The sequence below is a fragment of the Eupeodes corollae genome, chromosome 1 (assembly GCF_945859685.1).
Source record: "Eupeodes corollae chromosome 1, idEupCoro1.1, whole genome shotgun sequence".
Lineage (NCBI taxonomy): Eukaryota > Metazoa > Arthropoda > Insecta > Diptera > Syrphidae > Eupeodes > Eupeodes corollae.
This window is the reverse complement of record NC_079147.1, coordinates 242,741,543-242,885,721: the sequence shown is the minus strand read 5'-3', so window position 1 is coordinate 242,885,721 and position 144,179 is coordinate 242,741,543. Positions and strand designations below refer to the sequence as shown.

At 33.9% G+C, this 144,179-nt stretch overlaps 10 protein-coding genes across 14 annotated transcripts; 4 read left to right on the top strand and 6 right to left on the bottom strand.

The window, feature by feature from the left end:
* Positions 1-32,307: 32,307 nt before the first annotated feature.
* Positions 32,308-39,186, bottom strand: LOC129939073 (uncharacterized). Its single transcript, XM_056046939.1, has 6 exons — positions 38,559-39,186; positions 38,318-38,380; positions 38,094-38,251; positions 37,642-38,020; positions 32,932-33,084; positions 32,308-32,865 (listed from the first exon to the last, which is right to left on the bottom strand). The coding sequence occupies exons 1-6, from the start codon at positions 38,790-38,792 to the stop codon at positions 32,395-32,397; spliced, it is 1,458 nt and encodes a 485-aa protein (XP_055902914.1). The 5' UTR covers positions 38,793-39,186; the 3' UTR covers positions 32,308-32,394.
* Positions 39,187-51,898: 12,712 nt separating this feature from the next.
* LOC129939049 (PRADC1-like protein) lies at positions 51,899-53,011 on the bottom strand. Its single transcript, XM_056046915.1, has 3 exons — positions 52,791-53,011; positions 52,468-52,711; positions 51,899-52,406 (listed from the first exon to the last, which is right to left on the bottom strand). Exons 1-3 carry the CDS (start codon positions 52,906-52,908, stop codon positions 52,112-52,114), a joined length of 657 nt encoding a protein of 218 aa, XP_055902890.1. The 5' UTR covers positions 52,909-53,011; the 3' UTR covers positions 51,899-52,111.
* Positions 53,012-55,684: 2,673 nt separating this feature from the next.
* LOC129953965 (alpha-L-iduronidase) lies at positions 55,685-58,161 on the top strand. Its single transcript, XM_056067533.1, has 5 exons — positions 55,685-56,229; positions 56,300-56,395; positions 56,563-56,866; positions 56,926-57,836; positions 57,895-58,161. Exons 1-5 carry the CDS (start codon positions 55,764-55,766, stop codon positions 57,966-57,968), a joined length of 1,851 nt encoding a protein of 616 aa, XP_055923508.1. The 5' UTR covers positions 55,685-55,763; the 3' UTR covers positions 57,969-58,161.
* LOC129953964 (coiled-coil and C2 domain-containing protein 1-like) lies at positions 57,982-70,035 on the bottom strand. Of its 2 annotated transcripts, none has more exons than XM_056067531.1 (7): positions 69,863-70,035; positions 68,123-69,724; positions 67,819-68,072; positions 67,581-67,758; positions 67,369-67,520; positions 58,365-58,497; positions 57,982-58,288 (listed from the first exon to the last, which is right to left on the bottom strand). In XM_056067531.1, exons 1-7 carry the CDS (start codon positions 69,917-69,919, stop codon positions 58,169-58,171), a joined length of 2,496 nt encoding a protein of 831 aa, XP_055923506.1. In that variant the 5' UTR covers positions 69,920-70,035; the 3' UTR covers positions 57,982-58,168. The 2 variants fall into 2 exon arrangements, with proteins under 2 accessions (XP_055923506.1, XP_055923507.1); XM_056067532.1 differs by having other exon boundaries at positions 58,365-58,455.
* Positions 70,036-70,936: 901 nt separating this feature from the next.
* On the top strand, positions 70,937-72,381 carry LOC129939392 (ubiquinone biosynthesis O-methyltransferase, mitochondrial). Its single transcript, XM_056047388.1, has 5 exons — positions 70,937-71,180; positions 71,241-71,423; positions 71,485-71,857; positions 71,912-72,071; positions 72,141-72,381. The coding sequence occupies exons 1-5, from the start codon at positions 71,131-71,133 to the stop codon at positions 72,260-72,262; spliced, it is 888 nt and encodes a 295-aa protein (XP_055903363.1). The 5' UTR covers positions 70,937-71,130; the 3' UTR covers positions 72,263-72,381.
* Positions 72,382-72,833: 452 nt separating this feature from the next.
* Positions 72,834-73,524, bottom strand: LOC129939721 (M-phase phosphoprotein 6). The gene has a single exon (XM_056047837.1). It carries the CDS (start codon positions 73,379-73,381, stop codon positions 72,929-72,931), a length of 453 nt encoding a protein of 150 aa, XP_055903812.1. The 5' UTR covers positions 73,382-73,524; the 3' UTR covers positions 72,834-72,928.
* A 2,062-nt stretch (positions 73,525-75,586) lies between these two features.
* On the top strand, positions 75,587-76,302 carry LOC129940192 (NADH dehydrogenase [ubiquinone] 1 alpha subcomplex assembly factor 2). The gene is made up of 2 exons (XM_056048454.1): positions 75,587-75,940; positions 76,026-76,302. The coding sequence occupies exons 1-2, from the start codon at positions 75,699-75,701 to the stop codon at positions 76,222-76,224; spliced, it is 441 nt and encodes a 146-aa protein (XP_055904429.1). The 5' UTR covers positions 75,587-75,698; the 3' UTR covers positions 76,225-76,302.
* Positions 76,245-78,697, bottom strand: LOC129940191 (nucleolar complex protein 2 homolog). The gene is made up of 2 exons (XM_056048453.1): positions 76,897-78,697; positions 76,245-76,835 (listed from the first exon to the last, which is right to left on the bottom strand). Exons 1-2 carry the CDS (start codon positions 78,622-78,624, stop codon positions 76,296-76,298), a joined length of 2,268 nt encoding a protein of 755 aa, XP_055904428.1. The 5' UTR covers positions 78,625-78,697; the 3' UTR covers positions 76,245-76,295.
* A 1,984-nt stretch (positions 78,698-80,681) lies between these two features.
* LOC129942623 (serine/threonine-protein kinase 10) lies at positions 80,682-143,038 on the top strand. Of its 4 annotated transcripts, XR_008781069.1 has the most exons (12): positions 80,682-81,275; positions 120,621-121,867; positions 123,032-123,230; positions 123,480-123,790; positions 123,858-124,001; positions 124,727-124,808; positions 124,867-125,312; positions 128,901-131,261; positions 131,330-131,436; positions 131,616-131,748; positions 132,114-133,967; positions 141,631-141,767. XR_008781069.1 is itself a non-coding variant. In XM_056051635.1 (11 exons), the coding sequence occupies exons 2-11, from the start codon at positions 121,544-121,546 to the stop codon at positions 133,098-133,100; spliced, it is 5,088 nt and encodes a 1,695-aa protein (XP_055907610.1). In that variant the 5' UTR covers positions 80,682-81,275; positions 120,621-121,543; the 3' UTR covers positions 133,101-133,967. The 4 variants fall into 4 exon arrangements, 3 of the variants coding, with proteins under 3 accessions (XP_055907610.1, XP_055907612.1, XP_055907611.1); XM_056051635.1 differs by lacking the exon at positions 141,631-141,767 and having other exon boundaries at positions 124,727-124,802; XM_056051637.1 differs by lacking the exon at positions 132,114-133,967 and having other exon boundaries at positions 80,683-81,275; positions 124,727-124,802; positions 141,631-143,038.
* Positions 103,673-104,092, bottom strand: LOC129949492 (protein GVQW3-like). The gene has a single exon (XM_056060994.1). It carries the CDS (start codon positions 104,090-104,092, stop codon positions 103,673-103,675), a length of 420 nt encoding a protein of 139 aa, XP_055916969.1.
* Positions 143,039-144,179: the final 1,141 nt, after the last annotated feature.

The window sequence follows — 144,179 nt, the reverse complement described above, 5'->3', positions numbered from 1 at the left end:
TTTATTTAAAAAAAACTTTATTAAAGTTTGACAAAATTTAAACACCAATCAAAAGTCAGGTTCTATTTCAAGACATCGTATTGAAAATAAATTGTTTTCGAAATTCATTAAATAACAATTTTGTTCATTTCAAAAACATAATAAATAAAGATATAAGATCTCAGTGTTGGTCGCATCCAAAAGATTCTTTTTTTTTTTGGAATGGTCACCTGATGTTCGTAGTAATATTAACATCCAAAACTGGAACACACTTTGTGGTAAAACTGTGACAGTAGAGTGGCTTCCTGTTGGACCACATTTCCGTGTAGGAGGGATTGAAGGATCGGGGAAAAGTGTTATCATAATATTCCTACCTGGAGTACAGTGGGTATAGTTGTTCTTGTTAAACCAGAATGTAAATGAAGCCATTTGGGAGAAGAAGGTGTTAAGGATGCCGCGTATGAGGATAGAGGGTTGGAATATATAAGCAGGCGATGATTTCAGACGAACGTATGAATGACGTTCATTTTGTATACTGACAATCAGCACCTACATACACGTATAGATACATATAAGAATGGTATCGACATCGCATCTCTCTATTTTTGGGACTTTCATCTCTGTTACCAAATCATTTGCATTAATTATGCAAATACCAGGTGACACGTTTAATGCGCGACTGTCCAGGGTTTCAAAAGTAGATGATGACGCTCTTGACAGGTATCTATAAGTATGTATATAGAACAACTAACAAAAAGAACCTACATTACCTACCTTACAGGCATAAATACCTATAGGTACATAAATGATGTGGCTTTTTGTGAATTGGGGCTAACTGAAAGTATAATAATTGTTTGTAATTGAATTTTTCGTAAAATTTCAATTCAGGGTTTCATCGTCGCGGAATTGAGCTTTGACTATACGTACATCTATAAACCTACCTACTTACAAAACGAGATAAAAGTAATGAGCAGTAATGTCGGCGGAATGACAAACTAATTATGTGTAAACAGTATTACATTGATATCCATGCATATCTCCATACACGGTCCGCTTAACCGTGACGATCGACATCGAGCGATGACGTTGGAAATTTAATTTCATGTTGGATAGGTATACGAATTAAAAGCACATTCTCTTTGAATCCTTTCGATTAAATTAATTTGTAGATGAAACTTTTGTTGGTAAATACATCATATACCCTTTATGTGAAACCAATTCGTGTATTACTTGAGTTGTAATTTCATGGAATTAAAATTGTGAGCTTCGATATATTGATATTAGATATGTACACATGTTCGTGTAGTGTTATTATTTTTCCAACAGTAAATTTCTATAGATAAATTACAATTTAGGGCGTTTTTGTTTTTACTTCATGACCTTCTTGAACTATACAGAAATCATAACAGCTAAGAGCTTCTATTTGTAGATTAATAGACAAAAGGCTTTTAAAAGAATACAATCTTTTATGAACGAAATCTTTTGCGAATGCAATCTTTTGGGAATGCAATCTTTTGCGAATGCAATCTTTAATGAATCCAATCATTTGACCTGTAATTACTTGAAGTCCTTGCATTTAAATGTAGCCTGTGCATACTTTTGCAGTCTTCCTATTCGTTTGTACGATTTGCAATCATTATATGCACATGATTTCTAATAACTGTAGAATTCAAAGATGCAAAACTCCAAATGAATGGAAAAGGAAACTTATTAAGTCTCAACGATTGCAATCAATTGATTGTATTCAACTAATTCGAAAAAAAGAGTGCAATCTTTTTAAGGTTAAATGATTGATGAATGCAAATATAATCTCCAAGTTGAATTCAATATATGATTTATAATGAGTGAATATAGAAAAGTCTGCATTCATTTACAAGACTTATAAAAGAGAATGATTAATTCGTCCTCTGGTTAATTGACTCAAAAACTTTTTATCGTACGTAGTTTATGGTAAAAGAACTTTCGTTAAAATTCCAAGGAGAATTCAATTTCTTGCGTCTTCTTGATCCCCATTTTTTAGTAATTTATTCTTACCAATTAGAATTTTATGAAAAAGTTTAAAACACAAGTCTTGACATATAATTATTATGTTCTTTTTTTGTAATTTAATGGAAAATCTGCCAGAAACATTGTCAACACTAAAACTTAAAAGAAACAAAGCTGTTAAGACTAAAGCAACTTTTAATAACTCAATAACACCATCATCAATATTAAAACCAAGAAAGACTAAAAAAACAGCTAAAACTTAAAGTAAGAAAGTGTCCCTGACAGTGACCATTTATGTTCATGGATGCTGTTCTTTTAACACAGAAAATGATTGATGATATAAACGATAATTTAAAGCTTTGAGCTCTATATTTGTTTTTTTTTTTCTTTTTTAGCAAATTCAGTATCGTTAGGCGTTAGGCTTTAGGTATAGAGGTACTGGTATAGAGTACTTGGTATAATATAGCCAAGCCTATTGTATTGTCTTTTATATTTTTTCTTTAAACAACAAGGACATCGTTTTCCCTTGACGTATGATATGATGCCAGTGACAAGACTAAATGCAAAACAGTTTTAGTAGAAGAAACTAAATAATCTTTTTACACTGACACTAAACTACCTTCTTCTATGAATTTTAAAAGACTTACCTAGAGGTTGTGTGTACTTGCTTGAAGACCTGTCATGCTGCTTTTCTTTCATACAGTGTGTCAGTTTCATATTCGTACAACTTCAATAAAAATTTTGAATGTTGTCCTCATCCAAAATGGCTTCAAATACAAAAGTAATAACAAAGTGCAAATTAAGTAAGTTCATGGTTGATATTTTTATAGAATTTCTATATTTAGTACAATTCATTTTCCTTGAAAAATTTAAAGAAAAGAAAAAACTACAGCAGTACTGGATCAATTTCGTATTCGTACCCAGTTTTAATCAGTCAAAAAATTTGGCATTAATATTTTTTGGTATAACCTTTGGAAGTAATTACAATCGTCTAGGCATTGACCTTAACAATTTTCCAGTTTTTTTTTTAAGTTATTTGTGTCTATTCATAGAGAATTTTCTTATCAAGGTCTATTTTGTTCTTAATGGTTCATTTTGTGGATTCTGCCGTCCAGTTCGTCCCATAAATTCTCTATCTCTATCTAATGTCTGGTGATTGTGGGGGGTTCCAAAACCTTACTGCAATGAAATAGAAGCCACATTCAGGTTGCATTCGCCTTATGCGTTGGATCGTTATCCTGATAAAAAGTAAAGCTGTTTTCTAGACCCATTTGTGCAGAATTATCTTTTAAATTCGTCTTCAGGACATCGATGTAGATCTAATTCCTTCAATTATGTGCAGTTTCCCACTCCAGCTACTGAAAAAGAAAAACAACATTACCGACCCACCACCATGTTTAACGGTTCCTCGAGTGTTTTGCGGAAGGTATTCAGTATTGGTCTTACCCAAACACTGAATACTGAACTTTGACTTATCTGTGCAAATAACCGTTTTCCAGAATTTAAAGTGTTTTGCTTGGTATTCTTTGGCGAATACAGCCGTTTAAGTCTGTTGAAATGACTAATAATTTTAAGCCATGTTCCCGTATACAATTCCGCAACGTTTCAGTGAAAAATTGTTTTTCAAGGGATTGGTGAAGATTCTGTGCCAATTTTTTTCCTTGACAAACCGGTTAGCAATACTTTAAACCGCTGATTTAGGTCGATCAACTAAAGATGGAATCTGTTTATATGATTTACGTCCTTGGTGATATTTTACGATGATTTATCGAAGTTTCACTTGCTTTTCTTCCCGTTGTTGTTAAATTCTGAGACAAATTGTATAAGGTCCGCTTTTAAAATGTTTAAATAACTTCAGAATACTTTAAATAATAGCACATGAATTGTGAAAAACACAAACACAGGAATACGAAATTGATCTTGTTTTGCAGTAGTTTTTGTCACTTTAACATTTCCTTAGTAAATAATTTTTACCAACTAAGAAAATTTGATAAAATATATCAACCATAAATACACACTTAACACGCATGTAGTATTAATTTCATACATCAAGTCATTTAGGATCAGGAGAACATTCAAAGTTTTGATAGAAGAGGTAGGTACGAATATGAAATTGATACATAACAAGATACAATGTCAGCTAATTGTTCTTCACAGTAAACGCCTCGAAATCAAAAAGAACGATGGAAAAGCTGGAAATTTAGTGGGTAGTGCATAGGACTGTCATGCCAAAGGTCTTGGGTTTTTCACAGGTGCTGTCTCTTTCGAGGAATTGACAAATCCTCCAAGAGCAATTCTTGTTATAAAAAAAATTTTCTCAAATTATTCATTCCGACTCGGTTTAAAATTATAGGTCCCTTCCAACATTACTCGAACACATTTAATGGTTGAGAGTTGTAGGTCACTAGGCTTTTATTTTTACGGACTATTGCGCCACCTAAAAAAATTTTGTTCAAAATCCCACAAAAGAAGTTCTAACGGAGTCCAAGCGTGTGATTTTGGAATTCTGTTTACATCACCTCCAAATAAGATACCATGATTTTGAATCATTTTCGAGGAATTTAGAAAAACAATGGCCTCAGCTAGGTACGCCACCGCTGTCCTATTAAAATGACATTTCTTTTCTGTCCTTATCATTCAATTCAGTTCAAAAGAATTGATTATCGACTTATAACACTCAAATTAATATATAAACCGTAGCAGCTGCCCTCCCTAAATTGACATTACTGACTTTGTGGGGAAGCCTCGTGATCCTTCTCGACACTCGATTGTGAAAGAAACCAAGGGTAAGTTTTTAACTGCTCTAACTTTAAAGTTCATTGATATAAACCTATAAAACAAAAAAAGATCACTTTCTACTTTATTGTAATTCTTCGATACCTATTTACAATTATCCAAAATTGCTTAAGTACACAACCGTTTTATTGCAATACAAGCAAAATAACGGAAATATCATTCCCAGCTACGGTAATTTTTTTGTATAGTTTTCACATATTAAAGAGATTGCCTTATAGTCCAAAAGGCACGGTTGTGCCCAGTCAAGTTCTGATACTAACACTTAAATACAGAAACAATGTCAACCGATATGAGGTCCCCCTCTTACCACAGAACCAATTAAGCCAGGAACTTCAAATTTACAACGATTACTAAGTTGATTTCTACACCGTACCAAATTTAAGCACAGTAGCTAGACAAGCTTTTTGAGATACAACACTTCTATAATGGCAAAAATCCGTAACAGACTGGCTGACTGATTGACCGAAATTACGAAGAATATGAAGGTATGGGCTGCTAGTCGACGTGTTTTCCCATGACAAAGCACCCTTGAAAGTTATTTCCCGTTAAGACTTGTAGGTTCGGTTGAAATAATTAAAATGTATTTCTTTTCAAATTTCCAAGAAACTAAGGACAACTATTATTATAAACTTTGACAAAAAGTTTCTCCATATTTCCGTTGAATCTACAAAAGGAATAGTACTGTTGAGGAATAAATGGCACCGTTGCGAAGCTGGTTACAAGCAGTCCACATCTAGTAGGCCAACTTTGTAGAATAATGAAATTCAGTAGTAGATTTAAACTAACTTACTAAAGGTGGTGCTACATTCCGGGGCAGACCAGGGCCTCAACCAACATGCGTCTCCAGCCAGCTCGGTCCTTAGCTAGCTGTCTCCAGTTTCGCACACCAAGTTTGTTGAAGATTTCACCCACCTGCGTGCACCGCCTGAGCCGCGATCTTCTTCTACTATGGAATCGAAGACCTTTCGGGCTGGAACGTTGATGTCCATCCGCTCTACATGACCTAGCCACCTAAGCCGTTGGACTTTAAATCACCCGAAGAATTTTTCTTTCGGAGCATACTTAGACCGTGTCATCATTCTTTGAAAATTTCCAGGCCTTATTTCCAGGTCTTATAGATGGTGGTCTTAGATGTTTGAGAGAGGACTTCACTAGTCAATTGCCTTCTAAGTCCAAAGAAGCAGCGATTTTCAAGAGTTATTCTTCGCTTGATTTCAGCGCTTCTGTCGTTGTCTGTATTAATAGCGGTGGCTAGGTAGACAAAAACCTTAACTGCCTCAAAGTTAAAAGTTAAAGGCGTCCATGGTGACGTTTCGTCCAGCGCGTCGTTGTTCAATGTCCTTTTTTGATGACAGCAGATACTTGGTCTTGTCTCATTGACCACTAAACCCATCTTCTTCGCTTCCGTCGCAATGCTTAAAAAAGCTCTACTGACACCACGCTTTGATTTTCCAACTATGTCAATATCATCTGCGTATCCGAGTAATTGGATGGACCTTTTTAAGATTGTGCCTCTAGTGTTGACGTTTAAGTTTTACACAATTCTTTCCAGAACGAAGTTGAAGAAGTCGCATGACAGTGCATCACCTTGTCTAAAACCTTTTTCGAGCCGTACCTTGGCTACAATGAGGTAGTGGTTTGAGTCCCTGTTGGACCCTCTTAATGTTCGGATATCCTCTATACTGGAGAAGTGTTGTGCGTCGATTGCAATGTCGTCAATCTGGTTGACAGTTTTCAGAGATTTCCATGTCTCTTTGTAGATATTGAAATGTGTTAACTGCGTACTAGCTACCAGAACGTCTCGTCCCGCAGCGAAATGGATGAGCCTGTATCCGTTGTCGGAGGTGGTGTCGTGCAGGCTATATCTCACGATTGTGCCACTAAAGATGTCTTGTCTTCCTAACTTGGCGTTAAGATCTCCTAAGATAATTTTAATGTCATAGCCAGGGCATTGCTCATAAGTCTTGTCCAAGAGCTCGAAGAATATGTCTTTGGTGTCTTCATCTTTCTCCTCTGTTGGGGCATGCGGGCATTATAGGCTTATGTTTAGGGCTTCCGGTAATTGTTCGGCTACACGTGGTCTGTTAAGGAACCTAACATTCCACAGATCCGAAGTTCGTTAGCCTTATTTCGTTTTCTTGGGTTGTCAACAGTAAATCCGTCCGTATTCGAGGCTTGTTGGTGCTTCGCAACTATGGTATTTTTTACGTGGACAGGAAGTTACCCCAACGGCACAACTCCCAACCTGGAGAACCAGATCCTTAGTATAACTCCAAGAACGGTGAGCCGCATAAACCACTCCTTGTGGGCCTTGTCTCCGAATAAGCCCTATAGGATGTTCACTAGTAGTAGTTAGTGGAACTATAGACGCCACCGTTGATTCCATCTCGAGAATTCGTCTGCTGCCGTCTGGATAAGCAGAGGTGCCCCCTCTCTCGTTTGCTGCCCCAACAACTTTCCAATGGGATTGGAGGTACTAGACACCCGATATTCACCATTGGGAGGTGAGAGTAGGAGTTGATAAAAAGTTTCTAAAATTTTCACTGAACCTAGAAAAGGGATAATACTCTTGAGGAATAGATAAAGATGAAATTTAGTAGACTGATTGGTGAGCATATAAAAATCCAAAAATTATACATACTCAGAGGGCGTGTTATCCACCCACTTTCTTAAACGTGATGTAAATTAAAATTACAATATATTTGGAGATATGTGATCATTTCATAAGAAGCCATCTGTGATACACACATCGAGTACTGAAAGTTGATTGGTTTCCTTATCTTTAGCTCATAAGTCGGTTGAATTATTGGCCCAAGTTACGAATTCGCCAAGTTTTTTATTCGCAAATATAAGTGAGTCCATTTGTAAATAGCGCTTTGGATTCCTTAGATTCGAGTATGCTCGTCAAATGATTTATGCAGGTATGCATAATTAAGGACATCGTTCTGGACAAATGCTGTCAATTTCATCTAATTGCACTTAATCAAACTGAAAGGTATTACTAACAAAACAGAAATAGAATCAATTTACGGAAAATCATCGATCATGTCTACATACATAGGCATATAAAATTTGTACACAAAATTTCAGTAAAAGAAAAACTACATTCAGTGTGTATTAACCTTAATTTGATAGCAACAAAAAAGAACAACAAATTTCGTAAAGGAGGCTTATTTGCAAAATTCTCACGTACACAATTGCTTCCGCCATATCGTTGGTTTCGGTCCGTCGTCGTCGTCATCGTCATCGTAGTCGTCGTACTTGGGATTCTGGCATACCTTCCGTGCAAAATGGCAAAGGAATTTTCCAACGAACCTATTGTAAGGCTTTTGTAAATGTACATTCACACATATATGCGTTTATTTTGGTATTTTCAAGAGAATTACTCTCACATACAAATGTGCAGTAGCAGTTTTGTTGGGTGAATAATATGGTATGAAGCCCGGGAGTAGGTACTTCGGACAATGAATAGTTGGTAAGGCTATACCTATAATGTTCGTAGCTTGAGTATTACACTTTTGATGATACATATTTCATCGTCCTTTCAACTGTACACACTCCTTTTTAAACCGTACACCAACTATAAATAAAACCTACAAAACTGTACAGTCCTGTTGTGTACTTAGATACTTAAATGAAATGATGAATAGACTGAAAAATAGCATATACAAGCTCGTATGTTTATGGGAATACTCTTAAGCATTTGCTCTTTTATTTTCGGGTACACTACTTATGCATATACAATACACACACTCATTCACCATTCATAACAAAAATTATAAATAACATTCAAAATGAGAACTTTTAAACGACCTTAACTTACCTTACCTTATATAAATGCCTCAAAAGTTAAGTGTTGTTGTTGTTAAAAAATAATATATGTGAACTTGGACTCTCTATTCAAGGCTATGTTTATTGTGTATAAGTTAATGTTGACTCAATTTATGCAAAAACGGAAGTAGGACAAGAAGCTTGGAATTATTATGCGATTAAAGCTCACACACATAGAATAAGTGAATTAAATGTTTCCTTTTGAAAACAATTACATTATACGTAAATATTGGAATATCATGAAAACAATAAATATATATAAATATTTTAAGTGTTCACACGTTACATTTAGTATAATTGTGTCCTTTAAAGAGATACATATGAATAGGTTTGAAAAATTAGAATCTAAACAATGGGAGAACAATTTAAACTTAAAGACTTCCTCTTCCTGAAATATGTAACTCGCATTTGAAAAATAATTTAACTTTTAATATTTGAAGGTTTTTTTGGAGTTAGACTTATAAATAAATCCATCTTAAAAAGTATTGAGTGATTTTAAGCCTAAAATATAAATGAACATTATTTGTTTCGAAAAAAAGAAACAAGAATCACTTCAAAGAAAGCCGAGTTGAGTTTTAAAAATGGAGGAAGTTAAATCTCCTGACCTAGCAAAAATATTGGTTATGGATATAATCAAATCATTACATAATTTTTGTTTGCTCTTAAATATCTAAGCCTGTTTCGTTCGCACAACTATTTTAATGTCAACAAAAAGGATCGTACGTCTATAGATTCTAATATCGATCACTTTTTTGTAAACAACCCGACTTATAGCATCGTTGCACGTCATGCTAAGCTTGATCTAGTAGATCACAATGTTATTAAAGGGTGATTAAGGGTTGACATTTCATCATGAATAGACTTTCTAACGAGCAACGCTTGCAAATCATTGAATTTTATTACCAAAATCAGTGTTCGGTTCGAAATGTGTTTCGCGATTTACGTCCGATTTATGGTCTACATAATCGACCAAGTGAGCAAACAATTAATGCGATTGTGACCAAGTTTCGCACTCAGTTTACTTTATTGGACATTAAACCAACCACACGAATGCGTACAGTGCGTACCGAAGAGAATATTGCGTCTGTTTCTGAGAGTGTTGCTGAAGACCGTGAAATGTCGATTCGTCGCCGTTCGCAGCAATTGGGTTTGTGTTATTCTACCACATGGAAAATTTTACGCAAAGATCTTGGTGTAAAACCGTATAAAATACAGCTAGTGCAAGAACTGAAGACGAACGATCTGCCACAACGTCGAATTTTCAGTGAATGGGCCTTAGAAAAGTTGGCAGAAAATCGGCTTTTTTATCGACAAACTTTGTTCAGCGATGAGGCTCATTTCTGGTTGAATGGCTACGTAAATAAGCAAAATTGCCGCATTTGGAGTGAAGAGCAACCAGAAGCCGTTCAAGAACTGCCCATGCATCCCGAAAAATGCACTGTTTGGTGTGGTTTGTACGCTGGTGGAATCATTGGACCGTATTTTTTCAAAGATGCTGTTGGACGCAACGTTACGGTGAATGGCGATCGCTATCGTTCAATGCTAACAAACTTTTTGTTGCCAAAAATGGAAGAACTGAACTTGGTTGACATGTGGTTTCAACAAGATGGCGCTACATGCCACACAGCTCGCGATTCTATGGCCATTTTGAGGGAAAACTTCGGAGAACAATTCATCTCAAGGAATGGACCGGTAAGTTGGCCACCAAGATCATGCGATTTGACGCCTTTAGACTATTTTTTGTGGGGCTACGTCAAATCTAAAGTCTACACAAATAAGCCAGCAACTATTCCAGCTTTGGAAGACAACATTTCCGAAGAAATTCGGGCTATTCCGGCCGAAATGCTCGAAAAAGTTACCCAAAATTGGACTTTCCGAATGGACCACCTAAGACGCAGCCGCGGTCAACATTTAAATGAAATTATCTTCAAAAAGTAAATGTCATGGACCAATCTAACGTTTCAAATAAAGAATCGATGAAATTTTGCAAATTTTATGCGTTTTTTTTTTAAAAAAAGTTCTCAAGCTCTTAAAAAATCACCGTTTATTATTGACCTAGAAATTACCAGGTCTCAAAGAAAGTCTTGTACTTCACATTTAAATCAAAAATACTATCATGTAACCGATCCTAATAAACTAAAGCAGAAAGTTAAGGATAATCCAATAATATTGTGAAGACATGATGTACACAAACTTAATAAAGAAAAAAAAAACCAAGGTCTGACTGCAGCATTGAATATGAATAGATAAGCAACGAATTGTTATCCTTGATTAAAGAGAAAGGCAAATGGTTTAGCAAATTGTGTAAAGATCCAAATAATATTTATATTGAGCGAAAGTACAAATATCTCAGAAATCAAGTGACAATTCGGAAACGAAGAAAGATTATTTTGGGAATCCATTTGAAAAATCCTTGACTGACAACAGGAAAACCTGGGAGAGTAAAAATAGTTTATTATATAATAAATCCAAAAAGAATACAGATTGTCCATTGCTTTAAAATTGCTCAGGGAAAGAAAAACTTGATAAAATTAATGAACTAAACAAATTCTTTTCTAGAATAGGCAAAACAATCATCTCAAAATGTACATATGAAAATATAGTCTTTCCAATTCAAAGACAGCTAGAAAGTTTTGTAATCGAAACGACATCACCTTGTGAAATTAAACATGTCATTTTTGGATTGAAGCCATCAAAAAATGAGGACATTGATAAATCTCTCTACCAAATTAATTAAGAAGCGCAAAGAAGAGTTGTGCGTTCCGATTATCAACAACTTATCAACAAATCCTTCAAAGTTGGCTACGTTCCAAGTATGATTGAAACAGCCCGGGTTATCCCTGTCTTTAAGAATGGCGATGTTAAAGACTACAACAATTATCAGCCCATCTTAATTTTACCAATCTTATCGATGATAATCGAAAAAGTTATTAACAACCAATTACTCAAATATATGGAGCGAAATAAACTGTCAAGCACTACACAATATGGTTTCCGGAACAAATTAGACACAAAAACAACACTGGTGGACATGATATTACAACTTCAAAGGAAAAAAGACAATCGCAAGCTTGCCAGCGTGCTTTTTATAGACTTGTCAAACGCATTCAACACCGTCGACCATAAAATCCTGCTACGAAAGCTTTTTGCTCTAGGAGTAAGAGGCTTATCATTTAATTGGTTCAAATCTTACCTTGAAAATCGATATCAGTGCATAAGTTTAGACGGATGTACAAGCCTACAAGGTAGTGTACTTGGACCAACACTTTTTTGTCTATATATCCAAGATCTTACAAACTTGATTCCAATAGGACATCTAGTATTATTTGCAGATAACATCAGTCTTATTTATTCTGCAGGAACTGCTACAAAATCGAAGAACAGATGAATAATTACTTGTTAACGCCAAAAAAAAAATATATATCGTCTTCAGCAAATCGAATACACCTCTTAACATTATCTACCAAGGCTCAACTGTTTACAAAGTCAGTCAGTTTAAATATCTTGGACATTGGGTGGACTCATCACTGAACTGGAAATAACACATATCAAAACTTTCGAAAACACTTTCATCCCTAGCTGGTGTTTTCGGTCTATTTCGTAGTAACGAACCTGAAGGTCTAAAAACACAAATCTACTTTGCACTTTTTCGTAGCCATCTAACGTATTGAATCAATGTATATGGTACAGCAGTTCACAGCTTGATTCAAAGTTGACAAGTTGCACAAAATTAAGCATTAAAAAATGTTTTCGGATTTGGATGGTGGATGGAACACTTGTTGGATTCATAAACATCTCTGCATGCATTGGTAGCTCATGCAATGCTCCTGGCTGATATTTACTCTAAAATCGACAATTCTGCTTATTTACGCTAAATACAATTTTTCGGTAAAAAAGTGAATCTTCGGCCAAATTTCCAAGAGCCCTTTTACCAATAATTTTACGTTGCAATAGGTCGTTCGGATTTAATTCTTGCACCAGATGTATTTTGAAAGTTGTTGTTGAGTAACAATTGCTGCGAACGGGCGGCGATAATTGATGGTCATCATTAACACTGGCCGATACAGCTGCGATATTTTCTTCAGATCGCTGTCTACGTAAGTCTGTTGGTGGTTTCAAGTCCAACAATGTAAATTTGGTGCAAAAATTTAGTTACAATAGTCCGAATAGACGATTCAGTGGGTCGATTAAAATGATCATAAAATGGAAGAATCGAGCGATAAACTTTCTTAATAGAGAACACATTTTGATAATAAAATTCAATATTTTGCAAGCGTTCTTCGTTTGTATACGATTTCTGGTTAAATTATAGACCAAACTAAAGATGTTTTACAGTGAAACAAAACATGAAACCTGCGTCAACTAGTGTTGCCAAAAAACCACCCTTTATTTATATTGAATACTAGCTGACCCAGTGAACTTCGTATCACTTACATTTTTTCTTAAAACATTTGATTTATAATGACTAGTTGTACATATGTTTGAAATATTTAGTTATTTACAAATTATTTCAAACATGATAATTTTATCAAATCGACAAAATAAATTCATTTAAAAAACTTTGATACAAAAAATTTTGATTGGTAAACTTTATATTTAGTTCCATTCTTTGGAGCATGAATAAATAGAGACGATGGTTTTCCGCAACGTGTACACCCCACATACAGCTGATCATGCTAAAAATACGAATATTCTTAACTAATTCTGATTCTGTGAATTGTTTATGTCATATCGAAGGCCAAGCGCATCAAAAACTGTAGTCGCTTGAAATAAAACGGCAAGTCTTTTAAAATCATCGAGACCCGTAAAATTAAAACATTTTCTCAGGCCCGACCTCGTTCCATTGCCTTATCGAGGTTGATTAATGTTATGCAACATGATAATAATCAGAACCAATTATTAGTTCTAAATTACGTAATTCCAGCGAATCATAGGATAATTAACCACGTGATCTTTATTGACAACAATCTCAACTGACTTAAAATAAAACAACTGTCCAAGGAAACAATTTTAATCTTTCACTCAACCAGTTGTGGTTGTTGAAATGCTGTGCTACGTCAGGAAATACACGCTCAGTAAGGCCGTTTTTCGTTTCTGTAACTTGACAGAAATCGTTAGAAATTATAGTAAATCCAGTCAAGATATCAACTGCAGCTTTTCCATCACCAATATTTAAGAATTGTTTTAAAAACACCACTTCCACTTTGCATCTTGTTTTAAAAGCTGTCAATCAATAAGTGTATTTTACATATCGCTACAAATTAGATTATATCAAATACGCGTTTAGTTGCAAATGATCGTGGAACAACCGAAAAAGTCTGACGAAATTCACGGAAAAAAAATCATTGCTCCAACAAAAATATTTCAATTATCACGAAGATCTTTTAAAGTTCAATCTAGCGCTCGCCTCGGTTAGCAAAACAGTTTTTCTATTCCCTCCGGGAGCATCTAAGAAATAAATTCTACCGTTCCATTGCTCACAACTTTTATCAAAGAGTCGTGAATAATCTTCTGTTGTTCATTCTGTTTTGTTTTATTATTCGTACTAACTACTTATCTTATAACACGCTTTATGATAAGTTTCATTAACAGTTGTAAGATGTTAAAATGACAGCGGCAGACCACGAAATTTACCAAAAGTAATCAAAGGTATTTGAACAAACTAATCGAACGGACAAACTATTTCCTTAAGTTAGCTTTTGGGTATTTCATATTTTTGTGACGAGTTCTTCGTTCGTTATGAGTGGTCTTAGGATGAGCTAAACCAGGGAATTTACTGTGAGGAATTTTTTTCCAGTCCGTCTAAGTCCATATCTCAAAGCACCTTGTAGTGGAAAGAAAAATTCACCCCAAAAAAAATGTTACACTGATAATCGAACAGTGTTACAACATAAACCTTTAATTCATTTTTAACTTTGAAACAAAATGTGTTTGCGGGAGTTTCCGAACGGGTACGCTAGTTTTGTATCTTAGCTTAGCAAAATTCGAACACTCCAGGAGCGTGAATCCGTAATTAAGTGTGATTAATAGCTACATGTTCTTTTTAATTGCTCTAGCACTATATTTTGGTTGGCACAATCTTTCGTAAGCTTAGAAATTTACGAAATCTATTAAAGAACTTAAAAAAGTTATTACGCAATTAAAAATTGAAGTACTTTAGTACCCGTAGTAGTATTCGTGGCATGATGGTTAGTGCGCTGGACTTTAATGCGAGAGGTCTTGAGTTCGATCCCTGCCTATGCCATCTAAAGTATTTTTCACGGGTACTGCCTCTTGCGAGGAATTGACGAATTCTCCAAGTAATTCTTGTCATGAAAAGTGATTTCTCAAATTTGCCGTTCGGATTCGGCTTAAATCTTCCATCCCTGACAACAGTACTCGCACACAGGAATGGTTGAGAGTTGTCAGTCACTAGGCCCTAGTTCTCAAACGGACTGTTGCGCCACCCAATTTAATTTTTAATTAATTTGAAACTTTTAACCAATTATTGCATTGTTCTTCTTTTTCTAGATATTTGAAACTTTTAACCAATCAATACATTGTTCTTCTTTTTTTTTAAGTGAGCAACAGTCCGTAGTAAACTAGGGTTTAGTGACTTACAACTATCAACAATTCCTACATATGAACGAGTCATTGCAGGGATAAAGGGGACCTACAGTCTTTATGCCAAATCCGAAAGCCAAATTTGAGAAAACACTTTTCGTGGCAAGATTTACTCTAAGAGGATTTGTCAAATTCTTACAAGAGGAAGTACCTGTGAAAAAACTTAAGTGGCACAGGCGGGATTGAACAAAACACCTTTGGCGCTAACCATGACGCCATGGGTACTAATAAATAAGAAATTAACAAGTTCAATACAAATGTATCTTTAAAATACTTTTGAAACGCTAAATTATAGAATACTTTATTATAATGTTTGTGGTTTAGTTAATAAGGCAATTTAAATGGATTTTTATAATACTATCAATCAATTAGAATGAATTTGTTTGTATGAAACAATTATTGTTACTGAAACTAAATTAATAATTATAAAACAAATTTCAAGAAAATTCTAAAATATAAATATTGTAAAAAAGAAGTATGTATATGAAAGCGTTACGTATGTTAAACTAAAAATTAATGGAAAGATTTATCGCATCTTTCCCACAGCAGTGAGATATCAAGCAAGGCTTGAAAAAGAAATTTTGATCTATCCAAGCTGGATAAAATAATCAAGGAGTCGTATCTAACTGCCCGAGAGAACTTCATAGAGCCCTGGCTTGATTTAGACTGCAGAAATTCACGGAAATTATCGTTTAGCTGCCTAAGAGCATACAGATATTCGAATGATGGCTACTTCAAAAATCAATATGTGTTGGATAATACATCTTTCAAGGCAATATGTAAGCTAAAGACGGCAGCATTCTTCGAAGCTGAATCCAATAGATTAGCGTCTTGTAAAAGCGGAAAGAAGTTTTGGAACCTGGCAAAGCCTGGATATGAATAAAAAGCAGCTGAATGGAAAAAAGTTTTCAATCCATTTAAGTATAGGTTCTGATCAGCTGGCAGCTCACATGTTTGTTGAATCCAGGTTTTAAAAATGAAACTCTTGATGCTGCAATAAGACACCAAGAAGTGATTTCGGCAGCATTTTATAAGTATGGCACAGCAGAGCTAATCAACCTACTGACAACTAAATATATATATAAGAATGACATGAAAACGGGATTGATACCACGAGAATTCAAGCTCCCGAGGTTTCTAATTATAGAGGAATATCCTTCCTAAATGCTTCATATAAAATATTCACGCTGGTTTTGCAAAAACGTTTCAATAAATGGATAGAAGACAACAAGATCTTAAAGGAGTTTCAAGCAGGCTTTAGGGCAAGTTATTCGAAGGTTGACCACATTTTTACCCTTAAAAGTATAGCACAAACATTACAAAATAAAGCCAAAAAGCTATATACGTTTTTCGTTGACTTTAAATCTGCGTTTGATGTGATCGATAGACATGCGCTTATCTACAAACTGTATAGTAACGGAATGTCATGGAAGTTTGGAAGAGTTATTCAGAATCTATATGCAGATACAATTGCTAAGGTATGGAAACGAGAAGAGTTGTCGAGAGGGTTTAAAACACAATCGGGAGTCAGACAGGGCTGTACATTCAGTCCGAGTCTGTTCGCCTTATCTTACAGACTTCTTACCAGGTGGCATAGATTTCGCTGGACAAATAATAAAAGTATTGTTGTATACGGGAGACATTTTTCTTTTGGAATCATTGCAGTTAATAATAAACCACCTGTTTCAATATTGTCCAATGTTTTGATTTTTAAACGAGGAGGAAGCCGCAATTAAGCAAAAGAAAAATAGTTCTATAATGGAGAGGTCATTAAAGTTGTCACGAAATTTAAATACCTTGCAGTACACTTAAGGAAAATTTGAGCATGGAAATTCATCTAAGAGAGAAGCTAGTCAAGGCTAAATTTGCAATTAGTGCAAATTAGCAAAGATGTTTTTCTAACAAAAGTATAGCACATAGCAGAAAGTTCAAAATATTTGAAGCGATATCTGAGTCTGTCATGTTTTACGCGCCACAAATTTGGGGAACGAAACAATACGAACAAATTAAGAAACTTCTCCGATACTTTATTAAGCGAATTTTTAGACTGCCATCAAATACACCCAACTATTGTATTATGTAGGAATCAGGATTATCAGCAATGTTCATACGAACCCTTAAAATGCAAGTCGATTATATCATGAGAGTTATGAAGATGAGCAATAACAGGCTTCCTAAGATACCAGCGCTTCAGGTAATACAAACCAAAACAAGTTAGTGTGGTGATTGGATTTAGCAAGAGAATGTGGAATAGAACTTAACCTTTTGTGTTATAATCAGGATGATTTAAAAGCTTCTTTATACCAGCTCATTTCCGCAGTGGACATAAAAAGAAACTAAATCACAATTTGGAAGAGAGGAATTATTTTAGAAACGATAATAGAATTGTCGAAATTGCAATGATGGTTAAATTGAGAGGTGAAGTTATGCAGCTCAATTTTATACCTCAGAGATATGACTTACCAATTATATGCTCATGGTGCAATTTAAAGGAAAGGGAAGATGTTTTTCACTTTGTTGGAAGATGTCCAGTTCTTAAAGAAATAAGAAGGAATACTTTTGGTAGCGAAATACTGACGCAAAATCAAGTTATACTCTTGCTTAAAAATATAGAAGTTAAAAAATTATATCAATTCTGCAGGCTAGCTCTTCTCTGTAGAAGTAGAATTATAAATGAAAGTTTTAAAATATATTATTGAGCTTTTTTATTTTTATATGATTTGTCAACTAGGCAGACTGCAGTAAAGCCGTGCTTTTTGTTGGTAAATTTTTTATCCATCAAAATAAAAACCAATCTAATCTAATCTAAATCTATATATATAGCTTTAAAAATAGGGTTCACCTAAAATGACAAAGTGACGGCTTAGAGTTAGACCGTACATCTACATCGGATTTATTTGTCCTTGCTGCAACAAAGTTGTTGCTTCATTTTTCTGACTTATCCTCATTAACAAGTTGCAAGACTATCTTAGGAGTTTTGCGACTGCTTTGAAGAATGTCAGATCTGTGAGTAAAAGTACTAAATGTCTTCCATTCATGGTATCCTACATTCTAAGGCTACGTTTAGATGTTTAGATACCTTTACTGATCACTCACCGCTGAAGTTGTTTGTCTTGTCATATATAAATCCTCAGAGCAAACTCAAATTTAAATCGTATTTTTATCTGACAGTTAAATGAAGCCTCTATGACAAAATCTTAAATAACAGTTTATTGTATTCCTAGACCTCTGACAGAGCTAACAATCGTTTAAGCTCAGCTTTAATGAATGTCAGCTGTTAGGAAGTACTTTCCAACAAAAATGGTTGTAAATTCATGTCTTGCAGAAGAAAATCACATTATGAACTAACTGAAGACTACGTGATTTTTAAAAGTTCTTCTTGTGAGTATTAAACGTAGATTTTTTCACCATACTCCCATAAAGAAATTTATACGTGATCCACAAAATTCTCAAGGTGACAACTTTTATGACATCATTCTCATACCTATGAACGCATATACCCATACATAACATCTTCTATTTTTAAATTCCTAGATGTTCATAGGTTTAAAAAATAAAAAATGAAATTGTATCCTATTTTGAAACAGAAACAGAAACACAGACTTCACACATTCATTTTGATGAACATACCTATAATATTTTTGAAGTTTCTCCTATACGAAACATTAAACAACTCACAAGATTGTTTTGAGTATATAAACACTTCCGACACATCATTTCCAAATGCAAGACATCCGGGTTTGTAGTCTTGGATCTTGGAATATTTTGCCCAAAAGGCACTTTAGCGAATTACAACCTCTCTTTTTCTCTCTCTTTCTCGCTCTAAAACTTGAGCTACTCGTACTTGTGTTTTCTTTAACTCAAGAAAAGTGAAATCGTAAAAAGAATTAAGCATCGCAATAAAATGCAAGAGAAACTCGCCTTCACTGCGATGATGATGTTAAAAGCATTTTTACTATCAAAATGCATCAAAATGTAAGTCCTGCACCTACATTACCTATAAAAATGTACATATGTATGTATATTCTAGTGAAATGAGAAAAACAGACGGTAAAGGACGAAAAATAAAACATAGAAAAATGATGTGATTGCAGGAATGGAAATTAAAACAATCCATTCCATTCGGTTATGCATTTTTACACTACTTTCCGTATAAAGGTAATTTTGTTCTACAAAAATCCTTCACTATTTTAGGATTTTATAAAAATTAGATTCTTTTTTGTAGCATATGTCGCATCGTAGCTTATGACGTTGTCCTAGTCTCGCTATGTTTGTTCTAGTTCGAAAAAATAATGATACCTGCTATCATCAAATATGCTGCTTTATCGTTTATTTCCAACACCTTTCCTTCAGTTATATTTAGGAGTATAATACCTAGATCCAGACAGGAGGAATATTATACTCCACTTTTAGACTTTTTACTTCGAATTGGGCTTCGTAAAGGCCATGTTGTGGAAGCGGAAAAACGTTGACAGGCTGGCTGGAGGCATTGACTTTATCCTAGTATTAACTTTCTATAGGAAGTTATTGTAATTGTTCCGATTTGTCGAATGGAAAATTTTGAAATTTTGTGAAGCTTCCTTGAATAAAAATCAAAGGTCTTAGAGAGACGTCTGTGTGCAAATGTGTACGTTCGATGGGGGCACCTTTTTTCGGCGGATATACAAGAACTGTCAGAGATATTGCTATCACATTAATTATGTTCAACAAATAATCTTTTTTTGTTCTCCTAATACTTGAGTTGAAAACAATTTCCTGTCAGTTTTTTCTTGTTTTTGTAAGTTTTCATGTTTTGTGAATTAAGTTGTCAAATGGATTTTTCTAAAAAAAAAATACTTTAATTTAACAAAAAATATTTTGCATATGATAAAATAAGTTTGGTTTCAATATCAGGTTTTATTCCCGCGATTTTTAACTAACTATCAATTTTTTCCAATTTTAGTATCATTATTTAAAAGTTTTTATCTTTATCTTAATATATACATTACATATCACGTTGTTTGTCCGCGATGGACTCCTTAACTACTAAACCGATATTCCACAAATTTGTACGGTAAAATAGAACTGCAACCAAATACGCAATGCATTTGTTGCAAATTTTTCCTCCTCTATACCACCCCAACGGACTGAATATTATAATTAATATTATTTTTGAACAATATTAGGTTTTCGATTCCAATATTGTCGAAGATCGAACGCGAATTAAATTCCTTTTTTTTTTAAATTAGTTTCGATTAGGTGAATATTTTATTAATCAAGGTGATTAATAGAATTGAAATAAAATTGATATCAAAACGATATCGAAATACGACGAGGTGAATTTCTCTAAGTCGTAATGATTATGGTGGGCGCCAGGAAACTTTTTACTGGAAGTTTACCAAAACCAGCAGCTGAAAAATTAGTCTTCAAAACAACTTACGAAATAAAAGAAAGGTTTTATTTTCCACAAAGGAAATTTAAATAATGTTTTATTGCCTGGAAAACCTTGGCCGAAGCAAGAATTAAAAACCAGGATCTTTTATAAAAAAAAAGATACAAATTAAATTATTGAGATTGACGGAAGGTCAATCCTCGATAAATGTTTTGCAAAAGAAAATGATGGATATAATGATAAAAACCGATAAAAGAAATCACTCCAAGAAAATTATTTAGATAAGAAAAAAAAACAAAAAGCGGTAAACGCGTCCGTAATATCGTGAAATTAATACTTCGACTCGAAGGTCAAAAGGACAAATTTGAAACAAATGAAGAACACCAGAAAAAAGCAATATTCTTAGGAACAACAGAAAACACTATACTAAGCTTCTTTTTGACAGCTATCGTCCTTCCTCAACAACTTTTCTCCACGGCGAAACAAAACAAAATCTTTATCTCAATAAAAACTTAAAGAAAAACTATCGTATGAAACAAAATTACTTTATGTAGGTCTTTTCAAAAAAAATTCCTTCGCACAATTTCGCTTTCGTCAAAAGGCTTTGGGAGCAATTCGAAAATTGGCCATCATCATGGCGAGCTTGACCCTTCCGGCTACTTGCCCTCAGGCAATCCTCTCGGACCTTTTGCGTGGTGATCGATCTGTCTCGTTCTCGCAAATTCCTCCATCCATAAGATTGGGGTGTGCGACCGAGAAGCCAGGTATCTTTCAACGTACGCGATCTCTTTTAAGAGGTGATGCGATCACCCAGTAGCTCAATGAGTGAGTTCAGCTCTTCAGTTTCGAACCCATTCCAGCCAACACTTTCTGGAAAAATCGTGTGGAATTCCTCGCATTACCGAGTACCTACACTCGCTAGATTTTGGTTGAGGAAAAACTACTTATTTCGTGTTGAAAGAAGTCGGTAGCCAAGCCTATAATTAAAAAAAAAGATATTTTTGGAGTTATTTTTCTATCGTTAATACTTTATGATGGGTCCTCGGCCATACTAAGTTAAAGTTCGTGTGACTTTTCTACACACATTGTTGAGCTGGGTATCGTCTTCATGCATTGATGACCTTGTTTAACCAATATGTGGGTCAACCGTTGCACAGTTCGTTGGTGTGGAATCCTTTCGCACATTTTGGTGATACCTGTTAAACTTGCTTTCCCAAAATGCTAGGAGAGCAGGCTGATGGTCCAGGTTTCTACTTAACTCTTCTAGAATTTTGGGGCCGCAGTAAGAATTCGTTAAGTGTGGTTAGCAAAAAGGGAGGTGAAACTTGTTGTGGTAAAATTTACTGCATTAAACTACCAGACAATTTCTGCACTGTTCGTCAGGAACAATGATTTGATGTCTTTTAAATCAATCGGTATTGTTGTTAATCAAAACGATAGTGTAAATATTGCAGTTGAATTTTTTAATTCACTAGATCTACCTAGAATGCCACCACATAATTTTCGATCAAAGATTGGTTCATCTATTGTTCTCCTGCGTAATTTGAACCCACCTCAATTATGCAACGGTACAGGTTTGATCATCAAAAAGATCACCGGAAATATTCTTGAAGCAACCATTTTAATTGGAAAGTTAAAACTAAAAGTGGTAATCTTATCAAGTATTCTTCGCCTTATTCCGCATTTAACGTACGCTAATAAGATCAACGCGTGCTTAAAATCATCGCCACTGCGGCGTAATGTTGAAAAAGTGCGGAAAAGTTATTACAGATGAAACTGGATGCATAAAATTACCGGTCGATTTCTGCACGATTATTGATTCACAAGATGCTCTCATTGACCATATATTTCCCGATGCACATAGATAATATAAAAATTATGAGTGGTTAGCAGAAAGAGCAATTTTTGCAGCAACAAATGTGGATGTCAACGAATTAAATCTCAAAATACAACATTTAATACCACTAGACTTGGTGTCATACAAATCTATTGATACAGTTTGTGATGCTACCGAAGCTGTAAATTATCTAACTGAGTTTTTGAACTCATTGGATTTACCAGGCATGCCACCGCATAATTTACAACTGAAGGTTGGTTCTTCGGTAATTTTGTGCAGCGGCACTTTATTAGTAAGTAAAAAATTGATGAAAAATGGTATCGAAATTTTAAATGGCAAATTCCGAGGTGAAAATATATTACTACGTGAATCCCTATATTGTTCCCAAGGATGTGCCAATTCAATTCAAACGCCTTCAATTTCCAATTAGATTGGCATTTGCAATGACTATCAATAAGTCTCAAGGCCAAACGATGTCTGTCTTCGGCGCTTCAAGTTTTTCACTCGAGTAGGAAAACCACCCACTTTGTTTGTATTGGGGAAAGATGGGATCACAAAAAATATTGTACACTCTGTTGCATTAAGGAAAATGTTAATAAGTAAAAAAAAAATGTTGGTGATTTTGTCACCGTTTACAGTGCTCTATACTTTTCCCACTTATATAACACATCCTTACACACTTATAATAAGTTATTTATTTATTAAAATATTCTCTTGAAATTATGTAAACGACAAAAAAGCGTTTGTTGGGTCAGCTAGTAATAATAATAAATTTTAAACTTAAATCTTTGTATTGATTTTTGGCTTACTTACTGTACGAACATTTTGATCAATTGTGTTCAAAGTCCTTATTCTTTAAATCCCAAACAGTGAAGTTTCCGTTTTCGTTAGTAAATAATAATTCCATTGTTATATAGGCTAACGGTAGTAAATCGCCGTGTATTTTTACAAATGGCATTTATCTATGTACAAAAGAATGGTGGTTCCATGTCTGATGTTCTCCTACCGTTCCCTTTAAATAGTTTACAACAATGTTATATGACAAAAAACGTTAGCCACAGCAACGCGTGACCGGGTCAGCTAGTTTCTTATAAGAAAAAGCACATATTTCTTTTTTCGGAGTACATTGTCTTACGAAAACAGCAAAATTTAGCACAGAATGAAGTTAAAACCAGAGCTCATCACATCATTGAACATGGAGCAATAAAGTTGACAATTGACGATAGCATTCCATGAACCAAACCATATATAGATGTGATTCTATTAAACACCGAATTATTATCTAGTCTTCCAATATAATATTTGCTGAAAATACAAATCAAAATTGAAACTTCTAGATCCAATTCTAGCAAAAGTTAAATTTTGCTGAAATTTAATTTTTTCAAAAAAAAAAAAAAGTTAAGCTGCTGAAAACGATGACGAATCATTCATCAATTTAGCTTATATAAACTTTTTACAACGTGCTACCAGTTGAGTATTGTCAATAGTGGTTTCAATATGCGCCCTGTAAGTTTCTCGAATAGCACGAAATTTTCGTAATACAGCTCAACAATTTATACTGTGGGGTGAGATTTTCAATAATGACTTGTCAAACGATACTTAAAAATAACGACAAAGGTAGTTTGTTTTGTCAAAAAAGCCATTTGGAAATCAAACCTCACAATGTCCCGTTATTATCTTAATATTTTGAGAGCTTTCTTCACTCTTTTTAAATTTGTCTCTAAGTCTAAGTTATTGTTGAAATCAAATTTAAAGTTGAAAGTCAAGACAAAGATTAATTGTAATCACTTGCGTATAGCTTAGGAGTTAAAATTTTAAATTTTAAATTTTTTTTAGGCTTATCGACCTCTTCCAGACGGAACAAGATATCACATTGCAAAAGAAAATATCAAACTGCAAAAGAATGGTAAGGAGACTGGGAAATGAGCTGGGACGAAATGACAGATTTGACTGCAGAAGTATTTACAACGCTCGGGCCTTCCTTGACAGAAAGTACTCTGGAAATGGCTACCTCATGTCGACGAGGAACATAAAGGAAGAATCTGGTGAGACAGAGCTAGAATGCAAACGACTGCACAACGCTCTTGCCTCCCTTGAAGAAGAGTGCACTAGAAGAAGACACTGATTTTCAGTATCCGGTCAAGAAGGGGTGATAACCCATCAATGATTGGTGCACCAACGGACAAAGTCAACGAACTGATCTTCGGAACCTTGCACTCGACCACCAAACCAAGCTTGGGGCCTATTGTTTCACCTTGCATGGGTGGAAGTGCATTGCAATGATATTGGGCAGGTTCAGGCAACATAAGGGACTTCTTTTGCAGTCAACTTCATTCTTTGAACGTAAATTTTTACCAAGGCAACTAGTTAGTTTTCCAAGTGTCATGAACTTCAAATTTAGAACTTTACTTCACAAACGTCTACATTAGGTTCATAGTACAAGAACTATCAATCACATTATTGTCTACAAAACACTCCCCAGACAAGCTACAAGTCCATTACGATTTGTCTTTTGTATTGTAGAGAAATATTACTTATTTCTTTTTTAAATTGACAAGGAGCCTTTTTACAGGAAGCATTAAATAGAATTGTGTAGAAAATAAATAAATTATAAAGTAGTAAAGCTCAGCTTTCACTTGAATAAAAAACAGGATCAGTTGTCATAAGTTGACTTGACTTGATAGTTAGGGAGATTTTTCTTGACTTAATTTTTCCATAATTGGAAGGCATTTTTTTTGCAGCTGGCCAATCAGATGCTAGAAACTTGCTTTCAAGTCCGTTATGTCGCCTGAACCTGCCCATGGTTGGGAAAATTTGTGTCAAAGAAATTGTTTCTAAGTGAAGAAACAAACAAAAGATCTTGTAGAAAATCTAAAAACAAGTATTCAACTTTCTCTTTTTTTGGAATTGCAGAACATCTAAAGATAATAAGCTCGAGCCGAAAATGACAAATTCAAGTGAAGGAAAATAAAATAAAGAGTTACGAAAGAAAATCATCAAGTTGATTCTAACTTTAAATGAAGAAGAAGCCTCTAAGTTTAGGACCTTATATTCTTTTAAAGTCAATTAACTTACCAAGTAAGCTTGAAATGTCTATAACCTTTTTTTGATCAAACAAAATTGTGTGCTCTTCCGTGTTGTTTTACCTTTAAAGTCTTAAATGGAAAGGACTTTTTTCGAAACCAACTCCTGTCATGATTTTATAAAAATGCAAACAACTAGACATGCAGACAAGCAAGTATATTCGACACAGTTGCAAATGTTTAACACATACAAAACAAATTATGCATCAGCTAGCGATGCATAGAATGATGCCAAGAGCACCCACTCAAGCGTGTTTAATATTAATTGCATGCAGTCCATCAGCGGAATAAGCTAAAATTGTTATAATTTTGTTCAAAACCTCCTAACTATACAAAATACATGTGTTTTTATGTTGAAGCTACATAAATGGAAGTACAACATTCTATCCATACAGACATAGAACATGCGATGAATTACTTATTTTATTTTATTTTTGAATATAAAAGTGAACTCAGTGAAAAGAGTGAGGTGTCCAGACAGTGTAGTTACCATTTTATTAAAGTAGATATACCAGTGCCTATATGCGGACATGAACTTTCCATAGAACATCGTTATGGAAGCAAAATATATAAAAGATACTATGACTGAATTAATTTGCCATAATATTGCAACACACAAAGCTACACATACAAATGTTACACAGGCTAGAGCAAAAGGATATCCTTTATTTCATATGGTGGGTGTTTGCCTTTGAGAGCCAACGAATCAGAGCATAACATATGAATTTGTTTCCGTTGATAAATTGACCGGAAGTCTTATTAATGCAGTGATGACCATAATCATCATCATCATCATCAGTTATATGTAGAACACACGGAATTTACATCCGGTTCATCGACACAGTTTTTATGGATCATTTAGTTTGTGTTCTAATGGGAATTGGAGAGAATTATACATACTTTGTATCTAGTGGCTTTGCATTCATAGTTGTATCTTGTATGTAGGTCAATATCAGTGATAATCAGGGCAGCTTAAGAGGCCATTATTTGTGTGCTGTTTTAAACTACATTCTTTCTTATTTCCTCTTATTTTTTCGACTTTGATTTCCGTTTAACTCTTTTCTATAATATTGTAGCAAAACAAGATGTGCAACACGCAATGATTTAAGTTTAAAAAAAAATTGGCCATCGAAATTAGCTGGCTCTAAAAACTGTTTTTAATTTTAAAAACGTTTGGAATTCTCTTGGAAGTAACCCCCGGAACTTTTTGTACATATAAATTTAACTTTCAGTGACTTTCTGGGAATCAGTAAAATTCCTTTACTTATTTCAGCCTTAAGCCGCCTTTGATTATATATTTACTCATTTAAGGTGAGGCTACACTTTACACTTGTGCCTGACAACTGATCGCCTTCCACTAGTGCGCTGTCATGTGGACGTGAACTCGAAGACTTTCAGAACGTGCTTTTCCATGCAACCCGTTGGTGTACAGCCCACATAGCTCGTCGTTCTATCTTTTCCTCCGCCGACCTTCTATGCATACGTGAACGTGACGCCGAGAACTTTTCTCTCACGCTTTAGTCAAAGTCGATGCTTCTGCACGGTATAGCAGGATGGGTATGATAATCGTCATATACGACACTTTGGTTGCTCGAGCTAGAGCTTTACGAGTACTTCTAAATTGTTTTCTTAGCCCAAAGAAAAATCCCTTAGCAAGAGAAATTCTTGGTTTTACATTAGTATTGGTATTGTTTTCTACGTTCAGAGCGGAGCCTAAATAGACGAAGTCCTTAACTACCTCAAAGTTATGTATGTCGATGGTGATTTTTTGACCGAGAAGTTGGTGTTGTAGGTCCTTTCTTGATGACAGCATGTACTTTGTTTAACACCCATTAACCGCTAAACCTGAGTTTGCCACCTCGCTCTGTGACAAAACTCATAAAAGCCTCATTGAAATCACGCTGAGTTCTTTTGATTATGTCAATAGCATCAGCATATTCCAGGAATTGCACAGACTTTTCAAAGATAGTGGCTCTAGCGCTAATGAGGAAGGTCTGCATTATTCCTTCAAGGACGATGTTAAACACCTATGTACATACATGACAGCACATCACCTTGTATAAAGCCTTTTTTGGTGTCAAAAGACGGATGATAGAGGGACTAATTTGGCAGAGATGCCAAAACAAGACATGTCTGTGTATAGTTCGTCCTCGTAGATGCTCTGACATGAGTCCTATCGATGAAAAGATGGTGGATGTCAATTTGATGTTCTTTGGTTTTTTTTCCAAGAGGCTAAAAGCACAATGAAAAAAGCGCATCGAGTTCTTGAAGATGGGCTCTAGAAACTGATTCTTCTATAATTGGTGCAGTTTAGAGGGTCTCATTTTTTCAGTAACCGAGAAACAATACTGAGGTTCCATTCATCGGGCATGCTTTCTTTCGGTCATATCTAACAGAAAAGTTGGTGCATCTTCCTAACCAAATTATCTTCACCTGCTTTGAAAAACTCGCAGCATTTAATCCATCTGCTCCAACGGCTTTATAAGAATTCAGCTTAGGGTCGTTTCACACTACACGGTTTTGACCGTACGGCAAAAAACCGGAAGGGGACATTTTGTTAGAGGCGCGTAGAAGAGCATATACATACGCGTTCATATTATACAGTCACTGCAAAATGCCAGTGCCGCGGAGTGTAGCAACCGTCTACACTCTACTGCCACTACAGTATACGGCAGCCGGACGGCGCGATAAGCTTAGTGGCGTACGTGACGAAATGCATGTTTCTACATCATACGATTTTATTCGTGCGGTAGAGTTCGAACTAAACCTGTGAAAAAGTATACTAAGCACAGGAACCTTGCATATATCGTGTAATTAGACATTGATCCGATTTATGCCGTCCGGTTTTTTGCCGTACGGTCAAAACCGTGAAGTGTGAAACGAGCCTTAGATAGAGAAATCTTCACTTCTTCTGAGTCGGGAAGACCGTATTTTGGATTTCGTCGTCTATATGGAATGGATCATCCTGCATGACAGCAAAATGCTGTTCATCGTCGCCTTTATTCAGTCTGCAAAAATGGTCTTTATCCTCAGCATTTACTGCGGTTTTTTTATGATGTTTCCACTTTTGTCTTTGCACCATTTAGTTCGAGGTTGCATGCACTTTAGAATGCCTTTTACCCATCCCAAAACACTTTCGATCTTAATTTCTGCTTCCAAACCTCTCAACATCTACTACAACAAGCTTCTTATTCCCTCTTTTTCCTTCTGAGAAGTTATATGCAGGAGAGATTTGCGTACCTGTTGTCTGGCTGCATTAGCCTGTTGACAATCCCCATCGAACCAACAGCGGTTTCTTGTTGGTGGCTGTTTGAAACCTAGCACGTCGCAGGCTGCTTCTATGATTCCATATTGGCAATGGTGCCACTAATTCTCGATACTTTATGATGTCCGCAGAGAACTTAGAAGGAAGTTTTTAGTGACTCATTCGGAGAAGGATTTTACGATCTCTTGAGATTGTATCTTCTCGGAACTTCTCCCGGCTTTGCCTCAGGTCTAGAAACCCAAGAGCTACATTGGCAACGATTTAATGATGTCGATGTTAGCTCCTCAGAAAGTTCTGACATTCATGTCTAGCGTCAATCGCAAAAGCTGGTTGACGTTAAAGATTGATCTTATTCCTATCAAGATTTTAAATTGTATTTTTTAACTTCCCATAGGAAGTTATTGTAATAGGTCCGGTTTGTCAAATTGAAAATTTTGACATTTCTCGACGTTTCAAGGTCCCTAGAGTCGAAATACACATAATAAGGCAGAAACAAGCAGAAAGGGCTCTCAAGAAAATTGCGTGGGTGGTTTTTGTACCATTGCAGTTTGAAAAAAAGGTGAACATTTTGGTTAACCTTAAATATCTTACGAACCAAAAACGCTGGAGACTTGAATTAAATTTTATATAATATATTGTAACGTGATACCAAACAGGTATATTTTTTGAAAAAAATCAATATAACGGTTTTTTTTATAAATCAATAAAACTGAAAAAAAAAATTTGTCACCTCCAAAATTTTACGACTTAAATATGAATTCATCTCTAAAACAATTTTGTGCAACGAAAAATAATGTTTTTGACATCTGATAAAATTTTGAGAAAAATCTAATTGACAGTTTTTTTTATACAAAATAAAAATCTAAAAAAAACATTACTCAAAGTTCGTAAAAATTGTATATCGATTCAAATATCTTTTCAAAAACTTGAAATTTAGGCTTCAAACTTATTTTATCTTATAAAAAATATTGTTTTCAACATTTTGAAAAAAGTTGAGAAAGATCGAATTGACAGTTTTTTTAGAAAAAATAAAAACCTAAAAAAATGTATAAAAGTTGGTAAAAATTGATTTTCGACTCAAATATCTTTTCAAAACTTTGAGATATTGGCTTTAATTTACTTTTATCTTTCAAAAAATCTTGTTGTCATTCAGTTAAAGTTTGAAAAAAATCGAATTGACAGTTTTTTAAAAAAAAAATTAAAAACCGAAAAAAAAATTAACAAAAGTTGGTAAAAAATGATTTTCGACTCAAATATCTTTTAAAAACTTTGAGATATTAGCTTCTAACTATTTTTTCTTATATGAAATATTGTTTTCAACATTCTGAAAAATGTTGAGAAAAATCGAATTGACCGTTTTTTTACAAAAAATAAAAACCTAAAAAAAATGTATAAAAATTGGTAAATATTGATTTTCGACTCAAATATCTCTATAAAAATTTTAAATATTGGCGTGAAACTAATTTTATCTTATAAGAAATATTGTTTTCAACATTCAGTAAAATTTTGAAAAAAATCAAATTGACAGTTTTTTTACAAAAAATAAAACTAAAAAAAAAACAATACTAAAACTTGGTAAAAATTTACTTACGACTCAAATAGCTTTTCAAAAATTACAAATATTGTCTTCAAACTTCTTTTATTTCACAGAAAATATTGTTTCTTATATTTTTATATAAAAATCCAACAGTCCGTTTTTTCATAGAAATAAAATCTACAAAAAATAGTACGTTAATTTGGTAAAAATTAATACGAGTACATGACAAATTTTTAAGCTAGACAAATCGACAGACGGGATGGGAAGTTATCGGTGTGGGTCGCATCCCAGCCTCTTTTATTTATAAGGTCCGCCATCTAACGTTTTTTTCTTCAACTAGTTAGTTTTATCCTTCCTCTGAATGAATATGGTCGTGTACCAACTCTTAGAAAAGATGCCGGTTTTGCCAAAAAAAATCATCATATTTTCAGATGAAGCTCAGTTTGATCTTTGTGAGTATGTAAACAAGAAAATTGTCGCATTTGGGGCACAGAAAACCCGCATGCATACATTGAAAACCCAAAACGAGTTACTGTTTGGTGCGGATTTCGGTCCAGAGGCATAATTGGGCATTTTTTCTTCGAAAATGAGCAAGTATTGGCCGTTACAATCAATGGCGATCATTGGGCCTGTTGAACGAATTTTGTTCACAAAAATTGAGGAGGAGGATATTGGCAACGTTTGGTTTCAACAGGATGGCGCTTACGTGCCACACAGACGAAATTACACTCGATGTTTTTATAGCATTTTCAAAAAAAAGTTAGTTATGTTCGTAGTTCATAGTCAAGAAAATTACGTATCAGTACTGAGCAATAGTTGTTAACATTTCCAAAATCTTATTTTCATTTTATTATGAATGCATTTATTTTAAAATATGTTTATTTTATAAGCATCAATCGACATCACACTTATTTCAAAACAAAGACAGACGATTTTAGCATCCATTTAATTTAACAGATTTTAGTTTCTGAACTCAACAAGGTTTGGGTTCCTTCCTCCAGATATCGTTGATTTCAATTAATAACCAACCCATAATATACGGTACCCTATAGTGCAATAATGAAACTCAAACAGTCATTGTCCCCTTTTATCCCCAAGGAAATCTTGTTAATTCTAATCCACATAGAATACCATTTCATTTTAAAGTGTTATTTCGCTTTTTTATTTTTTACTATTTTTGTTCTCATGCTGTACACAATTAAATCGTTAAACTGTACAATATGACTGGAAATTTTCAAAGCTTCCCCGAAACCATCATCAAGACCCACATTGTCCAGGTCCACCTACAGTGGTATAAATGGCATAACAAGAGGATGATCCTAGAGGAGGGTATATCATTAAATTCTCGGTTAAACGACATCGCCAAAACCCAGTTCCATTGCGAAGCCAATTTTAATGAAATTAAATGACAAGTGCTTACAATCTAACGACCAAAAGACGAAACACTGTCTCCACTGGTGGCGTCGGAGGCGGAGACGAGGTGGTGGTGATGGTGGTGATTCTAGTAGTGGGTGGTTATGGAGTAAGGAAAAAAACCTTCTCAATTCTTTTTCCGCACAAGGACGAAATTTTGATATTGTTTTGGATATTTCTGCACAATATTATGTATAATATACAAAAACATATGTACTGTTATGTGAGTCTTTCTTCCTTTAAAATAATATGTGGAACATCTTATGGGAGCATTGTAGAACACAAACAGAAAAAAACATAATAATTTATGATTGCCGTCAGGAAAGGAAGTCATCCTAGATGCACCCCACTGGTATAAACGATGCTGATGTGATGATCTTTATATCCCTTTTGTAAAATCCTTTTTTTCCAGTGTCATTTTAAACAAACTCCCCCTGGGGATATGGTTGACACTTGTCTAATAGAATACAGCTTAGGGATAGCAAGTTTTCATGTTGAGATTTTATTGTACTGTGCTTGCTTGCTGTTTGCTTTTTCCTATTAAATGAAAGGATAAAAAGGAATTTCTATAGATATAAACGTAGATACTATTTATAGAAGAATATATACAGGAAAAAAAATACAAGGGGATTTTATTAATACACCGTATAAATAACATACACTATACAACATAACAGCACTTTGACGACATTTTTAGAATATTTCCATGGAAAAGTTCAGGCACATCCCCAGTGTAAGGGTTACAATGGATATTATTAAGATGGCGAAACAAAGATAGTTTTGCTGAATTGGCATGCGGAACAACTTTGCGGACATATCCAATGATGATGCAAACAGTAGTGTCGAGTTGAGATCATCAGCTGAAGTATTGCGATAGACAAATGGTCGAATTCGGATGTGATGGCCGTTAGCTTGGGCCAATTGACAAACACGTGTCACAGATGAGGCTGTGAAGAATGGCAGGAGACCCATCAGAAGCCATAGAAGGACATTTGCGATATTCAATATGATCACCTTCAATTCGGTGTATTGGATGTCGAAGTCCTTGAAGAGGTATACCATCCCGGCTAGGGCATAGGAGAGATTCATTACAGTGAAGAAACACACTGGAAGTGATAATTTGTTGTTGAGGTGATCTAAAAGTTTTCGAAATTCCAAAACTTCCTGAAAATAAAGATTAGCTTGGGTAAATAAAAGATTACAAATACTATATGAAATTTTTTTACATACCTTCATCCAATCCAAGCTCTCTATGGAATGCATAATAAGTTTTTGGGAAAGTGTTTGTAAATGGACCATTAGCAAATAACACTCGATGCTGTAACTTGTCAGGATGACTATTTCCACTAGGTCCTGAGTGAAAATGGTACAAAGAAGAGCAATCTGAAAGAGAAGTTGTTAGATTAACCAAAACTTGTTGTGATAGGTACCGAGCTATATAAGAGTATGTAAGTTTAATAATTCCTTGAAGTGTATTTATAAGCCCTTACCCCTAAAAAGTCTTTGTACTTTATAGCATAGCAGGAAACTAATAGGGTAAAAGGGGTCAATAGCACTTACCTAGGTTTTCTTGGAAACGTAAGTTGTTAGTAAGTAAAATAATTATAGCCTAACACACGCACAAAACACAAAACTTAATTAACATCTAACATGAATTATTTGAGAACAAAAATTAAAATTAAGGCGTTTACGATAGTGGAGCATTGATCCTAAACAATTCATCGTTTGATGAATACTTGAGGTTTGACTTAGATTTTCATTCTTTTCATAGTTAGTTCTATGAAAGTCAATATGTACATGAATCAAATGTACGCAAGTGATGAGCTTCGCCTCGGTAATTCAAATGTATAAAAGAGAGGTACATCAATTTTATCAATAAAGAGCTGATGGAGAAATATTAAGTTATTATCATCACGCCTTTAGCGTGAAAATTGCATTTGAAGAAGCTGAATACGATGTTCATAGGAAGTCAAATCATACGGGTCATCCCGAGGAGAACCCTTAAGGGCAAGGCAAATGAAATTATGTTTAACTAATTCAATATGATTTCTATGAATTTCGTAAAAGAGAGTCCATAGTGTATCCACATATGTGCCGCCACTGCCCATTCAATAAATGAGTAACAAAAAATGTGAAATGCAAATCATGTATGTCACTCAATAGTAATAAGATCCTTATTAATATAATTTAACTAATAGAAAAATAAGACAATAGTATTTAAGGAATGAATACAATGAAAATAAAACAGAATCAAACAAATATTCATATTGATCTTTTACTTTCAACCTTACGGCGAGGTAACTCGCCCTAAAATTGGGCAGGTTCAGACGACATAAGGGACTTGAAAGTAAGGCAAGATTCAAGTATCTGATTGGCCATCTGCCAAAAAATGTCCTTCTCTTTCTGTAAAAGGGTTAATTGTCAATGTGAAAAAGAAATAACTAATATATATTTACAATACAATATACAAAATGGTGAAGGACTTGTAGCTTGCCTGTGAAGTATTTTATAGACAATAATTTTGTTGGTACTTTTTGTACTATGAATTTAAAGTAAAGGTTTGCGAAGTAAAGTTCTGAATTTGAAGTTTATGACACTTGAAAATCTAACTAGTTGTTTTGGTCAAAATGTACGTTCAAAGAATGAAGTTGACTGCAAATAAAGTCCCTTATGTGTCCTGAACTTGCCCATTTTAGCGTGATTCGCTTACACCAACAATAGGGCAATAGCTTTTAACACACTTTACCAAGGCAACTAGTTAGCTATTTAAGTGTCATAAACTTCAAATTCGGAACTTTACTTCACTAACCTCTACCTCCAGTGCCAACACTACCAAAAATACAATTGGCTACAAAAGGCTCCTCAGGTAAGCTACAATTCCCTCTAGACTTATAATTTAAATTTTAAAGAAATATTACTTCTTCCTTTTCCAATTGAAAGGAATCCTTTTACATAAAAAAAAACTGAATTTTGAAAATTTGACATACGTGGAATCGACTAGATAGTTAGGGAGATTCTTAATAAAGTAAACTTTGACGACCGCTGTAGCCAGATTTTGTATTTAATTGGTACAACTGAAAGAAAATCTGTCAGAATAATAATTTAAAAAAAAAAATACACAAATAGAAGAAAGTTTTGTGAAAATCAAATGTTAAAATTAACTAAGCAAAAAAAAGTACCTAAAATTAATAAAATGGACAATTTTCAAGAAGAAATGGTAAGAAAACACCTGGAAATTGAGATTCTATAAGAAAAAGTTAATTTAACAATTGCAGCATTGACATAAAATAAAAACTTTAAGAAGGGTATTGAAGCTCGTCTCAATTTTATGTAACTGAATCGAATTGAAATGTGCTTGATTTACCCGATTCCGGTCGGAGATCGGAATTTATTCAAAATTTGTGAAGAAAAACCTGTGTGGAGGAGATGGATTTACAGATAATGCGTTAAGGTCTGTTTATTTGCAAGTTTGTGTACAAAAAATAGAGCTTTGTTTTAAGAAGAAAAAAATAAAACAAAAAAATTCACATGGAGTAAGTAGCGTATTCTTTATGTTGCTGAACTATTCAATTCTTCATTGTTTAACACGAATCAAACTATCTCACTTGCATTTCATAGGAAACATCGAAACACCATTTACATTTTAGAATGTGCTTTTAAACTTAACATTTTTAAATCTTTTTGTGTGGTAGAAACACCAAAAAGACGTATTTAATCTTAACTGAGATAAACCTTTAGTGGAAACAAAGCAAAACTTAATTACATTTTCTATTCTTGTAAAATAAGCCCAGTTAGTCCATTTTTATTAATAAAACTTAATAACATCAACAGTAACAGATTAATTTTTTTTCGCCAGTGGAAAACACATCATTCCAGATGCACAACTACTCAACGAACATAGCCATCGAGATACAAATGCAATATCAATCGTACCAACATTTGAGAACGAAATCACATAAGATCCATACGAGACTCGAATAAATGTTAAAAATCCATCCATAGTAAGATTCTACTCTAACTTTTATCTGTGTTATTTATACTATGGATATTGTTTTTGTTATTCGTGTAAAATCCTTCTATACTATGGATAGATTTTCCAACAAAACACTGGTATTGTTTAGGATAAACTAAAAAGGGCCAAGATACCTTCCCTGGGGAACACCATATTGAGGAACAAAACGTTCTAAATGACAATTCCTAAATTTCACCTCATAGGATCTATTTTTAAGGAATTTATCCAAGCTAAGAAAAATGTTAAAAACTAAGGGCTTTAAGTTTGAACAAAATAATTCCGTAGATAATCTTGTCAAAAGCTTTAGAAAATTCAGTACACAGTCAACTTCATAACCTTGCAACGTTTAATCTCTTTACGAATACGTGTAACTGTTTGCAAACAAGATTTGTATTCCAAAATTCTACACTTTCACAAAAAAGTTTGCAATAGATCCGAAGTTTTTATAAGAAGGTGAAAGGAATGACTTCTTTATTGTAATTCAAAATTTGTCTGTTTTTGGGAAAAGTTTGAATGTGAATGTAACGGGTTCAACATAGGCATTTCTACACTTTTTTAATAATTGATATTAGTTTTTTTCAAATTTTCTAATAAATACAAAATAAATAAAATTTAAAAGAAGTAAACTAGATCTTAGGACCGAAAGGCATTAGTTTTAAGTGTTATAGTTTAACTTAGAGTGTCCGTATGGGACCATACGTACATACGACCATAAGTTATGGATAATTAGGCTAGTTTTATGAATTTTTGTCTAGCTTTAAAATAGGTTTAAGAATGAATTAATAAAATTGAATTAAAAAAAAAAAAACACTTTTTTAATACATCAGTACCAGCAGCGGTGCAATCATCATAATCAATGACCGTACTCTGTAGCACAGGGATATGACTTTGCTTTAAACGATTCGAAGCCCAGTCAGCGACCAAACGGAGGTAATGAACTTTGAGCTCATGGGTCTTGTACGGGTGTAGGCCCAGGGCCCGATGCAAAATTCACCAAGTTAAAAACTGCGAAAGGCTGAGATCTTGTGCACGGCGAGGAATAGACTGCTTTGGTTTCTGCTGTACATTTTTACGGACCGCAGCGATGTTCTCGGCTGATCATGCGTTCCTTAAACGTACGTTGACGGATTATTTACTGTGCCGGTCCTCTCAAATTTGGCCACCAAACGTTGAAGAGGCCACCACGTCTACCGTAAAATGGGCACAATCCGCGCAACATCAAAGTTTTATCATTTTAATAATCGTGTAACTTGCCATGATGATATGACATAAACAGCTGAATAATAAACAAAAGATTTGACAGATGTCACCAGAACAAAATGGTGGCCACGGTTTTCCAAAATCAACCCGTGCCAATTGAAAAATCCTTTATTTCTCTGCACAAGTTTTTTGTCGGATTTTTTGTATAGCAGTAATTGTATTTACAAGTACACTTAATATAAGACTTAAAATTCAAATTTTGTCTGTAGATTGAAAGAATGTTTGTCAAACCGAAATTCTAGAGGTTTGGCTTGCTTGCTCACATTTAGACGCAGCCAAACCTCATACAAAATTTCCCTTACGGAAAGGTTTACCTTTATTTCCAATCTTTTGATAATTTTTTTTTTAATTTTGCTCTAACCCTTCTAATACATCAAACGTGTTTATACAATTCTTAACAAATGAATTCGAAAAATTCTTCTAAGAACAAGCAAAGTTTCAAAAATACGTTAACTTTCTTCTTTAGAAAAAAATAAGACTTTTTTATAAAAGCCATCAAAATAACATAATTAGCGGGAAAGGGGTAAAAGGAGCAATTCTTGTCCTATCTATAACCTCTCGGAATATACGATACCATACACGTCCTTTAGATAGTGTTAGATCACCAACGAAAAACTATCTCTTAGTACAGTTTTCATACAATATTGAATAAGCATAAACAAATTTACCTTAATCGGTGTTTCATATGCCTCCAAGTCCATTGGCATCCAAGCAACTTGTACAATCTGCAACTGCATCAGCACCGAAGGTATGACATATGCCAAAAGAAGTGTCAAAAATCCCAATCCCAGTCCAACATACAACCAAAGTATCGTACAAAGTCGCTTGGGCTTCATCGACATCAAAAATACCCGCTCAATTAGATTTTGCAGCTGTTCATTATCGATGACTTTACAAACAAAAATTGCCGTCACAAATCCCAAAAGATGAAGTACATTCGGTATTATATAACCGAAAATAATTTCACCCCAATTATGAAGGGTCATCTGACGGAAGCTTGTTAGATTTGATGCTTCCTTTCTATCATTGCAGAAACCTCTGTCTCCCCTAAAAAAAAGAAAACACATTTGGTTTTTGAATGTCAACTTTTATACATAACTGACGTCTTCTACATATATACCTATAAGCTGTTAGAAATTGAAGAAAATATCCAAGACATATGATGACCATGATAATCATAGCTTGCAAATAGCTCAAGCAGGCTTTTAATTGCGTTGTTTCGGTTGAGATCGGATTTAACCCCACTAGAGCGAGTATTGTCATATAGGGTCGCAGAAACTTCAATCCAAATTTCAAAGGTATACATTGGTATTTTTTTTAAAACAAAATTTACAACTTTCTCACCTTTTTCTTGCAATAGTCAAGAATAGCCGAAGTTGGTTCACTATCAGTGGCAGCATCGTCCATCTGGATATTACAGGCGTTAACAAAAAAGAAAGAACTATTAGACGTATTTCGACGCATTTTTTATCGCGATCTTATAACACCACATCAACAAAAAAAATATCACACACAAATAATTTAAAATTTTAAAACAATTAAAAAAAAACTAATTTAGTGTTGACTTGACCAAACATTTACGTACAATAATCTCGGTCATACTGTCTTCGAAGGTCGTAGAGGAAGATGCCATTTTAGAGTATCCATGACGCTCGCTATTACTGATCGAATGCGTCGATCGTTGATGTTTATTTGGTGAGACGATCGGTTGATGCTCTCGGTCTGATTCACGAAGCTGTCCATTGGCACACTCAATGCTTGAAGAGCTAAGCAATTGAGATGTACTTGGAAGGCTGTCATCGGATCCCTCATTAAACATGGTCTTGACAGATTAAGAGTCAAATAAGAAAAACAAAAAACAAAACAAATCCAAACAAATTAATGAGATTGGTGTTTGAGTTCGGGAAGCAGAATATGACACTGATCGTGCTCATATTTTCCGGTGCACTGAAGTCGTATGCATTTTGTGTCTTGAGATGGAGGGCTTGCCATTGCTATTATTGGGGACGATATAGTTGTTGCATTTAACAGAAAACTATGCGGAATTACTGATTACAGCTTTGACTCTGGCTCTGAGTTCTTTCTCTGTTTTGTTTATATTTTTGCCCGAAGTCTGGAGCTTGACAAAGTAGGATTGCGCGAGAGGAGATCTGCAGCCGCACTTTCTCCAAAAAGATAACCCTGACTGAGTAATATAGGCGATAAGAAAGTACTGATGTATGTGTGTTTAGAAGAGACTCGTTCGCTTTGACGATAATAAACTTTGTATTAATTTTGTTAAGTGAGCAATTTTTTTTTAATGTTTTGCTACTACGTCCTACGGTCCTACCTATACTCACCTAATCAGCAATATTTAAATATTTATTTTACTTGTTTGCTTAACTTATCTTAAGTATCGATTGAATTGTTTCCTCCATTTTACTGTACATCTTTAGGGCACGTCTCATAAGTTTATATGGAAATTATTATTATTGATGCATTATTAAAGAAATACAAACATTTTCGAATTTTTTTTACATTTGTTTACAAAATCAAAATATTACCAACAAATATTTTACTATTATAAGAGGGCAAGTTTATGAGGCCCATTAGAGCATATAATTTTAATAATTAAACTGCCCTTGAAAAAAAATACAAGACTGAAGTCGTAAACAATTTAGTTAAAGAATAGTTGCCATCGGAGACTGCGGAGATAACAATGTTTGAAAACATACGAAAGTATAACTCCACCATATTCATTATAAATGTTATTTGTTGTGTTGAAAAAATATCTTATCTTTACTTAAAATGAACTGAAAAAGTGCATGGTATGGAAATAGTAGAAAATATGACACATTTGTTTATTGTTTCTATAGATTTTTGTGCAGAGCACAATTTAAACTTAATTGGTATTGCTTGCAAGGAGTATTAATTGCAATTTGCTCTTTATACGAAACTTTTAATTGATTTTTATTTTCACTATCACCGGGGTACAGGCAGGGGTAAATACCACAGTGAATCAAATAAAAAAACAGTTTTTTTTATAAAATATGATTAAAACAGGGACGTATGTTAAGGAGCAACATGTAGTTAAAAAATTAGATGACGCAACACTCCGTAGAGTCATGTCAGGGATGAATGGGACCGATAGTTTATTTGTCGAATCCAAATGGCTAATTTCAAAAAGTACTGTTCATAACAAGAATTACTCTTGGAGGATTTGTCAATTCCTTGGAGGAGACAATAACCGTGAAAAACTTTTGAGCGCCACTGGCAATAATTGAACCCAAGACCTCTAACCATAAGTTCCTACAATCACGTCACGGGTATTACATCTAGTTAACCGCCAAAAAAACGTAATGTATAACCTCGAAATTATACAACATTGGGCAGGTTCATACAACATAAGGGACTTAATTTGCTGTCTTCTGCGAACGTTAATTTTGACCAAGGCAACTAGTTAGTTTTTCACGTGTAATGAATTTCAAATTCAGAGCTTTACTTCGCAATCCACTTATGTATGTTCATGGTACAAAAAGTACCAAATAAATTATTGTCTACAAAACACTCCTCAGGCAAGCTACAAATCCATCACGATTTGTATTTTGTATTGTAAAGAAATATAAGTTATTAACTTCCCATAGGAAGTTATTGTAATGGGTCCGATTTGTCAAATTGAAAATTTTGACATTTCTCGACGTTTCAAGGTCCCTAGAGTCGAAATAAAAGATTTTTAGAAAGATATCTGTGCGTGCGTGTGTACGTACGTTCGTACGTCCGTACGTTCGCGACGTTTTTTTCGTGGTCCATAGCTCAAGAACCAGAAGAGATATCGACTTCAAATAAATTTTGTTATACAGATAATAAGGCAGAAAGATGCAGAAAGGGCTCTCAAGAAAATTGCGTGGGTGGTTTTTTTTACCATAGCAGTTTAAAAAAAAGGTGAAAATTTTGGTTAACCCTAAATATCTTACGAACCAAAAACGCTAGAGACTTGAATTAAATTTTATATAACATATTGTAATGTGATACAAAACAGTTATATTTTTTGAAAAAAATCAATATAACGGTTTTTTTATAAATCAAAAAAACTACAAAAAAAATTTGTAACCTCCAAAATTTTACGACTGAAATATGATTTCATCTCTAAAACAATTTTGTGCAACGACGAATAATGTTTTTGACATCTGATAAAATTTTGAGAAAAATCTAATTGACAGTTTTTTTTACAAAAAATAAAAACCTAAGGAAAAAAGTATAAAAGTTGGTAAAAATTGATTTTCGACTCAAATATCTTTTTCAAACTCTGAGATATTGGCTTTAATTTACTTTTATCTTTTAAAAACTATTGTTGTTAACATTCAGTAAAATTTTGAATGAAATAGAATTGACAGTTTTTTTTACAAAAAATTAAAAATCGAAAAAAATTTAACGAAAGTTGGAAAAAATTGATTTTCGACTCAAATATCTTTTTAAAACTCTGAGATATTGGCTTTAATTTACTTTTATCTTTCAAAAAATCTTGTTGTCAACATTCAGTAAAATTTTGAAAAAAATCGAATTGACAGTTTTTGTACAAAAAAATTAAAAACCGAAAAAAAAAATTAACAAAAGTTGGTAAAAATGATTTTCGATTCAAATATCTTTTAAACACTATGAGATAATAGCTTCTAATTAATTTATTCTTATAAGAAATATTGTTTTCAACAGTAGGACAAATTTTGAGAAAAATCGAATTTACAGTTTTTTTTACAAAAAAATAAAACCTAAAAAACAAATGTATAAAAGTTGGTAAAAATTGATTTTCGACTAAAATATCTTTTCAAAAATTTTAAATATTGGCTTCAAACTAATTTTATCTAATAAGAAATATTGTTTTCAACATTTGGTAAAATTTTTAAAAAAATCGAATTGACAGATTTTTTACAAAAAAAAGACTGTAAAAAAACAATACTAAAACTTGGTAAAAATTTACTTTCGGCTCAAATAGCTTTTCAAAAATTAAAAATATTGGCTTCAAACTTATTTTATTTCACAGAAAATATTGTTTTCAATATTCAGTAATTTTTATATAAAAATCCAACAGTCCGTGTTTTCATAAAAAATAAAAGCTACAAAAAATAGTACGCAAATTTAGTAAAAATTGATACGAGTGCATATAGACAAACTTTTAAGCAAGACAAATCGACAGACACAATGGGAAGTTATCAGTGTGGGTCGCATCCCAGCCTCTTTTTTATTTTCTAAATTGACAAAAAACCCATTTACCAAAAACATTAAATGAAGTTGTGCAGAAAATAAATAAATCACAGAGCAATAAAGTTCAGCTTTCAGTTGACTGAAAAAACATGATCAACTGCCATTTTTACAAAAGTGGACTTGGCTTGATAGTTAGGGATATTTTTCTTGACTAACTTTCCAGTCAATTTTCCATTAAAGTCGCCTTAATTGGAAGTTTATTTGTTGGCAGCTGGTTAATCAGATGCTAGAAACTTGCCATACTTTTAATTCCCTTATGGCGTCTTAACCTGTCCATTGCTTCTGTCGACGTAGTAGCCTTTAAAATTATAATATGCAGGTTCAGACAACATAAGGGAATTCATTTGCAGTCAACTGCATTCTTTGAACGTATATTTTGACAAAAGCAACTAGTTAGTTTTTCAAGTGTCATGAATTTCAAATTCAGAACCTTACTTCACAAACCTCTACTGCAAGTTCATTGTATAAAAACTACTAAAAATATTATTGCCTACAAAACACTCCTCAAGCAAACTAAAAGTAAGTATTGTTAATAAATATTAATTATTTCTTCTCCGAATTGACAAGGAAACCTTTTACAGAAAGCATAGAATGAAGTTTTGGAGAAAGTAAATTAATAAATAAATAATAAAGTTCAGCTTTGTGTTCAATAAAAAAAAACATGTTCAACTGTCATTGTTACAAAAGAAGACTTGACTTGATAGTTAGAGTGATTTTTCTTGACTAACTTTTCAGTCAACTTTCCATTAAAGTTGCCTTAATTGGAAGTTAATTTTTTGACAGCTGTCCAATCAGATACTAAAAACTTGCATTACTTTTAAGTCCCTTATGTCGCCCGAACTTACCCGTTCGGCTTCTGTCTTCATCATCAGTCAATGATCTTGCTTTGGGAGTACTCCCGGCAGTTTTTGTAAGCGTCCATCACATACTAGTGAATATTTCGTTCTCCTACGTTTTTACGTTTACGACATAAATTTAGGGCCTTTTCGATATAGAATCCACTTTTCCTTATAATTCGGTCGCGTAGCTCACACACCGTAATCAAACAAATTACGAACGGATCGACATACAATTTGCAAAGAATATTCAAGATTCTTGAATCTTTAAGAAATTCAGATAGACGTAAACCGTTAAAGAAAAATGTTTTTGTGTATCAACAAAATCTATGAACCTTGGTGCCGCTGCATATCTCTCTCAATAGATCCGTTCGCGTACATCCTCCTAAAACATTCCAATTTTACGAAAAAATACGAAATTTAACCAAATCTTGTTCGCGTTTTTTGTAAAAGAGAGCGCTCACGAGAGAGTAAAATATTTCCCCAACCTACGAATTTTAGCCCAAGAAATTTCTTTGGGCTGATTGTGAAAAGTGTCAAATTTCATAGAAATTCAAATAAATTGCTCGCTTTTGCTGCCAGTTATAAAATTTGTGTTGGTTTCCGTTCGCTTACTTTTTTGCAGTTGTTTTTTTTTTTTTTGGTGAGAGAATTTTGCCCCCACTCTTTACAATATCTCTTTCTACGAATTTTAGTGCAGAAAGTACGCAAACGGACCTAATATAAGCTCCTTTGTGGAGCCAGCAAAATTGCTTCCAATTCATATTTGTTTTTTAACATTCACAAAAAATAATATACCACCAAAGACAAAAGATATGTTTGACTTTTACTTAAACAAAAAACTCTATTTCTAAAATTTAATCAGACAAGAATTTTGTCCACCTAACATTCTATACACTCTGTTCAGTGCGTTTCCGGTTAATAAAAGAATCACATTATATGAACAAAACTGTACCTAAGAGAGAAATTAAAAGAGAAGTTCATCGATTATTGATTTGATCAACTTTTATTCACATTAAAATTAACAAGTAAATTTCTTGTAGTAAATTTAAACTTATTTCATAAACATTACTACCTCAGAGAGAACAAAAAAACTATGTTGTGTCATTTCACCAGAAAATGCAATATGCTAAAGGCCTTCAAATTCAAGTTCCTATATTTCTATATTTCTACAAATATTAAACAAATTGTAGGTATAATCTTTAGTAAACAATTTCATTTTAATTTAAGTTTTTAGGTCATACTTCTTTTTATATTTTCTGGTAAAACTAAATATTTTTGTCAAATTTTTACATTTGTTTAGACTGATGTTTAAACAAAAAGTTTTATTGAGCGTTATGTTCTTGTATTGTGATGTGTTAACTTTCTATTGGTACCTTTGAAAACGTGCACCTGATATTTTCTTGTAATGTTCCAAAATGGCATTCAAGAAATTTTGATAATTTTAGTTTAAGCTGTTTTCTAGAGATACGCTTTTTATTAAACTTTAATTTTATTTAGTTTAATTATTGTAATACTTTAATTCTTCGCAATTCAAATTAACAGAAATTCAATGTAAATGTTTGTTCTCAAGATTTTCTAGTTGAAAAAACTCTTAATATTGATTTTTCTTCTTATTTTAGGAAATGTCAAAAGAATCCTTTTTCGTAGTAAAATATTATCCTGAAGATGATATAATTTTTTAGCTAAAAGATATTTTGTCAGTTTTGTTTATCTGGCGCCAATTTCTCTACATGAACGTCAAGGGCGTATCCATACTTTTAATTAGGGGGGCACGCGCTTAACTTACTTACCGCTTAAAAATGTTCTTTAAGGGAGGCTAACAAAATTTAAATAACCTTAAATGTACACATTTCAAGGGCTAAAGTGACAACTTTAGTTTTTAAATTATTTTAGAACGCTATTGTCCAGCAAGGTATTAGATTAGATTAAACATTTTATTTCTTAAAATCCAAATAAAAAACCGAGTTATTGGCACTCTAAGAAAAAAATTAAAAAATCTTAAAAGAAAATTTAAAAAAGAAATTTAAAATATCATAAATTTATGTAATGCATACAGAAATTAAATTAAATTGAAGTTAAACATTTCAAGAAAACTTCAGGTAGAACCATTTACAAAAAATTCAATACTTTCGTTATCAAGACTAATGAGCCAATATTAGATAGATAGATATATTTATTTGTTTATAAGCATAGCTTTTACAAATTGATTGGCAATATGTAAATATTACATTATTTCATAAGGTAAGTGCAATATAATTTTAATTCATCTAACAGAACAATAAAGTAAGATATGAAGCAACAATTATAAAGAAAATAAAAAAATAATTACTTTTATTACTTAACCTGAAACCTGGATTTATCATTCGTTAAGGATAAAAGCTCTTAAGTTAAGCGAGTTTCTAACATATTTATATATATTCAGTGCAACGTTTTGATCTTCAACTTTCATTATACTATTCATGTCAGTTAAGTTCATAGGGGATAGGAAGTGGTTTCTAAGGAGCATAATAGAAGCAAGAAATTGAGTTAGATGCCTTCCTGAAATCTTCATTTATAATGCTTCTCTTCTTGTCTTCAAGGATGCTTACAAACTATTGACGAACAGGTAATAATTTTTGCTGTTCCCATATATCCATAAAATTACTCATTAAGGCGGCCTTAAATTTTGTTGCCCAGTTTGGTCGTTGGGAGTTTTTATGGGTTCTCAAGATTTCGTTGTAACACTTTTTAATTAGGCGCTCATCAGAGGCATTCAACAGTTTTTCCCAGAAATGCAAAGCTCTTTTCGCTATCTCGTAATCTAATGGAAGTGTACCAGTTTCTAAGCGAACCACATTGCTTTGTGTGTTTTTAGCTAGACCAAGCAACTTCTTTAAAACTGAAGTTTCAATTTTGTCTCCAGCTTCCAGACCCCATATCTCCGCACAGTATAGTAAAGTCGATTTAATTTTTGAATTATAAACTTTGATTCTTCCTTCCCAGTTTTCCATGTAAGGGCTTTTTCGGTTACTGCTGCTGCTGCTCTTGCCTTGGTTTTGAAGACATTCATGGTTTCATTCCAAGATCCAGTTCGACTCAAGGTTATTCCCAGATATTCAAAGCTATCTACAACTTCAATTGAGTCTTCCTTATATGCAAATCTTTCCGGGCATGATGATATTTTACTTTTTGCAAAGTTTACTATCTTCGATTTTTCAGTATTTAATGTCATATCTTTTGCTGTAAAATATTTTTCAAGTGATTTCAGAGTTTTTCTTAAATGAAGCTCAGACTGAGCGAAGACAGCAATATCGTCGGCATATGCTATCAGGATAGCATTTGTTGTTTCCGAAATGTCTATTCCTGTAAGGCCCTCGATTCTTAAGAATTCTTCCAAATCATTTATATATAAGTTAAATAGGAGGGCACTTGATGGATCACCCTGTAGAACGCCCTTTGTTACATTCGCTTCTTCTGTTAGGCCACTTGTTGTCTTAATAGCAATTTTGGTTTTCACATATATGTTTTGAAATGCATGAGCCAATACTTAACTTGTTTCATAAATAACAAATGAGAAGTTTGCATCCTGATAGAATGGGGGAGTCTATTAAATATCTGACATGAGGAAACATTATAAAAATTTCTAAATGCGGTTGTTCGACATACCGGTATAAAAACTTGGTTTAAAAAATGTCCATGTAAAATATAATTATCAATTATTCTAAAATTGAGATTACCTGATCTCTTAAAAAAAATCTTTAGAACTTTATAACAATGCATACTCGTATGTCTCACTGAAAGAATTTTCAAATCTCTAAATAGTGGAAAACTAGGGTACAGGCGAGGCTTACCACATATTTTCTTCAGAACACTTTTTTGAAAAACTAATAAAGGTTGTATTTTGTTATGATATGAACCTCCCCAACAAGAAATTCCATATTCTAGTTTCGAATGAAAAATGCCATAATCAATTTTGAGAAGCAGTTTGGAAGAACAAACTTTACGCAAAAAGCTTCCATAACATTTACAGCTCATGGAATCCGTAAATGTTATGGAAGTAACAATAGGATTACAGGTGCATCAGCACTAACAATCTTTCTGCCAGACAAACTGAAAAACGTTATCTTGGTTTTAGAACTTATTATCAATTTGTGCTCTGCAAACTAGATTCTTAACAAGCTGAGATCCCAATTTATATCCGATATAAGATTCAGACTACTATTTGTACCATACGAAAACCCAACATCATCTGCAAAGGCTGTCAAAGAACCCTTAAAAGGCAAACTGAATAAAGAATTAATGTATACCAAAAAAAGTATTGGTCCTAAAACCGAACCTTGTAGAACTCCCAAATCGAATGTGTTTATATCACTACTAATACCATCAAATTTCACTCTTCGGGCTCTTAAATTTAAATAAGATCTTAACCAATCACTAATGAATCCTCGAAACCAAGCACTTTTAAGTTTGCTAATCAAAATTTCGTGATTAACCATGTCAAAGGCTTTTGCTGTATTCTTTTTTCTATCAAGACCTACAAATATTTGAGAACAGAAATGTAACAATGCATCTTCGGTTGATTTATTGCTTTGAAAACCAAACTGAATATCACTGAAAAATTGTGTTCTCTTTAAAAAGCTCACCATTCTATTTTTTACAGCTTTTTCAAAAATATTACTTATCGAGGGCAAGAGTGATATAGGCCTATAGTTACCCAGATCATTAGTCGCTCCTTTCTTGAAAATTGACAAAATATTGGCACATTTAAGAGCTACCGGAAATACTCCAGAAAACATCCTTTTGTTAAAGATATGTGCCAAAACATCAATTATAAAACATGCTGCATTTTTCAAACAAACTTTTGAAATGCCATCATAACCAGAAGAGTTTGAAGTTTTTAAAGTGCAAAGTGTACAAGATGGGTGACTAGAACTAGCTTGAAGATTAAGTGAAATCGTTGAAAAGTATTCATTGAATGCATTAGCAATTGCAATTTTATCTGAGACCACACGACCATTAACATTGACAACAGATGGTTGTTTTTTGCACTGAAATTTATTAAGTATACTATTCACAATTTTCTATTCGTTTCTGATATTTCCTTCAGCTAGATTGAATTTGTTTTTAAATTAGTTATCACCGCAAATAGGAATTTCCTTTTTTAATTCAACATACATTTTCTTATATTTAGTTTTTAAATTCTGACTGCTGTTGCGTTTTAAACACTTTTGTCTTAATTTGTTTTCATACTTCACTTTTTTAAGCAAACTATACGTAATCCACGGCTTTAAACGCTTATTTTTCGGAACGATATCAAAAGAAGCATCAGAAATGTATCTACAAAGGATATCAATAAATATGTGGCAGTCACAAATTACACGTTTCAGAGTCTTATTGCACTTTAGTTCTCAATAGATTCAAAGCTTTTATATAAATAGATATGAAACGTGCATTGTGTTTTTCAATAAGCCATTAGTTTAACAAAAGTGTCACTTTTGCTGTTTTTGGGACATTTATATTCTTGAAGTTTGTGTTTAAATCTCAGTTCTAGAACATTTAAAGCAAATTTACTTCAAAATGTAGATTTCTTTAATTTGTTACTATCTTAAAAGTGTTATTCACTTAAAAATGTAGATTTCTTTAATTTATTACGATCTTAAAAGTTTTATACAACAGAAAATCAATTTTTTTAAGAAATATGTTGCCCGTCTGCAATACCTCCAAACTAAATTTTTCTCAAAACATTTAAATGCCATACAAAAAATTACATTTTCGATCATCAAAAATCATCATCAATTTGAAAATTTGACCATCGACAAGAGCTTGCATTGAAAGGCAAGATTATTGAAATCTGTTGATTAAGTTCTTGGAAAAAATTGAAAACAAAATAACGGCTTTATGAGAGGTACCCTTCTAGAGCAATACCAAAATATATTTTTCTTATAGAAAGAAGCCGAAATAAGAAAAAAATTAGAGAAAATTCTGAAAAATCGAATTTTCGAATTTACACCAAACAATTTGTATGGGACTGCTGTTATTTTTAGTATTAAAAAATGAAAAAAAGCCTTAAGCTAATCGGCTTAGTTTCAATCGGTGCAGTGGTTTAGACTTTAGGGGCCAGGACAGACAGACACTTACTTTTCTACCATTGTAATGTCATGTTTGATTCGAAATTTTTTACGAAAGCAATAATTGTCATATACATAGTTCCTATGTGTCGAAAGTAAAAATCACTTCAATGTTCACTATTTATGTGCATAAAAAAATAAGACGCGATTGAAGGCCAGTTTCAGGAATTTAAAGGCATCTAAATATAAAATTGAAGATCTCTTATTCAAGGTTTTTTTTAATCTGAATATTAGCTCTTTTTCTTGGAAACAATTTTATGAAAATAATTCAAAGCATTACACAAGTTACAAAAATTTTAAATGTTTTTGACAGCAAACCACTTTTTGGCGAATGTCGTTAAACTACTAAAAAATCTTTACTTATACAACTTACCTGTATAAGTTTTATGGCTCATATGACCCCCCCCCCCTGGATCCTCCATTGGTCAAAATTTGATGAATTTGTCCTTAGATTTTGGAATGTCGGCTGAATGTCAGATTCATATTATGTTCCAGCCCTCAGTTGAAAGTGCTACTTTTTGCAACAAAGTTTAGAAAGTAAAATACAAACTAAGTTTTCATATACAAAAAATAAATAATTCAAAATATAATTGGGGTCATGTCCATTAACTCAATATGATTAGATTTGAATTGAAGGGAATTCCTTCAAAAATGCAAACAAATAATATCCCAAGGGGGATTATGACCCCTACGAACCCCCTCTGGATCCGCTATTGGTCGCCTAGATCGTGCGATTTAACGCATTTAGACTATTTTTTGGGAGGCTTTGTTAAAGCTCATATCTATACAGACAAGCCCGCTTCAAGAAGACAACTTTAAAGCCTTTATTCTAGAATTGGACTAAGCGGATGGACCATTTAAGGCACAGTCAACGTCAACATTTGCACGAAATAATCTTCAAACATTAAATTATACAGACCGTACTATCGATTCAAATAAATATTTCATGTATTTTTTTTATATTGTATGTGTTTTTTTTTTAATTTTTCTATAGCTTTTAAATAATCACCCTTTACTAACGAACGTATTTTTATTTATTTGTTGATGAAGCGAATATTTTTGTTTGGAAAGTTTTTAAGTTCAATATTATTGAAAACTTAAGGCACTTCCTTCATGAAAAATTCTTATCAAAGTTGATATTATTTTAGTTTAACGATTTAAAAGTAAAATGAGTACCCATTAAAAAAAAAAAAAATATAAAAAATATTGTTTTTGTTGTTTTTGTAAATAAAATTGATTTGCTAGTTTCTAGAATTCGTTGGCTTTTAATTTATAAATCTAATTACCTATAAGAAAATAATAACTTTTTGAAAGTATGCACACAATTAGAGTGGAACCAATTTTTTCCATTAATTTTCCAAAAAAGTTTTCTTTGTGTTAATTCCAATGGAAATAATACATTATATTTTTTCGAAATAATTCTTCTTGAAGTTGCCGTCACCGTGTTTAACTGCTCAGATCTTCATTGGTACTCCTTCTCACATAAAGTCTGCCATCAAAACCAAATAAATGCATCTTGGTTTCGTCACTAAAAAGAAAATTTCTCCAATTTTCGCAAGTCGATTGCGAAAGATTTACTTTTGTAAATCGTATACGCTGCTTTATGTTCTTAGAACCAAACCTTCCTCGCAATTCGACCATGTAAATTTGATCCTGCAAACGTCTGTGGATTGTGCGAAAGCTGATGTCCAATGATAGATTTGCTTTTATGCCGCTTGATGTTGTAAAGGGACTTTTTAAGCACCTCTCTAACAATCCTTTTGTCAGCAAAGTTGTTGTTTCTTATGCGTCCTCTTTTTTCGGTGAAATTTTTTGGTTGACTTCGGTCCTTTAGCAGCCTAGCAACAACAAATTGAGATCGATGAAGAGCATCTGCAATGAAACTGTATGTTTTGCCTTGAGCTCTTAGTTGGAGAAAACGGCGTTCTTCCTCGGAGCAATGCCTTTCGCGTCCCATTATTTAAAAACAAAGTACTTTAAACTCTTAAATACAAGTCTAACGCTAAATTTAATAAACAAATTGCGATCTGAAGTTAAAAAGGCCAACAAATAATGCAATTCTACAAAGCATTTTTATTTTGACCATTGAAAATCTCTCTCTTATTATATAATCTCACTCTTATTATTTTGGCCACAACTATAAACATCCATCATGGGATATATATATGTGTACGTATATTTAACAATAATTTTTCATTTTCTTCTGTCCAACTAAATTAAATTTAATTTAAACTGCTTTGAGCTTTTCCTAATGAAGCTCTATCAAACGTATGTACAAAACATCAACAATTCCACATAATCAGCTCTATCATTAATTCCATTGCATTCGGTAACTTTTACGAATCCGAATTTATGGCAGAAAATAAAATTACAGCACAAAAATTACTCCTAACTACAGTCAACTTTTTGAAAACTAAATATTAGCGGATATTGTACGAACTCATTCTTTAATTGTAACATGATCGCCAACACCTCAAAGTAATGCTTAATCTCGATATTTAAAGTCCTATATTGTGAGTCATCTAAGATACATATTCAATATATTTTTCTACTGTGCGTGGTGGTGCTTTTCAATGGTTCCTGGAAAGCTTGTAACTCGACACGTTTATACATTTTTTTTTATTTTTCAAGGAAATGAATATTCAAAAACATGTTTAATGACTACTAATGAAGTTTGTCTTACTTTAAAAAACGACAGCAACAAGCTAAGATCAAACAAAAATAAATAGACTCATATTCAATTAAAATTTAAACTTTGGTTTCTTTTTACTTCGGCAATTTACATTTTACAATTAATATCAATCAATATTATTTGAAACGGAATAAACAAATATACATAATATTTTAAACACAAAAAACTTTTAGTGATGTATGTAGTACGTCTTTTGGTGGCCCCTCTCCAGCAGAAGCAAGATTCCTACTTCATTATTATTTCTTAACTACACTATCTACCATTACCATCCAAGCCATGGGGGATGATTTATTTTGTGTGGGGGTATAAATGTCAGGTTCACAGGAAGATTGATTAAAGCGTACGATCGTTTCAGTTTTTTAAGTGTACTTCGAATAGCCATGCCATTCTTTCCCAATAAGAACCCCGCAGGAATATGAGCATCTTTGTCTGAGTTGTCGTGTATCATTTCAATATAGAAATCAAATTCATTTGATTCTGAATTAAATTCTGTGATAATTGCAGCTGCAGCACCTGCTGATTCCGCATTGATTGTTTTCTTTAGGAACGAGCATTCACTGGAAAGTAGAATTTTTATTTAAGAACATTTTGAAAGGAGGAAATATAACTTTATCATACCCTCTTTCTATTAAGGCAACATTGCCACGTAAATCTCGCTTGTTTGTTATCGGACTGCAAGCGTGCAAAGGCACTGTCGGCACCAAAGCGACACCCTCAAGTTTAACATTGAAAGAGCCGCCAAAGTCTTTAGCTGGTCGCAAACGATACGTGTACTCCAACTCAGTGGGTTCGATTACTTCAAAGAATATATCACCAGCTATAATGTCTTGAGTTGTAATTGAATTTGCTAACTGGAGGGTTCCTAAACAAGATACAAAAAGTTTTCAGTTAAATTGAGGGGTTTGTTGTTTTTATTCTAACTTAAGTGTTCTAGATCTTACCACCGACTTGTGTGATGCAAAATTTGTCAACTGATAAAATAGCTATGAGAAACCAAAGAAGGACACTTAATTTTGCACTTTGTATCATTATTTTTGTTTGGTTAGTGTAGAAATTCATTTAATTTGTATTCATTTTTGATGTATTTAAACAATTACATGGTATTCCTCGTCTATTTCGCTAAAATTAATATTGATGACACTGAGTGACAGTGACAGTTCAATGACGTTTTTGTAGGAAAAAAATCGGCAAGTCAGGTGGGTAAACTGCAGTACCAACAGTATTTTGATTAGTCGGTAGAGTAGAGTAAATACATGTTTCTAATACTCCTTTCACACTTTTATTATCAAAAGAGCGAGTAAATGCAAATAGCGAGTTTTATGTGTGTACATTGGTTTTCGTCATGTTGTTTCAATATTTTAAAGCAATTGAGAAAGTTAAAGTTGTTATATTCAATATCAAAATAAAGTTAATTTTTAACAAACAAAATAACCGTTATCCCGTTACTCATCTTTCAATTTATTTTTTTTCAATAAAGAAACTCCGTTTTCAATGAATTCTTGATTTTATAATTCGGAACAAAGCTGTTTTAATTTCTTTGTAGTCCCATTTGTTAGTTTAATCTTCTCTTCTTACCTCGAAATCTTGATTTGAAAGAGGAATGCTTTTATTTCATAATACAAATTTTCAATTATAGCTTTAAGTAAGTAAGTAATTCATTCATTTATTGTTTCGTTTTGCTTTTGGTACATTGTTTACAATTTTTATGAATCTTGCAGCTCGGTTAGCAAATCAAAATAAATAATTTTCTAGGTAGGTATAAATGATAAACAAAAATTAAAAATTATAATTAAATAAACTTAAACAAATTTGGTTATAATTAACATCCTTTTTGTATAAATGGTTTTCAAAGGAAGAGAGTGCTTTCCAATCAAAATTGTTTAACACTTTTACTGTTTCTTGCAGCGTCGGAGATTTTTTTTTCCAAAAGTTGCATTTCAGTAGGCAGAAAAAACGTGAAATATACTCATGAAGTGGAAGCCATCTTCTTTTGTTTTCACATCACATAGCGTGCGAAACTGATTAAAATCTATCTTGTAAATAAAATAAAATCTATCTTGTATCTTGTTTTAAATATTAAGGATATTTGACTATAATTCATTGAATCATTAAAGTAGTTTGATTCCATAAGATTCAGGTTCAGTTATGAGTAAAGAATCCTGCTTTGTGATTTTCGAGCTTCCTCCATAAGAGCATCGCGTTTCAAATTTTCATAGCTTTGTATGATTTTGTAGAAAACCTCTAAATGATTTGAATTTGATGGATTCAGCGATATTGTTTCTCTATACGTGTTTCACAGAGCTTTCCATATCAACATCCACCAGTCCTCGTTTCTTAGCTCATAAAGTTTGTCAGTCGGTCAACATGATGGGATAAAACCTTTAAAATGTAGTCTGCTTGTAATTTAAGCGTGCTAGTAAATATTTTTGGAAGTCCTGTTTCAAGTTACCAATGCATAGTTGGGTGTTTTTAGGGGTAAATTAAAAAGTTTCTTCAAAAAACCGCTGTGAAACTTTTCTATCTCCTCGTATTCGTTAATTCCACATACCTGAACAGCATAGCAAAGCGAACTTTTTATAACAGCATCAAATATCTGTATTTCGCAGATAGTACTCGTCGGTTTAATTGTACTGGTTTGAAAATATGTTCCTTCTGGCTAGATTTAACAAACTTTGTGAAGTCTTGGCTTTAACACACCCAGGAACTTGTATTCATTAGTAATCTGTACAGGGTTTCCATTAAAGTGCCAATTGTATACAGTGTGTTTACGTGCAGATCTCAAGAACAGCATTATTTTTCATTTATCTACATTAATGACAAGTCCCCATTTATTGCAGTAATCAGCTAGGCGATTTATCATTAGTTGGAGATTTTCAACTTTAGCTTTAAAAAAAAAATTCAATTACTGGTTTCAATGATAACAACCATGATACCAATAACTGCGACCCCTAACATTGAAACTTAAAAATATTTTACAAGTTGCTGTTTAAATCTTTAGCGTTCCATGAAGCTAGTTAGGCCAAAAGGAGTGCATAAAATAACCTTACATACTCAGATAACTGAGTCACTCGCTTGTTTTTTCGCAACATTTCAACAGCAAATAGTTTTGCAAGTGTAAGATCTGTTCAAACTAGCGAGTAATTAAAAGCAAGTAACAAGTAATTAAACAAGCATTTTGAGGTTCTTTGAAAATTTTGAAAAAGGATAAGATATTGCAAAAGATTGTTTTTTTAGTAACTCGTTAAGGTCCTTTGACACTAAGGATAAGGACACATTGAAATACTTAAAAGTAATTGCACCTATTTCCACCAATCTCCTTTGTAGGTATGGCGGAAAAATAGTAAATTATTTTAAAACGCCAAAGAAATTAAGGACATCTATTATAATAAAGTTTGACAAAATAAACAAAATACAAAAATGAAGTAGAAAAGTTTTTTAATATTTCCGCTCAACCTACAGAAGGGCTAGTAGCGTCAAGGAATAAATGACATCAATCAAGTTGGCTACTAGCACTCCATATCTAGCAGATCAATAATATAACCTTAGAAAAACCGAATCCAAATGAATGATCCTATGAATTCACATAAAACGATCTATTTTTCGAGATCACCTTTGAAGATCGCTTAGATTTGCGCTTCATTAAACAAATCACATCGATACCCTTCTTCAAAGTGTAGCTTAATCTAGTTCTTTTTTGACACGTAGTTGATTGTTTAATTCTTATTTGAACATACAAACTTAAAAATTTAAACTAAACATAAAACATAGGGTATATTCTCTTTATTAAGATTTCATGAGAATAGCTTCTTCTTAAGTGTCTTACTAGTGGCAATGTAGTGCGATCAGCAGGTTGAACAAGTTGTCCTTCACATAAAGTGGTTGTCCTTGAGTCGTGTGCAAGTAGTGCAATAAAAATGCACCTGTTTGTTTACATTTTCATTTGTTTATTTCACACAATCTCCGTTTTTATTTCTGCACAAAATGATTCTTTTTACTTACTTCCTCGATTTTGGACGAACACTGGTTTTTGTCCATCTGGTGACATTCTTCAAAACACCGACATTTCGAATTCTATTCTCTCAAATGAAATTAAATTACATTTGCAATTAATTGGAGCCTTGCCTAATACAGCTGTATCAAACGTTCGAATTCACTGGCTGCTAGAACTCGTTGAATTGGTGGAATTTGACAAACATCAAATTCCTAAATATGATTTTTCAAAGCTGGACAAACTTATCTGGTGGTTAGATCGAGCTGAACTCGGTCTGGGTTTTGAAATGATGGGCAATCCCAGTCAAATATTTACGCAATCTCAAAATCAATCGATGATTGAGTTTCTGTGGGAGGATCTGGCTTTTCAAATTGGAAAGAGATACTTAAGTAGGCAATAGGAGTACTTTGGTGCATTGTATTTGGTTTTTTAAATAAAGTCTCATTCTTTGTTTTAAAGATCGCTTGGGGCCTAGCAAAATGAATCAATGGAGATTCGAATCGTGGAATGAACCTGATTTAGCCGGTTATAACATTCTTCAATTTGATTCAAGATGTAAGAAACTTGAGACTTACACCATATCTCATTTATTTTGTATACAAAAATTCTGCATGGTCTAAAAATTAGTTAATAATAAAATTTCTATTTCTATGCCTCTTATTAAGGCCTTCAGATAGCTTACTTAGAGATGAACTCTTATATTATGTTTTACCATTTTCTAGCATTTCAATCCTACCTCTACGCTCTACGCCGGGGCTTGAAAGCAGCTGGTCGCAGACCTTTAAACGGCGTTAATTTTAAACTTCATGGGCCAGCTGGACTGTTTAAAAATCCACAGAAGCACCCCTTGTGTTGGCAATCTCTTGAGCAATGCAATACTTATCCCAGTCAATGTCCATTTGATGTTTTAACGTATCACCACAAAGGCTCTGGGATTAGCAGCGAAGTTGCTGCTGGTGGACAACGTTTGATTGATGAAATATTCCACAAGTTTCCTAATCTAACAAAAATACCACTGGCAAATAAGTTATAAACAACAAATTTAAACTTATCTTTTGATTTATTTCAAAATATTCATTTTACAGTGAAGCTGATCCTATCGCTGGATGGTCTACTCCTAGAAGTTTCCAATCAGATGTTCGCTATGCAATTTCAGTTGTGTCCATTATATTTGACCATTGGACTGCAAAACTGAATACAAGAGAATTTATGAATTTACAATTCATAAGTCATGACAATGCCTTCCTAAGTTACCATCCTCACGAATTTTCCCAACGAACACTCTTTGCTCATTTTCGAATGAACAACTCTAAACCGCATCCTTATTCTCAATTCATCCAAAAACCTGTGTACGCTGCTTTGGGGATGATGGGTAATTTAGGAACGCATACTGCAGATATTAAAATCATCCACGAGACGATTAGGGTTTTGCGGACAACCGATAAAAATGGTGCATCATTTCTTAGTTTGGTCGCCATTTCAAATGGAGATCTAGGAGTTCAGGAACGTTTCCAAAAAGAGATAACATTGAGAACTATGTCGGGTCGACGTTTCTCTTACGTTGTGGAATTTCTTGAATATCAAAATACCGATCCAGTTTACGTGTGGAATTTTTACGGATCACCACCATTTCCCAATAATACTGTGAGGGAAGCAATGCGAAGGGATCAAGGCCCAAAACTTTATACAACCGGAATATTGAATCATCCACAGCTGCATATTAATCTTCCCATACGCGCCCCGTGGCTAGTTCACGTTCGAATGTGTTCAGATTTAAATCCCACGCCACATCGACCTCAGAGACTTCATATCTATGCCATCACTTCCAGAGAGATTCTTCTCGTTTGGAAGGAAAAATACGAAGTGAAGAGATGTGTGGTCACTTATCAAGTATGGTTTCTTCCTCATAATGGGACAATGCGTAAAGAGATCACCGCTGGATGGCATACACCGTTTTTATCATTTCACTTTGCTCCTCTCGATCATAACGTCAAAGGTATCTTTCTTATGAATCAAATATAATTTTCATGGTATATATTGTGGTTATTTTGCAGGAACTTATGCTGTGCGCAGTGTTGACACTTTCGGAAGGTTTAGTGAATTTTCAAGATCCAAACAACATATTTAAACAAATACGAAACTTTTGAGTTTTTAAACGTAGTTTTTTTGTTTTATTTTAAATTACAATACAAATCAAGGTTAAATGCAACGCATTTTTGTTCCATCAGCAACATAACATAACAATAATTTTTTGACAAAATAAAAATGTAAGTCAATTATTTAATAATATTTTTTGAAATATAAATAATCCACCAAGAGTATCACTTTCTATGTATCCAAAATAAGCCACTTTTCATTTATGTGTTCGATTTGTTTTGTTAGAATTGGATTCCTCACTCTAACTTTAATCTCAAGTTTGCCACCAACAGTTTTTCGTCCTTCCATTAGCTGTTTTAAAAGTTAAAAATAATTTTACATTAAATTAGAAAGCATTTTTATTTAAAATATTTTTTTTAAAACTCACATCATATGTATCGTGAATTTCGCATTTAGTTTCGAGTGGCTGTAGTTTAACACTGACCGTTCCGATAAGTATGTCCGAGCGCAGGAAACCGCTGAAACAACACATTGGCAATTTTCGACAAATTCCACAGCATCTGGGCATGATTTTAGTTTTTGCTTGTTTTTTTTTTACAATTTAACAAAAAATCTTAGCAATTTTTTTTTACTGTTACTTAATGAGTTAGTGATGGCAACAAAGCAAAAGCGATTTAAGCATGAAAGTAATCTTTTTATTTATGATTTTAAAAAAAATGTAATGGACAAAGATTACTCTCACGCTTAAGGCCAAAATTCTACGTTTGTTCATTATTATATTCCATAATAATTGATGTGATTGAAATGTGCAACAAAAAGAATAAGAATGATTATTTAAAACGAAGCAAAGTAAGTTTAAGAACAAGTGTTGTGATGACATGAGACTTCCTGTTCATAACTCTTAAAAGAAACTGAAACGTAAGCTTTAAAGGATCTTCCAATAATTCGCATAAGTGGTCTGCCATTAGCGAGAATAGGATGTGCCGTAACTAGGAGACACAGAAGCTATAGAAGTAATTTTCAACTTGGCCCCACCATACGTTTTTGTAGAGATTTCAACTTCGAGCGCTCTGTTAAGCCTAGTACGCTGCTGATTCAAAACGTCCAAGTGCAGAGCGAAATTAAAAACGAAAACCACAGCGGAAAAATATTTGTGGAGAGTTCTGTCAGCTGTCAAAAACAATTGAGAAGTCAGCTGCTGTAAACAAAAGTGAAAAAGTTTTTTTTCGAGTTCGAGGATATTAAATTATTTATTATTAAAAATGAAGACGAAGATGATTTAATGTTAACGACAATAATCGCCTATGCATCTGTGTTTTTATCGATGATAACGAAAAGAAAGAAAAAACTTCCATCTATCCGTGTTAGCCCATATCTGCAGACAAAAGATCGTTTCACTACAGATGTAAGTTCTAATAACTTTTGCAAATAACTTTAAAACAAGTACCTAATATAATTTATAGTTTAATGACATGGAAGCAAATGAAAAGGTGGTCAAGGAAAATTTACATATGCCACCAAATATATGTCGAGAACTATTCTCATTAGTTGAACCAAAGCTGTGTGCGGTGCGAAACACAAGACCAGAAGATGAAATAACTCCATTAGAGAAGATTGCAATTGTTATTAAGTAAATAATTTATTTTAATTATACCTACACAATAAAGTCATACTAATAATGATCTTCTCGATATCTAGCAAGTGGTAGTATCCAAAGGCATGTCTCATCAGTCTACCGAATTAGCAAGCAGCATTTTGGTCTTGGTTTTGGTCTTGGCTGGTTATATAGCGAAATTGGATGCTCCGCATTTTGTAGAAATTGTAAACCAGTTTAACATTCAGTGGAATTTGCCACCGAAAACAATTTTCAATTTTAATTTGTAAACAATTTTTTCAATAAATAAATTAAACGTCAAAATTTCGCAAGCAATTAATATACCGGGCAATTAATACCCTGGTTACAAGAGGAAATCGAGGAATCGAATCGAATCGAATCGAATTGAGATTTCGATCCAGGTATATGGTGGCACTGAATCGAGGAATCGAATCCAAATGGAATCGAAATGACATTTGGGTTGTATTTGTGTGCGTGAATAACTTTCAAATTTTAAAACAATGCTCTCAACACAAAGACGAGCGCCAAATTAAATTCAGCTTAAAACCATTTAAATGAAGTATTTTTGCTTAGAACAAACAAGATAGAAAAAACTTATCGCACGCACACAAGCAAGACCTCACACACCAATAACTCGATTCCCCGATTCAGGTTTACAAACAAATTTTCGATTCGATTCACCTCTTTCAGTGGGATCGGATCGAGTAATCCTATTTCGATCCGATCATCCTGATTCAATTCGGATTCAATTCTCCTTGTAAAGCCTAGTACGCTGCTGATGCGAAACGAAATTTCCCATACAAAAATGACATGACGAAATTTTAAACGAAAAATTTCGCTGTGCTTTTCGTTTTTCAGTACGCTGCTGAACCAGCGTTGCCGATGTGGCACGATCGTGCCTTTTTGACACGGAAATTTTCTCGTGGCACGGTGACACGAAAAATTTAAATATGGCACGTTTTATTATGTCAATCTTTTTACATAAATTTAAACTCATAGTGTAGACGCAGTTTAATTAATTTTTTATAAACTTATAATATTCCCATATCAAACTTAATTGGTAAAAAAGGGGGAGTTCAATATTTGCTCAAGCAGTTGAACTTCACATTCTTTTCAAATATGTATTTCAAATGCGTGCTCTACTCTTCCGAAAGAAATACATGAATTAGCCAATGGTGTATATAGTTTTTTAAAAAACAGTCCTAAACGGCAAAGTAAAATGGCAGTTTTTCAAGAATATTTCAATATTAACCAAAACAAAATTCCAAAAATGATTTCAATTCTCAGACTTTCATTTGTGTTAAATGTTTCTTAAAAAATTGGATGGTTTTGTCTCATTTTTTTCTACTCGCTGCAAAAGAAGAAAATAGTGAAAAGTCAAAAAGACTCCTTGACCTACTGAATGATAACTGAATAAAATCATATTTCAATTTTTTTTGGATTACGTTCTACCTTCTACAGACAAACTTATTGTCATTTCAAAGCGAAGCCCCAAAAATAAATGTATTAATTTCTGAAATAACTATTTTTCACCAAATTTTCATAAATAAACTTTTTTAAAGAAGATTATGTTAATTCTTCAAAAAACAAACATGATATTTGATATGAAACCGTAAACTGTAAGCCAATAGATGATATTTTTTTGGGATTTGAATGCACAGAAGAGGTTCGAAATTTAGAGACTAACGAAAAATTGAATGTTTTAAAAGATTGTCAAATATTCTATAAAAAACTTACGCAAGAATTTGAAAAAAAAGGCTAAATATTATTAAAACAAACAACGAAAACAAATTTTCATACAAAACAATTAATGCTATAATGTCTTATAATGAAATTATTAGGCCTAATAATTGTCAAAATTTTAACCTTCAACGAATTTATTTATTTAAATTATTATAACAAAGCTTTATTACTTATTTATATTTTTATATTATTTATACATATTTTTAATAATAATACCTACTCATGCACGAATAGAGGAAGTGATTTTTTTTAATAGTAACAGTATTCAATTTATATTTATTTTTAAAGAAAAACTTCAGTTTTATTTTCGTATGGCACGAAAATTTCATTAATGGCACGTTTTTTCAAAAAACGTGGCACGAAAATTTATTTTTTGGCGGCAACGCTGTGCTGAACAACGAAATGTGTCATTTTAGTGGATAGCTGTACTAGATTTTTTAGTACAATTCTCCACTCTTTTCGTTCTCAATTTAATTGCCCGGTATATTAATTGCTTGCGAAATTTTGACGTTTAATTTATTTATTGGAAAAAATTGTTTACAAATCAAAATTGAAAATTGTTTACTCGTGACTTTCGGTGTTTTTCATTTTAATATACATAGATAGATGACAAAACTCTACACAAATATTTTTCCGTTGTGGTTTTCGTTTTAATTTCGCTCTACACTTGGAGACCACCGAAAAATTTCGTTTCGCATCAGCAGCGTACTAGGCTTAAACGCGGTATAAATTGAGAACGAAAAGAGTGGAGAATTGTACTAAGAAATCTAGTACAGCTATCCGCTAAAATGTTACTTTTCGTCGTCCAGCAGCTTAAGCCTAGTACGCTGCTGATGCGAAACGAAATTTTTCGGTGGTCTCCAAGTGTAGAGCGAAATTAAAACGAAAACCACAACGGAAAAATATTTGTGTAGAGTTCTGTCAGCTGTGGAAAACAAAAAACAAAAACACCGAAAGTCACGAGTAAACAATTTTCAATTTTGATTTGTAAACAATTTTTTCCAATAAATAAATTAAACGTCAAAATTTCGCAAGCAATTAATATACCGGGCAATTAAATTGAGAACGAAAAGAGTGGAGAATTGTACTAAAAAATCTAGTACAGCTATCCACTAAAATGACACATTTCGTTGTTCAGCAGCGTACTGAAAAACGAAAAGCACAGCGAAATTTTTCGTTTATGATTTCGTCATGTCATTTTTGTATGGGAAATTTCGTTTCGCATCAGCAGCGTACTAGGCTTTACTGAAAAACGAAAAGCACAGCGAAAGTTTTCGTTTACGATTTCGTCATGTCATTTTTGTATGGGAATTTTCGTTTCGCATCAGCAGCGTACTAGGCTTTAAGATGTGCCAAGTAGGGAACGGAGAAATGGAAAATCGTGAATTCTGAACAAAGAACCTCGATTTGCAGAAATAAACCTTCTCGACAATATTAACCTAACATATCAATTAGGAACCAGTTATAGCTATCAATAAAATCCATCAGTAAAATTTTTGTTTTTAGTTTTTGAACATGTTAGAGATTTATTTCTGGCAAAAAATTGATGAATAAGATGAATACTATATTTAAGTATTTTTTCAAAAATAAACAATGCATTTAAAGTTTTATTTAATTTATAAATCCATTTTAATTTTTTTAACGATGAAATTTCATTTTACTGAACAGATATCTGCCAAAACCCAAACAAAATTCCATTTCGTTTTACTGTTGGTGTTTTAATTTTTTACTGTTTCGATCACATCATTAAACATTTTACTGATGAAAGCAACAGACAAAAATTGTCTGAGGACCGAGCTTGATGTTATGATCGAAAGAAAACCACAATTTAATGACGTAAATTTACTGATTGTTATAAACGCTCATCAGTAAAACATTTCAGGCTCCTCATGTTTCAAATTTTACTGATAGCTATAACCGGCCCCTTAGGATCAAACATAACTTCAAGAAAGAGTCGATAAACTACGCTCTCTAACGAGGCCTTTGAATTCTGATTATAACATAATTTATTTTTGGTTGTCATAAAATTTGTATGTTTCACTTTACTAAGTTACAAATAAAATGAAACTTATTATAATTAGAATGTCATAAAAATTCAAACTCATGAAAGGTAAATTTATCAAAAGATTGCGAAACGTTTTGCATTTGTTCAAAATTAATTAATAATGGCTGACAAGAAAAGGACAAGAAATCCCAATTTTTCTCTAAAAGAAAAGCCAAAACTTTTAGAATGTGCTTATCAAGAAAAAAAAATAATTAAAAATAAAAAAACAGGAGTTACGTGGAAGGAAAAGAAACAGCTTGGGAGAGAATAACATTGAATTTAAATTCCCATTCAGATTCAGCATGCTACAGGACCGTTGTAGCACTCAAAAAATGTTACCAAGGATAAGAAAAAATAAATTAGGAAGGTGTCCGATGATGTAGATGGAATTTTAATAAATTTCATACACAGCTTTGCAATTCCTGTGGCAAATCTTGAAACTATTCTTGAAACATGCATCCCTCCAAAATCAGCAATACTTAAAAGATGTTTGCCTGTAGCAAAGAATCGTAAAGGTACCAATAGCTGGTTTAAGGGTGCAATTGAATTATTTCTAGAAGACGTAAAGTTTAGTTCAACGATTTGTTATAAAAGTCATGTAGATCCTTTCCGATTTGTTCTTATACATGGATAGTCATCTTTTTAGTCAAACGACATTTTTTGTAGAAGGCCAATTCATCAAATCTAAAAAAGTACTTATTTCTATCGTTAACCTGACGGATGAAACCATCTTCAATAAATTCAAGAACCTACACGTCATCTTCCAGCAAATCGGCCAATTCAAAATTAATTTTTATTATTTTATTTTAGTTTGAACAAAGAACTAGTTTTTTGGCACAACAATTTACAGAAATGTCATCACACAACATAATCTCCTAAGTGAGACTTAAGGTGTTATGTCCTACTATTTCTTACCCATAAAATAAGTTTCTGTGCAAACCATTAAACAGAACTTAGTAACTTATGTGGAACGTAAATATTTATGATTCGTATCAGCAAACGAGCCTGACTGATGAAAAAGTCTTCGAAGTATAGAACCAAAGGCTGGATACCTATAGGACAATTCACTAGCATCTGCCGGGCAGAAGCCAACGCCACAGAGAAAATGTGGAGAATGTATTATCACTACAAAACCAAAATATTGTCATCATGCCAGATAGCAAGTCGCATTTAAACCAATAAGCTTTTGAACTAGTTGAATATCTCGTTCTTTGAATATACTGGTTCGGGAATGCGTAAGTAGACTAAATGAGCTAATAATAAGTTTTAATTCATTAGCTATTGGAACACTTAGTCCAAGGAAACAAATAGCAATTCATTTAGCAGAACATGGAGAACCTACTCTTAAAAGAAGCAAAGTTCTAATTTGGCAAAGAAGAAAATGTGTTGCAACTGCAATCACAGACAACTTTTAGTTAGAATCACTCTAAGCAAGAATAATTTAAGAATAATAGAAGTTCTCTTCATTGATCACTTTAAGTTGAATAGACATCTTATCATCTTAACGTTAAAAAGCTGAGCTATCTACAGGTTTTAAAATGAGTACGAGGAGAGACCGGATTATTTATAATGCTAAATGCGATACCATCATTCACGAGAGACACAGATATCTGGGAAATTACTTTGAACAAGAAACTGCCCTTCTTAAAACACCCAAATACTTTGGTTCTTCGAAGCAATTAATTTGGAAGGCACACTTTAGTATGGTTTTTCTTATCTAGTCTAGAAAGTTTACTTTTTCTAGATTATTTGGTTGAATCTCAACTGTGGAGTGGAGTTTGCTAACAAACGGATCATAGGGATCATGTATGCCGATGACATTGTCATTATTGCGGAGTCACCGACTGCTCTACAGTTGATGATAAATAAACTGGAAGAATATTGAATTGTGGAATCTAGAAGTTAATCTGGAAAAGTCAAAACTCCTTGTTTTTAAAATGGATCTGGCAGAACGGCAAGAGACGAGCAATGGAAATATGGCGAAAAAACTCTAGACGTAGTTAAGTCTTATATTTATTTAGGAACCGAGTTCACTTTCAATTAATAATTAGGAAAAACATCTCAAAAGTAAACTAAATAAAGATAAATCGGCAGTATGTGGAAATTGGAAAAGAATTTATAATAACAAGCTAATAGCGCCTGACTTAAAATGTAGAGTGTTTAATGCTACTGCCTAAGCTATCCTGTTTTATGGTGCGCAGGTATGGGGAGTACAGAAGTATGAGCTAGTTGAAAGCCTATTACGGTTTTTCTTAAGGTAAATATTTTTTCTGCCGATAGATGCCCTAAAATATATGTATTATTTGGAAACTGGTCTTCCGTCACTGTTTATTTTAACCCTTAAACTGAATGTTGATTACATTGTGAGAGTACTAAATATGGAGGAGCATAGGGTACCGAGAAAGATAATGGAGTATGCGATACAAACAAAAAAGCTGGTTGTAAAAGATTGGAACTTGTTAGCTGCGGACGGTGGGTTGACCCTGAATTGGATTATCCATCACTGATGAGAATGAAAGGTATGGGCATATTGAAAAATCTCGCTCATCAACGGAAAGGCAATATAATTCAAAGTGCGTACTTAATCTCAACGACAGAAATTATTTCACCAGCGAATATAACAATTATATCATTAGATCCATATTTAAAATAAGAGGAGAACTGATCAGACTAAACTTTAGGTCCCATCGTAACGAGGTTATCGATTTTTGCACCCTCTGTAATCTGCATGAGAGAGAGGATGTATTACACTTCATAGGCGCTTGTCCAATGCTGATGGACGTGTTCACTTTGAAAAAAGCTTTGTGCAAGTTGAAGAGGTTATGAACTATCTGAATGGTGCGAACTGGATGCGACTTTACAAATTCTACCAAGAAGCGATAAAATACAGAGCCCGGATCATCGATGAACATTTTTGTTTCAAACCAATAACAGGCATAAGAATCCGTTTACTGAAAACATTTTTGTTTTGATTTGGCTAATCTAAAAGTTCTTATTCCATTACAATTTGGTAGTCATTTGAAATGAAAATTAAAAAAAAAATTAAAATAATAATAATAATAAATATGTTTTAATATGTTAAATTACTTAATTACAAAATGTTAATAATAATGTCTTAAATATTTATTCTGAAGTTATAACTATGTAAATATCAACATTGTAAACACAGAATAAAGAATATCTATCTATCTAGAAAGTTATTTAAAATACTTTCATTAATCAGGTGGCGAACACGAGTGGAAAGTGACATCACCCAAAAAAGAGTGCGCTACTATAGAAAGCTATAGACCATGGCTTTCTGGAATACAAAAACTTCTACTTTTTTAGTTTTAAAATTGCTAATATGTATAAGGTTAAGATGGATTAGCATTTTTCAATTTTAAATAAAAGTCTCATTTTCTTCAGCTGCCTGCGCAAGGCATTAAATAAAATTTGTTTGTGCTTATGTACAAAAATTCGATTCTCTGACTTAAAGTCTAGATATGCCTTTCATCAATAAAATAGATCTTACAATCATGGACTTTAGTAAGTACAAGTCAACATATTTGAATTAGTGAAGAGGAACAAACTTCTAAAGTTTTTTGTAACACATTTTATGATGGTGGGCTACACCGTTAAATTAACCAATTTTAGATTCAGTTACATTTGTAGGTAACATTTGTGTAAGAAAGAATAACAGCTAAAGTTGCAAACGAAGTCATGTTTTCTTGCCCATGAAAACCCTGAGCTCAAATAAATGAATTCAATCTGATTGTGCACATTTAAAATGAATTATTAATTTATTTTTTATAGTTTTGATGGATATAAATGAGGGTAAAAATGTTTAAAGCAACAAAAAGCTACATTACATTACAAAGAACTTCCAGAGGGCAGAAGGAGTATAGTTAAACATTAATTATAAAAAAAATTATTAAATTATTCTTTAAAATTAAATATAAAAACACACAACAAACTAAATAATTTTTAAGCATTTTCCAATATTTTGTTGTGCTAGAACATAAAAATTCTTAACAAAACAAAACTACTTACCCTCGTGAATAGACTTCAAATTTAACAGCTTGTCGTTTGAATATCCTCTGACATTGTCTATTGGAACGTTGAATATCTACATTGAATCTTTCATTATATTCCGGACTATCTGTGTCTCGGACAATTGAACTTTTAGCCTTGAAAAAATCTTCCTGCAATCAAACTAATCATATAATCCAATTCAATTTAATTAAATAAAGCAAACAACTAACCTGAGGATATGGAAACTCAATTTTAACATAAGTATCGACATCTTTTGGATTTGGAACATTATAGTTTAGACCACGTACAACCATAATCTCGACCTCATTGTCGGATATATCCGTATTGCAGTGAACAATATTAAAACTCTTTTGTTCATAGTGGAATTTCGGCAACGGGAAATTCTTCCTAAATAGTCAAACTATGTTAAAACAAAACTCTTTTACATTGATTTTTTAAAATGCATACCTCTTCGAATATCGAAGTAAATCTAAATCTTTCTGGACAGTCAGAGCTAAATTTTCAAACCTATTCATGCCGGCAACATCGCCCATAGCCTTGTGATGATCTCTAGTGTTCTTGCACATCATTAATTGCTTAGCCAATTGCTCTTCTAGTCGAACACTTATATCGGATATATCATCATTTGGATCACAGTCTCCTTGGTTGACAATTGCAAAAGATGCTTCTAGGTTTTCTCGTTGTGACGGTGGCAAAGGAAGCTATGGAAATTTGTTAATTATACTTACAAAAATAAACTACAACTCCTTACCGTATTTAAATCCACTGGAAGTCCACTGCTAGCAGCATTAAGTAAACCCTCGAAACCTTTGTAGATTTTTAGATATTCTTTAGCCTGATCAATTTCTCCAGCCTTCTTTGCCTCAATGGCCGCAACCTTAAATTCCTTTTGTCGTTCCAATAGAATTTTCATTTGTTGTTCAGCCAAATTCGTGCTATGTTGATTTCCAGACATTCGTGTAGTCAATTCCTTTTTGGGTGAAGGTTTCTGCGTCGGTTTTGGAGTTCCTTCACTACCATCCGCATCTCCCTCGGGAGTGACAACTGGCGCTGCCGGTTTTGGTGGCAGTACAGGCGAAGAAGCAGCAGGCGTGGGTGGTGCAGCAGGTGCATCACCACTGCCAGGCAGAGGACCGAACCCAGGTGGAGTAGGTAGTTCATCAAAGGCAACCGGCCTGCCAGCTTTGTAGCTCTTTATGGCGTCCTCGTATTGCTTGACTATACGACCAAAACGTCTGGCTTTGCTCGAGTTGTTCTCTGCCTTTGCACCCTCTTCAACTGACTTATACTTCTGGAGACGTTGTTCTAAGGCCTCCAGCATAGTAGTGGCTGTTGTTAGAGGCTCCTCGGGCTGTGGAGGAGTCGGTTCTGGGGCTGCTGCTGGCACTTCAGCCGGCTCTTCAGCAGCTCCAGCTTGCATTTTCGCCAGGAACTCTGCAAACTCACCAGGAGGAGGTGGCATATCACTCAAGTCGACTTCTTTTCCTTCTTCACACAGTTTAATGACCATGTCAAATTGTTTTAGCACTTTCACAAACTGCAGAGCCAAGGCGGTATCTCCAGATCTTTTGGCTGTAAGCGCAGCAATCTTGTACTCTTGCTTGCGTGCATTTAATTTTTCCAGAACTGGATTCTCTACTTTAGTTTCTTCTTCGACTGCTGCAGGTTTCTCTTCAACTGAGGGGGTTTTCTGCACCGGCGGAGGGGGACCCGGAGCAGGCCTTGACGGGACTGTTGGTGCTTGTCTAGGAGAAACTTTTGGAGGTTCTTGAGCCTCAGCAGATGGTTCTGCAGGAGGCTTAATTGACTTCACACTTATCTCTGGGGGAATATCATCGACGTTTATTGAATTTCCAGCAACTGATTGCTTTAGCAAATCATTAAGAGTTTTGAGACCTCGATTGAATCGGCGTGCTTTGGCTGATTCACCGGCACCTTTAGCGGCAGCTTCTGCAAGCTTATACATTTCAATGCGAGACTTAATGATCGAAATAGTATCTGTTGTGGTTGTGGGAAGGAACGTCTGTTGGGCTTGAGCCTCTTTCTCCTCTGATGGACTCGGTTGTTCGGCTTCTAGATCGCCTCCAGCAATTCCTTGAAGTTCTCCCAATAATTCCGGATCGTCATCATCATCGGACATGTCTTCATCACTACCAATGTCTCGCATGCTTTCAGAAATCATCTTATCCAAGTCTGACGCAGGAATAAGTGTAGGCTTTGGTTTAGCCTTCGGTTTTAGTTTAGCACCACCGCCAACTATGGCAGCGAGTTCAGACTCAAAGTCATCGTCATCGTCGTCATCGTGCCCTCCTCCTGATGGATCAAAATCATCGGGTATTTCTGTTAAGCCAAACTAGACAACAAAGAAGTCGAAGAAAGGTCCATTATTGGATAAGGCCGTTTTTATATTGATAGGTAAATAGAAAATGACTCATGACTTTGGTAAGATGTGAATCTTTTTAAAATTAAGTCTAAAAAACACCATAAATACCTGAGACAAATCATGATTTCGCTTCTTTTTGGGTTCCGGCTTCTTTCTACTAAACATGGCACGATTTGGATTGTTTTAAACGATTTTAAAAATATTTTAATTTGATAAAAGATTGTTCTTGTTTCTTCCTTTTTCTGGCTTTTTTCACTTTGTTTTGAATGGCATATGATGACATCAACCGTTGACATTTCTCTTCCAAAATTTAAGTAATGCCAAAACTACACTTCTTTTTTTAATAACTCTTAAAGTTCGTTTTAAAGAAAATTTGTACTGTCCTATGCGAAATAGAAATTACTTACCAATGAAACGGCTCAGAGTGCTTTTTGGTTCTGAAGCAAGTATTCAAAAACACGTTGGTGCAAAATTTTAACATTTTACTAGTAAGCAATTTGCTAAGTATTTAGCAGTTTTCTAAGTGTCTCAAAAATGTTAAACCTTTCTTTTCGTTTTTCTAACTGGTAAATTGAAGAATTGTCTTTCATTAAAAAACAAGCATCCAAACATGTCTAAAAAGCAAATACGCTTACATATAAATTGGAATTACCAACTGTTGACTAGACCTTTCCATCTACGTTATCAAATTATTAAGAGATAGTAAGATGTTAAAATCTTTTTAAATTAGATAAATCGTTTCTTACGCTTAGTAAATTTCTAAAAAAGTCTTCAATATTTTACTAAATCATTATAATATATGTGGGTTAAGATCGTAAATATGATTAATTTCAAAATTGAATCTCCTTCAGTGTAAAAAAAAACATTTAGCGAAAAAACCTGAAAATGTCTCGGTTATTTTGATTTCTGGCCATGTTGCGTTCTGCATTTTGGATTACTAAACATGCCAACATCATAAACAGCTCACCGAGAAATCAGAACTACCAGCTTTAACGCAAGGTCTTCTTCAATCAATTTATCAAAATCATTACTTATTTAAGTCTGCAAACAAAATTTCAGATTCAAATTTTGACGGTTCGTTTTTTGCAAATAAATCTGATTTTCAAGATTTTCAGTTGATATACATTTGTCATAAAAGTTTTCTTATTTTTAAGCTGTAATCGTTATTCTATTCAACTGAATACGTTCATCGCTATCAGCTGATGGGCGATATGCACAACAACACCAACATAACAAATTTACTTAGTTCATCCACCGGCTCCAAAATAAAATATAGCAAGAAAGTGTGATAAATTAATTAAAACAAAATCCATTCATTCATAATTATTACAAATTCTTTAAAATCTAACTATAACCAAAACTACCAAGTTTTAACAATGTCCATAAGCCTGTTATCGCCTCTCAAAAATGCTGTCGCTGGCAGAAGGTTAACTTTTGTGATTGTCTCATTTATGAACTTTTTTTAACAATTTAAGTATTTCACCAGAATTATACAATTCCAATTGCGATTCCTTTCACAACAAGCACCACCACCCAAACCAGAGAATATCCAAAATCCAAATGGAACATCAACGACAAACCTTGAAGTGGAACATCATTCAAGATTAGCATCCGAATGGTGGAACAAAGTTGGCACCCTGAAAGGACTTCATGCCATGAATGCAATAAGGTGCTTTGAAACACATATTTCCATAATGATCAATTTATAGAGTTTTACAATTTTAATCTAGAGTTCCCTTTGTTCGTGATGGGATTGTAGCCGCTGCAAAAGTTGATTCCGAACTTCAACACACAACAAAAGTTCTAAAGGACAAACAAATTTTGGAAGTTGGTTGTGGTGGTGGGATTTTCACCGAAAGTCTTGCTCGACTTCATGCCAATATTACGGCCATCGACTTAAGTGATGAATTAATCAAAGTTGCTAAACACCATCTCAACGAATGTAGTCCAGAGTTAAGTTCGAGAATTGAGTATAGAATGGAACCACTCGACATACATGTCATGGATAATTTAGAAAAATACGATGCAGTTGTCATTTCCGAAGTAATCGAACACATCGATAATAAGCCGGATTTTCTTACATCCTGTGTTGATTGTCTTAAAGTGAGTTATATTCTTTATTTGTCTGTGAATCAATGTTAATTAGTCTTTCCTCAGCCTGGAGGATCCTTATTCATAACAACTTTAAATCAAACCCCAGTTATGTGGGTGACTGGTATAATTTTGGCAGAATATGTCCTCAATCTTGTACCTAAAGGAACTCATCACTGGGAAAAGCTGATTACCCCTAAAGAATTGATAAAAATATTAAATGCTTGTATGAACTTGTTTTTAAGAGATTGGAATCAAGAGATATTGAATAATGGTTTTGTTTATTTGTTTGCAGTGAATTGTGATACGGTCATGTTGAAAGGATGCATTTACGAATTCTGGTCAAATAAATGGCAATGGATTCCTATTGATGATTTTTCATATGCGTTACATGCAATTAAGTCGGAGAAGTCATAAGTCAGTTGTTTGTAAGGATGCGCATAACATTTTAGTTTTGTAAGGAATTTTATTTTGTGGATGTTCTTGAAATATATTATTTATAGTTTTTGCGATAGAGTCTTGAATTAAAGTTTAAATTTGTCTGCTTCTTTGTATTTAAACTGTCAATGTCGTGAGTTCTACGAAATGGCGACGACGCCAAGTACTAGACGATGAAACAAAAGCCGATAGATATTTAGAAAGAACTACATAATATATCCTTATTTATGGTAGTGTCCGATGAAGCCGAATATGAGAGAAGATACAATAAGCTCTACAAAGGAGTGGAAACAGTCCAACATTCAAAGCGTTTCGACTGATTGACAATTCCACTTCGGGCAAATGGACAACAATGATCCAGCCATCAAATTCGAGAACTTCCGTTTAGAAGACCAAAAAAAGGCATGATTACTGATTACTGAAAGCGACTTGCTTGAAATCGTAGATAGCAAAATTAATCATCAGATACGCATGTAAGTTGGGAGTCTGATAAGGAGTAGTATTGAATGAAAAACAACAGTGAACTTCCGTTTTCTAAAAATCACTAAACAAAAATAAAACCCAAATAATTTAGATTCGCTTTTTAATCATAAAAATAGTAGGTATTCAAAATCAATTTTTGTATTTTTTCATTTTGCATCAGTTTCAAAAATCTTCACTTGGTTTTTGGAATTTCATCATTTTATTGCCGCCTTTGCTGTTGTCATTACTCTTTCGTTTCTTATCGAACTTCTTTTGCATGGTCTTGACCAAATTACTATCATAGAATGCCTTCATTTCCTTGTCCGAAACATCATTTGGCTGTTGGGGTCTTGTCTTTTTGTCTTTTTCTTCCTGCTCCAATTCGAGTAGTCGTTCAATTTCTGGATTCATGCCACGATAACTGAGCCGTCCTTCAATAAGACCCTCACAATGCATGAAACTTGGTTCGATGATGAAATTTGAATTTTGATTCATTCTGTCTGTAATCTCGCTCGAGTACATGGCTCGACCTTCGGCTTCTTCGATTTCTTTGTCGACTTTTGCTTTGGTCCTTTGCATGAATTTCATTTCGAGAATTCCTTTGGACAGTCGAGCTCGGGTTTGTTTTAAAGCCATCTTTTTGTGGTGTTTTTGCTCTTTTAGTCGACGAAGAGATAAATTAATTAACTTTATTTAGAAACTAGATTTCAAACAAAACGCGTGTGATTTACTTCGACAGAAATAAAAATAAACAAACGCATTTGCTATTTTGCAATGACAGTAGCACAGTTGACGGAAAACTGTTCTATTTGGTGAGTTTGGTGAATTTATATTGTTAAGCTATGTTTGATTACTTATTTCGAGGTCATTGATCGGAGTCGATTTGAAAAGAAAGGTGTTTTTATAAACATCGAAAATCTGCGTTATAGCTTTTTCACACGAAACTCAAAACCGAGTTTTCAGCAAAAAGTTGAGCAGCAGAACTTTCGATATACTCTGCAATGAACTAAAGGATGCAAAATATAAACTTTAGCTTTATTTAGGTACCCGTCATTGAGTGGTTTAACACATGTTTCGATACGGACATACAAAAAACTCCCAGTACATCACCACCCACTGTCTCGGATGCGGATAAAATGAAAATATCCAAGTACTTCCTTTCATACAGTGAAGATGTTATGGTATATATTCTCTCAAGATTCAATTTTTGAAAATTCTTGAAGTGCAAACATTCTAATAAGGATTTGTCTTCGCCGCCAATACCCTGTGATAGAGCAGCATATCAGCACAGACAATGCCGTAACACTAGCTCGTCTTGAAGAAGAGTTTCAACTTTATGTTTCTGGGGTTGGGTGGGATGGGCTCACAACATGAACCAACAAGAACTACAAGCTCCCTTGACTGCTATCCTCTTTGTTTAGTTCAATCTGTAGAAAATATATCATAAAATCAACAACAAACAAAACTCTTACAATAAAAATAAATTTTATTTAAATCATTTTCCTCTTCTTTCACAATAAATTTAATGCAAAATACTGACCTTCTGTTGGCCAAATGTGCCTTCAGAATCGCCATATATTGTGGCCGTCGGAGCAACTTATAGGAGGGGTTGAGAATATTCTGAACGATTTCGTGTAGGTCCTTCTGGCCGGAGCTGAAAAGGTCAATTCCTAGTTCCAGATTCGTACCAAAATCACACTTATCCAGACCGATCGCTGAAGCTGTTATGATGTGCTCCAATTTCTCCATGACTATCTCTTTGGTTTCTTCCTTTGAGGAATCACCTGGCTTGTCCAAAGAACTGAGGATCTTCTTGATTTTGAAATCGTTTTCCATCAAGGTGCGATAGCTCACTGGAACAATGATTCCCACATTGTGGAATGTTTTGGAACAAATTTTCCTATCCCGCTGCGACTTAGCCTCCACCAGAGATTTTCTTTCATACTTATTCTCCTCCACAAATGAACTTATCACATCGCCTTTCTCATATCTCCCAAACCCTTGTGATTGAACGGAATGACTGCAAAGTCTTTCGCCAGGTAGTAAGCGAAAGCGTCGAACATATTTGTGGAGACGAGTTCGAAAACGCATCCCTTGGAAACGTCATTACGAACTATGAGCAAGTCTTCCTCGTGCTTTGGGTCGTCAGGCCAGTAGCGACAGGAGGATCATGAAAGAACCGCCAGTGCAGTGTCAAAATCAAACATTTTTGCGTGTTTTGTATGTAAACAACTGAACTTTGAAAATTAATTTAAAATAAAAATAAATTTTTCCTCGCTCTAATATTGCTATAGTTATTATTTAATTGTACATATCTATGAAATAAAAAACCACTAGTCGAAATTCGTGCTGCGGTAATGGAAAGTTGAGACCCACTCAGTGATTTTTTGCAGAAATATTTGGATGCAAAATGACGTTTAAGACATTTATGAACTTCTGCAGTTCATCTGAGTTTTTTTCTATCCCAAATGCAAGCCCAAGTTACTCAGACGTTTTCTGAGAACACCCTTTGTATTATCTTAACTATTGGATTACAGAAATTGGAAAACCTTCCGAAATACATAACAAAAATTGATAACTATGCATTTTAACTAGCCCCCAATTTTATATCGTGACAGCAAATGCAAAATGCTTTGGTTTGCTATGCTAAAATTTTTACTATGACAACAAATTCTTCCTTTCGTCTATTCATCCTTTACAAAAAAGAGTGAAAAAGCAAAACAAACCCAGAAAGATTTTTTCATTTAAAGAAAAATTTCAATCGTTTTATTTACTCTGAAGTGGCAACGCTGTCAAAGCCGTGGTGAATATCTCCACAGCTGTTTTTGACGTTTCAAAATAACCTACAAAACTAAAACAAACTACATAATTTTGTGTAACAATTTCACATTATAATAATAATTCTCATTAAATCCATCATTTTTTTTAATAATTCAATAATTAGATATCAAAAATGGCTAAGCCAACTCGTGATATACTTAAAATAATTTTTCAAAATTTTTTCAATTCCTTTAAACCACGACAAATTTCTGGCAATTACATGGGCGAGGATTATTTCGGGAATAAATATTTTGAAATTCCGGCAAATCCTTCAATTGGAAAAAGAAAGCCTTCCCGATGGTTTGAACCAGCAGATAAAGAAGCCTTCGATCAAGAAATGACCGCCGAATGGGAGGCATGGTTAAGATTCCGAAGGTAAACCCAATCATAAAATATTTTCGGTGTTTTTTCTAAAATGATATATTGCGCATTTGGATGATGATTGTATTTTTATTTGTAGGGAAGAACCACCAACAAGAGAAGAACTTGTGCGCAATCTACAAATAATTGAATTGAAAAAACGAAATGCAGCGGAGCTCGATAAAATTCACGGCACGTCAGAGGAGAGGAAGACCAAATCAGAAATTGGCTTCGAATCGTTTCCCAAATATAGCGAATATGAGTCTATTCCTGGACAAGATCCAGAAAAGAAAGGTTAATCAAATCAAAATACCCATAATCTTGTTTTAATTTTACAAAAATAAAATGTTTATTTAATGTTTTCAAAAGTCTACCAATCATTCATATCTAAATCCTTAACAATATCAATTGCAGCATCGGCTCCATCGTCTTCTTCTTCTTCCTCTACAGCAGCAGCAGGGATTTCTTTAGCCTTTTTCGCCTTCTTTTCCTTCTTGGGTTTCTTGGTAGGTTTTTTCACTTCGACTTCGGGACCATCTTCTTTGTCCTTCAGTATGTCGTTCAATCCGTCGTCTTCTGAATCTGATGGGAACAACTCGACATCACCATCATCGTTGGCCTTCTTGTCTGTCTTTTGCCTCTTTATCATGGGCACATCGTAGTCGTTGATATCATCAGTGTTTGCGGCTTGACGACGTTTCTTCGTCTCGTGCGTCTTAAGCCAGCTGGTGTAGTAGATTCCAAGTGGAGTTCCACTGTTTCGAATCTTAGTCTCCCACGACTGTACGAGGCTCGTATCTTTCAAACCAAAGTTAATCTTTCTTCGTTCGTTCTCAATGAATTTGGCATTGTCCTGAATTTTGTCTAGAACTTGCTTAAGCTTTCGTGAGTAATTTGAATTCTTGCATTTCTGAGGGTAGGAGAAAAGAAAATATGAGAAGGGGATTTTGTTAGTTCGACGTGAAACTTACCTTCAGATACTGTTTCAAGGCTACAACTGTCGGCACAACCAGATCAGGGAAAGCCAGAGTGGCGGATTCATGAGCCAGATAATCCAACAAGAGACCGCAAACGTTCTCCACGACCTCATCACGGAATCCGTTCTCTGCCATTTGTGACTTATTCAATCGCAAAATGCAGGTGAACTGCATGGGCTTCATTGACACTGAACTGTGCTTCTTGTTGAAGGTGGTGCTGTTGAGGACCTCAAGAATGAACGGTAGGACAGGAATGAAGGTGTCTGTTTGCTTTGCCAGGCTGATCAGGGAGTTTATGCAATGGAAACGCAGCGGGAAGTACTGTGCTGTTGGGATGAGCTTGATGGCCCCAGTCACTATACTGACCAGAGGATAAATCAGAGGCTGTAGCTGGGGTTTGTTGTGCGTGGCTCCGAGCAAATCAACCCACAAGCGGATAGAGTTCACATATTGCCAGTTATACACTGACTGGAAGCTGTCCTTCTTTTTGAGAATGACTGCGTTTCGCAGATGAATTGCCAACTGACGGATGTAGAGGAAAGCATGCTGGTAAGCTGTGTTCAGGTCGAGAGCGAACATCTCAACCAGCGAACGTCGCATGAAGTTTATCGATGGAAGAGTATTCGGGGAAACGAACTTTGAATTTCTTACGTACGATAGGTACATGGCCTTTAGGACATGATTCAGCATAGAAACCTGTTGATTTCTGGTGATCTTCAGGATGCAAAGGAAGGACAGAACTCGAACGGTCTCATCGGCAGTGGACCAAAGGACTATCAACCTCTTGAGAATGGTTTTACCGATGTTAGCGAAGGATCCAACCATGCCAGCCATCTGATGGAGATGTTTTAGCAATACGGTAAGAATATTGGGGCTGGAAACATGTTCAATGAGTCGAATCAGGTCCATGAGGTAGTACCGAAGGCAGCTGCGGACCTTGGGCCATTTCTTCAACTTGTGGATTGGGGTCTTGGTTTTTTCAGAAATTCCAAGAAGATTTGTCAATGCTGGATGCATGTTTAAGACACAGAGCTGAACGACCCCATTGAATGCGGCCGCACCCTCTACGCGGAAAGTAGCAATCTTCGAGTCATCGCCGGATACGCTGGCCAGTGCAGAGCTGAAGGCTTGAACAACCTTGCGGACAATATCAATTGGAACATGGGGTTTTTGCAGCTGCAGTTGCCACTGGCGCAACAAATTGAGGGTAATCTTTTGGGTTCCATCAGCAGCTGTCTCGATTTCTTCCTCAGCATCGCTCTCATCACTGGCAACTTCTAGATCAGCACTTGGTTTATGGAATTTTTCATCCTCTTCGTCAGATTCTGCTCCCGAGTCCACACCTTTGGTCTTCTTTTCCTTTGAATCTTCATCGGCATCTTCGTCATCATCATCGCTATCCATCAAGTTAAAATCTAAAAGTTCTTTGTCATTTTGTTTAAGGAAATTATAGAACTCTGGATCGAGATCTTTTAAGCCCTCCAGTTCTTCCTTGTGAGATTTGTTCTTGGATTTGGATTTTTTAGCTTTATCTTTGCTTTTCTTAACCACTTTTTCTGGGGCCGCCTCTTCGACCGGTTCATCAAGAAGTTTGGCAATTTTCTTCATATTTTTCTTCACTTTTTCAACTTTTTCTAAGTTTTCTTTTAACTTAGTTTTCTTGACTTTTTTATCTTTAAGCGATTTCGCTTTATTTGTACTTTTAGCTTTAATTTTTAACATTATTTTAGAATATTTTAAGTTTTTCTTTTTAATAAAAATACACACTTTCGATAATTCACTTGTTCTCGTTGACAGTTTGTGCCATGTGCGATGTCGAGTTTTGGTGTGGGGGATATTTTTGGTACGTGACAGAAAAGAGCACTGTTCGAGTACTTTATTTTGGGCAACGAAGAAACTTGTTGCTTGAGATTTTTATTTAGTTTTCTTAAATTTTTTTCAAAACTAGAGAGTTTTTCCGATAGCTAGAATTTTCTCTTTTTTGTAGACTAAAATCCGTGTGTACTTTGAGTAAGATAGAGTTTTGACACAAAACCTGTACACATAAAGTCAAATTTATCCAAAGGTATTTTGAGGTTAGTAAAACTTACAGGGACATTTTTTCTCACTTCAAGAGTAGAAAAATAAAAACTAAGTGTAAATCTATATCTCTCACGAAGTTAGGGCTTGAGCAGACAAAAATAAATCATTTTGCGTTACGATTCGCGAACTATAAAAATAAAGAGTGTTTGAGACAATAAAGTGAAACTTGACAATGCTTTTATCCATGAAATATTTCTTCAATGTGGTTGCATGCATTTAATTGTATGGAAATTGTTTTCATCGACGAAGGTTTCGTAAATGTAAAAGAGCATTATTTTTTTTTTAAGTTTAAGGAGAAATGTTTCACATTAACTTTCGAGAGATTAATTTGTGATAATTTTATCTAATAGGCTTTTCACACCAAACCCAAAACCGGGTTTTCGGCAAAAAGTTTTCGAAAACCCAAAAAATCTTTCACACCGAACATTTACACGTTTTCATTTAAATTTGTTTAAAACCTGCTGTCAAATTTTGTATTGATGAAAAAAACATTTCAAAATGAGCCGCAGAACTTTCGATATACTCTGCTATGAACTAAAGGATCTGGAAATGCAAGATAGAAACTTAAGCCTTATGTAGGTACTTATAAAGCTGATTTTCAGGAAGTTAAAGATCTATACTAGCTCCAAATGAACGAATGGGATCCCTTCATTGAGTGGTTTAACAAACGATACGAACATACAAAAAACACCCAGTATATCACCACCCACCGTCTTGGATGCGGTTAAAATGGAAATATCCAAGTGCTTCCTTTCACACAGTGAAGATGTTCTGTATGGTATGCATTCTCTCAAGATTCAATTTTTTGAAAATTCTTGAAGTGCAAACATTCTCCTAAGGATTTTTCTTTGCCGTCAACACTATTGAGTCGATAAACCTTTGCTGTGCTGTGATAGAGCAGCATATCATCGCAGACAAGGCCGTAACACTATCTCGTCTCGAAGAAAAGTTTCAACTGAAGTTCTGGGGACGGGTGGAATGGGCTTACGACATGAACCAACAAGACCTGCAGCTATCCTCTCTTTCTTCAACCGGTCCGAAAAATTCACCTAATTGTGTAGAAAATATAAGACTATAAAAAAAAACTATTACAATAAAAATTAATTTTATTTCACAACAAACTCAATCCAAAATACTGCTTACAGAATCAAAATGTATTGTGGCCGTCCAAGCAGCTCATAGGTTAAGTTGCGAAGATTCTGAACGATATCGTGTAGGTTGTTATGGCCGGAACAGAAATTCATTTCCTGGTTCTGAATTTTTAAGAGAAAATTGATATAGATGAACATATGTTAAATTTGACTAATGAATTGTCATTGCCAAAAGTTTTCAAAAATATGTATATTTTTAAATAAATAAAAGCACTCAATAAAATGTAAAATGAAGTTGCTTTGCTGCAATAATACTCTGTTTCGTAAGTGATATTAGTTATCATTTAATTTAATATACTCGACATTTTGATGTTGTTGTTATTTTCTTCTCGCACTTTATCTATATTAGCATCGTATATAATTAGACTGCACTGAATAAAGGTGACTGTACATAAAACTTAAACTTAAAATGTTTTCGATAGTGTTACATACGCCTCAAACTAGTTTTTCGATATCGAAAATCGAACTCCACACCACCACTCGTTATTTACTCCATTCGTCACTCGTCAGTCTTGCAATTCGTTAATGTGCCGCAAAATTCCATTAGTCTTTTTTCAATGTTCATTTGTGGTGGTTCGCTGAGTCGAAGAATTTCGCAGGCGTGTATTCGGTCGCTTTAAATATTTTCTTATAATTTTCCCCAAAAAATCTAATTTACAAGCAATTTCCGCATCCACGTGAAACTAACGAAAATATTTTCCTTTGATTTCATATGAATACGGATTAAATAAAAATAAAAAAAAGTGTTCAAAAGAGTCAAATAGGAAAAGTGAAAATTTGTACAGAGAGAAAGAAAAACTATTTCGAATAATTTTTCCCCATTTTCTAATTGGATAGAATAGTTGAGCTATAAGCCGATCAGAGCGAGATAGCAGCATTAATTTTGTGTTAAATTTGCCGTACATTATTTTCATTCGTTTTCTCAAAAAGTGACGTCGAGTAAAGAGAGTTCTTTTGATTGATCTTCTATCTCATTTGCTCTTTCATATTTAAGTTATACATTTATTTAAGTGCATTTGATGTGTCAAAAGTGAAAATTTTTTCACACGCAGTGAAAATTCCAAAACGGTCGAGACCGAAATATGATTTGTTGCCGAAGCCATTGTGCAACGCGAAGAAAAAATATAATTTAGTTTTTAGGTAAGTAAGGAAGTGTTTCCGACAAAAATCAAATGTTTAAAGATGCGAAATAGGTTTTCGTAAATCCGCAGCATTAAGATAAAAAAGATGTGTAGTTTTATTTTATTGAGAAGACAAATAAAAATTGTTTGGTGTGTTTATATTGCCATTAGTTTCACTCTTACTGCAGTTTCGTCTAAGGTGTAATAACTGTCTCTTTCTCTCCTTGTTGACTAACCGCCATTTTCTGTTTCTTCACTTGTCGTGGCTCCCTGGTGGTTAAAGTGGTAAAAAAAAGGTTTTTGGTTTTTCCCGACCGACGTAGTTTTTTATTAATTGGAAAAAGTAATAGAAATATAAATAATTGTTTTGTGTTTTTATAATTGAGGATTACGTGATGTTTATGAATAAACAATAAAGTGTATTTACCTCCGAATAGGTTTTGACTTTTTTGAATCAATTTATTCACACACGAGCGAGTGAACGACTTTGAGTTTTTGGAGTGAGTTCCCAGTTCTAGTGCCACATAATCATGATCGATGGTGTGCGGTCTAAGGACTTTAAACTAGAAACTGCATAATAAGTTTTTAAATTATTTTTTTATGTGAGCCTTAATAAGAAAAGTATGAAGTTTATATTTTTATTTACATATTTTTTCTTACATCTTTAGTTAAATAATTTTGTAATAGAATTGGGGAAGTTTTTAGTTCTTAATTTAATGCGTTTCATTCATTTATAACTTTGCAACTACCTACCTACGTGTTTTTTTTCTATTTTTATTAATGGAGGAGAATTGTAGCTGAGTTTTATTTATGGAAGCTGGTTTATAACACAAAATTGTTTGAATGGACACGGAACAAGGGTATCTTAGAACAAAGAACCTAACTATGGTTTCTAATAATCCTATGAATATAACTTCTTTAGGGATTACTCACTACTACGAATTGGCTGCAGCTTTGACTCAGTACCTACTTACCTATGATTTATTTATCTGCAAAATTCAAATAGGTACAAATCGAAAATTTTTCTTCTTTGCAGCTCACACCGACACCACATAGGTAACTACTCTTGTAATTTGCTTACGTAGGTAGACAGTGTTTTGTGGAAAAGATGACTCTTTGTTTATTTTTGTTAAATCCATGTAATCCAAGTGAGGTAGGAATATTTACTATACTACTAATTTTTAATGTATTTTATTTATTTTTTGTACCTACCTAATAATTTGCATAGTTTTTTTTGAAGTAGTACCCAGCTTTGTTTTTGCATTTTTCGACATACATAGATACAGGGTAAACTAAAGAAAAGGGTGAAAGATTGTTTAAAACAATATGTAGGTATAAGAAAAGAAAGAAAATCCAATAATATAGTTTTAGCTCACAAGTGGCTATTGTATTCGACCTACCTACTCGGTAGGTACCTAATTGGAACTACTGAACAATCAATTCTCAAATTCCTTATATTATTACAAGTAATTATTTCTTATATTATAATACGTAGTCTTTTACCAACGCAAAAACCTATACAAACTGATTCAAGTCCATATTTTTTACGATTATGAACTACATTCAAAAATGAATTTCTCCAGGTTTTATAATTCAAATAAACTGAACATTTTCAATTGTGTATTGTTTTTCTTTTTTGGATTTATGAAAAAAGTGCGACCTTGCCTGCAAAAAATCAAAACAATCTCTTGTTTTAAAAAAAATAGTTATTTCTTACATTGCATCGATATGTAGGTATATTGAAGTTAAGCAAGGAAACAATAAACCTTAGGTCTTAATTAGAAACCTATTTTAAGTCGAAGCTTTCAAAACCGCTTAAAAAAGCAAAGATTTTTTGTAGGAGTACAAGAAAAGTTCCATTAAATGAGAGTTCACCCAAGAAAATAACGCTTGCAACTCAAACAAAGATGGAGAAAAAATATTATCAACCACATACAATAAAATCAATGACCATCATAATTCTTTTATCTTAATCCAATAGAAACATCTATGGGTTGCACTTGAAAAGAAGATCGAGGAGGGCCGATGTGTTACTGTCCCCTTTTATAAAGAGACAAATATGTGAACTCGGTATAAAAATAAATGTCTCTCCTTAAAAAACCAATACCTATCTTAATTGTATTCAATTTTGTACAGAGTAAAATCATCGTTATTTTCGTATTGTAAAATAAATAAATTAGGTGGCGCAATAGTCCGTTGAGAACTCTCAACCATTCCTGGTTTAGAATATTGTTGTCAGGGATCGAAAGGAGCTACAGTTTAAAGCCTAATCCGACCGGTTAATTTGAGAAAGCATTTTCATGACAAGAATTACTCGCAAGAGAGAGTATCCGTGAACAAAACTATAGATGGCACAGGCAGGGAACGAACTCAAGGCCTCTGAGTCAAACGCACGAACCATTATGTCACGGGTACTATTTTCGTATTCAAAATCAAATGGGGTGGCGCAACAGTCCGTTGTGAACCAGGGCCTAGTGACTTACAACTCTCAACCATTCCTGTGTGCGAGTACTGTTGTCAGGAATCGAAGGGACCTACAATTTTAGGCCGAATCCGAACGGCTAGTTTTGAGGAAGCACTTTTTCATGACAAGAATTACTCTTGAAGGATTTGTCAATTCCTCGCAAGAGGCAGTACCCGCGAAAATTATTTTTTTTTAAATAAAGGTGGCACAGGCAGGGATTGAACCCAAGACCCCTTGCATGACAGTCCAACGCACTAACCATCATGCCACGGGTACTACATTTTCGTATTAGCATTTCTTTTTATTTACTAATCTTCGAATTGCAACACAAATAGTGAAAGTATTTTCATTAATATTTTTATATAGTTCAGATAATGTTTTCCTTAGAAACAAAACTGAAAACTTACTCACACAGGGCGATTGTTATATGATAACACTCGTGTAGTAAAGCAGCCAGCTTTCGTAACATATGAACATTTATAAGGTTTTAATTTTAAAATTATAACTGTGCGACCACATAAAAATGCTAATCCATTATTGCAATTAATAAACAACCAACTTGCATTTTGGTGACCAGACTCTGTTTTTCAGCGGTAAAATGGGTCATCTAAAGATTCGAACCTTAGTGACAATAGAAAAGTTTTTCACTTAGTAAGAAAAAACCATAGACAAATCAGAATAAATAAAAGAGTTTAAGGGCCTGTTTCGCAATGTAAAATCCTAATCAGCTCATACAATTCAAATTATTGTTTCACAAAAACTAAGTAGGGTCAACTAGAAGTTAAAGCGACAAGTAACTTATTGGGTGAATGAAGTGCTCAATAGATATGTTAACCGCCACATAATGGCACGTTAAAAACATTCGAATAAGTAAAAATCACACCCTTACCCGATTATTACATAAATAATGCAATAAACCCGAGAACGGCAGACACAATGAGCGATCTGGCAACTTGTTTTCGATTATTATTTGTCAAAACTTTTTACAACACCAAAAATTTGGAATATCTGAATAGTAGTTACCCAACACATTATTTATGAAAAATAAATGTATTTAGATTTGAAACGCTCTATGCGCTAATGGGGAGATATAATTTGAGAGTAATTAATTTACTTACAACTTTACTTTTACATTGTAAAACAAAAAAGGATCAAGTTGGCACTTGTAAACATTTTAAGTCTAAGCTCAATTGAGCTGTTCTTAAAACATTACCTACCTTGATTAATCTAATGCTAAAAAGCAGGATCATCAACTCTAAGATGACGGATTTTTGTACGAAAAGGTCTGTCGGGAGAGGCACCCCGCAAAGCGGTGTTCTGTCCCTTCTCCTGTGGAACAAAGTGGTTAACGAACTACTAATATCCCTTGAGAGGGAAGGCTACAGAGTGGTTGTGTATGCCGATGATGTTACTATCGCCGTCACATCCTAATACACTGAGAGACCTCCTCCAAAACCAAATCAATATGCTCCCTAGATGGGCTGATCACTGCTTGCTTAGTATTAATAATCAAAAAACAGACCTCGACCCCAGTAATTGTACCTCCTTTAATAAAAGGTGTATCACTAATTTTTACCAATGAAGTCAAATATCTTGTTCTGATATTGGACAAAAAATTAAGTTGGAAAGCTAATATTAAGGAAAGAGTTAAAAAAGCTACAGGAGCTCTTTTCCTTTGCAAGAAAGCCATAGGAAGTAAATGGGGTTTTCAACCTCGCATAACGGCTATACACATCCGTCATTCGACCAATACTTATGTACGGGGTTGCAGTATGGTGGACTGCACTGGAAAAAGTCACATATTACGACAAACTCAGCAGAGTCCAACGCACTGCATGTTTCTGCATAAGCCGGGCAACAAGAACCACACCCTCAGCAGCTTTAGACACTCTCTACCATCCGACACCCCTCTACACATTCAGCAAATAAGTGGAAGCGAGTACAGCTATAAGACTTAACGCCTTATCACAATGGACCAACAACAATGTGGGGCACTCTATCATTTTGAACCTCTTTTGTTCTATACCAAAGTACATAGACTGCACAATTCCAATACCCCAATTTATAAAAAAAGGACCAGGTATCCATTCCATCCAGAGATGAATGGGAAGACAAAAAACTCCTGAATGACAAATGCATCCATTTTTATACAGATGGATCCAAGACAAATAAGGGACTTGGTAGTGGAGTGTACTCAGAAAAGCTTAATCTAAGCATCTCATTCCGCCTCCCTAATCATTGTAGCGTCTTTCAAGCGGAAATTTTAGCGATCAAAGAGGTTCTCTCCTGGCTAAGAGAAAACGTGATATCAACTCCTGATATCCGCATCTTCTCTGACAGTCAGGCTGCTATAAAATCTCATGACAGTGTCTCAACCAAATCTCTAACGTCTCTCGATTGTCGATCGTCTCTTCCGGAGATGGCGCAACAATTTAATATTGGGTGCCGGGCCACAGAGACATCAAAGGAAATTGTAAAGCCAATGAACTCGCTAAAAATGGAACCTTCATACCTATTTCACCTGAAAGGGAGAAGATAGGTATACCGATAGCTACTTGTAAACTTCTGCTAAAAGAAACAGCTTTCGCGATAGCAAATTCTAGGTGGCACAATTTACCAACATACGCAGCCACAAAACTCATATGGCCTTCACTGGACCTAAAGCCCTCTAAAGACATGTTATCTCAATGCAGACTTCATATTAGCTTCTTAATAGGTGTCCTTACGGGAAACTGTCTTATAGGCAGACACGCAATACGACTTGGTGTAGCCTCAAATGACTTCTGCAGGAGCTGTATGGACGAGGAAGAAGAAGAAACAATCCCTCACCTCCTCTGCACTCACCTTGCTCTTTCACTAAGACGCAAACTTCATCTGGGAGACTACTCTTTTGATAATCCCAGTGAACTCGCTTTTTTAAAAAGCTGAAAATGGTTCGACTAGTGGGAAGTAATTCTCAAGATTCATGTGGTATCACAATGGGCCTTTTTTTTTAGCCTAAGTGTGTGGATTATGAATCCGCAGCCACTTTAACCTAACCTAAAGCATTACCTTAACTAATCCATTTATGTAATGTACATATTTTGTTTCCACCAATCAATAAATTCAAGTAAGTCTAAGTCTTACTTTCATACTCAACTTATGCTTTGGAGTACAACAATTATTAATGAATGGAAATTGAGTGTATACTTCTTTTTTTACTAAAAAACTTTCACACTTAAATCAATTCGTTGTCTCGCAAGATCAAGAACTACCCTATTATTCTATTGTAGGTATGTACTATTAACATCAATTTTGGGATTCGCAATTTTAGAATCGTAGTGATTCCGAATGCAGATGCCTCTTTTAATTGTTTGTGATTTAAAAAAAAGAACTCTGAGGATCTGGTCTTGAGAATGCTATAATCGTCTTTAATATTATCAAAAACAATTATACATTTAAAGTCGTTCCAAGAACTTACCAATAAGTTTTTGATAATAAATTGTAAATATAATTAATCGTTTCTAGTTTCTTTTTTGAATTCATTTTATATCTAAAGTTTTTTTTAATGGTATTTGGCTGATACCAGTTTTACACAAATATCAGTTATGTATATAAAATTAATTAAAAGTTAAAGTTAAATATTTATTTTGTATTAGCCCCAAGTTGTTAAGTGATGGTTTTAAGCACCCAAACTAAATACTTCCAGTTTAAACACATCACAAAAGCTAAAGGTACTTAGACAAAGTTAGTTCTATATGGCAATTACACAAAAGTGTAAGATGTCAAAGACTGTTTCACTCACTAATCTCATCCAGGAAAGCGAGGCCGTTTATTTGAAACCATTCATCAGCAGTAATAATAGTTATCTTGTTTTGATGTGCAAATATTAAATTAGCGTTAAACACACACTTCAACGCAGCAGGAAAATGTGCTTACTTCTCTAAATGTGAAGACTTTTAGCTGTATTAAATAATACTAAACCTCAATATTTTCGTAGATATAAAATTATCAAGGAAGTCAAGGTAGTCTCCAACGTTTTATTTGATAAAAAACTAAACCCCTCATCATGTAGGTACATATATAAGTGAGCATTTGAAATAACAAATAAACTGATGCACATAATTAAATTTAAGGTCGTCTATGGTTGTTATGTACATTATGCTAGTTAAGTCAATTTCATTAACATATTTCTTTTCTTTTTTTTAGTAGGTATTAAGTTTTCTTTTCACTTGCTGAACTTATACCGAGGATTACGACCTGGGCTCATTTGAAATTCACACCATGAAACGAAATCAATAAGTTGAACAACAATAACGTTTTATTTTTTAATTTTATTTCCAATTTCAATTGCAATATTGCAATTTACTAAAAATTACGTGAGTCCAATAAGACTTTCAATGTAAAATCTTCATATAAGTGCATAGTTACTAAAATGTACGTGATTATAGTTAGTTTAACAAATTCATAATCATATATGTACATTCAGCTTGATATCCTTGAAACGGTTCAGATTTTTGAGAAAAGGTAAATATTTATGCAGAGAAAACCTCCTGTTTTAAAATAAAAACAAAACTTATACTCTTGGTTATTTGCCTTTTAACCTTAATTCCAACAATTCCAATGATTCTGTCTGTCGGGGACATGCTATGCATTTAGTAGCAATAAGAACTCAACTACGATTCATAGGTTGCAGCAGAAGTCATGGTACCGCGTGTACATGAATGTATCAAGTGACAAGACATGTAGGTAGGCTGTGCATAGGTATACATAGTTTGCGAAACAACAGAAATTCCATTCAATGCCGATGGAGAAGCTAGAATTATACTTTACATATGTATATAAAAGCAGAGTATAGTACCTACATTTATAGCTGTGGATAGTTGGTTTCTTGTGGGGTATAAATGTATCGTCTTGCCTGCAACCAGCCCAGCCAGACAGCAAATAGACCGTGTGCGCTTTAAATTTGGCCCCCACACTCTGGAAAGGAATGGCGTGAAACCCGTTATGAAAATCTCAGCGTCCAGCTTTTTTCTGTTGTTTGTGCCTTGGCTTTTGTGCATAAGAAGAGTGAGAATTAATAACATATGTACATGTGTTAGATGGTTCTAAAGATATGCAATGCATGTGTAATAAATTAAAAATAAATCAATACAAAATAAAATCGCAAACATATCTCTGGGTCTTTTTTAAGGAATTAACAAAAGAAAGAATGTGCGATATATTTTTTTTTTTTGATTTTGGATATGGTAAACGATCTCTTAACAAAAAGAAATAATTTTTAAATACCATTCGGATGTTAAGCAATCATGACTTCCTCTTCTGTTTCTTAAATTAACCAAAAGCCACTTGATTCCATTCAAAGAAAAAGAAGAAAAAAAAACATTTTATACATAAGGTATGTATACATATGTACCTATGAAACAAACTGCGGTCAGGTTATATGAAAAGAACTTTATGTCGAAGAATAAGAATCTGGGTGATATGACTATAGAATGGAAGTACGTACATATCTACTCTTACACAAACTTTAAGTAAACCTACTTCAAAATACTTAGTCTTCTTTTTTTTCTTCATCCGTTTTATGTTTGTTCAAGCAAACCAAACGGACCCAAGAGTCAAGTGAATAGGTGCAGTACTATACTTTGGAAGGGGATATTATACTCTTAGTAGAACCACAAATGATTTGTTCTTCTCACATTATAAAAAGATTGTTGTTAAACCATAAGATAAACGAGAGTGGTATTTAATGAAATACAGATGTACATAATGTAAAATAATTTAAAAAAATATGAACATTAACTTAGTGTGTAAGAGATATTTTCTTGAAAGTTAATCACGAATAAAATTAATTTTTAAATAAAAAATGGGAATATTATGTCAGAGTACATGGTTAATAAATATCGTTTCAAGTTTTGGATTTCAGTATTCCTTTAAAAAAAATATTTCTATAGTTGCGGGCAACAATTTAAATAGTTTTTACTTGTCTAAATCATCGCATAAACAAAAGAAGAATCTTGAAAGATACAATTTTTAACAAAAATAGGCACAAAATGAATATTTTGCGGACAATATTAAAGACTTAACTTTCATTTAGCTTTATTCTTTAAACTCACACCAAGTAACCTAGTTAATTTTTCAGATGTCAATATTTTTCGAACTTGAAACTTTACCTGACTATCTTTAACTTGTAGAAAATTAAAAATAGCAACAAGTTACAGGTTCCTCATAAGTCGTGTTTTCTACTTATTGAAAAAGCTCCTATTCCGTTTCCAGTACAACAAGGGCTCCTTTTATATAAAACTTTGTGTAAATATATGTAAACTTTATACAAATAAACACATTTATGAAGTTTAGCTTTCAGTTGAATGAAAAAACACGATTATCTGACATTTTTACATAGTGCTACTTATCAGTCTTGACTTTATTGTGAGGGAAATTTTTCTTTCTAATCAATTTTCCAACAAATTTGAAAATAAAAACATTGGAATCAGCTGTTCTGGAAAATTAATTTCCTTCCGGAAAATATAAGAAAACAAATGTGCAATTACACTTTTTTTCCTCAAACAAAATTCTTTGGGTGATTTCCGATCGATGGAAACATAGTCAAACATCGTTTCAAAAATTTTGCCGGATCGATTTCAATGGCGCCTAAGACAATTTTTTGTCAATTATCTTCAAGACTCTTACGTACTCTGAGCCTGCCCATTTCACATATCAGGGGAGTCATTTCGTAATTTCCGAAACGATAATCGTCAAAACGATTATCATTAACGATATCGTCAATAATTTGCTTCACGCAATTTTATCACAATGCTTTATCACTATCGTCTCGTTCAATCGTTTTCAGTATAAAGGCCCAACTATAATAGGCATAAGCTAGCATATGCGCGCATATTAAGTAAACGTGCGAATACAAAGAATCTCAATACGAGTGAACATAATGGAGTCTAGCTCCGTTTCGTTAAATTTTTCTCAGTTTCGTTAACTTAAGCACACTTAAGCAAGAGCGATCCCAGTCGCTCGCCGCATACGTAAAATCTGACATGTAAACGGTGTTTTTTTTTAGAGCTTGAGAACTTTTTTTTAAAAAAAAAAGCATAGAATTTGCAAAATCTCATCGATTCTTTATTTGAAACGTTAGATTGGTCCATGACATTTACTTTTTGAAATATTAATTTATAATTAATTATTAATTTCATTTAAATGTTGACCGCGGCTGCGTCTTAGGTGGTCCATTCGGAAAGTCCAATTTTGGGTAACTTTTTCGAGCATTTCGGCCGGAATAGCCCGAATTTCTTCGGAAATGTTGTCTTCCAAAGCTGGAATAGTTGCTGGCTTATTTGTGTAGACTTTAGACTTGACGTAGCCCCACAAAAAATAGTCTAAAGGCGTCAAATCGCATGATCTTGGTGGCCAACTTACCGGTCCATTCCTTGAGATGAATTGTTCTCCGAAGTTTTCCCTCAAAATGGCCATAGAATCGCGAGCTGTGTGGCATGTAGCGCCATCTTGTTGAAACTACATGTCAACCAAGTTCAGTTCTTCCATTTTTGGCAACAAAAAGTTTGTTAGCATTGAACGATAGCGATCGCCATTCACCGTAACGTTGCGTCCAACAGCATCTTTGAAAAAATACGGTTCAATGATTCCACCAGCGTACAAACCACACCAAACAGTGCATTTTTCGGGATGCATGGGCAGTTCTTGAATGGCTTCTGGTTGCTCTTCACTCCAAATGCGGCAATTTTGCTTATTTACGTAGCCATTCAACCAGAAATGAGCCTCATCGCTGAACAAAATTTGTCGATAAAAAAGCAGATTTTCTGCCAACTTTTCTAGGGCCCATTCACTGAAAATTCGACGTTGTGCTCGTTAGTAAGCCTATTCATGATGAAATGTCAAAGCATACTGAGCATCTTTCTCTTTGACACCATGCCTGAAATCCCGCGTGATCTGTCAAATACTAATGCATGAAAATCCTAACCTCAAAAAAATCACCCTTTAGATACGTGAGCAAAATTGCATTATGGCTATGCAGTAATTTCGCAAACTTAAGTGAATTTTCGTTGGGTTTTTGACATAAGCTTATGTTTGCTTATGCCTATTATAGTTGGGCCTTAAGTTCGTTTAGTATATTCAAAATGTCAAAATGAACTCAACGAAAGATAATGCTTGTTCAATTACTTGAAAATGTTATTAAACTTGGTTTTGCTCTATGGGAAATTTTGAAAATTTGCAAAAAATGTATTGTTATATAAACATGCCAACTATTTTGTAATGTTTATTGTTATTGTCACTTTTTGTGTTTTTATTTGTTGCCGCCAAAGATAAAACTATAATATCAAAATGTTTGTTCAATGTCTCATATTTTTGTAAATCAACTGCAGTAATAAACCCAATTTGGTCCAAAAGAAGGAAGTGAAGACTTAATTTTATCCACAGGGAACATAACTTGGCTTCAAAAATATTTGTTGTTTCCAAAACTAATTTGGATTAGTGCTTTCTGTAAGAGCGATACAAAAATCGTTGCCTGTCGAATATACCAATGTTCCTACGCCCCAAAGTTTTAATAGTTACAAAAAATTTTAATATTGAATGTATATATTTACATTATGTATGTAGAACGACAACCGTTTGGCAAATTTATTGTTTATAATATCATTATAAAGTCCTCATTTGCAATTCCAAAACTACAATTGTTTTATTTATTTAAGAACAATTAAGAGAGATTACTAATGTTTTGTATATAAAAAAATGAGTAACCGAATTCATTGTATTTTTTTGAATTTTTATTTTCATTTTGTAACAAAACTAAACTACATCGAAACTTTTTTGCTTCAATTTGCTTAGTTGCCAATGGAAATTAATAGCAGACGATACCTACTTAGCTATCGCGCAAACGCTATCGTTTTGACGATATCACTTTGACGATTATGGTCTTACGTGAAGTGAGACTATCATCGAAACGCTATCGTTTAGCGATTATCGTTTTACGGAATGACCCCCCAGGTTTCAATTCGAATAGCATGTTATTTTGGCATCTGTCATCTTTTGACATTTCACAAGAAATATCTACGCCATTACTAAAAATTGAACGAAACACATTAGACAGGTTAAGACAACATAAGGGACTTCATTTGCAGTCAACTGCATTCTTTGAAATAAAACAACAAATATAAATTAAATATGTATGTCATATAGTAATGAACTTCAGCTTTCAGTTGATTTGATATTTAGGGGTATTTTCTTGACTAACTTTCCAGTCAACTTTCCATAAAAAGTTTACTTAATTTAAAGACAATTTGTTGGCAGCTGGATAATCAGATTCTAGAAACTTGGCTTACTTTCAAGTCCCTTATGTTGTCTCAACCTGCCAATTGAAATCACTACAAAAGTGATGAACATTTTTCATTCATAAATCGTAGTTTCGGAATAAAAGGTTGCTCACCGTGATTTAACACCTTAAGACTTTTTTCTTTGGATCCACGCGAAAATTTCGAGCAATTCACAACCAATTTAAGTACTTAAAGATGGAATTTGTGTAGTTATGAATTTTAGAATTAGAATTAGAAACATTTTATTCATTCATTTTTTCATTTCCAACTTAAAACTAGTACAATAGCAAGTGTAAAAAAAAGGAATAAATAATAGCTATCATTCTTTAACTTGAAAGTTATTATTGAATGATACATTGTGATGTAATTTTAATTTTACAATAATTAGAAACTGTTGTAGGGTGACAATCAGCAATACAAATAATAAAACAATGGTTCAATGAGTTAAGTAAATTAATAAATATTTTAAAGATAGTATAACTGAATATAAAAAGAGTAGGTATATACATACATTCATAGGTAATAAATAATTCATCATAAAATTCATTCAAAAACAACAACAAAATGGTACATTTTTTATGATTATAAAACTATGATACAAAATTTAATAATAGTTATCAATAGAATTTAAATCAATTGTAAAAAGCCAGTCTTTTACTCTTTTTAAAAAAATAGTTTAAGTTTTGAATTGTTCTGATAGACAAAGGTAATTTATTAAATGACTTTGGTGCTGCGGCAGTATAAAAGTTAGAGAAATGAGTCTTATGGGCAGTGGGTTCATTGACAAGGTGCATGTTGTTTATTCTTAGATTATATAACTGCTAGTTTCTACTAGGAATATTACCGCTTTGCTTGAAAAATTCTTTAAGTACTCTGAAAATATACAGATGTCTCAAAGGTAGAATCCGCAATTCCTTGTATAAAGGCCAACTTTCAGTATAACGATTTTTGTTGCAAATAATTCTAATAAGATGTTTTTGGGCAATCAATAACGGCCTAAAAGTATTTGCATAGAAACCACCCCAGCTAGATAACCCATATTGTAATTTAGAGTGCGCAAGACCATAATATATTGAAGTTAGAACCTTTTTAGAGCAGAATGGTTTGAAAAGATACATTTTTCGCGTTATGAGCATCAAATGATTCTTGATGTTGTAACTATGATCTTTCCAATTAAGGTTTGAATCAATTGTTACACCTAAATATTTAAAATTATTCACAGAGTCAATAATGAAACAAGAATTGGAACAGGAACAATTGTGAATTGGAAAGCTAAATTGCCTACAACTCGAAGCATGAAAAAATATATTGTGATTACAGACTGGATGGCCAGATGTTTTAAAAGTCATGAATTTAGTTTTTTCACTAATTATTAACTTATGGTTAGAAAACCAAGTCCTTAGAACTTCGAGATCTTCTTCAATTAGTAAAACACAATTAAAATCCGAATTAGACTGGTAGGTAAATGATATATCATCATCAAATGCCGTCGAAAGGCCATTTAATCGAAGCTTAAAAATAGAGTTAATATATATTAGGAAGAATAAGGGGCCGAGTATACATCCCTGTGGTACTCCATTTTTTAAAAAACGAGCTTCACTTTGTGTACCGTTGATAATAAGTTTTTGAACTCTTCCCTTTAAGTATGATTTTAACCACTGAAAAATTACTCCCCTAAATCCTGCATTATACAACTTACCTAAAAGTAAATCGTGGTCAACCATATCAAAAGCTTTTGTCATATCAATAAAGAGAGCCATTGTAGATTTATTGTTATTCAAACTGCCATAAAGCTGACTGCATAGCCTAAGAATTGCATCTTCGGTTGATTTTCCTGAACGAAAACCAAATTGATTTTCACTAAAAAACTTATTTTTATTCAGGAAAGAAGTAATTCTATTAATCATAAGTTTTTCAAAAATTTTTGAAAAAGTAGGAAGAATAGAAATAGGTCTGTAGTTAACCATATTTTTCTTATCTCCCTTTTTAAAGAGGGGAATAACCTCAGCGCATTTAAATTGTTCAGGAAAACAGCCCTGTTCAACACTTAAGTTAAATATGTAACTCAAAACATCTGAAACATAGAATGCAATTTTTTTAAGTACGTTACTAGATATTCCACCTGAAGTGCAAGAATTTTTATTTTTTAAAGGTAGAATTTTTTGTAGGTTTCAAAAGAGGTTATAGAATTAAACGCAAAGCTATTTGATTGTATGAATTCAGCATCTGGACAATGTTGATTATAACAATCACAATCATTACCGGTATTACTAGATGGCTTTAATATTTCAGATATTTCAGTAAAATATTCATTAAATTTATTTGATATACAGTTAACATCAGTTAGAGGAACATTATTAACTACAATAGTTTCTATTACGTTTGGCTTTTTTGTTTTACCTAAAATGCTGTCAACAGCCTTCCATTCATCTTTTATATTGCCTTTTGATTTTTCAAATAAGTTACAATAATACTTTTCGCGAGTCAATTCAACATTGGAATTAACGGCTTTACAAAGTGTGAGGTAATACTTTTTTAGCTTTACATTATTTGGATGTTTTTTTAGCTTAATACTAATTGTGTTCTTTTTTTTAATCTGCTTAAGGAGACTCTTATTCATCCAAGGCTCTAAAAATTTGTTTTTATTAGAATTTTGTATCGACGCAGAAGTACATGACTCTATATGTTTTTGCAAGATTGTGATAAAAATAGTAAACGAAGTTGATGGGTCCGTTTCCGAATAATCCTGATCCCAAAATTCATGCTTCAAAATATTCCGCAATAATATGTAATCGGTGGTATAATGCTCTTTTCTTTGTGTTACTGAAGTAGAATTCCGATTATTTTGTAACTCATTAAATAAAATAATCGATTTATGATCAGTAGTATTTAGGTCCAGAACACTTCCAAAAAATTTGGATTTATTGCTGACTTTAAAACGAGTAAAAATGTGGTCAATGCAAGTACTTGAAGATTTAGTTACGCGAGTTGGTTCATTAATAATTCCCTTTAGACCATTAGAAGCCATAAGATACAAATAATTATCACTGTCTTTTTCGGATACGTTTAAGATATCAATGTTAATATCCCCAATCAAAATTAAATTACAAGTCTTATTTATGCAAAGAATTTGACTGAGTTCCTCTATAAACAAACTTTTACGCGTGCAATCTGTAAAAACATAACATTGTATAGTTTTCGTTTTGATAGCAAAACGACAGCTTTACAACATCCGCGCTGCAAATGTCGATGTTGAGAATTGGTGAACAAAATTTTCATCAATGTAAACTGCGACACCACCTGACGAATAAGATTCATTGCAACAACTAAAAATCGCATAACCCGGTATATTATAAAGGCTTATTTCACTCTCATAAACCCAAATCTCTGTAAGAACTATTATAGCTGGCAATTTTTTTAATGACTCAATGTGAGAAGGAAATTAGAAAAAAAATTTCTGAGACTACGGATGTTTTGTTGTATACAAAAGCAATCATCTATAAAACTACTAAAAACTGGCACTTCACAAATACTTTGAACTGAATACGGAATAGGATTAACAATACTCATATTTTATCAAAATCAGAAATATAATTAATTCTTACAGAATTGTCACCCTCACTCCTCCTCATAAAAATATTTCCATTCCTAGTCCAAACGTATTTGACTCCTTTCGTAGTTTTTAGGGCTAGCGCAGTATTTAGAAGTTGACACATAGCTGGGAGGCACATAGCTGCGATTAGGCGAATTGGTAATGCTGCAACCTTAACCGTAAAGGCCATTTAGCTATATTATTTTCCATTGTTTATATCTTCCTCTTTGAATCCATTAATTTCTTTTCAAAAATGTTCCTTTTTATTTATCAAAATGAAAGATCTTCTTGGAAACTAATATATATCCTAAAATACCATATTGGAAACTGTTTGTTTCCAACTCAGTGTGACGTTTTAGATGCGGGCCATGCATTGATAATTAATGCACAGTACTAATAGTTGAAAGGATCTTTCCAAGTCAAGATTGTCAATAAGTGTAAAAGTCGTTAGAGCAGTGAGATCCTTTGTTGAGTATTATAAATTAATATTGTCAGTCTGGCAACACCATAAATCTATAAAGCTTTTATTAATGATCATTAAGAATTATGTATACCTAATCTCTAGTTTGTAAGAATATGAAATAAAACACTCTTGTATTATCCATTGAACCATAAAGGTCTTTTTCTGTAGTTACAGTACACCACATCCTTAAAAAAAGTCTTCTAAGTCTATGACTTTGTGATAGATTAGGACATGTACATAAAAGGAGTAAAAATGTCACCACTTGCTCTGAATTTATGCAGCTTTTGTAAAAACCGTTTACGTAACCTTTAAAGCACAATGCATGCCTATCTATTAAGCAGTGTCCAATTAAGATATGTACCTATTACGGAGGTAATGAGCAACTTACCAAGTTGAGATGTTCAGTTCTAACCTTCACGTGCATTATCAAATATTGAAGAAAAAACAATTGCAACCGCAACTTATCTTCTTTATTTGAGAAAAATTTTAAAAAATCCTCAAGTAAGCTTTGTCAGCATTTTTTAAATTTTTGTCGTCTCAGCTAGCAATGATTTTTTTTATTCAGGCTATTATTTGTTCGTATATGTATTTCCTTTTTTTTTGTCTTTTTCTTATAATTGCAGGTAAAACAGTAACATTGTTTTGAATTTTCACTGCAGACTTTATTACAATTTGTTGGTCTAGATTGGAATAAATGTCTTTAAACAAAATAAAAGTATAAAAAAGGAGAGAAAACATAGAGTTACAAACATTTTTCTTAACCCAAGACAATTTCTTTACAAAATGGAGAATATTTTACCAGACGGATTGGAATTTAGAATCTAGTCACCTTTCCCAAAAACAAAATACTGAAGCTCTTGGAGAACCTTAAATTAATAAATTAAAATATAGTTTGATTATAATTCGCAGTTCCTAGATGTTTAAATATACCGAAAAGCTTAATTTTCAAAAATTCACAATTTATTTTCACTCTATTTCTGATATTCACAATCAAAATCGCATCGTATGATGAATCAATCAATGACCATAATATCACACTTCATTTTTTGTCTTCTCTTGGGAACAACTATTCAAAAAACAAGTCACGAAAACAAGAACAATATAAACAAAATATCCACAAGATACATCTACGCATAATATTATCGCTTTCTCTGTAGGTATACGAGTATAAAATTCATTCCATCAACCAGTCTAATTGACATTTCATTGCGCATATTTTGTCTTCTTTTTCTTTTTCGTATTTTTATTTTTATTTTTATTTTTTGGCAAAACGAAGAATGTTAAAAATGTTAAAAACATAACCAGCAACAAATTGTTTGTTGTTATGACGGACGGACGGACAAGAAGGCAAAATAATGGAGAGGAAAAAAAATATATATTTTGTGGGCGATGACAGCCGACACAGCAACAAAAAACATCTGCGTGGAAAGGTCGGTCGCTTAATAGTTTTCACTTTATAAGTTGCTCTAGCAATACCAGTCCCAGCAAAAGTGGCGGCAGGTTGCAAATAGATGGAGTCTCACATCAATCACGCTGTTGGCAGGCTAACTGGCTCTATAGTGGCTAGGCTGGCTGGTATAGTGGAAGAAGTCAGTGTTGGTTCGGTATGTTCCTGTTGTGGTGCGAGTATTTCTCCGTACCGTAGTTGTAGAAATGGAAGGCAATTGTAAATTTACAGAGTCCGAAGGAGAAATTTCCGAAAGTTACTTGGCAAGATTCATTGAGAACAAAACTACGAAAAACAACCAAACCAGCAACCAGCCAGCAGAGCAGCGTGTTATATGTGAGATGGTGGGGCTGATTTTATTGGTTTTTTGTCCAAGGCTTGCCAAGGCACCCATCACACTACCTACATTCGTACTCGTATATGCTGTGGAATGACGCTGGCTGGTTTCTTCCACGGCTGGGTGGAGACGGAGAGTTATATTGTAAAGATGAACGAGATTCTCCTCCTTGAGTCTTTTTCATTTTGTCATTCATTCGTTCGTTCGCAGTTTAAGAGCTGAAGAACTCGTACATTCGAACACCTGCGGTGGTGGATCAAAATTATCACCTTTTTAATTTGCCATCCGATATTAGATGACCGTGACCGTTTATTTGTTTTTCCAATCTCCATTGGTACTTTTTTGAATATTTAAATCGATTCCACTGACCGCGGGTTTGCTGACCTCAAACTGATATTTAAGAATAACGTTAAATACTTACGACAATACCCAATCGAATGTAAATTTTTGATTTGTTACCAATTCCATGAAGAATAAATCACAGATGTAAAAGATGATAAACGGTTTTATATTTGTTTATTGTTCTTGGTATGGTTTTGCTATTCTTTTTGACGTTCTGTGTTATTCACATTACATTTAAATCTGAAAAGAATTTACATTTTTATTAATTTTACATAATTTAAAATGTATAAAGGGTGTCTTTTATTTCAAAAGAGACAAATTTGCGCTATGGCTTAGTAACAAAATGGATATACATAAATAGGATTTGTATCTTATCTAATTGCGTCACTAGGCTTTTTCAGAACTTGTTTCCTTATGCTTTTAAAGTATAATTTAGGGAAAACCGATTGGTTGTTTTTATTTTTTCTTGTTTATCCTCAAACCAAATGCATCATTGTAACCTCCGCGGGTCCCGAAGTTACCTTCAACTTACCTCAATATTAACAATTCTCAGGGAAATTCTTATAATTCTTATTATTTATGTTTATTTTTGACATTTGCATTCAAATGAAGACTATGAATGATTTGAACATTGTAAGTGAAACTTTTATGTCTTATTTTTTAGAATAAAAAAAGTAATATAAAACATAAACAGCATAGTTTTAATTTAGATCAAAAAAAGAAGACACAGTATGCTAATTATGATTGAGAAGATTTAAGTGTGAAACAAATTTGATATGAATTTAATGTTAAAACTTTTGGAAGAAGAGAAATTCTTTTTTTTTATCTCGCTATTTAGTTATTTTTGTAGTTTTTGATATTTGTTGTTCTTATTATGAAAAGTGTGTGAGCTTATTAACCACAAAAAATAACTTTGCAGTGTTACAAATTCTCGTTAAATATTTAAATTATGTGATATATAAATATCAAATGCTCAAATTATGAATAAATACTTCAGTTCGGTATAAAAAAAAACGTCACATTGACGAAAGCTTTATAGATGATGTTAAGCTTAAAATATGTTGATGGTGTATGACTTTCTTTTCTGATTTTACATTTTTATGGCAGATTTTTCTATTCCAAGGCTTTTGGAATTTATTAATATAAACGACAACCGCGGCCTATATTTCTCATCTATTTATGTTATCATTTTGAGACTTAATTAGAAGAAGCTTCAATCTGATAGACTGATTTTATAGAGTAGAATTTCAAAAATGTCTATGAAAACTAAACTTGTGGGGTGTTTTAAATCTGTAGTCATGTAGCATCAAAAATGTGTTCCTCCAATGGGTTGGTTCCCTATTGTCCATTGAAAGGGAAATTGACTGTTTGGAACTCCGACGAACTAGTTTATTTGAAGTACCTACTTGAGTTTTTATAGTATTTTTTAATAGGTAATATCCCAGATCTTAAGATATTCTCGTCTTGGGCTCCAAGCCTCAATGCCATAAATGAAAACCGGGATGTTGAGTGTTTTTTTTAGGTTGACTTTTGCTAGAGAGTGAACATTACTAATCAATTGCCTTCTAAATTTAAAGAAGTAGCGATTTGGAAGAGTTAGACCATTGTGTCATATCTGCAAATTTCTCATGCCAAAAAACGCCAGTTAAACTTAAAACTCCTACGAGAACCGTTTGGCAATATGAGAAAGCCAACTGGGACGGTCTCAACGAATTCTTCAGGAACTTTAACTGGTCACTATGCTTCCTCGATAGTGACGTAAATCCCAGTGCAGATATGATTATAAACTTATTTTTTGCGGAATGAGAAATTTTATCCCGAATAGGGTAAAATCTATCAAACCCAAAGAAAACTCATGGTTTGATTCGAGCTGTAATGGGGTTATTAGGATCAAAAATGTAAATTTCCGGAATTACAAAGCCAACCCAATTGAGGAAAACCGGAATAAGTTCAAACAAGCTAGAAAGACCTGTAACGGACATATACGACGCATTAAATTTTTGCATGACCAGAAATTACGGCAAAAAATACTACAATGTCCCAATGGTAGTAAAACTTTCTGGTCATTTGTAAAAAATGTGCGCAACACTACGTCATCGTCAGTTCCTACGCTCGTTAACAATGACACTCCCTACATAAGCGCGATTGATAAAGCCAATTTGCTTGCAGCACAGTTTGCTGTTAATTCGATGCTGCCAATGAGTGACATGACTCCGCCTGTACTTGAAAGCGTAAACGATTCTATGGGACGGATCTTCTTTCGCACTCGTTCAGTTACTAGAGTACTTAAAAATCATGACATTCACAAATCCGCTGGCCCGGATAGTATCCCCGCTATTGTTCTAAAGAAGTGTTCTTCAACGCTGGCAAAACCACTGCGTAAGCTTTTCCATCTGTCTACGCTACAGGTCGCTTTCCGAGTGGATGAAAAACTGCATTTGTCCAGCCTGTTCCTAAAAAAGGCGAATCCTTCTCACCATCTAACTATCGTCCAATTGCACTTACGTCCCTTCTTTCCAAGGTCAAGGAAACACTGATAAATTTTCAGCTTAAGAAATATCTTGAAGAACGGAAGCTTCTTAATGACCGGCTGTATGGCTTTCGTTGCAATAGATCCACTGGTGATCTCATGGTTTATCTCACCGAACAGTGGAACAAATCTTTACATCGTTTTGGAGAAAGTAAGATTATTGCACTTGATATTTCAAAGGCATTTGATATCGAAAATGCGTGCATTTGGTTTTGATGAATAACTTCTTCGTTGGGTTAGAAATTACCTTTCGGAACGTTCAATTCAAGTAGTTTTGGACGGGTTCAAATCTGATATCCACAAAATAAACGCTGGTGTGCCCCAGGGCTCCGTTTTGTCTCCGACACTTTTCCTTATTTTTATAAATGATCTTTTGTCTGAAACTTCTAACCCACTTATTTGTTTCGCTGATGACAGTACCTTCAGCTTTTCATATTCGTTTCTAGATTTTCATCCTTGTTCTTCGGATGTGGACTACCAACGGTAGCGTATGATGAGCTCATTAAATTCTGATCTTGACAGCATTGTCCAATGGGGAATCAAAAACCTTGTAGAATTTAATGCTTCGAAAACTCAATGCTGTCTATTGTCACAAAAGCCTAACCTTCCCCTATGCCACTATCCATGAGTGGTACTTGCATCGAGGAGACTGAACAGCTTTCAGTCTTAGGTATGTGCATTACAAACCACTTGTTGTGGAGTGATCACATATTTGACATCGCCAAAAATGCTGCTAAGTGTTTAGGTTTTCTTCGAAGGTGCAAGAAGTTTTTTACTCCTACTGATCTGGCTATAATCTATAAAGCCTATATTCGTCCGAAACTCGAGTACAATTCCCATATCTGGGCAGGTGCTTCTATAACCTACTTGAGTCTCCTAGACAGAATTCAAAAGAGAGCTCTAAAGATGATAGGTGACCGTTGTCTAACTGAAACTTTTGTATCTCTCGAGCACCGTCGTAAGGTTTTATGCCTGTTATTATTTTATCGCTTCTTTCATAAACAATGCTCTAATGAAATAGCCAGTTGCATTCATAACCTCAAACAATTCAACCGTAATACCCGTTCCTCTAGGAATGCTCATCAGTTTACCCTTGAGCTTAATTTCGGACGTACTGTAAAGTACAGAGATTCTTTCTTCAGTCGCACCACACGAATGTGGAATGCTTTACCAGACTCAATGTTTCCCACTTATTATAATATGCAGACATTCAAAACCAATGTGCATCGGTATCTCCTTTCTAATCCTCTCCTCCCTTCTTAATTGCTCGCACTGTGATTTATCATGATAAGGGTACTCATATCCCCTTGAGAGCGCGTATAATATAAAAAAAAAACCATAATTACATCTATGTTTAGGATTGTTAAAGAAATGATGAAATCAGACGCAATCTTCTCTCTGGAATATAGATTTCAAAATTATAAATGATTTGTGGGCCTTTGATACGGTATGAAAATATATCAGGGACAAACAGTACACATTGAACTGAACGCTTTTTTTTTTAAGAATCAAGTCCAATCAAAACACATCTTGACGGATATGAAGGAATATCAATTCTCCATTTTAGTTGCCTAACAACAAATCTTGTGAAAGCCTTTTGAACTCTTTCAACACGAGTTATCCCAATGGAAGCAGAAGGAAGCCAAACAATTGAACAATACTCAAGGATCGGACGAACTAATGGCTCCTCCAAGGCTGATACATTTCTCATAGCGGTGTTCTAGTCTAGTAATGCCATCTCTATAGACTGATTCATCAAGCTCCTCAAGATACCCATTTACAGCTTCGATTACTTCTTTATTGTCCGCAAATCTCTTACCACCAAGCCATTTTTTTGAGGTTAGGAAACAGATAATAGTCACTCGGGGCTAGGTTTGGAGAGTAGGGAAGATGCGGCATCAATTCAAACTTCAGATCGTTGATTTTAGCCATCGCAAGAAATGTTTTTTCGAATCAATTTTTGGTCGGCTGTTAGCCAACGCGGCACCCATCTTGCGCAGAGCTTTTGCATACGCAAATGTTGGTGCAAAATATTTTGCACACGTTCATTTGACATCTTACAGGTCTTAGATATCTCATGCACTTTTAATCTGCGATCTTCCAGCACTATTTGATGGATTTTTTCGATCATATCTGGAGTTGTGACCTCAACAGGGCGTCCTGAGCGAGACTCATCAGAGGTGCTCACACGACCCTTTTTAAACTCGGAAACCCACTGCTTAATGGTTGAATATGATGGGCAGGATGTCTCCAGTGTTGAGTCCATCTCTTCTTTGATTTCCTTCGTCTCTAACCCCTTCAAATAGATGTATTTGATGACAGCACGATTTTCCAACTTTTCCATTTTTAAGAAAAACACAGAGGCGCCTTGTTCAGTGTGCTCTCAAAACTAAACTAACATGGTGATCGGGCGGAAACTATAGCTACAAGCTATCTAAAGATGTTACTATAGAACGCCACCTCAAGGTAGGCCTAGTGGCGCCATCTCTTGGTCAGGCCGGAAACTTTTCAATCCACCCTCGTATGGTAGTTGTGGATCATTGGAACTAAAATATGATGTGCCGTAAACAAACTACATTTTGTGATATTTAAAGGATGGATATTCCTATCACACCAATCAGATAAAACATTTAAATCATTTTGAAGATTTTGCTGATCAATTGTATTTTTCATACAAAGACAAATTTTCAGGTCATCAGCATATATCAAACAAGATTATTTTTAAGAAGACAGGGGATATCATAAACAAATATATTGAAAAGAAGTGGTCCCAGATAGCTACCTTGAGGAACTCCTGATGAAGCTTGTATGATATTAGAGAAGAATTTCACACATTGTGTTCTTTTATAAAAGTAGCTGGAAAGCCATTTCAGAAGCAATCCGTGAATGCCAAAAGCTCTAAGTTTAGTTAGAAGAATTTCCTGGTAACCAGATTCTAATGAATCGACGACATATTTACAATAAAGCATGAGATTTGTTGAAGTAGACTTGCCTGACATAAATCCATGTTGTATATAATATGTTCTCTTATATTAAAATACAAACGATCTTTTACTATAGGCTCAAATAATTTAGGTATTGCAGAGAGCTTAGTTATAGTGCGGTAATTTGTTACAAGATTTTTTGGACCAGCTTTGTAAATAGGACTTATAAAGGGTGATTTTTTTGAGGTTAGGATTTTCATGCATTAGTATTTGACAGATCACGCGCGATTTCAGACATGGTGTCAAAGAGAAAGATGCTCAGTATGCTTTGACATTTCATCATGAATAGACTTACTAACGAGCAACGCTTGCAAATCATTGAATTTTATTACCAAAATCAGTATTCCGTTCGAAATGTGTTTCGCGCTTTACGTCCGATTTATGGTCTACATAATCGACCAAGTGAGCAAACAATTAATGCGATTGTGACCAAGTTTCGCACTCAGTTTACTTTATTGGACATTAAACCAACCACACGAATGCGTACAGTGCGTACAGAAGAGAATATTGCGTCTGTTTCTGAGGGTGTTGCTGAAGACCGTGAAATGTCGATTCGTCGCCGTTCGCAGCAATCTTGGTGTAAAACCGTATAAAATACAGCTCGTGCAAGAACTGAAGCCGAACGATCTGCCACAACATCGAATTTTCAGTGAATGGGCCCTAGAAAAGTTGGCAGAAAATCCGCTTTTTTATCGACAAATTTTGTTCAGCGATGAGGCTCATTTCTGGTTGAATGGCTACGTAAATAAGCGAAATTGCCGTATTTGGAGTGAAGAGCAACCAGAAGCCGTTCAAGAACTGCCCATGCATCCCGAAAAATGCACTGTTTGGTGTGGTTTGTACGCTGGTGGAATCATTGGACCGTATTTTTTCAAAGATGCTAACAAACTTTTTGTTGCCAAAAATGGAAGAACTGAACTTGGTTGACATGTGGTTTCAACAAGATGGCGCTACATGCCACACAGCTCGCGATTCTATGGCCATTTTGAGGGAAAACTTCGGAGAACAATTCATCTCAAGGAATGGACCGGTAAGTTGGCCACCAAGATCATGCGATTTGACGCCTTTAGACTATTTTTTGTGGGGCTACGTCAAGTCTAAAGTCTACACAAATAAGCCAGCAACTATTCCAGCTTTGGAAGACAACATTTCCGAAGAAATTCGGGCTATTCCGGCCGAAATGCTCGAAAAAGTTACCCAAAATTGGACTTTCCGAATGGACCACCTAAGACGAAGCCGCGGTCAACATTTAAATGAAATTATCTTCAAAAAGTAAATGTCATGGACCAATCTAACGTTTCAAATAAAGAATCGATGAGATTTTGCAAATTGTATGCCTTTTTTTAAAAAAAAAGTTCTCAAGCTCTTAAAAATCACCGTTTATATAGAACTTCCATTCATCATTCATCAAGAAATTCGCCAGTACAGAGAGATTTATTAAAATTTATTAGTAGTGGGAACACTAATGTGAATTGACATTCAGAACCAGAGATGGAATTCCATCTGGATCAGGATTTGAGCTAGATTTTTATTTTGAGATACCATTAAGAATGTCAGTCTCAAAGAGATGAAGTTTTGAGATATAAGCATTGTTTATGCATACATTTTCTGTTTGATGAAGCTTTAACTCGAAATGTTGAACATAAACCGACTTAAAAAAAATTTGAGAAAAGTTCACATGAACTCTGTAAATAAGAAGAAATACTACCATCAAATTCCATATTTTCTTGAAGAGCTAAAGAACGTTTCTTTCCATTTAAAAAAGTCCAAAGTCTTTGGAATCCGAAAAATACGGCTTTGGATGTTCAATATGTATTGCTTGTGTAAATACTTGTTTATAAAATCATATTCTTTACGAAATTTGAAGAAAAGCTTTCTGTCAGCTTCGGAATTTGATTTTCTAAATTTGTTAAAAGCTTTTCAGCGCTGAAGTCGTTGTCTGAATTTGAAGCGGTGCCTAGTTAGACAAAGTCTTCAACTACCCAAAGTTATGGTGATGCTTTGTCCAAGACGTCCTCGTCAATGTACTTTCTTGATGACAGCTTATACTTGGTATTGCCATCTTCTCCATCGCAGTGCTTAAAAACGTACCACCGAAATCAAGCTTTGATCTTCTAATAATTTTTAGTATCATCGGCTCATATGAGTAATTGGACGGACCCTGGGAAGATTGTGCCTCTAGTGTTAGGAGTCTTACACAATTTTTCCAGTTTCAGGCTTGGTTCTTTAAAAAAAAATTTTAACTATACCAAAATAAGTTCCTAAAATATTTTTTCGCAACAAGGTACTTGATCAAAGTTGTGATAACTTGGAGTTGTACTTATGAGAAGCCGATACCAAATGTATAGCTTAGGTTAAAAAAAGGTGCCCAGCTATTAGAACCTCTAGATTATCTTCAATTGAAGATCGTGGGTTATTACCCTAGTGGGCTGGACAAGGAAAAAACAAAAAAAAGAAGAACATTTGTTAAGTTGGTCAAGAAAATAGTTTTCATCTCAAAAAGATCTTTCAAATAATTTATTCAGTTGAATTGAATTTTTTCTATCTCATCGGATGCATCAAAGCATAAAAGTTCTTCTTCTGCATATAAGAAACGCATCATTCCCCATTTGACTGGAGGCGATATAATATACAAAGATTTGCTCCATGATGATGGTTGGTCTCATTTTCGTTGTTTCTGGTTGTTGGTTTTTATCATCTTCCAAAGTATATAGCAAAATTTTAATGCAAGAAGCATCATTTAGCTTGAAACCACCTTCGGTCCTCATTTAACGCAAAAAAAAAAAAAAAAAAAATACCAAACACCAACGTATCGTAGTCGTTACAGTAATTATTCAGCTACAGCGGGTGCAGCCGTGCACATTGCACAGACACATGCTGTAATGTAGTATGTAGAATGTATTCCATGCATCATGGACACAGCCGATCCCTCGATGGCTTCCAATTCCAAGACTCTGCCACCTGTATAGAGTAGGTACTAGTACATTGCAGTTGCAGCAACAAATAGATAAAATATAATAGCTGCATGGCATGTTTTCTTTTTCGCCTGTTGCACTCTACCGACATCGTCGTCGTCGCCATCGCCATCATACGGCGAAGTTTTTTACCGTAATCAAAATGGCGAAACAGTAAACAAACTAGTATAAGTACCTACACATATTTCTCCTCCTCCTCCTGAAATACCTACATAGTTTCTGCACTCCAAACGACTTTAAGTTGCATGATGATGTTTATGTGACTCACTCACCTTGCTCATCGAAACGATCTCACAGTAATCATCAGAGAAAGAACAAGTGGGTGAGAGTGAGAGATTGAATACCTTTATACTTGTAATTTAGACTTTAAGAGAACCTATTTTGAGGGCTGACATGCTTCCAAAAGAATTCGTACCTATATAGTTATTGATAAGATATCTCATATTTGTTTCTACACTCTTCAAATAGAGACGTAAAGCAGTAAAAATTTAATTTGCCAGTCGACCCTAATGACACATTTGCGTCATTTCATGTCGCGACTTTATAATCGAGACAAAAACATACGCCTCCCTTGTGCAACAATAATTATTACTGATTGTTCTTTTGTGTTCATAAAATGTTTTTTTTTTCCACAATTTGTCATAAATGTCATTTCTATTCAAAAATGTTTAGTAGTTCTAACATCTTACGATCCCGCGGTACTAAAACTAGATATTTATTTTGGCATATTTGCTGTTCCAGTTCCAGTTTCAGTTTTGTATGAGAAATTTATTGATTAAGATTAGCCACGAGTAGAGTCATTAAATACACTTGTGTCTAAAAACAAATCATCAAAGTTTTTTTTGAATTGAAATAAAACTTGAATGAATGCAATCTTTTGTGAATGAAATCTTTGAAAATAGTTTATTTATTTCAAATTTAAGAGGTTTATAGGTTTAGTACATTTTATTTATTATTATTAACTGGGTTAGATGTAAATGCGTCAACTAAAAGATATTTAAAATTGGTTGGCTTGACAAATACCTGATAGAATCCCGACATTAATTAAATGTTTTATTCATTTAATTGGGTCTTGTCATAGAAAATATGCTTTGAGACTTAAAAAAGAGTTAAATTATGTTTATGATTCATTTTTACTTTTTCAAATACCCCGGTTGCAAGAGTAGATTGAATAACCGAATTGAATCCTAATTAAGATTTCAATCCAGGTATATGGCGGCACTAGATCGAAAGATCGAAATTAAATGGAATCGCTGTAGTTAAAAAAAAAATGGGTGGTGCAACAGTCCGTTGTGAACCAGGGCCTAGTGACTTACAACTCTCAACCATTCCTGTGTAATAGAACTGTTATCAGGAATGGAAGGGACCTATAATTTTTGGCCGAATCCGGAATTTCTCTTGAAGGATTTGTCAATTCCTCGCAATAGGCAGTACCAGCGAAAATTACTTTTTTTTAAATTAATTTGGCACAGGCAGGGATTGAACCCAAGACCCCTTGCATGACAGTCCAACGCACTTTTTTTTTCAAATTCATTTTTATTAATTCAATCTTAAACCTATCTATTTATTTATTTATGGTCCCATACGGACACTCTAAGTTAAACTATAACACTAACTACTAATGTATTCTATTTCAATTTATCTATTTTACTTCAATTTATATTTTATTTATTTCTGTATTTATTAGAAAATTTTGAAAAAAAACTAATATCAAGATCCTTATTTTTTTTACTTAAAAACTACTTAAAATAATGTCCTTAATATAAAACTTAAACTACCTATAAACTACTTAAAACTAGAACAACCACAGCAGCAAATCTAACGTTTTTTGTTTTTATATTTTACTGTCTTTTTTTGTATGTTTTTTTTTTTTTATATTCCATGTATTTTTTTTTTTATTTTTTAATTATTTTTTGTATTTTTTTTTGTGCCACGATGCCTATTCTACTTAAAACTAAACCCTAAAACTATAAAACAAGTATGTAAGCCGGCCAAGGCTTCAACCCCATCCGACTACCCACTATCAAGTGCCGATTGAAGCCACCAAAACTGGTTCTCCTGCTTCACCATATCAGTTCGGTCCCGCTCGGACACAGCCCTACTGAACGGAAGGAGCTTCGCTCCGCCTTGTGCCATGACGTCCCATCTGTACGGGAGTCGCCTATCCACGGTTCTTCGTCTGACGTGGTAGATTAACGGAACTGCCAATCTATCCTGTATCAGACCGCATTTGTCTAAAAAGAGGAATTCCTCTGGTGGAATGAACCCGCTCAAGCGTGCACTTTTAAAATACTCGTCGTTCGGATAGAACGCCTCGAAAATTAAATTGTTGGTCGAAGACATAGCTCTTGCAATGTGACCTCGAACGAGTTTTATCACGAAATTGTCAATTCTGTTGATTCGAGCCCCGTTGTATAGGACCTCGTTGGAATAGTAATGCACATAAGAAGATTCGGCTGTTCGATATAAGCCGGTACAGCGTCGTAAACACTGCCGCTCGAACACCCGAAACTTCTCAACCATACACGATCATTGGCCGTATGAGGGCCATGTAGCAAATTACCTTCACTCTGGCGTCAAGCCGACTGTTAAAAAACAGCCGTTTCGTCAGACCGAAGGCTCCTCTGGCCCTGGTCAGAGCAGGATTCATATGTCTGTCGAAATACAAATACTGATCCAGATACCGAGGTACTTCACTACACTTTTGCTCGCTAATGGCTGCCCGTGAAGATCAACGATGACCATCTTGCGCCAACTCTTACACGTATCCCTCGTGGCCCTAGCCAACGGCGTCCGGAACAGAATTGTCTCTGACTTCTGGACATTTATTTTCAGTTTCCAGTCGTCGCCAGTCTAGCGCACTAACCATCATGCCACGGGTACCACAGTAATTATATCAAGTTTAAAGCGATTCCATTCAGCTTGTCCAGTGGGATCGGATCGGAAAATTCGATTTCGATCCGATTCCTGCATACACGGATCAAAATCCTGATTAAATTCTCTTTGAATACCGTGTAAATGATGAAATAGTGATCAATGATTTTTGTTTCATAATTCAAAGCATATCCGTTCCCATCGAAGCGTTTCAATTACTTTGTATTTATGTATATCTTATCAGTTTTGGTTTTATTGGCTGCCTTCAATCTCGTGTTGTATAGGGTGTCTTGGGTAGGTGGATTTTTAGATACCTTGTTGAACGAGTTGAATAGCTGTATTGAGATAGCTTTCAAAAAATAAAAAGAACTTTTAGCTGTTCACAAAAAGTAGAGGAACATTTAAGCTTGGAAGTCAAAATTTTTGTAAGATAAAACATTTAATGGATAATTCAACTGATACGGCTACTTTTAATTTTTTGTCTTCGATGTCGAGAATTTTTCTTTTGAAATCAGACATTCCACTGCTTCTTTTTCTTAAATGTAGACGAGGGCTTCCAACCGAAGATGAGGCCGAGGGAAAACACGGATAGACCGCAGAGGATGGCAGAAATGAACTTATTGCTTCAGTGTCACTAACTTATGCCTCATTGAGGTAAATTTCAGCCATCATCTCAAAGTATGACCAATTCATTTGCCCTCGGCCAGTCGACGTTTTCTTGTTGTTGTCTATGATAATGTTGTAGAGCTTTTTGATATTTTTGAATTTTATTTCTAATTCCTTCTCATCAAAAATTGACCCGTGTTCTTAAAGAACTTTTGCAATTTCTTGAAAAATTGTTCTTCGCAAATCCTTTCTCGATTTGCACTCCTCCAAGAAGAGCAGAATGAATTTATGTTCCCAACCTTAAAAAAAAAGGGAATAGAGTGGTTCTTCTTTGAGGTTTTGAATAACTTACTTTTCCTTTCAACGACCTTATTTGCTTGTAGCTTCACAAGATTTTCGCCTCTGTCTGCTTTTATACATAAAAACAAAAAAGTTAGATTTATTTATTTTCACCTCTGTTCTACCTCTGGAACAGGATGAGGTTCTTCAACTTCACAATGCTGGACACTAGAGTGGAGGTCATCTACAAAACGAGAGCAAAACAAGTCAATTTTGAAGTTTAAAAAAATAGATCATAATTACCTTATAAAATTCGGAGGCAAATAGCTTCTTCATCGTCTATTATGTACAGAACATCCTCAAATACAACTTCAACTAACAGTTTGTATCTTTTTGTTTACCAACAAATACAAAAAGCTGCAATCAATTTTCAAGTTTCTTGAAATTCAACCATGTGTTAAATCAGCTGTTCTGTCAGATAAATACAAACCCAAGAAATTCGTGGATACCTTTGGATTCCTTTTTTGACATCTCAGCTGTTTTTGATCAGCTGTTATTTTACACGTAAAACACTAACAAAAACGTATCTGGATACCCTACCTGTCTGAGATTGAACGCAGCCATTGACCTCTTACTTAAAAAAATAAGCTCGTTTGTTTTGAATAATAGATCATTTCTGACACAATTGCCAACTAAAAATTGAGAATTGTTTAATTTTGCTATGCAGCTTTAAAAAAGGTTCACATTTTATTAGTTACGAGTGTTGGGCATTATAAAATAAAAAAAAAACACGGAAAAAATAAAGACGAGTTGATCATCTTCCTTTATCATTAAAAAAAAAACTTGCATGATAAATTCATATTGAAACCAGTTTTTGCTAACTCCACATCCATCCACTACCGCACCCTATTTCCCTTTTAATCACATGTGAGACTTGTGATGTTGTGAGGTGAACTTGCTATAAGGCATAACACAGCACAGATCAGTCTTTCATATTCAATCGAAGCAGATCTACCTGCCTGCCTGCCAACAATAATAACCAATGTCAACAACGGTAGCTTCTGCTGGCTGCTGCTATGAGCTGAGTACCTATCCTATATGTGTGTTCAGAGTTTGAATCTGCGCGCTGAACGGCCTTTACGTTTTGAAAGTATTTGAATAATGATGATGCCATCCCCCAGACACATTCATCGGAAATGTTTTTCGTTCGTTCAACAATTTTTTCGTGTGCTTTTTCTTATACTCGTACACATATCTTGAACTATTTACTATATAAAAGTATCTGGTAGATAATAATGTGTGTCACTCGATCATATAGCAAATAATACGAGAGAGAATGAAGTTGAAGATGAATCAATTTTGCGCAACCTCACCTCATGTCAGTCATTGTGAGTGAAGTGTTCAATGAATTTTAAAATTTTTGTATGGCCTTATGGCCCGCGTGGAGATCGTTTAAGCAAATTTACTTCGATATGGAGAAGTGTTAAACGATCGAGACACGCAATAGAATTCACATTATGATCGTCGAAATAATTTGACATTCCTCTTAGAAAGTGATATGTATAGATCATCGAAGTTATTTCAAGCCGTCTTGTTGTATGTTGTTGTTGTTGTTTCGGTTGCCGTAATACCGCCGCCGTACCCTAAATGGTGATTGCATATGGCGAAGCATTTGAAATATAAATTAGCAGTCAAAGGATGATTACGCTTATGCAACTAATATCAACAAAGTGGTATTCATCTCACGTACTGGCGCTTTATTTTGTCTTCTTTTTTGTTAGTTTTGCCAATAATTTAAAATTGTACTTTATATAATCAGCTGCTATAAATGTAAATATTGTACAATATGACGGCTGATGTTGAACTTGCATGATTTGTGTACAATATGTCCACAAAACAAAACACACTTCCTGCAACAATCACACACAGCAGTGGATCACAACAAGTGAAAACAAAATGAAAATAAAGATTTTATTTCCTTTTTAGCAAATTTGTTTTTCTTTTTGGCTTTCATTCAATAAAAACACAGAAAACAAATATTATTCTTAAGTATAATTATTTTTTCTTGTCGGAATATATAATGTAGGTAAAAGTTATTTATAGTACAGTAGAATCTCGCTAATATGGGTTCGGTATGCGCAACTCGTTAGTTTACAATAAGATTGTCCACTCTTAATACTTTTAAATTTTATAAACATTACAAAAATAATTTAATATCTAAATAGTCATTACTTACTTAAAATTTAAAATAAAGCTTTGATTTTCTTTATAACTTGCTCAAAAACTGACTTTTTGATTTTGTGTACAATATTCTACAAAATACTGGGGTGGAATCGGGTAAGGCGATTTGTGATAGGTGACATCAAAATCAACAAATTCGGTCTGTGGAAGGTGATAGTCACCGGTGACAATCACGATTTGGTGACTTTTTCTGGTGACATCTCTTTAGTTGTCACTTTCATTGGAAATTGAATTTTATTTTTAGTTGCTGAAATTTCAAGACAATATGAATGTGTTTGTGCCGTTGATTTTAAATTCTGAAAATGAAAATATTAATCATAATAGAAATGTCCGGGTCTTGAGGATTAACCTCCGCAATAAAATAAACATTCTTGATCTTCCAAGTCCAAAGTAAGTACGCATATGTGCTATATATGCGGTCAACATACATTCCCCCCATTCTTCGATTAGCCGTGACTTTAAATTTTCTTGGAGGTGGTGGCTACCAAAGGCAAGTTGGCGCTGACTGGTCAGCTCCAATGGGCCAAAGTACTGTTTGTGAGGTTATTTCTTTGACCTTAAAACAAATGGAGAGGAAATTGTGCCCACTTACAATCAAATTTAATCAATGGGCTTCAGAAGCAACAAAAATGTTCTTCTACGAAAAATATCAAATTCCTGGAGGTAGGATTTTGTTTCTTAGTAAAAATAAACTAATTTTATTACTTGTTTTTTATTTTATTATTTGTTTGCTAGTAATCGGCTGCATTGATAGGAGTCATTTATGATTCTCCGCCCTTCGCAAAATGAGCATATGTATTTCAATAGAAAAGGAAGACATAGTGTAAACGCTATGATCATAAGTCAATTTTTTGATTCATTAATTTTTGTTGCCTAGATCTGCAACGAGAACAGAAAAATGCAAAATATGGCGGGAGTGCTCACGACAGCTTTGTATGGAGACAGAGTGCTCAACGAGAAAAGTTAAATGCAGACTATTGTGCAGGCAGAACATCATCGTGGCTACTTGGTACATCAAAACTTATAATTACATAATAATCCGAATAGCCTCAGATCGGTTTTTGAATACAACCACTGAAATTGTAATAAACGTCATAATTAATTTATCTAGATCTAAATTTGTAACACAGGTTCAAAAAAGCATAAATCATACAAAAAGAAATATCCTTGCCCATAAAGATAACTTATTTCCGTCTCATGATGGTGGTGAGATACATGTTAGAATTCTCCTGATTAGTGAATCTGTACTGTTTAATATGTAAGATTGCTCTCATAACATTTTTAATATTTCTTTTACTTAACGTTAAAGATCCAAATACTCAAACACGTGGGTTTGATGACTGAATACGACAGCGAAAACGGTGACGCACAATGTCTACAAGTTATTATAATATTTTCAATAGAATGATAACTGATGCAATAAGAACTATAAACAGGGCTGAATATGCAACATATGGAAAATTGCATCAAGGAAGATGAAGTCCTATGTCTTGTTTTGTATGGTTTACTAGAAGTTTTATTTTTGGTGGCGCAAAATAATATTGTAATTTATTTTACATAAATCATCTAAAAACGAGTACAAAAAAAGTTTTGTTTACTAATTTTATTAATAAGAATACAGTTCTACAGATTTCGGAGGGAAAAATCAGAACATTTCCGATAGAGCATAAAGTTGATCTAGTATGTAAGAAGTTTTGTGCACCTTTGATCTTGATATAAAGCCTATATTCGTCCGAAATTCGAGAACAGTTCCTGTATTTGGGCAGATGATCCAATAAACCATTTGAGTCTCCTGAACAAAATTTAAAATAGAGCTCTAAAAATTGTAGGAGTCTGTTATCTAATTTAAATATTTGTATCTTTTGAGCACCACGCGCCGCAAGGCCCAAGGATGGTTTCGAATAGTACGAGTGTCAGTGCCAGTAAGATAGGTTTTAAGATTAAGACAACATAAGTGACTTCATATGCAGTCAACTGAATTTCATATTAAGTTAAATGCATTCTTTGAACGAAAATTTTGACCAAGGCAAATATTAAGTTTTTCAAGTGTAATACATTTTAAACTCGGAACTTCACTTCATTAACCTCACCTTTAGTTGCCAAAAACAATTGTTTTCTACAAAACACTTCTTAGGCAAGCTACAAGTCCATCACTGCTTGTCTTTTATATTGGAAACAAATTGTACTTATTTCTTTTTCAATTTGAAAACGGGTTTACACAAAACATTCAAAAGAATTGTGCAAAAAAGAAATAAATTACAACAGTTGAATGAAAAATGTGGACTTGACTTTGACTTGTCTTTCCAGTCAACTAACTAATAAAGTTCCTTTAACTGGAAGAACATTTTTTGGCAGCTGGCCATTCAGATACTAGAAACCTGCAGTCTGCCCATTGTCTTGAAAAGAAGGCAATTTTTTGACAGCTATGTACAGTTGTGTTCAAAAAAATAGGAGTGCCTGTTCTTTTTAGATTAAATCGTGACTCAAAAGTTGTATTATTTTTTTAAATTAATTTTTTCTTTTGTACAAAATAGGTAATCCAGTCTTTTATTATTATGCTTAAAGACTACTTTGTTTAAAACAAATAATGTAGTAAAAACATGAATTTTATCAAAATAAAGCCAAAACGAATTGTTCAAAATAATGGGAGTAAACAAAATAAAGTATAAAAAACTAAAAAAAAATATTCAATATTAAGATTTTTTTGTCAGTATTTTGTGGAAAATCCTTTGTTTTTTTTATAAATGCTGCACATCTGCGTGGCATAGACTCTCAACTGGAATTTGGTTCCATTTTTCCTCGACTGCGTCCCACAACTGCCTCGAATTCAAGGGTCTTCGTCGAGACACAACCTTTTTCACATTTGCCCATAAATTTTCTATGGGATTGAGGTCAGGCGACTGAGCTGGCCAGTCCATGACCTCAACCCCATTGACCCGAAACCATTCCTTGGTAGGCTTACTGGAGTGTTTCGGGTCGTTGTCTTGTTGAAATACCCATTTTGCCGGGTATATTCCAACTCGCTGCATCACATTGGACATTATATCCACATAAACGCGCTGGTCCATAGTGCCAATGATTTGATGTATAGGGCCAACACCAGCAGCATATGAGAAACTGCCCGATGCCATCACTTTAGGACCTCCATGCTTTACCGTTTTAATGGTGTACCGAGGCTTAAACTCGGAATTTTCTGGACGTCGTACGTATTGCCTAGAGCCAGTTCCACCGAATAAAACAATTTTGGTCTCGTCAGTCCACAAAATGTTTCGTCATTTCTCTGCAGGCCAATTAGCATGGCTTCTTGCAAATTTCAAAAGAGCGGCTACATGTTTTTTTGCAAGTATCGGCACTTTTCGTGGACTGCGAGCGGAAAGATTGTGTTCCAACAATCGCCATCTTATTGTTACGCTACTTACTGCCAGTCTTAGATCTTCTTAGATCATCTTAGAGGACGCAAAAGGATCCTTTCGGCTGTAGCGAACAATACGACGATCGTCATTTTCACTCGTTTCTCGTTTCCGTCCCCGGGTCGATCATTAGCTCAGAGCACTCCAACATCAACTTTATATCCTTATATTTTTCCTTCATTTCGCAACTTTTTTATGATTTCCCGTTTTTCGTCGGTGCAGTGCTTTCCGCGGCCCACTAAATAGCCAAAATTGTTTAGATATTCGATATTCCAACTATTTAATATTCCTATTTTAATTTAGTTACTTACTGTTTATTTTTTGAAGTTTTTAAGTTTTTGATTTTTTTTTTACGTACAATATAACTTACACTCCTATTATTTTGAATAGCCTGTATGAGAGTAAAGATCATTTGATCTCTGGTTACAAATGTAAACGGTTATGAATTCCAAAGCAGTTCATTGTTTTATCATCTTTAATGTCCCGTTATACTTACCGGGAGAGAAATGGGCTGATTACACATGGTAAAAAACACTTGAACAAATTTTGTAAAAGCACTCCTATTATTTTGAACACAGCTGTAGTCTAAAGCTTCTCAATTCCTAAATAGGCCCACTCCATTTTTTCCATTGCCCTACTGTTCTTGACAATTATCCAATAGTCGAAGAAAGTGCTTCTCCGTTCGGCATACAATTGTAGGGCTCCGACATTAATTGCACAGGAAGTGTTAAGAGTAGTAAGTCACTGATTGTGGTCTGTAATTGGCATTCAAATTGGTTTAAAAACATTTGTGTCACAATTTCGCAGTTACATTCCTGATTTGATTTTGAATATAATGAAAAATATCTCCTCTTACCATTACATTATTTTTTGTGGCCTTTTGTTAAAAAACTTCATCGACTAGTTCCATGCTAAACGGATTTGTTTTGTTAGCTCTTTCCTTAAATTCTGTAAAGATGAATTCTAAATGCCACTTCAAATATGTATAAATAAAATGAGAGAACTCTCAGAGTATTTGGTTGAAAACGCTCCCATAAACGAACTTAAAGAAGAGTTAAACATACTGACTTTAGATAAAAAAGGCAGGATTTGATGGTGTCCCACCAATATTTTTTAAAAATACCGCAAAGGCAATTGCTTTGCCACTTAGCATAATATTCAACCGGTCTATTGATTCAGGCATATTTCTTAAAAGTTGGAAAAATTCTTTTATATTTCCTATTTACAAAGCAGGTTCAAAAAATGATGTCCAAAACTATCGTCCAATTTGTAAAATATTAGCTATCCCAAAACTTTTCGAAAAGTTGATTTATAAAAAACTTATACTTTTATTAAAAGAAGTGATCTCTCCAATGCAACATGGTTGTTTAGGTCTTGGGTTCGATCCCTGCCTATGCCAGTCTTTTCACGGGTACTGTCTCTTGCGAGGAATTGACCAATTCTCCAAGAGTAACTCTTGTCATGAAAATGTGCTTTCTCAAATTAGTCGTCCGGATTCGGCATATAAACTGTAGGTCCCCTCCATTCTTGACAACATTACTCGCACACAAGAATGGTTGAGAGTTGTAAGTCACTAGGCCCTAGTTCCCAACGGACTGTTGCGCCACCCAATTTATTTTTTTTTTATCTACCAACACAAATCTTATAATTTTTTTTCTAATTTTGTGCTTACAACAATGGAGAAAGGTTTTCAGTACGATGTGATCTATACTGATTTTGCCAAAGTATTCGATAAAGTTGATCTTGTTTCGAAAGCTTCAGGGGCATGGTATTCACTCTATTCTATTGAAATGGTTTTATTCGTATCTGAGTGATCGAACCCAATTAGTTCGTATTGCCAATAGGTTTTCTGATGCTATTATGGTTACAGCCGGTGTCCCCCAAGGAAGTCATCTGGGCCCTTTGTTGTTTCTTCTACTTGTCAATGATATTCCAGATGTTCTTGTTCATTCACAATATCTTAAGTTTGCTGAAGATTTGAAAATGTACTGCATCGTAAAAAATGTATCAGATTGTTTAAAGTTGCAAACAGACTCATTTAATTTATATGATTGTTGTGTGAACAATAAGCTGTTTTCAAATGTATCTAAGTGTCAGAGTCTTACATTCTGTCGTCGTTCATCACCTTTATGTTTTGAATATTCCTTAGGAAATACGACTCGATAAAATTAAAGAAAAGAAGCATCTAGGTGTAATATTTGACATTAAGTTCAATTTTAATAGTCACATACACTATCTAGTAGCCAAATCAAGTTCTATGTTAGGATTTATTAGAAAAAATTCGAAGAAATTTAATGATTCCTTCACTCTTAAGAGCATGTATTTCTCATACGTGAGGTCTATTGTGGAATATAGTTGTATAGTATGGAATCCTTTTTATTCCATTCACTTAAATAGACTTGAAAGAATTCAAAAATGCTTTTCTAGATACATGTTTTATCTATGTATTACGCTGGAATATTCCTCGACCTTCGTATGATGGCCGATGTTTGCTTTTTGGCCCACAAAAATTCGACGAAAATATTTTGATGCAATGTTATTAGAGACTTAATAAATTCTAAAACTGATTGTCCATTTTTGTTAAGTAAGGTTTGTTTTAATTGTCCTGGGTGTACGTTAAGAGTGTTTGATACCTTCCTTGTTCTTCAAGACAGAGTAAATTATGACCTAAATGAGCCAATTTCCCGTTGTTTAAGACAGGCAAATTCAGTGTGTAAAAATGGAAATTTAGATTTTTTCGAATGTTCTAGTAGAGATATAGAGATAAGTCACATTTAATGTTTTTGTTTGAGCTATGGACTTTAATAATTTGTATTGTTATAGTTTATTATTATTATTTGTAATTTTGTAATAACTAGTCTATAAGAGTTGTGTACTCTACTTGATGAAATATATGTAAATAAATAAATAAATACAAAAAAGTCTCATATAAACAAGCACTAACTTAAAGTTCTGCATCTTTTTATGTAAATCAACAGTTCAGTCTCCAGCATGAGGCTCAATAGATCTCTAGGTCGCAGTGTATCCTTACACTTTTAACCTATTTATTCAATCAGTATCCTGCGTAACAAAATGTCTTGGATTTAAAGCTTCTTCTTGCGTGAGTCACACACAACAAGGCATTAGGATATTTTCCGAATGTAAGCTATTACCTTAAATATCCCTTCAGCAGTTTTTAATTCAAAGAAACCTTAAAAATAAATTTCTAATGTGAATAACAACACCCAACCCAATATGTTACTCTCAACGTTCCAGTAGTTCATTTTCCTTATCTCTTCAAACTGGTCTTACGAAAATAAAATATAAAAAACGAAAAACATTTTTGTGATAAAAATATTTTATCAGCAAAAATAACCTTGAAAATAATTGTATATACTTTTGTTTCAACTATTTCTCTCTGAGAATTGACGATTTTATCGTCTTCAAATTTGATTAAGTGTTGTGATTTTGTTTGGTTTTTAGATTTAAATTAAATTGTGTCTTTTTCTTTTATATATTTGCAGGTTTTTAAAAAAACTTGGACACAAAGGGAAGAACTTTGTGAAAACTTTAAAACACATATAATCGTCACATCACATGCCTGGAGTGGAGAGACTGCAGTTCGAGAAGTACCTAGTAATCATATAATTTAATTAGGTATTCTCGTCGTTCAAAAGGAAGGCAAACGTACACAAAACAACGAAAATAAAATAAAATACAACAACAAAAAATAAAGTCATTCTCATTTCGCGACTACTTACCTGTGCTTTTGTTTGCCCCCGCAGTTCGTTCACCATCGCATCAATCATTTTACTTGGAAACGTATGTATATACAGCAAGTTTTTCGTTCCGCAAATCAAATAAATATCAGATTACATGAATTCAAAAAAGAAACGGAAATTCTGCCATCCCCGCCTAATCAAAATCGATCAGCTTTATCGACACACTGATTAGCAGCAGGAATCCCTATTGGTTTTCCGAATCGAATACTAGAGAGCAATTACGTCATTTATGGGGTCAGCAAGAGACTTCTACCTCATAAGCTGATTACCAACCAACCTACACAATAAACAAAAAAAAAAAACAAAATACAATATAGAATTGAACCGAAACAAAACGACTGATTTTTATAAATAAATTTATTAAGTGCATTATATACTTTTTGTATATATAAATAAAACAATTTATTTACTAGTAAATGGCATATCAATTGTGATACTTTGAGGAGTGTATAAAATAAAATAAAAAACAAAAAAAAACAACTGATGAGTCCATGACAAATTAGCTGCTTCTTCGCAAAATGTAGCTATTTAATTGGACATTGGTTATTTTTTATTTTTTAAATTACAAAGAGGCATTACGCATACAGTTGTGTCCAAGAGAAGGGAAAACTTGACCTTCCAAGTAATATAATAACCAGCAAGAAGGGGTTAAAGACAACATCAAAATGTCTTTTATAAATAATCTGAAGAAGGTTTTCCACATCGGAGGTGGAGAAGCCAAAAAGAAACGTCTCTACAACAATATCAAAATGGACACAGATATTGCTGATTTTTGGGAGATGGTTGGGGAGTTAGGTGATGGTGCATTTGGAAAAGTTTATAAAGCTCAGCATAAGGAGACAAGACGATATGCTGCAGCTAAAATGTGTACATTAGAGGACGAGGAGAACCTCAGTGATCATATGGTAGAGATTGATATTCTGTCGGAAATTAAGCATCCGAATATAGTCGAATTGTATGAAGCATTCTCCCTAGATGATAAATTATGGGTAAGTAATATTTTTTTTAATTGCCTTCATGGTAGTAAAAAATCAATAACTAATACAAATTTTGTCCATAAATTTTGTGTGTTATGTGTGTGTTGTTGATTCTATCTGCGATCTGTGCATTTGTAATGTCGAACCAAGTTGTAACTTGAAGTGTAACTGAGCCTGGTTATTTTTCCAATTTCTCTTCTTCTCCTACCACAGCTGGAGGTGAAATCAGCGAGAAATTGAAACGATTATTCTTTGTCCTTCGGATGTGGAAGCTCAACGGCAGCGTATGTTAAGCTCATTAAATTCCGATCTCGGCAGCATTGTCCAATAGGGAATTATAAACCGTGTAGAATTTAATGCTACAAAAACTCAATGCTGTTTTCTGTCGTTAAAGCGCAACCCTCTCCCGTTGCCGCTATCCATGAGTGGCACTTGCATCCAGGAAACTAATCAACTTTCAGACTTATTTAACTCTTATGGAAAGATCACATATTCGACATTCACAAAAATGCTGCTAGTTGCTTAGGATTTCTGAGACGGTGCAAGAATTGTTTCGTCCCTTCTGATCCGGCTGTAATTTAAATAGCCTTTAGTCGTCCAAAACTTGAATATAACTTTCATATCTTTCGTTAACCTTAAAAGCTACCTAACTCGAACACCGCCGCAATGTTTCAGGCATTTCGTTTTTTAAAAACAGTGCTCTATCGAATTAGCCAGTTGCATTCTTTCCCTCAAAAAATTCAGCCGGAATACTCGTACTTCTAGGAAAGCTCATCGGTTTAACCTTGAGCTCAATTTCGGACGTTCTGTGAAGTATACGAGAATGTGGAATGCTTTACCGATATCTCCTCTTTAATTAAATACTTCCCTATTTTCCTAAAGCTCGCAGTGTGTGTTTAAACTTTAAACATTTTAAGGGTATTAATAACCCCTTGAGTGCCCGTTAATTATACTTAACATAATAATTTCATCCTCCTCAAACAAAACAAAAAACAAGTTTAAAATTTTATTTACATAACTTACTTTCCCAGACACATGCACACAAATTACAAAAACATGCACACGCACTCAGAAGTTAGTTATCGTTTTTTTTTCTTATTTAAATAAAAAATTGGCAAGTTTCATTATCACTTAATTGATATTGTTTCGTTTTTTTTTTTCATTTTACTTTCACAGATGTTAATTGAGTACTGTGATGGCGGTGCCTTAGATAGTATTATGGTAGAGTTGGAAAAACCTTTAACCGAACCTCAAATAGCCTATGTATGCAAACATATGACTGAAGGCTTGAATTTTCTACACAAAAATAGAGTAATTCATCGAGACTTGAAGGCTGGTAATGTTCTATTGACCATGGAAGGCGGTGTCAAATTGGGTAAGAACGTGCATATATTTTTCAATTAAACAATTAACTCTCGAATATCATCATCAATATTGTGTCGAGTAGATAGATCATTGTCCCCATCCCCACCAAGAACAAAAAAAATATAGCAACAACAAAAAAACATTCCTTAAATTAAAGAGGGGTCAATCTATTTATATCAAGACACATTATTTGAGACTTGAATGTCGTCTGTTCGCTCTTATTTCTATACAAAAAAAACTCTCTTTCTTCTCTATTTAGCTGATTTCGGGGTGTCAGCCAAAAATAAACACACGCTCCAGAAGCATGACACATTCATGGGAACACCATACTGGATGGCTCCCGAATTAGTTCTATGCGAAACTTTTCGGGATAATCCATACGATTTTAAAGTTGATATTTGGTCGCTTGGCATTACTCTGATTGAATTGGCACAGATGGATCCGCCAAATAGTGAGATGTCGCCAATGCGTGTGCTTTTGAAAATTCAAAAAAGTGAACCTCCACGATTGGATCAGCCATCCAAATATACAAAAGAATTTAATGACTTTTTGAGTAAATCCTTAGTGAAGGTTTGTAAATTAAAGTGATTCATTAAAAAATGTTTTTCAACAACTGGATTTTTGATTTTTTTTGTAGGATCCTCTGTTACGGGCGTCAACTGATAACCTAATGACGCATCCTTTTATAAACCGGGTTCTTGATGGTAAGCCGATAAAAGATCTACTTCTGGAATACAAAGCTGAAGTCGTTGAAGAAGAAGTTGTTGACGAAGAAGCTGAGGTAAGTTCAAAAACATTTCTCTTTCTACACTTCTTCTATTACTTTGGCTATTCTTAAACCAAACCCTTATACCTGCAAACAAAAAAAAAACTATTCTTTCTTCTTTTCACGCTGCTTTTAAATAAATTAAAATCACCTATTAATAAACCCTTTTAAAATGCTAGAAAGCAAAACGTCAAGCAAAGCGAAGGTCACTTTATCAGAGGGTTGGTAAGTCGTCAGACTAGTGCTGCATCCAAAAAATAAAAAAAAAACACATAATTACATTTTATCGAAACATTTTTAATTAATTTTTTTTCAAACAAATTCACAAGTCTCATTTCTCTACTACTGTTTTTCTGTACCTTTTGGACTCAAACTAGTCTGACTGTACAGTGTACATATTATGTAAATGCTAGCATTTTAATTAATTTTGTTTTATAATTTAGTTTAAAAGTTTTAGATTAAAGTAAAAATTTTGATTTTATTTAAAAGAATCCAAATAAAAATGTAAACGTTAATTCAGCTCTTTGATTTCAAACATTAAGCTATATTATAGAATTTGGAAGTTACTGGCTCTCCAAGAAATGAAATTTAGCCATTCAAACCTTTTTTCGTTCCCAAATTAAAATTTACAATTCTATTTTTATTGATCTTTTCCTTTCTGCTTGAAAAAAAAACGCAAAAATTGACATAGTTGAATTGTTTGTATTAAATATTGCTTTTTTTGTGAAAAATTTAAATAGGAACCCCGCAACTCTGCGCACCCACTCGACCTGGACGATGACTCTTCATCGCAACAGAGTCAAGAAATCGATAAACGTAAGAGTGCGTTGCGTATACATTTAGTAATATTTTTTAAAACTAAAATTTCATTTTTTAACAGTTCCAGGCACTCCAACATCTGTGTCACAAACATCGAGGGATTCAAAAGAATCTTCACCCGCGATCCCGACTACTCCTACTGTATCAACAACAACGACACCACCACCACCTACAACACCAACGCCACAAACAGTTCCAGCACAAATTGCACCAGCAGCAGCAGCATCGGCAGCTGGTAAAGCGGAAAACAATGTTAAGTCTCAAGTTAAAACATCATCACCCCCGCCACCACCATCTGCAATTGTGCAAGATAAGATTCCGCCACCACCAGCGGTTGTGCAAAAACAAATAAGTCCTCCTCCTCCAGCACCGTCACAAAAATCAACACAACCATCTGCAGCTAGAGCAGATACGAAGGCGACTGCACCAGTACCACCAACTTCTACAAGTGAAATTACACCCGAAAATGAAAGGAAAAAGGTTGATAATACTGATGGAGAAAAGAAGGTAAACTATATTTAAAAAAAAGTATGTATTAAAGGGACTAACAATATTAGTTGCAACGATTTACTTTGTTTCTTTTTGAAATTTAAGAAAATCTTCATTTGTATTCTTTTAACTGTTCTACTTATTTGAAGTACCCCTATTGATAGGTACTCCTAGCCCTCGGAATTACCTACAAACAAAAAGCAACAAAATTCAGATTTTAGCATTAAATAGATAGACTCAGTGCTTCTGAAAAATTTGTATTCTACTGATTCTGTAGCTTAATTTGTTTGATAAAATGTTATATTAAATTTCTGCACAGCTGGCCATAAACTTGCTGCGCCAAAAAACGAACAAAAACATTTTTCCCAATATTTTGCTTCTGCATCAAGTTCGATTTGTTTTCTTTAACAACAATAAACTTATGTTATAGGTATAAGAAAGGATATCAAATTACTTCCAGTTATTTGTCATAAAATGGTAATTCAAGTGGACCAAAAATGTAGCCATTTAATTGATATAGCTTATTTGATTATTTTCTTCGTCGCCGGTTTTAATTATTTGCTTCTTTACTTTTAATGTATTTTAAGTGAAAAAAATCGATATTTTACTTAAATGGACAAAAACAATATTTTACTCCATGTGTCGGAAAAATCACTTGGGAATGCTATCAAAAACCACAAAACTTAGTTAAAGTAAATCCAACCTTTTTTATAGAAATATTGGCAAACAAAAACAAGACGTTGATTCAAGAATAAGCACTTAAACGTAAGATTTGTTAGACGTACAAAAGTGTCGAAACAAAATATTAAAAGAAGTCATCGTTTTTCGCGAAGACAAAAGGCCTGTGTTTTTGAAATTTAATTGTTTGAATCATACAATCTTAATTCAAAGTGTTTGGAAATGATTACTTACTTTACTTAGGTCCTCAAACATGTTAAGTCCGTTTAGAACCCCTTAAGGGCCTCTATTACGCCTACGCGCCATTGTGTACGGTTTCCGGAGATGTGTTTCAGCTCCCTCCAACTCTTGCCTAGTGACGCTGATTCCACCTCGACTGTAATGCGCAATCTGCTTCTCGGTCGTAAAGCTCTTCTTCCTTCTAGTGTGCAGTGAGGCTTCCACTGCATTGCTTGGATTGCAATGCAGTCGTTACCTTTTCGGAGCGTATGTCCACTCCAATGCCACTTACGCCTTCGTATTTTAGTGTCTATAGGTTCCTGACCTGTCCTTCTATGAAGGACCTCATTTGATATTGGGTTTGGCCAGAAAATCGTTAGGATGTTACGAAAACATCTATTCACGAAGGTTTGCACCTTTATTATAATGGATGAAGTAACCCTCCAAGTGTTGCAACCATAAAGAAGCACAGATTCGACATTTGTGTCGTAGGTTTGTTCTTAAGCTGATAGAATTATTTCTCCAAATTTTTGACAGCATATTAAACGCCGCTTTTGCCTTGCCGATGCGGAAGATGACTTCTTGTTCGGTTCCGCCTTCGATGGAGACGATACTCACAAGGTATTAAAAGCTCTCCACGTTTTTCCACCGGCTGCGAAGAAATATTTATTTGAGAGGTTGGTCCGGTTCCGGGGCTGATCATTTTTGTTTTGCCGAAATTCATTTTCAGCCCCACAAATTCTGCTTCTCTCTCCACACTTGTTGTCATTTGATGAAGATTCATGATCCTATGGGGGAGTCACATCGTCCGCATAATCCAAGTGCTTTAAAAAGAATGTAAAAGTCCATTTGATCCCTCCGCTACCTGATAAAGCTGCGGGCATTACATCTCTTATCACCAACCAAAACAATATTGGCGACAGAATACAGCCCTGTCTGACTCCGCTACGAATTTCGAAATCATCTGACAACCAATCATCGTGCAGAACGTGACACTTGGATTCATCATATGTTGCTTTAATAATAGCAAAGAGGAATGCCTCTCCTCCGCAAAGCTAACCAAATATACTTCCTTCAAACGCTATCAAAATCCTTCTCGAAGTCGATGAACAGCAGTTATAGTGGTGATCGAAATTCAACGCACTGTTCAATCACTGGAAATGATGAACGACGGTAAATCCTTTACTAAAACAGTTGAACTTTAAACACACCAAATTGACTGTTAAGCACTTCAGGTCATCCGTGATTGTTTTTCAATCTTTTACTTTATATGGAATTTGTCCGGTTCTATTTTACGTAAAATCTATAATGACTATGATTTTTCAACAAGATAACGACCCAAAAACGGGCTCTAGGTTTGAAGTGGCTTACGCAAAATTATGATTTAAACCCATTAACACGAGTTCCTCACTCTTTCGACTGATTCGACAAGAGTATATTAAAATAATGTATTCTAAATGTATAAAGTTGTTCGCTACAGTATTAAAAAGATGTGTAAAAGTTATACGAGAAACAGTATTTCCAATAAAGTACTATCTATAAAAATAAACTATTATGGTTTTAAATTACTTGAATAACAAAGTGAAAACATTAATATTCCAATCAATATTTAATTTGTAACTGAAAAGATAGATCCTATTATAGAACAACAAGTGTATGTCAATATTATATTATGATCGCTGTTCGTAGCGTTGTTCATATTCCTAAGATGGTTTTACAAAAACCATTCTTGCGAAGTCATGTTAGTGCAATTAGTTTTGCTTTGCTCGAAAAATTAAAACTTAGATTGATTACATTGTATATATTTATTAACACTGTTTCAGAAAGGGCGTTTTTTAGTATAATTCTTGTTTATTATTCTTGGCTTCCAATTAAATTCCGCTTATATTTAGATCGGATCAATAAATACAGCCTGCAAATTTTTGTTCATGCTTTTAAGATGCCTCATTTTGGAGCTGCTTTTAACTGTTTTCATATTTTGTGTTGAAGCTTCAACCTTGCAAATCAGGAATCATGTTGAAAATCTTATATTTTCTATTCGATTTCATGATTTGTTTATAATTTTTGCTTTTGTATTTTGAAGGTAAAACTTGTGAGAAAAATGTTGAAAATAAATCTATTATCCTTTTGTTGGCATCGTCGTCGTTCTCGTCAAAAGATTTATGTTGATGTTCCAGATTATGTAAAAGAGAGTTATTTGAGGTGATTTCGTTAAAAAAAAACACAAATATTTCATAATTATGAGCTCTTTTTTTTTCTTCTTGTGAAATAATGATATTTTTATACTTTCTAATTCATCTATAGTAGTCGAATGGATACGCGTTTTGTTGATTTGGGTATTCAAAAAGAATAAATAATCCATCGTTCAATAATAATCAACCGAATCAGAAGAAATAACAAAACAAAAAGGTTGTGTACAATTAGTTGAGAGATTTTGTTCGCAATGTAGAGCATTGGATTTAATTTTTATTTTGTATTTTGGTTTCACTATTCGTAAAAGAAGATTGATCAGACCCATTAAGTAATATTTTCCTAAAATGGATTGTTCAAATGCGTATGGATTTTTTGTAAAAAGTTATTTTCATTTGAATTTATCATGAAGTTTGGAGGCTTCTTTTGCTTTGAGGTTGGGATTAGAAATTATAGATTTAGTGTATTTAATGTCAACTTCTTTTACGTACAATAGAACTCATACAAAATATTTCTTAGGTTATCAAAAAGGAGAAAGGCAAAGCGCCACCACCACCACCATTGATGATTATATCGCAACAACAAAAGAAAGTCATTGAATCGCCAGAAGTTAAAGAAAACGCAGATGCATCTGCTGCTCTTTTGAAGGATATCATAAAACCTCCACCCGAATTTGAAGAGGATATTAGCATCACACCGGTTAACAATAATATAACTGACGAAGAGACATCAAACAAAGAAGACCCCATAACGGTCGAGTTCAAAACAAGTCCAAATGAAGAGAAACAGGTCATACCGATAAGCAGAAGTAATTCTTGTGATGATCAGCTAAAACCACCATCTCCAACATCATCTTCATCCATATCAGTTACTTCTACTCCGTCAAAGATTGTTTCGATGGGAACAGCTACAACAACTTCTTCAAATACATCGCTTATCACTATAAATAGCGGCAGCGGTGAGGAAGATAATAAGAGCATCTTGCCTAACAGTCTTGCGTCGAACGTGAGTCAAATAACTGTCGTAACAAGCACGCATCCACCCGTGATCATTGATAATAATGCACAGAGAGTAGATACACCTACAAAGTCAAATAGCAGTAGCAGTAGCGAAGTTGTAATTGTATCTAACGAACTGAATAAGACACATGTAAATGAATCGTCAACAGACGATGATTATCCGTCTCTGGACAGTATAGAGCATTCGCCACGTAAACAATCTAGCATGATTGTTATCAACGAAGACGAGGCAATGGGCAATGCACCGAAATCCGCAGCTGTACCTACAAACGCTCGAAAATTGGATGAGAGCGAAGTACTGATCGTAAGCCCAAGTTTCGTAGACGAAGACTCTGCCTATAACACAGCCTCAGTCGGAGGGGTGGATAACCATCTGTTAGACACTAGTCACGTATCTGTGGTTACAGTTGGTGAAGAGATAAAAGTCAAAGACAGCAGCCACATTCGTACTGCTGAGTCAAGTAGTGATCTATCGTCAGTGGGAGGCCCGAGTGAATGTAGTGATGACACACGTAGCAGTAGCGAACATATTCTAGCCAAACCGGCCAGCAAAATGAACGGCGGACAGCTGGTGAAAACAACGTCTGTGTCTGCGTCTCGTGAAGATGTCAGTATCATTGTGAATCACAAAAAAACGTTGCCAGAGAAGCGCATCTCCCCAGACAGCAGTGTAGGCTCAATGGAATCACGAACACATAGCGAATGCGGATCGGTTAGGTCTAGTGGCGGAACACCCATCCGCGGTGTTATCAAAATCGATCGCAGTGATGCTGAGAGTATTGCCACCACTACTAGTCATGATAGTCGAGAGCAGGAAGAGGATGTTATCATCCGTCGGAAGCCCTCACCTCCAAAGGTGGAGCCGACCAAAGAAGAAATCGAACTGCGCAATCTCCGCAAAAAGACCCGCAAACGTACCAGGAAATTCGAAATTGACGGTGTGCAAGTGACCACAACCACGAGCAGAGTAATCTATGGAGACGATGAAACTGGACGATTGTATGATGACCATGTGTTCAGGAAACAGGAGTTGCGAGAGCTGAAAATGCTCCAGAAGCAAGAAAAGAAACAACAAAATGACTTGCAGTTGAAAGAACAAATGGCCAAAGAACAACAAGATCGCCGTTTCGAACAGGAGCGTATAACTTTGGAGAAGACATACGAAAGTGATATGGACTCTCTGGCAAGGCAGCAAAAGCAATTGATTGAGAAAACTGAACAGAATCAAGAAGCCGAGTTGCGGTCATCTTCGAAACGCATTCGCTCTGAACAAGAACAGGAATTGAAAATCTTCCGAGAAAACCTTAAGCAAGAGATTCGTTTGCTAAAGCAAGAAATTGACTTGTTACCCAAGGAAAAGCGAAAGGACGAGTTCAAGAAGCGACGAGCAGCCATGGAACTGGATCACGAAGAAAAAGAACGTCAATTTTTGGACTCCCTAAAAGAACGTCATGAATTGTTGTTGCGACGAATCAGTGAGAAGCATCGTGATCGTTTGGCCACAATCGATCGTAATTTCTTACAACAAAAACAAAATGCTATGCGCACTCGGGAGGCTCTGATCTGGGAACTAGAGGAAAAACATTTGCACGAGAGACATCAATTGTCAAAACGTCATGTCAAAGATATGTGCTTCATGCAGAGGCATCAAATGATTATTCGGCATGAAAAAGAATTGGATCAAGTTAAACGAATGTTGCAACGCAAGGAGGAGGATCTGCTGAAGAAGCAGTCAGTTGAGAAACGAGCTTTGCCAAAGCGTATTCGTGCCGAACGAAAAGCCAGAGATCTTATGTTTAGAGAATCATTGAGGATATCAACGAATTTAGATCCTGAAGTGGAAAGAGAAAGATTGAAAAAAGTAAGTTTTGGATTTTTATTTTTTAAACATGGAACACAAAGTTTTTAATGATTTTTTTTAAAATTTAGTTCCAAGAACAAGAAAAACGACGCTATAATCAAGAAGAGAAGCGTTTTGAAATCAAACACCAAAAACAACTGGAAGAATTAAGAGCTACCCGTGAAGGAGCCATTAGGTAAGCATTCAATCAATAGACATTTTTGTTTTTATATTTGACAATATTTGTTTTCCCGGAGAATATTTTTGATTAACCAAAAGAAAATTATACAAAATACATTCTGGTTTTCACTTTATTTTTAATTTTAGATTTTATATTTCATCTTCAAAGCTAATTTGTATTATTAATTCTTTAAGGGAACTGGAGCAATTGCAAAACGAGAAACGCAAGGCACTAGTCGAGCACGAGACTCACAAGTTAAAGGAGATCGATGAGCGGCTCCAAAGGGAGTTGCGCGACTGGAAGGAACAACTGGTTCCACGCAAACAGGTTAGTTTTGGAGTTTAAGTAGACACACTTCTACCATATTTGCATGCGGGTTTTCAATGGGTTCGGTTCTGGTTGGAAATATTTTGCATGGAAATTAATCTCTTTATAATACCCTATTCAAAAAAATTAAACATCACCTAATTCAAAGCAAAATAATTTACATATAAAATATAATATATTTTCTAGATTAAGACAAATTCTAAATAAATACTTTCTCTTACTAATCCTGTTTATGCTTACGTGGAATCTATTAATATTTGCTATATCTAAAAATCCTTGTACAAAAATTCTCAATACATGAACATGAACAAACAAATTGTTGAATGTTTGTTGCGAAATATAATTTATAACGCCGCCGCCGATAGAAACTAGTGGCCAAACTAGAACATATGGTGGATATGTATGAGCAAAAGCATGGACCGGTTCCAGAAAGATCAATATTCGATGGCGAAATAGAAGTGCCAGTGCATTTACGAAAGAAAAGTTTGTCTTTATCGCGTGGAGGATTCTTGGGAAGTCTTACACGATCCAGGACATTCCTGAGTATGTCCACTGACTTTTCAAATGGAGGTTTTCGAGGCTCGGCGCCAGACTTGAGTCGCAGCATGCCAAACACGCCTGTGACGGGCACAAAACAACCAACCAATCATCGCGTGCTAATGCCAACATTGTCAGTGGATTCTGTAATTGAAGAATCCTCCTCACCACAACACAGCATTTCTTCGTCAGTCAGTGGGAATGTGAGTAAAATTTACATAAGAGATCCGTACTCCAACACTTCCAAGGGATCAAAGGTTGAGATGCGGCGAAAGCAAGAGGAACTGCTGCCGCGTCTGTCGTCGACGCTTCCACATAAAAAATATACCCACAATAACAATGATTCCGACATCACGAGAGTAACATTAGGGGGTAATTCTGCTAGCAGGAGTTCAATTGAAGAAACTCCAACTTTGACAACATTCCGTCCAGCATCCGTTGAACCAATAATTGTTGTGGATCGTTTTAAGAAACAAACTAACAATATATTGCCACCAAAAGTCAAAGAAAATATTCTACATTCATCGTCTTCATTTGCCATCAAACGACCATCCATAGTTTCACCGAGATCTTCAATAGCATCCGCCCAATCGATGCACAACATTTACGAAGCATCAACATCACCAACATCGCTTGCCTCCACGTTGAAATCAAATTGGGGACCAATGCGTGGATCGAACAGTTTTGCCGATGGCGTTAGTTTATCCTCACTCTCAACTTATACAATCCCAAGAGTGTCACTAGCAAATAGCAGCCAAAGAATAACAATCAATGGGAAGAAGCCCAAAGAACTAAATGGAGATTATGCTGACTAAATCAACTTTAAATTTCCGTCTCCACATCCTCTATATCCTTTTCGCATTACATTTCTTCTTCTTTCTACTAAGTGCCACTGTCACAAAAATAAAACATTTCAAACTCTTTTCTATTTTTCAATGCTGTACTTTTATGTGTTTATGCTTCTATATTTTTCTTTCTTTCTATTCATATCGTTTTGTGTCATGTCTACGTCTATGTTGTTTTTTTTTTTCAACAATTCAAAGTGCCAGGATTCTTGTGCCCATGGTGCAGAGAAACAAAAACACGATGCTTTAATAAAATAAACCAAAAATAAAATAGTAAAATAATCGAAGATGCCAAAACATTAGTTAAAACATACAATAAAATAAAAGAAAAGGAATTCTAGCAAGTAGTCTTATATATTAACTCAATTTAATTAATCACATTTAAGAAGTAGCCGAATTTATAATTTGTACATACTATTATTATTATTAACCTTATTGCAAACAAACAAACATTAAATGTATTCTTAACTTAAATCATTCCATAACATTAAACAAAATACATCACAATTTTATTTGTTCAATTTTATTTAAACATATTGCACTCACATGCAAATCTAAAGCTTGCTCCACCATTTAGTGGTTTGATTTTCATTTATCATTATGAATCCCTATTTCCTCAATGAAATCGATCCTCTCCTATTGATTCCTTAATATTTAACAAATAAAAAACTAATGATAACGGACTGCTGAATTGCTACCCTATGTTGCTGCGGCAAATAATTAAAAATTAAAAAAAAGAACAATTTAAATTTAAATTCGAAAATTAATAAAAAAAAAATAAAAAGCTACTGCTACTGATGGTGGATGGGAACGTATGCTCGAACGTTTGCGTGAAAGGTTGGTTTTTTGATGCATAAATATTTCGCTTGAGATGCTTGGATATTTTTTTTTGTAAATATTAAAACAAAATTAATTGCATGCAGAAATTTACAAAGCAAGTTCAATTTTGATTTTTAAATGCTTCTTCACTTTGTCTCCATAAAATGTGCTGTCTTTATGATTATACTTCTATTTATATAGTTTTCCTTTTCACATAGAAACAATTTTGTTTATGTTTTCAATTGTTATTATTTGTTGATATTGTTATAGATTACTCTTGACAAAAAATTGTTGTTTTTTTTGTATTAGATTTAGTTGTTTTATTTGAGAGCCCCGTGTTTGAAAATTGTATTTATTGCTAGTCCCGATTGGTCAACTTATGACCTTAAAGGATTTTAATTTGTAACTTAACCACAAAAAGGATCTCTCAGTTTTTGAAATGTCAAGTTTAAGAAAACTTGGTTTCAAAATAGAAATTCTATATATTTTTTTTTTCTATTATATATAACCTCTTTGTTTTTGCTAAGCCTCCAATATTCAATAACATAAACTGGGGCCTGATTCACTGCTGTCGTTTTTGCTACTATAGTAGTATTTTACTCCTTTCGAGAGTCAACTGCTGCTCTACTACCCACGGAAGAAAACTACTCCCCAAAATAAAACGCAATAGAAATTTGTATTTGGTTTACAATAAAAACCAAAATTTAAAATTTAATTCGAAAACTTGCACATCTGTGATTGCATTTACCTACTAATATCTCTATTATGTTCTATTTTTATCCCAAATGTTCGTTCCATTCTTTCCAGATTGCAAAACGCAAATTATGATTTAATATTTCCCCTGATTAAAAAATTCGTCGGTTCATTAATCAGTTTGCCCCATAGTAGTGCAACATCAGAAAGAAAATTTTCAGATGTTAGCCTTATAAAAGATAAAAAATGAAATTCGTTCAGGGTAGAAACAGTGAATGCCGTAGTAACTGCTAAGAAACTTCTAAAAAACAATTTCAATTGGTTTTCATCATTGAAAACAAACAATGGAATTTTTTTGACAGGTCGTTTATAGCTATCACTAAAAATATCTGTTATTGAAAAAAATGTCCTGATTGAAAACCACCGACATATTTTTACTGACAGAAATCTATCATTGAAACTGTGTAAAATTGGAACACAAATGAGTGGAATGATTCGTGTGAGTTTTGAACATAAAAATATCAGGTGTTCAGGAAAATTAATTTCCATCCGAAAAATAGAAAAATGCATTTTTAGCAATAAATGCGCAACTAAAATTTTGTTCTCAAAAAACATTCTTTGTGTGATTTCTGATCGATCAAGATATGATTTTCATTTCTAATCAAAGGGAAACACTGTCGAATATCGATTCAAAGGCAAAAATATGCCATGACATTAGATCCTTCTGTTTGTCTATTTTCAGAACATTTACCTCCGCAGTAGGTCAATTAACTTGTTGTTTTTTGTTTTACTCCTCAATTTAGGAAAATAATCCCCAAAATGAGAGAAAACTCTACTCTGGAAGTTTTTAAAACGACAGCACTGCTGATTTTGAGGTTCGCGGCGGGTCGTTTTCAACTCGACCTTTCAAATTCGACTCGCGTTGTATTTTCTTATTAACTAATTCGCGGCGAAGCGAAAATAGTTCTTCCTGTATTCCAGTGATTTGACACTTTGAGTTTGAAAGCTTTGCACAAATTTTGTTTTGATTGAATTTGTGAAATTAGCCGTGATAAACAATATTTAATTTAAAAAATGGAATCAATTATGGTGTATATTTATTATGAAAGGGAGTATATATTTCTGTTTATTGACCAATTTACAATTATACAATTACAATTATTACATTTTTGCTATCGCCCAGTTTACAGAGTTATGGTTAGAACTACCTTAATTCTGAAAAATATTATAAATAACGAACAATTTATTGAATTTTAAAGATATACAGTGACTGCCATTAATATTCGGTTTTTGTTAATATTTTTTTTACTTCGACTTGGTGTTTAAAAATAAAATATGTACAACTATTTCTTGCTTGTGAAAAAAGAATTTATTATTTCTTATTAAATGGTATAAATTTTGGTTACTAAACTAAAAGCTAAACAAAGAAAAAAATAGAAAAGGAACAAAACTTTAAAAAAAACATAGTTCATTAATATTCGGTTTTTTCTAAAAACACAAATTTAAGAAATTCATTTTTTAAGAAATGATTTAATATTTTGTCGGATAACCTTGATTGGATATGACTCCTTGAAGTCTTTGAGGCATGTTTTTTTTATAATTTTCGAAAGATATTCAACACTTATCTTGTTCCATTCTTCTTGGAGTCGAATTTTAAGTCCACTTATTGAAGTAACGGGGGTTTCACGAACTCTTCGATCCAATTCATCCCACAAATTTTCAATGGGGTTTAAGTCTGGGGATTGCGCAGGCGTTTGGTTAACTTTTGCACAGTTATAGAGTAGCCACTCTCTAACAACATGAGCCTTATGTTTCGGATCGTTGTCCTGGTAAAACTTGAAACTGCAAAAAACACCCATTCTCTCAGCACTTTGTCTCAAATTTTCTCTCAAAATTCTCAAATATTGTTCTTTATTCATAATGCCGTCGATAAAAACAAGATTCCCCGTGCCTTTTGCAGATATGCAACCTCAAACCATGACATGCCCGCCGCCATGTTTGACAGTTGGTTTTAAATGTTTGCCCTTTAGCTCTTCGTTAGGTTTCCGCCAAACCATAACCCTTGCGTCTAAACCAAAGAGATTAAACATACTCTTGTCGGCAAAAATAACGTCGTCCCACCAACTTGCATCCTTGTTTTTATGCTCCTTCGCGAAGTTGATTCGAATTTTCCTGTTGCGCATATTAATGAAGGGCTTCTTTCGGGCAACACGACTATTTTAGACATATGCTTTGATGGTACGACGAATGGTTGATGCAGATATTTGCTTTTTGCATTCAATTCTGACTTCTTAAACTATTTTTGGGGCACTTAAACGAGGATTAGCTTTGATCTTTCGTACGTTCTTCTTTCGCCGTAAGTTTTTTTGGTTGTCCCAACTGCTTCTTTGGCTCGATTCTTCCTTCATTTTTGTATCTCCGGACTTTATCCCCGACAGTGTTTAATAACTCTGCAAATTTCTTGTAAGTTTCACCGTTTTCGTGTTGAATAATCACAAGTTTTCTTGTTGCAAGACTCGAACTTTGCCCTTTACGACCCATGTTTTATTTATTGAATAATTCTATAATGTTTGACTTCTAATTACGTTACAAATGTACGCAAAAAACCTACAGACTAGTTTGGTTTAATTTTACATTAAAAAAAAACAAACCGTTAGTCTTAAGAAATGTCAAAACAAGCAGAGGAAGAAAAAACCGAATATTAATGGAGCGTTTACATTCAGCCTTTATGCGTTTACATCTAATAATCTTAGCAGAGGATGATAAAGGGCGGAAAAAGTAAATGATTGTCTATTCACGAAATCCAATAGTTGGTGACTCGTTCGAAGGTATTGACTGTTATCACGCGAATATTACGACTCTAAAAGATTCAATCGTAGTGGCTTATTCCTGAAGACCTGGAATTTAACATATCTTAATAGCAAATAGTCCAAACGTATGATATCGCAAAATCCAAATGATGAAATTAAAGTGTTCACCAAAATTATTGCTTCAACAAGTCCATTGTTTATCGTGCTGCTGTATGGGCAGTGGCGGTGCCCTCTTGTTGAAACCAATTATTCCACTAGCTCATAAACAATATAGTACACTTATTTGAAATAATGTTAGCTCCTTGTACGCCATGATGGATCCATTATATTTAAATGTTTCACGCACCGCAGTCGGTATTTGGTGGTATTTTTGTATATTCATCAAGAGTGTTCTCCTTTGCTCTACGTAATGCATGTATGTATATTGTATATTCCAAAACTAGATTCAAGAATTCAAGTGATGGCATATCTTCCTACCAAAAAACTGAACATATTTGAAAAGTAGTACCTATTATGCATTAATTTGTTATTTTAAAGTGAAAAAACTGGGGTGGAATCGGCTAAGCTGATTGTTGATAATTGACAATCAAAATAAACGAATTCGATCTTTGTAAGGTGATAGTCAAATTGATAAAAAGCTGTCAAAACAAAAATGTGATAGTCGTTTTCAAACAAATATACTTATTCCGAATAGAGCTACCAGACGCTTACACAAACGACTGGAACATTTTCTTAGATAGCTATTTTTCGTTCAAAAAACGGATTCCTGTGACCGACAAATCTTACGAGATTAAACAAAAATCAGAAAAAGTAAGAATATTATTCAAACACAGCCAATTTGATACTTTTATTTAGATGTTTTATACGAATCAATTAAAAATTTCACCGTGGCAACAATTAATTTTCACAATTTGAATCTGAAATTGTTCAATCGAATTTAATTGAGTTGAATAATCTTACACAAACGGAATGAAAATGATATTCAATTTGACTATCAAAAAAATGATAGTCAACTATCGCCTTAGCCGATTACACCCCTGAATCTTTTGGTTTTACTGCCAACGAATGTCATCGTTTGTTTTTTTGTTAATCCTAACTTTAAATATTTCACAATATTGATAGATTTGGTCTAATAAACCCACAGCTTGAATGGAAGAGTGGCAGAACTACTTTATCCGCATAAAATTAAAAATATTAAAAATATTCCAGGGTAAATAAACGTTACACGAACTTTGCAAAAGTTCCTGATTCAAAATAGTGGACAAAATGCGGAGATTAATTACCCCTCTCCCCTTCCGGTACCTATGAAGATATGTGACTCGATAATTTTAACGATATATGTGTAGCTGTAGGCGTAGTACCATAAGTTTTGTTACAAATATAAAATCATTTAATTAGCCATAGTATTCGTTTAATTATTAAATTGCTTTCATTGAAAATAACCGCCCACAGCTTTGATGCCAGGTCTTTAACTGTGGCCGTTGATCTATAAGGTTTTCAGGCACATTCTTCAATTCTGACTACAAAATACATTCTAAATTATTCAAATATGGGCTTCCCAAAATCTCATCTGAATCTTCTCTAAAACCTAAGATATTTGACCATAAGGCAGTTTTGTGCTGTCCTAGGCTTTCTTTGCCTCACCAAAGCCTTTGTCAAGAAACCAGGGGCCCTACTATGTAATTCGATTCTACTTTTGATTCTATTCGAAACTCATTTCCGATTCTACTTTCAAATCGTACTACGTATAAAAGTAGAATCGGAAGGCGGTTATACCAACTTGTTTTCAAAAAATGTTGTACTTTCGAACGAGTATCGAGTTCTTTGACAGTTTTTAAAACAAAAAAAAGAAACAAAAATAAAACATCAAATTTTTGGAGAAGAATAATTATTAAAAAATGTACCCCGTTGAAATTTGGTTTAATTTGCAAGAAAATGAAGAACGGTACGAGCAAATTGAACGCAGAAGAATAACAGATAATTCCAAAATAATGGAGCTGAGTGAGAAAGGTGTGAATACACCTGGTGCAAGAATTGAGCCGAACAACGTGAATGGGCTCTTGGAAAGTTGGCCGAAGATCCACTTTTTTTTAAACTCAATTTTTGGCTCAATGGGTACGTAAATAAGCAGAACTATCGATTTTGGAGTAAATATCAGCCAAAAGCATTTCAAGAGCTACCAATGCATCAGAAAAAGTCAAAGTTTGGTGCGGTTTATGGGCTAGTTGCATAATTGGACCGTGCTTCTTCATGATGATGCGAATCGTAACGTAACTATGAATGGTGAGGGCTACCGTGACATGATATCCAATTTTGTTTTGTTGCCCAAAATGCAAGAGCTTGAATTGCATGACGTGTGATTTCAACAAGACGGTGCCACATGCCACACAGTACACGCAGCAATGGGCTTTTTGAGAGGCGAGTTCGGTGAACATATTATTTTATTTCACGTTCGGTACCGGTCAATTGGCCGCCTAGATCGTGCGATTTAACACATTTAGACTATTTTTTGTGTTGCTACGTCAAAGCTCAAGTCTATACAGACGAGACCGCTTCAATTGACGCGTTTGAAGACAACATTGAAGCATTTATTCGGGAGATACGGGCCGAAATGTTGGAAAGAGTATGCCAAAATTGAATTAAGCAAACATTAATTATATGGACCGTACTATCGATTTAAATAAAGATTTCATGCAGTTTTCTGAATTGTATGTGTTTTTTTTTTTGAAAAACTTTCTTATAGCTTTTAAAAAATCACTCTTTATATACGATAAAACATTTGAACGCATTCTCAATGAAAAATATATACTTTTGTTCAGAGCTATCGTCTTTCTAAAGACGGATTTATGTTCTTACTTAACAACATATAATCCGACATGACTACTCGCAGAAGAGAAAATGCTGTTCCTATTATCATTAAGTTATCAGCAGCATTGAATTTTGTGGCAAACAAGAAGTTACCAAAACTAAATCGGTAGTGACACGAACGCTGGAATTGCACAGCGAACCATTTCAAAAATACTTACCGAAGTTTTGACTTCAATCGAAAGAGTCATGTGCACGCTGATAGTGAATTTTGAAATGAATGAGGAAGAGAAACGCTATATTTTTGGCTTACATTACGAATTCCCTGTGTAATTGGGTGGTAGATGGAACTCATATTCAACATTCTCCTTACACTTTGCAAAAAAAATTTCGCTCGCAAAAACATTTGATGTAGAGCGATTAATTTCGATTTTGCCTTGTTTTGAATTCTACTTTCGAGTTACGTAGTTCCTCGTTTATTCGAAAGTTCATAAGAATATAGTTGGCACTACTAGAACTTTTCGATTCTCGTTGGTTCGAAATTAGTCAAATAGATACATAGTACCAATTTTTCGAATTCGAGCAATTTCATTGTAGAATCGAGTTACATACTAGGGCCCCAGCAATCTTCATTGAAAAATTAATTTGTTAAACCCTTACCAAAAATCTACAATACGTCTTACTGCTTTCAAAAGTTTATAATGCGGGCAACACGCGGCTGCCTACTTTTTGGGCTGTCATCTTATCTTAAAGATATAGCGAACTGACGACGGAGAACATTATTTTGCAGTTCCCAGTGGTTTTTGAAACAAAAAACTCATTATTATAAAAATATGTATTTTAGTGTTCTTTCATAGCTTTTAATTTAAGTATTTTGTAAACTATATTACTCGCATTACAGATTTTGTCTTTCTTATGGTTTATCGTTTTAGTTTGTTTTCAAATCTGCTAAAGTTCTTTCTGAACACAAAGTGGAAAGGAATATGTACAAAAAGGTTTTAGTTTGTATTCGTTCATGTTTTTCAAAAATTATTGTTTTTATTCGTCTTAGTAATTTTATTACCTTTGTAATTTTATTACCTTTAAAATTAAAATTGTAAGTTTTACTTTCTTGCACATTCTATTTAAATTGCTTTTAGTACTTAAAATTATGTTTCCACAAAAATTTTATTTGTAGCTATACATTTTTTGACTTGCTTTGTAAATTTATAAAATTAAAACTTTTCTGTAAATATTAAAAATATTACTTACTTTTAATTACTTTGTGTAAATATATTTTATTTCTGATTCTCCCAAATATTTATGGACATTATAATATTTTATTTTAATTTTAACCCACTTAAACTAATTTCGATTTTTTAATGATAATTTAGCGTTTGGAGGAGACATTTTCTCAACAACTGGATGAAATGGAATCACTATATGGCGGCGCGCTAATAGTTCCTATTCCTTCAGACACCTTACAGCGTGACTTTACTGGATCAACACGTAGCAGTCTATCATCCTATTCAGAAGGTTGATTTTTTGTCAAAATCTCTATATTTTCGAGTTAATATAGAAAAACAAAAGATTTCTTTGTATTTATAATTTATTTACCAAACAACAATTTTTTCTTTATAATATTGCCTGTTGTTTATTTAGTCTCTTAAATTTAGATATCATTTAACTTTCTATGTTAATATAAATACATTTTAGATTACTTCTGTTTGTATAAAAAAAATCTACTTAGAAAATAAGAAGTTCTACGTATTCAACAATAATAGAATTAACTTAAAGCGAAAAAATCAAAAGATTCAATTTTAGCGCCAAACCTTTAAAAGAAAAAAAACACTTTCGTGAAAACGAGACTACTTTCCTCACGATGGTACACTTCACACCTAATTGAATATTTCATTTGGATAAATCAGATCAAGAAATTATATCGATTACAGATTCAAGTCCAAAAATTTACTTCTTCCAAAACTATACCAATGCCAATCAACACTGAAAAAAAAATGAAACCATAAAACTAAATTGAAACTTAAAAAAACAAAAACAATTAATATAAATATATTTTTATAAATTTAATACTAAAAACAAAAACTAAATTTTATACACGCCAATAAATAAGAAACGAAAAAAGAAACAACAAAAATTAGTTGTAATTATAAATTAACAAAAGACAAAACAATTATTATTAAATTAATTTCTTTTAAGTAATAAATAAATAAATAAAAACTAAAAAAATAAGTTGATATATTTAATAAGTAGTTTTTGTATAATTTTGAAAATAAAATAAAAATAAAAATACAAAGTTGAAAAGTCAAATTAAAAGCAAATTGTTTGTACATAGTTATACACTTTTAATTTTTGTTTTCCAAACCAATTATGTCAAAATTTTGTGTAAATATAATTTTTTTTTGCCTCTTGTTTATTTATAATTACTCACGTACTCAACACAAAAAAAAAAAACAAACAAAAACACACTTTTTTGTTTTGTTTATTTTTCCCATTCTGTATGCCCTTATTTCTATTGTTTATTTTATATTAGAAACAAAATAAATACAACAAATATAATAACTGAATTATAAAATGATTAAATTTAGATTAAGTTTTAACAATAAAATTGTTTGTATTCTGACCGAGAGCTACAGCGCTTTTGATTCGTTTTATGGAAAATAGAAGAAAGTATATTTATATGTTATTTAATTATTATTATCTTTTTTTTCTCTTAAAATGAGTTTATGCATATAAAATAATGTACGAAAATCAATTTAAATAAAATGTATTCAACAAAAGAAAACGTTTTCCAATTTTGAATTTGTTATTTAGGTTAACAAAAAAAACTGGTGCATTTGGTATTTGAAGTGTGAAGTCAGATTGTTGTGTCAACATTTTATTAATTGATGAAAGCTGAGATTTCGAAAAGTAAGATTTTAGTCGGATGTGAAATTTGTACATTTTTTTTAAATTAATGAGCACGATGGTTATTTATACCCTTAAAATGTTTAAAGTTTAAACACAGTGCGAGCTTTAGGAAAATAGGAAAGGAGATACCGTTGCAGTAGTAGTACCCGTGGCATAATGGTTAGTGCGTTGGACTGCGAGAGGTCTTGGGTTCGATCCCTATCTATGCCATCTCAATTCTTTTCACGGGTACTGGCTCTTGCGAGGAATTGATAAATTCTCCAAGAGTAACTCTTGTGATGAAAAATTGCTTTCTCAAATTAGTCGTTCGGATTCGGCATATAAACTGTAGGTCCCCTCCATTCCTGATAACATTACTCGCACACAGGAATGGTTGATAGGCTAGGCCCTACTTCTCAACGGACTGTGCATATTGTTCTTAAAGTTTTGAATATCAAAATGATAGGGAGAAACAGCTGAGTAAAGGATTCCACATTATCGATGTGCGGTTAAAAAAGAATCTATACTTAACAGTACGTCCGAAGTTGAGCTCAGGTTTTAACTGATGAGCTTTCCTAGCAGAACGAGTATTACGGCTCAATTTTTTGAGGGGAGAAATGCAACTGGCTAATTCAGAATACAGAACACTCGGGTGCCAGTACGCAACTTGATAAAATCGAGGCTTGTCGATCGCCAATCAACTCGAAACAAATTATTTTTGACAGCACGTAATTTGAGACGAGTTCTATTGCGACTTTTAATTAAAAAAGTCATTGTGAACTATAAAAAAAATGTCAAATGAGTTTTCTTTCAAATTATTTCATTCTAGTTTCAATTTTAAGTTTTTTTCGAAATGTTTTTCTTTGATTCGGAGAGTGAAAGTGAAGGCAAAGAAGTGTCCTGTGCTAAAATCAAAAGAATATTTGGGAGATAATAGCAACCCATTCGAATTGAGCGAAAATGAGTAATTAATTCAAAAAGAAAGATCATGTATAACATTTGTAAAACATTTTTTTTTTAAACTTTGTGCAGCAGT

Bases quoted from the DNA above. Each gene is read 5' to 3' on its own strand.
- LOC129939073 (XM_056046939.1), bottom strand. From the start codon at position 38,792: ATGTTTAATGAGGGATCCGATGACAGCCTTCCAAGTACATCTCAATTG. The intron at 38,021-38,093 runs GTATATATGTAG...TCTTTTTTTTAG, and splicing joins CAATTTCTAACAGCTTATAG to GGGAGACAGAGGTTTCTGCA. The intron at 33,085-37,641 runs GTAAATTTGTTT...CTTCTCTTTCAG, and splicing joins CATATGAAACACCGATTAAG to ATTGCTCTTCTTTGTACCAT.
- LOC129939049 (XM_056046915.1), bottom strand. From the start codon at position 52,908: ATGAATTTCTACACTAACCAAACAAAAATAATGATACAAAGTGCAAAA. The intron at 52,712-52,790 runs GTAAGATCTAGA...TATCTTGTTTAG, and splicing joins TTGCATCACACAAGTCGGTG to GAACCCTCCAGTTAGCAAAT. The intron at 52,407-52,467 runs GTATGATAAAGT...TCTACTTTCCAG, and splicing joins GTTGCCTTAATAGAAAGAGG to TGAATGCTCGTTCCTAAAGA.
- LOC129953965 (XM_056067533.1), top strand. From the start codon at position 55,764: ATGCACCTGTTTGTTTACATTTTCATTTGTTTATTTCACACAATCTCC. The intron at 56,867-56,925 runs GTTATAAACAAC...TTCATTTTACAG, and splicing joins AAAATACCACTGGCAAATAA to TGAAGCTGATCCTATCGCTG. The intron at 57,837-57,894 runs GTATCTTTCTTA...GTTATTTTGCAG, and splicing joins TCTCGATCATAACGTCAAAG to GAACTTATGCTGTGCGCAGT.
- LOC129953964 (XM_056067531.1), bottom strand. From the start codon at position 69,919: ATGTTTAGTAGAAAGAAGCCGGAACCCAAAAAGAAGCGAAATCATGAT. The intron at 69,725-69,862 runs GTATTTATGGTG...TTTGTTGTCTAG, and splicing joins GAAATCATGATTTGTCTCAG to TTTGGCTTAACAGAAATACC. The intron at 67,759-67,818 runs GTATGCATTTTA...TTGACTATTTAG, and splicing joins TTACTTCGATATTCGAAGAG to GAAGAATTTCCCGTTGCCGA.
- LOC129939392 (XM_056047388.1), top strand. From the start codon at position 71,131: ATGTCCATAAGCCTGTTATCGCCTCTCAAAAATGCTGTCGCTGGCAGA. The intron at 71,858-71,911 runs GTGAGTTATATT...GTCTTTCCTCAG, and splicing joins CCTGTGTTGATTGTCTTAAA to CCTGGAGGATCCTTATTCAT. The intron at 72,072-72,140 runs GTATGAACTTGT...ATTTGTTTGCAG, and splicing joins GATAAAAATATTAAATGCTT to TGAATTGTGATACGGTCATG.
- LOC129939721 (XM_056047837.1), bottom strand. From the start codon at position 73,381: ATGGCTTTAAAACAAACCCGAGCTCGACTGTCCAAAGGAATTCTCGAA.
- LOC129940192 (XM_056048454.1), top strand. From the start codon at position 75,699: ATGGCTAAGCCAACTCGTGATATACTTAAAATAATTTTTCAAAATTTT. The intron at 75,941-76,025 runs GTAAACCCAATC...TTTTATTTGTAG, and splicing joins GCATGGTTAAGATTCCGAAG to GGAAGAACCACCAACAAGAG.
- LOC129940191 (XM_056048453.1), bottom strand. From the start codon at position 78,624: ATGTTAAAAATTAAAGCTAAAAGTACAAATAAAGCGAAATCGCTTAAA. The intron at 76,836-76,896 runs GTAAGTTTCACG...TCCTACCCTCAG, and splicing joins CCTTGAAACAGTATCTGAAG to AAATGCAAGAATTCAAATTA.
- LOC129949492 (XM_056060994.1), bottom strand. From the start codon at position 104,092: ATGGAAAAGTTGGAAAATCGTGCTGTCATCAAATACATCTATTTGAAG.
- LOC129942623 (XM_056051635.1), top strand. From the start codon at position 121,544: ATGTCTTTTATAAATAATCTGAAGAAGGTTTTCCACATCGGAGGTGGA. The intron at 123,791-123,857 runs GTTTGTAAATTA...TTTTTTTTGTAG, and splicing joins TGAGTAAATCCTTAGTGAAG to GATCCTCTGTTACGGGCGTC. The intron at 131,749-132,113 runs GTTAGTTTTGGA...CGCCGCCGATAG, and splicing joins AACTGGTTCCACGCAAACAG to AAACTAGTGGCCAAACTAGA.